At 42.9% G+C, this 144,179-nt stretch overlaps 1 protein-coding gene and 2 long non-coding RNA genes across 3 annotated transcripts; 2 read left to right on the plus strand and 1 right to left on the minus strand.

Moving 5' to 3' along the window:
* Positions 1–1,412: 1,412 nt before the first annotated feature.
* LOC123997687 lies at positions 1,413–17,691 on the minus strand. Its single transcript, XR_006832160.1, has 4 exons — positions 17,408–17,691; positions 14,792–14,868; positions 2,558–2,610; positions 1,413–2,296 (listed from the first exon to the last, which is right to left on the minus strand). It is a non-coding gene; the product is annotated as an uncharacterized LOC123997687 (long non-coding RNA).
* Positions 5,945–61,444, plus strand: LOC123997686 (DNA-binding protein SATB1-like). Its single transcript, XM_046302159.1, has 14 exons — positions 5,945–6,166; positions 19,116–19,360; positions 21,184–21,360; positions 22,067–22,193; positions 26,475–26,598; positions 30,610–30,721; positions 35,153–35,294; positions 35,327–35,642; positions 37,245–37,472; positions 39,538–39,612; positions 40,010–40,240; positions 57,504–57,713; positions 57,902–57,943; positions 59,376–61,444. Exons 2-14 carry the CDS (start codon positions 19,141–19,143, stop codon positions 59,964–59,966), a joined length of 2,595 nt encoding a protein of 864 aa, XP_046158115.1. The 5' UTR covers positions 5,945–6,166; positions 19,116–19,140; the 3' UTR covers positions 59,967–61,444.
* Positions 61,445–77,609: 16,165 nt separating this feature from the next.
* Positions 77,610–139,450, plus strand: LOC123997546. The gene is made up of 3 exons (XR_006832127.1): positions 77,610–77,664; positions 78,727–78,819; positions 138,982–139,450. It is a non-coding gene; the product is annotated as an uncharacterized LOC123997546 (long non-coding RNA).
* Positions 139,451–144,179: the final 4,729 nt, after the last annotated feature.

A 144,179-nucleotide genomic window follows, 5' to 3' on the forward strand; every position in this document is an offset into this window, starting at 1 on the left:
CATACTCAATGACTCACTCACACTCTCAATAACTCACTCATACTCAATGACTCACTCACACTCTCAATGACTCACTCACACTCTCAATGACTCACTCACATTCTCAATGACTCACTCACACTCAATGACTCACTCACACTCAATGTCTCACTCACTCAATGAATCACGCACACTCTCAATGACTCACTCACACTCTACATGACTCACTCATGCTCAATGACTCACTCACACACTCAATGACTTAATAACACTCAGTGACTCACTCACACTCAATGACTCACTCACACTCTCAACGACTCACTCACACTCAATGACTCACTCACACTCTCAACGACTCACTCACACTCAATGACTCACTCACACTCTCAATGACTCACTCACACTCAATGACTCACTCACACTCTCAATGACTCACTCACACTCAATGACTCACTCACACTCTCAATGACTCACTCACACTCAATGACTCACTCACACCTCAATGACTCACTCACACTCAATGACTCACTCACACTCTCAATGACTCACTCACACCTCAATGACTCACTTACACTCAATGACTCACTTACACTCAATGAGTCACTCACACTCAATGACTCACTCACACTCAATGACTCACTCACACTCTCAATGACTCACTCACACTCAATGACTCACTCACACCTCAATGACTCACTTACACTCAATGACTCACTTACACTCAATGAGTCACTCACACTCAATGACTCACTCACACTCAATGACTCACTCACACCTCAATGACTCACTCACACTCAATGACTCACTCACACTCTCAATGACTCACTCACACTCAATGACTCACTCACACCTCAATGACTCACTTACACTCAATGACTCACTTACACTCAATGAGTCACTCACACTCAATGACTCACTCACACTCTCAATGACTCACTCACACTCAATGACTCACTCACACTCTCAATGACTCACTCACACTCAATGACTCACTCACACCTCAATGACTCACTTACACTCAATGACTCACTCACACCTCAATGACTCACTTACACTCAATGACTCACTTACACTCAATGAGTCACTCACACTCAATGAGTCACTCACACTCAATGAGTCACTCACACTCAATGGCTCCAACCAAATCAAAATAATGATATAGAGAGAAATGATCCTTTGGTGTTCATCAGTCATTGATTGTCAGCATCCTTTGGGCCCACCCAACATATGTTTGAAGCAATATATGTCATTTGCCAGTCACAAGCTTTCTAGTTTACAATACGAGCATTGCTTGCTCAATCAACCCATATTCATCGTTGGTTTTACAAAATCTGAAAAACTTCAGATACAGTAGGGTACATCCCAAGCATTTATTTCACAAGTAGACACATTATCCACGCACAAGCTCTCAAGCTCAGCGAAGAGCGTATTACTGTGTAATAGGTAGGCCTACCATTACTAATGTCTAGCCAGGGGATGTGGCAACACTACTCCTCTCATGGCCGCTTCCTTATCAACGATTCAGTCGTCTGAGTTTGGATATGTCTAATTACATTAGTTTAATTAAGCACAGCTAATAGACTCTCCTGGAAGATATGATGTCTTGCTGTGACTGGAGCGCCGTGCTGAGATGCATGTCAAACACACAGACATGGGCATTGTGGGGACTTCAAATGCTTTGTATTGGCAGGCATGTCAGACCAGGCAGCTCGGAGTGGAGGGCTGCGGATTAGATAAGGTTCAACTACTGGGAGAGTTAATCAACGGAACTTACTGTATTTGTCTATGGAATGTTTCAGAATACTGCAAACTCTGCTTGTAGCCTACCAATAACTGAGTTTTGACATGTAAATGTAATTTGCTTGTGTGATTGTAAAAATCGAAAGATCATTTCTATTCTCGTCCTTCACTTACAGGTAGCATAAAGGTGACAGGAAGTATGGATTTAGCCTCGGAAGCCCAGGCTTCAACTAGACGAGGATTGTAAGGATGGTCTCACAAGACTCATTTGGGTGACAAGGGTATGAAATGCACTGTTGAATGTTCTGTTACAGCGACACCTCACTGACTGAGTGTGTAGCCATACACTCGGGGCGGTAGTTAGCCCAAAGGCTACGGAGACGGACCTGTGGCCAAAAGGTGGCAGGTGTGAAACCCAGGCCAGGCGTAGGGAAAAACAGTCAGAATTGATCTGGAAACTGGAGGGCTGCTGGGTCCACATCCTCAAGACATTCCCCGACCATTGGTCCCATTACCCCACAACACGCTCTCCATCCAGGCGCGCTTGCACTGCAGCTTGACCCTCTGCTCATCTCACCTGTATGCGTGATGTCAGGGGGGTTTAGAACAGAGCGGAAGACACATTTATGTTGTTCACTGTGACAAATGGACAATAAATAAATACATTTGATACACTTTACTGACATTTAGCAGCCATTAACAACCAGTGGGCAAACAGACGTGATAAATACTTTTACTGAGAACCTAGAACTGCGAACCTGACTGACTGACACACCATTAGTGCAGTAGGCATATTAGGCATGTGCAGTTTGGATAGGGCCTCTGTGGGTCAGCTTACTGTTCTGCTTGGTTCTCCTCTTCAAAGTCCTCCCTGACGGAGCACAGCAGCATCTTGAGGGAGCAGATGAATGAGGATGAATAGCGTTTCATCTGGGCTGTGAGCATGTTTAGCACAGCAGAACACATCCAGTTAGATATGAAGGTCCCATCGCCACATACAGAATTGGGGAGAGGTAGGGGCTACAGTGGAGGGAGGGTAGGGAGGGATTGAGCTCAAATTCCCTATTTGATTTCTAACGGGTGAAAATAGAGACAATACGCCTTGTGAAATGGTGAAATGATCAGAAAACAACATGAAATGCTGGAAAACACAAGTAGATGACAAGTGCTAGTTTGGATTCCTCAGGAATTCTTGTTAAGCATAAAAGGTGATGAGAAGTTAATTATGAAAGAGAGTAACTCCAGCGAGCAGTGAACAGTAACCACAAAATCAAAACAATAAAACACATTCCAGATTTAGACGAGACGTCTGACTCGTGGCTCAAGGCATATTTTTTAGACAAATTACATTCAGTCGAAAATAGTCTGTAATTAAAATAGACCCACTTGGTGGAAATGCAATGATGTCTTGCCATTAAGTTGGTCGGAAACATGAATTCTGGAGTGTTGAACCCTTGTAATCTTCAAAGTACTCTTTACTGTCTTCAGAAAAACACAGACAATTAAAATGTTTTGTGGACCCAGCCCATGGTGTTGCTTGATCATGGTTTGTGTAAACTTCACTTCTCACATCTCAGTTCTTTTAACGATATTCCTAGCAAGAGAGGTCTCCATGTTACTACAGCTCAGTGTAGAATAGTTGATAATATGCCTTATCACTGCTATTTGGAATATCCATAATACTTCTCCAATACTCATAACTATCAAAGTGTAATGTCTCTGTAGAGATAGTTATTATACAGTTATTCCAGTTTTAAACAGATTACCATTAAATTGAGCAGTTTTGTAAAGTTTTTAATGTGTGGTTGTTGGTCAATGAGATGAAAAGCAAAACAATTTAATGAAATGTCCCCGAATTGACTGATGGGTAAGAAATCAGGATTATGGGAGAAAGGGTCATCACTTTTCTGTTTCTGTCCTCTGAGTTCTGCCATCTGTCTGATGCAAACGTCATAGTAGTCCCCCTTGTGGCCTAAGTGGGAAAAACATACCAGTGCTTGAGCAACTAATCAGGTGGAGGGTAAGTCCACATTTGAGTAAATACATAAATAGTTTGTTATCCATATCTTTGAAAACTATTTAGGCGAAATGCAAACTTAAACATAAAATAACAGTAAAAAACGTAATCTCCGAGTCCTTTTAACTGTAACTTTGGAAGCCACTTCATTCTCCCATGAGAGTGCAGTAAATGAATCATACAGAGAAACTGAGTTTTTTTACAATGTAGATTTCAGATATAACTCATTATGAAACCAAAAAGGCTTTTGTGGATTCCCAAACCCACAACAAATACACCTTTCTGAGAAGTTGTTATACCTGTGCCTTACAATAAACCTGCATCCATATAAAACCATTTTAAAATAGTTAACGTTACACTCATTCTTACTTGTTACAAAGTAGTAGGCCTACCGGTAATGTAATTTTTATGCTACAACTCCTGTGATTTTAGTTGAGTTCTTTATGGTTGTGCTGCAGCGCCTCATTGCAGCACAACTGCAACTACTGGTACCTCTGTGTGCACGTTAAAATAATCAATCAAAGATCAAATCGTCAATCACTTAGTCCAGACAACGTATTCTACACGCACGCACGCACGCACGCACACGCACACCTAAGAGAGAGAGAGATAAAATGATGTAACAACAAAAGCCCACTATCATATTATTAAAAAACAGAGTCCTCATTAGATCATACTTGACGTTCCTTCTGCCTTATTCCAAAAATGTAGTAGATAACACATTCTGAGGAAAAGTCAATTACACAATTAAATGACCTCTTGCCCATAGGCTACATAGTTTGGTCATGTAATACAACCACTCTTGTTCGTTTGAATGTTTACACATGCATTCCCTGTGCAGTGCATGGCCATCATTGACTAGTCTTTTGGTCACTCATTTTTAAGTCACATTATGAAACATATCAAAGCTACCTACATGTATTTACCTATACTTTACAAAGCATTACGCACGTTCTCACATTGGCAAAATGTTTTCAACCCACTGCATTTATATTTTCAACGCATCAAATTTATACAGGTGAACGTACAGGATTTAGCAAATACCTATTTAAATTGTTTTTGTAGAAATGTGAGAAAACCTCTCATATAAACTGCAATGAACTTTTAGCAAATTAAATACATGTAAATGTTCTCCTCTCCTTCCAACCGCGTTTTGTTAAATTGTTAACACATTTTCAAACAGGCATAATAACCAAATTGAGTAAAATTATATAGACAATCTAATTCAGTATTTTTTTAGCTTTGGACTAATAAAGCCTTATTGGTGGCACTCTTATCGACCACAAGACGATTTTCAATTCGATTGTGCCATACAGTAGCCATAAATACGCAAATGTCGGCTACTGTATTAACTATGGCTGAAGCAACAGCTTGCAGTCTGAAAAAACGTAATCTTTAAATGGTAGGTATGGAATGCCAAAGGCATTTTTCTTACGTAGAAAGTAGGCTATATTATTTATGTATTATTATTGTTATTTTTACAATTTATTCATTGTAAATGTAATTATTGTTATTTTTTTAAATATGCGTGTGTGTGTGTTATCTTTTCAATGCAAAAGCCTTTCAACAAGTTTGTCTCGTATAGCAGTTTTTATTATCTTTTCAACAGACATTGATGGAAATGAAACAATGAAGTGGTTATTTTTTATCGCTTGTTTGGTTAACCATGGATGAAATGTTAGGCTATAATAACCGGTGCTGTAATTGATATGATACTTAATGTTGTGCTCTGAGACCAGGTTGGATACCAACACTACAAACCACTGCCTAGGAAGCCTATATAGTTCTATATTATCCGGCAGGACCAATTTGAGAGTTTGGACAATATAATGATCTGTTTTGCCATGCACCATTGTTAAAAAGAGGCTATACGCACCCTCAAACAAATGTATCTTATGAACACGCAATGTTTTATATTATCGGTCGTTTTTCTTGACACCCAAACATGTGGCGTGTAGATATGAAAATGAATGAGTGTGAACGCTCTCCTGGCAGTCAGCTCCTATCTGCTATTCCCGAGTCGAGCTCCCTGGAGACCCTGGAGAGCGCGCCGGGAGAAGAGCGTTGTAAAAACTAAAGTGGGGCACGAGACAAGCTGCGCCACAGCTGGCAAATCATCGATTTGAGCATCAGAAACGGGGAGGGGCGGTTCGTTTACCTGCCACCCTTTCAAAGAAACCCTCCTCTCATGCCGCTACTCAAATCTAGCACACTCCCGCAGCACACGTTGCTTGCATTTGCGCTCAATTCTGGCTCTCCGAAGTTCAGCTTTGCGCAGTCTTCGCGAGTGCAGTTTTGACAGCTCGTGTGTCTTTCTCAACCGGAATTGTCCGAGCAGTTTTGGATCCGTCAAGGTGGAGCAGACTCTATTAGAATTCTGAACTTTTTGATGGAAAACAAGAGGCTTCACGGTAACTGCTAACTTTGAAGGTATTGTTACATTTTCTCCTGAATTCATTTTTTCTCTTTCAATTCAACAGAACCTGCTTATTTTTGCTATTTGCTATTTTGTAAGCTAGCGACAGACTGGAATGTCAAACTATTTAAAAAATGTAGGTGTGATCCTTGAATGAACGGAAGTAGTCTTTGACAGTAAGCATTTAGGTCAGTTGACCAACAGTTTTCAGACCCTTCTCGATAACCGACTGAAGGCCAAAATGCATCTAAATATTGGCCCATTTATGTCATCTATTTAGCGAAGACAATCTATACGTTCTGAGTGCATGATTTAATGATAGGCTATAGATGAAATACGACAATAGGCTATAATATGTAAATGTCTATACTTTTGTGTCGCGTTTAGTTCAGTTGTAAATAATAACTCGGCATATTCCAAGCTTAATAGGCACTCTTGAAGGAGGTTAAACCGATTCATGTTTATTGCGCATCTTGAGGGAACGCAACGACTCTGTGCTTCCTTATCTTTTCAGTTCCGTGACGTAGCCTAGGCAACCTGCAAACTTGGCTAGAAAAATGTATTACCTGATCAGTATTTGTTTTGAGTGATGTCTTGGAATAACCACAATAGACAAACATTAGCCACCTTTATTGTTATACAACTGTATATAGGCATCCATAACAGTGTCTTTGACAAAAGTTTTTTTGTTTGTTGTCACGGCAGTTGTTTTACATACTGTTAGATGAATGATATACTTTCAGAACGTGACAGTTTTTATCACGTGTCAATAACAAGTAGGCTAAGTAGTCTATTAGCCTATACCAACAGGCCATGATAGCCCCCCCCCCCATTTTTAATTTGCCAATGGGTGTTTTATGAAGTCAAGTGATAATCGTTCAAATGTATGCTTATGCTCTTATGCTTATTTTAAGACAGAACTCACACACTCCAATTAATTCATATAGTTTAAGATAGTTCTCCAGATAATTTTACATTTTCCAGGATTCAAACCATAGGTGATCTTTAATAGTCAGAGAACATAGTTATTATACCGTACTACTTATATATCTAACGCTGCACTTCATGAAGAATTGCTTTATAATAGCTTCATAATCAAATGCCTTGTAGCCTAATGGAACTCAAATAGTAAATGAAGAAATAAAGTGGATTGCGGACAAAATGAATATCCCCTTTTGCAGTGGTTGCGTTGACAACATGTATTGCAACTGATAGTGAGCATATTGGGTAAAAGTAGTAATGATGGCCTTGATTTTTTGTCTAATTGAGGTTTTTGTAATTGTGCTGATATGGTGTTTTTTAGAAAGATCCAGATGAGTGTGTGTGTACGGGCATGTTATGGGAAGTTGTAGTGTCCCATTGTGAGATTGTGTGGGCATAGGTGTGTTGTGGTTTTGTTCAGGTTCACGACAGACAGTCTCTTTCACATATCTCAGTACGGCTTGGATTCTTGACATGCCATAATCACTAGCATTGCTGCTGACTTAGATTAATCTGATCTGATTCACTGATCACTGATAGGTAAACAAGCTGTCTATTGTCTCAGCCCTGAAAAATGTCATGGTATCTTGATTTCAGCTAATATTAATAAATAATTCAATATGGAAAATATGCATTTATTAAAACAATTATTCCACAGGGACATTAGGTAAAAACAGCATGATATGGAGAATTCCATTTACCATAGTTACGTTTAAAGTCATCTTATAGTTAAGTTGTAAGTATTCTTTTACAGGAGGTAAAGTTTGTATGTCTAATATTTCTAACTAGCCTAATAAGCCTATGGAATATGTTATAGAATAAGTTGATTCGACAAATCTAGAGTGTAAACATTTTCCTTTCCAACTGCTGACTGTATGCTGAGAGTGTGATAGTCCTGTATGCTGAGAGTGTGATAGTTCTGTATGCTGGGAGTGTGATAGTCCTGTATGCTGAGAGTGTGATAGTCCTGTATGCTGAGAGTGTAATAGTCCTGTATGCTGAGAGTGTGATAGTCCTGTATGCTGAGAGTGTGATAGTCCTGTATGCTGAGAGTGTGATAGTCCTGTATGCTGAGAGTGTGATAGTCCTGTATGGTGAGAGTGTGATAGTCCTGTATGCTGAGAGTATGATATTCCTGTATGCTGAGAGTGTGATAGTCCTGTATGCTGAGAGTGTGATAGTCCTGTATGCTGAGAGTGTGATAGTCCTGTATGCTGAGAGTGTGATAGTCCTGTATGCTGAGAGTGTGATAGTCCTGTATGCTGAGAGTGTGATAGTCCTGTATGCTGAGAGTGTGATAGTCCTGTATGCTGAGAGTGTGATAGTCCTGTATGCTGAGAGTGTTATAGTCCTGTATGCTGAGAGTGTGATAGTCCTGTATGCTGAGAGTGTGATAGTCCTGTATGCTGAGAGTGTGATAGTCCTGTATGCTGAGAGTGTTATAGTCCTGTATGCTGAGAGTGTGATAGTCCTGTATGCTGAGAGTGTGATAGTCCTGTATGCTGAGTGTGATAGTCCTGTATGCTGAGAGTGTGATAGTCCTGTATGCTGAGAGTGTGATAGTCCTGTATGCTGAGAGTGTGATAGTCCTGTATGCTGAGAGTGTGATAGTCCTGTATGCTGAGAGTGTGATAGTCCTGTATGCTGAGAGTCTGATAGTCCTGTATGCTGAGAGTCTGATAGTCATGCCATTAGTAGTGCTCATACATTTTTTAAGAGGTCAAAGTGGCACAAGCTGGAGAAAACCAGGTTATGGTTTTAGTAGAGGTGATTGTATCTTCTCAAATCTCTCACAGTTTGAGGAGCTGTTGTAGTTAATCTGGTCACTATTTCACAGAACAATGTCACATCCCTTTTCCTGTTTTAGCGACCGTGTCACTTCTTGTAAGTCCTGCTTAAGATGAAAGACTGAACGTTGAACGTTGAGAGCTGCTGTTTGCCCTCTCAGTCTCACTTTCTGCTTACTAAAACCAGTCTTAACACTTAGCTAGCCGTTGTGAAAGTGGCACACACACACACACAAATCTGTTACTTAACCTTATTTGACAGGAACGACACAAGTCAGATGGCAAGGACAGTGCTAACAGTCCAGATACCTAACAGGACACAGATCCAATAGTGATGCTCTGAAGAAGCCTATCATTGTGCCATAATTTCATGTTCACATACCCTTTTGCAAATCCCTTTGACATGTAATAATGACCATAAGGCAGAAGAAATACAGAGACTTTTAACTGTCTGTCTTTGCCTATAGATGTTTTTGAGGTTATCAAAAGTCAGCTTATATTTGTCAAGGCACCAAAGTGAAAGTAGTGTCCGCCTTTGTTATTGACAGCTCTGTAATAGCAGGAAATCAACCGACTGTTTGAGACCTGTTAGAAACGCACCTAGGGGATATCTCCCTCTCCTCTCCACCCTTGTCATCCTTGTGGCACGTTTGCCTCACATCTCCAATAATTGCCACTTCATTTGTCAGGTCGCTCTAGCATACGGGAGCAGAAGATTCTGAGGAAGCGGAGGCATTGCAGGCTCAGCTGAACGTTGGCTGCTGCTCTTAACATACAGTACAGAAGACAGGAGTAGGGTGTGCAACTCATAGTGCTCTTTCAGATGAGGTCCCCACAGCCGTTGAACAGCAGTTGTGGTAAGGGATGTAGGGTTGGAAGTACATAGTAATAGATACTAACGTACATAATAGGTGGGCGAGAGACGAAACAACGTCTTCAGTTCATGTCCTGACCCTAAGAGACCAATTAGGCAGTACAGTACATCATAGAGGTTTCCTCTTTTCTACCTCTCCTCAAAAACACACAATGATGTCTCAATGACACTCAACAACACTGACGTTTGAAACTGAATTGTTCACTCAAGCTCCTTGCAGTGGTAGCTTGTTTTTGAAGAAGAAGAAACAATGATGTGGATGTTAAATGGTAGAACCTCCAGACATTTGCGACTAAACGATGGCTTCAGGTTAGGGTGTAGCTAAAAGAGTTTGGGGTTTGTTCAAAATACCTCCTACGAAGATCTCTACGCTATTAAAATTCATACAGCAAAGTACTTGGAGAGTCTAGTTGGGTTGTGTCTCGCTGGGCTGAGACTGATATCTAGGGTAAAACCATTAATCGTCTTTACCACCCTCGATAATTAGCAGTGTAGAAATAACAGCTCAGCAAACAGTGAAATTATACCTGTGGTAGGGAGCAGAGTAAATACCTGTTTAGCTGCCAGCAAATGCATTTATTAGACTGTCGCCAGTAAATAAGAGGCCTGTCTCGTTTTTTGATGTGTGGCTCTTTGGGGATTCCACCTCCTCTGAAATAGGTCTGTTATGATTGCTAATAGAGAACAAAGGTAACAATGAATCTGAGACTTTTTGATGACATGCTGCAACCAGTTTTGGTAAAAGGTCTGTGTCTTAATAGGGATTGTTTGCACATTCCAGGGCTCAGTGTCAAAAATGTAAAAAGGCCTGACAATTGCAGACATACCACCCTGGATGCGTGCTTGTATGCAACTGCAGAGTTCCAGCACATTTGGCCATGATCTGAGACTCCTTTAAAAGGGGGATATGTTGCCCCAGCATGTTGAAAACAATTTATTTTGGCATATGCTTTGCATACTGTTGATCCAGTTTCCTTGGCTTAACGATAAAAGCTTGCATTGTTTCTGGTCCTCACAATCAGCACTGTTTGGTTGAATGGGGAGCCTGTCTTTCCACAGAGATAAATAACCAAAGTCTGTCATGTCGATTCTGTCACGGTTTGGCAAAATGACAATTCTGTAAAAAATTGAATAGCAATTGTTTGCATGCTTCACTGCACAATAACAAACACAATTTGAAATACATGTTGACTGATACCTTGAACTTTTTATAATTCAAATCACCTTATTTCAGGCCCAATATGTGTTTTGATTTCTTGAAAAATGTGATTGTGTTTTATTTTTATGCTTGTCATTATCCGATCTGTGTAGGTTTTCCTGAATCCTTTGTTCAGATAATGCAACAAAAAAGGAACCGAGTGCTTTGGTGGAATTTGCATCCTGCTAAGATCAGGTTGTTAATACCCACCCACATACTCCGATGAAACAAATTCAACCGATACTGTATTCTCTTGTACACACAAACACAACCTCAACCATTCCCTTGTCAAATGTTTTGTACAGTGGTGGATGATGCATCCTTTGACTGCAGATTAAATGTGCAGAGGAAAATATGTAGATACAACTGCATTGACATGTTGGCAATCCTTATCCAATGCTCCCACCCAGGCCTATGGAATGGTTGGCTCAGTAGCCTTTCTGTGTACTGGGCGTAGTAAACATTTCTTTCACCTGCCCACATTCACTTAACACTCTTAAGAGTTCTCCTGCACCAACCGTAGTTTTGTCCTTTCAAGTATCCCCCACAGCAGAGTATATGGCATCCTTTGCACCATCTTTAGCCTCCCTCTTCACTGTGTAGCTTAACATCAAAGTGTGGACAAAGCCATCTTCAGTGTCGCTTCCCGAAACACACAACCCTGTCTCTCTAGCTATTAATTGTTGATATGTTGCAATCCACGAGGCAGAAATTAGAGTTCAAATTATTCAGTCATGTGATGAGCACTGGCCCTGCAACCAGTGACAGAAAAGTAATTTCCAAGGCCCTGAAACTGATGCTAGTTAATTGTTCTATGACTAATTTGTTTTATAATTCGATAAAAGCGAAGAGGGATAAACAAGCCGATACAGGGTCCTCTCACAAGCCTCGGGGAAACAATCATTTGTTTTGAATCATTAATAAAGATTCCTGTGGGCAGATTAAAATGAGGCCAGCTTTGGCCCTGTGTTAATCTTGGCCCGGTTGTCGTCGTGGCACCACTGTCGCTACGGCTGCTGCGGCTCGGGACAGCGATCTTGACCTTATGATGCATATTGGCCCAGACAGACACAGAGCTGAGACCAGCTCAATCTCGGATACCGAGAAACCTGTGTTTCCGTGTGTGGGGGGAGTTGTACAGTGCACACCACACATCGTACTAGTGGTGGGCGTCAGAGTTCCGTTCTGTGAGGCAAATAGTATATTTTGTAAGAGCATGCGGCTTCTCAAAATCGTCACCGTCTCATTTCTGTTACTCTTTGATGCTGGCGTCTACGACTTGACGCATACTGTGAGGCCTGTTCAGAGGAAAGTGAAAAGGTCTTCCAGTAAGTGGGCGGGGACGTCGTCCGGTTCTACTTTGGACATTCATGTGATTATAAAAGAATTAAGCACTTAGGAAACTTTAAGATGTTCATTTGAATCACACTCTCTTTCTCCGATGACGACACAACACTGCCAAATCAGAATTTTTTAAAAATTATTTACTTCCTTTCACTTTTAATTCAAAACCATACGGACTATGAGGGCCAAATAGAGAGCCTACAATTCGTTCAGTTTAAAGAACACTATCCATTGCTGATATGGGATATCTATCTCATATTCAGGTTCACTGCTTAACGACTGAGTACTAAAATGATATCTCAGTTTCTCACTGATGTCTTTTTAGTAATAGTTTATTTGTATATGTGGCACACCATGCAACACTGCTGGAAATGTCCCTTCAACTAAAACAATTTGCACCGGACACTATCCTCTTCAAGTTTTCATGTGACTTTGGTAATTGGTTTGCTGTCTACACACTCTCAATGCAAACACACTTGCAAATACCTACTACTGTATAAACAATATGTCATTAGTGGAGAGGGAATTTGTGCGTTTTGACATCAGCGCACCAATATTAATAATACACAGATTATTGAATACCTCATTGGCTTATTAGTGCCTTCTTATTTTGTGTGCTTTCATATATCCCAGATCCTACACAGCAAACTGAGGTCTGCACTGACAGCATTACCCCATGCTGTTAGTATTCACACACGGCTAAGACGCAGACAGACTCATTTGTATTAGATAATCCAAATAATCGTATTAATGCCCATTAAAGTAGTGAGCATGACGATATCACAACACCTACATACTGTGTGTGATGACGCGTTCGGCGTCTGGGACAACAAGGAAGCCGCGTCGTCCGAGACGCCAAGCCAACATTGCTGCGTTCGCACATGCCACTTTCTTTCGCATGATCTTAACATGTTAAAGAGTCGATTATAAACTGGTTGTTAAAACTGATCTCATACTTATTTTCTCTCCATTATTTAACAAGGGGCTTCATGATCGTTCTATGTGATGGTATAGTGAGGGTCAAAGAAGGGGCTACAATATGGCAATAATATTTGTAAGGTTATATATTATGGTGGTGCAAAAGATGGCAAAGGGGACAGCGCAATAGAAGGGATCATGAGTAGGTGTTGTAAAATGATAGTGAAATCGATTTATGATTGCCATTTTCGACTTCTTATCTTACTTATAAAGGCCACGTGCATGTGATTTGCCTACTGTTTATGTCTATGAATCTTGATACAAGCTTTGTATTGTAACTAAATCATATGGCTCAAGTATTACACTATTTAACAGAGATACATCTTTAAAGACATCCATTATGTTTACATCGTTTATTTTATTGAAGATGTGCATGCCAAACCTCTGCTTCATACTAAGGAGCTCAGCTATAACATCACCCATCTCTTACAATCATGTAATAACACATATGCCTTGGCCCTGGTAAATCTATCACAATAGTGTGTTTGTACTCAGCTGGTATTGATAGAGGCCTTTTCAGTGTGAAAACTTTTTTTTTCTCTCTCTGATACAAAAACCTATATGTTAATTGATAATCAGTACTGTTGATTCAGTGGTGCAGTCAGTGCAAATCTGTGCCCTTCTGGATGTCAGAGGGTTTTCACAGCCATGTTTGTGCCAACGTCGCTGGCAGTGGCAGCACCTGTTGGCAGTGCCAGAACCTGGCTGGCAGGGTTATCAATGCTCTCTGATGGTCTCCCACAATCACAGTGGAAATGACAGCGGCTGCTTGCGTCACGGCAGATAACAATTTGCCCGACTATAGCTCGCATTCGCTGTTATTTCTATGTCCATGCCCATTCTGACAGATATGAAAATGTACACCCAACCAAATGTACAGAAAGTGTCACGTGTAGTCTCTCAAAAACCATTTTGATAAAAAAATGTATGTATTTGGCTTTGAATATTCCCAATGTGTTAAATAAAACCTTGACCCTGCTATTACAGGTGATATCATGTAAAATGAGCAATGGATTTGACCCAAAAACATTGATAGTTGTTTTTATACATTTTACTACATCACCAGCAGTAACACTGTAATAACATAGTAATAGCCCCAGAATATTGTGTTGTCCATTTCATCTGTATTATCATGCACCTTACTTGATTAAAACAAAGTAATACTGCAGTACTCTGTTGATGAATGCAGTATGAATTTGTCAGTTTAGACCATTTTTACATCTCTGTACAACCCAACATTTTATAGATAGGCTACTAAGTTTGTTGAATTGTGACATACACCTGACTAGTTTGAACCTCAGTAAGGTTTTAACATTGGAGCATACAGTATGGGTTTCCGGTAACAGGCCACAGACATAGGACAGCATCACTTACCGGCAGCACAGACTTACTGCTTTGAAGGTGACTGACATTGAGCTAGGTGTTGTTGTTTAGTCAAGACAGTGTTCCACCTCAACTTGATACCACTGAATCTTACCTTGCTCTGTTTACTTCTGGCTCAAACGTTTTTTCAGCAATACAATCATTGGGAATACAGTGACTCAGGTGCTCTTTCTGTCAAAAAACATAAAACACTTACATTTTTATATGATAAAGAGGTCATCTGCCAGGTGAATCCTTATAAAGCTTGAACACCATAAAGTATTACCCTCTTGGCTTAAAACTCCTTAAACATGTATGAACTAAGAGTTTCCCTGAGCTCAATATGTCTCATCTCTAGGAACCATCTCTCAGGAATTTAAGAGAAACCCTCTTTTGAAGAGTTGGACTTTTTATCACAAATCTTTTCCCCTCACATATTTCCTTCTGCTCGCCTCTATGCGTTATTGACAAAACAACCGTTTTTTTGTTGTTGTGTGGGAAGAGATTTATGATTTGGTTTAACATTTCTGGGAGCTATAGGCCTTACCATGGTTTATGATTAAATACTACAATATATGCAACATTTTGTTTCTATATGCAGCATTTCCTCTGTGTTTGACCAAAGAGGTAGGCAATCACTGCACATATAGAGCTTGTGTTTATGGTTTGCCAGGTATTAATGCGTCCTGTTTTGGTTGGTTTCCTTTTTAGCTTTTTTTATGAATTTGGACTGCCTTGTTTTCATGTTGTGTTGACAACATGCCTGATATACTGTACCTAATATCTTGGTCTGTCTCTGTAAGTATTTACACCCGCATATGTTTTTGTTTATAGTCCCCTGCTGACAATATTTTCGTGTAGAATAGTGTTTTATCTCAGGGTATGCAGGATAACTTTAATGATTTGCATTCTTTGATTCTGTGTGACAATTGATGTTCTCTCTACGTTGTTTGTGCAAACATATGTTTTATAGCATCGCTGTGCTGTGCACATTCCCATTTGAGAATAATTGTATTGTGATGTATATAGTAATAGACAGCAACATTGCTTTCAGTTATAGACAATACTTTGTCTATAACAGAGGTTGTAAGGCACTTGCCTTGACAGTGATGTCCTTGAGGTGCGCCTCTAGGGTCTTGGGAAGGTCACACTCACTCTCTCCCAGTCCCCCCTCTCTCTCTGTACGAGGTTCGGACAGTGCCATATTTGTGGTCAGGGAAAGTCAGTACCGTAATCCAATCTTTTTAGTAGTAGAGGTTTGGCTATGCTCTCTATTGCGCTGTCACCCGTGTGTAGGGCTGCTCGTAGCATGTGTGCAATGAATGCACTGTGTACATAACCTATTTTAGAAAGGCACCAGAACAGCTTTTGCTCACCACTCTCTACTTCTATGATGTGTGCTGTAGCAATAAGACATATTCAGCCAGTGAGGCACCTCTAAGTGATATGCAAACACAGTCATCAGGCTTTTGTTCACACCTAACAGATTTGATCTGTCTTCAATAATCATAATTTTGGAGCCCGGCATTATTATTGTAGACTATTATTCATCTTATTATGGGAAAAGTTTAGGAAAATAATAGTAACCATGTAATAAACAAACATCCTATTATAATTCGGGATAACAGTTTTGTTGGTTTGTTTCTGTATTTGTTTGTTAAGAATAGCTTACGGGTCGAGTAGGCTACTCAGGACTGACGTAGATCAATAGCCAAAATGGCATGGGAGTTAAGCTATTGTGCTCTCTCAGATAGCATTTCAGTGATGCGCGGTTTATATCGGCCTATTTTAACAATTTCACACATGTTCCTCCTGTAGCCTATATAATGTCCATTCGCATAGCATCTCGAATATGTATAGCCTATGCGCGCCTCTGTGTATGTGCATGTGTGTTATTCAGTAATAAATGCAGAACCGCCTCACTCTAATCAAGCTGATTAAAAATTCCTGCGCGCACAGCCGGAAATCGCACCATCCTCTGTTTTCTTTCCACTTTTTACTTTATTTTAGGTTCTCCACTCCGCCAGGACATCGGCTGTCGCGGGTGGCTGCCTTCAACACTCGACATGCGGGTTAAATCGTCTTGTTTTGGGGGTATTTTCTTTTGAAATGAGGAGGAGAAAGGGAAAGCACAGGCAGCACCAGCAAGGGGAGTGATGAGTCAATACAACTCATAATTTAATGGGGACACAGAGGGGGAAAGCGAGAAAGAAAGAAGAGCTCCCGTCCGGACGTTAATCAAACCAGCAGAAAGAACACATATCGCAAGCAGCTGTTATGCATCCATAGCAAGCCTTAACTCGATATTGGAAAGTAAATCGCACTTTTTAACATGGGTGTGCATATCGTTGCGCCATCGTCTCTACATGAGATAGCAGATCATTGTCGAATTTTTTTTCTTCTAGAGAAGCCGAATTGATTTAATACACGTTATTTTTGTATGCGTTTATACATCAGGATTGTTCGCGACTGGTAGAAATAACAGATTTCAGCACCGCTTACCACTATACGATGTTCTATTCACGAACGACTGACTGATAATCGTGGTGAATACGTTGTGTTAACTCGTTGCACTTGTAACCGATGGACTATGCCCGAGACAGTTAGCCAGTTTATTGTATCAGGTGTTATTTTCCTCCGCTACTTCTAATAAAACGTAAGAATGACTATTTTTCCAGTGAGCAAATAATTCGATTTATTTAGGCTATACTGTACATACTTAATTCCTTACCAATGTTATCGTATCCCAGTCTGTCTCGACGTCTTCTTTTATATAGATTTGGGTTGCTCTTTTGTATATCAACCTTTCATCACTCAAAAGAAGAACACATTTCTGTAGAGGACCTATCATTTAAAACTAGAAAGCATCAGACATTGAAGTTCTTTCCCTTGACAAAACTTGAAGAAGGCATCGTTCACCAAGACTGCATTATATGCTTTCGAGTTTTGACGTGCTGAGTTTCAGGTTGGTTTGTCCTAAATGTAACTTAACTTGTGTTTTGCACTCTTGCTTGTCTTTTTTAAAGGTCATTCAGAAATCCTGCCCTGGACTACCACCATATCCGGGGCTGGATTCTGTTGCCCCCCCCCCCCTATTTAAATAATTAGTTGCTTCATTGCATATCATGAATGAGATAGTTCATGATCATTTGTGTGCTGGTGGGAAGGTGGGGATACATTATTTTGACCTGTTCAGTTTTTGTTTAAATATTTTTTTTAAAACATTTCTATTGCACAATGTAAACACTGTATAATAACCCATCTGAATTTAGCCTTGTTTTTTTACCAAAAAGAATGAAACACCATTAACAGATAATTATTCAAATGTTGCTACAGAAAATGGTGTGTATTGGGTGTTTAACCATGTCATTCAGTTGTGGAGAGCCTGTCAAGGTGTTGATTGTGTGCTTCCTGCAGTTAGTGGCTGTGTATGTGGGCGGCAGGTCGCCTAGTGGTTAGAGTGTTGGGCCAGTAACCGAAAGGTTGCTCGATCGAATCCCTGAGCTGACAAGGTAAAAATCTGGCGTTTTGCCCCGAACTGTTCCCTGGTAGGCTGTCATTGGAATTAAGAATTTGTTCTTAACTGACTTGCCTAGTTAAATAAATAAAAATGTGTTTACACTTATCAAATGCAACTGGCATGTCAGGCTTTGCTTTATCCATTATTTTTTCTGATTGCACTTTTAATTTCTGATAGGCTCAAAGGTATAAAAAGTCAGCATCTTTTCAATGGTAATGCTTTCATTCAGTGTCACCTCACATTTTGTAATGTCTTCTCTGAAATTGAAAGAGCAATTTAAAGAGACATCCCACACAATTCTTCTTCCTTATATCATGTCCTGTTTAGGCACATGTGATACCACTTGTGGGTCTTTTGCCATTTTATGCTTTTTTCCCAAAAGCCTGTCTGGTAATTTTTTTTTTTTTTTTTTGGAGTGCTGAAAGTGATTCAAGATGAATATGCTAGCTCTACTCTCTCAGCCTTCACTTCACTGTTGCAAGGCTTGTGGGCTTGTGGGCTTGTGCTGGGAACTGCAGTAATCATCGGAGTGGAATCTCTCTGCAAATTAATGTGTTTGCAAAAAAATGGTCTTGTTTGCCCACCATATGGGAATCCGTAGTGGGACAGACATAAATAATACATGTTCTGAAAAATGGGAACATTACGATGGCACGAAACATTGTGAGTGCCAAGTAATGAAAGCACAAAATTGGCAGATATTGTTGTAACTGTTGTGTTTTTGTTATGTGCTTTTTCCCACAGATAGATGCTCATGTTGACAAGTTATCACCGTCTTTGTTGTAACATTTTCAATGTCAAAACAATCAACCCTAAAAATATTATTTGGCATACTTCATATCATGCAATTGAATATGATGTGCTTACTGTTCTGCCAGCTACTGAACACCTAGACTGTCCCTGTCTTATCTCCTCCCAGGTGATAGTGAGCAGAGGTGCTGAGAATGATGGACCATCTCAGCGAGGCGTGCCTGGGGAAGGAGAACTGTGACCTGGTCAACAGCATGGGCGACCGCGACTCCAAGGCCCCCCCAGCCAAGCTGGCCCGGCTGGAACAGAACGGCAGCCCCGTGGGCAGGGCACGCCTGGGCAGCACGGGGGCCAAGCTGGCCGGGGTACCCTACAAACCCTCGGGACACCTCCTCAAGAACTGCCACAAGAGGGGTGAGTGACACTGGTCAGGGTGGTGTGTGTTTGTGTGTGTAGGTGTGTGAGATAGCATAATATAAACCCTCAGACACTTCAAAGGGGCCCTCAGTACAAGTAGGCCCAAATTTAGGCCTGTGTGTGTTTGGCAAGATGGGAGAGAGGTGGAATGTCGTAAGTGTGTGTGTGCTGTCTGTGTTTACGATTGCCATGTTTTCATGGTTCACACGTGTCATGTTGTCATGGTTTTGTTTCCATCTTCCTGCGCAAACCGATTTAAATTTCCCTTAGTCATCTTAGTGCACACACCCACACTTAGGCCTATCTACAAAGACCTATTTTTTATACCAAGGCCGTTTAAGAATTATTACTGTGTTATTCTGCATAACGCTGCGTCACTGTTTCTCTCCTGTTGTTTATTGAAGAGAATGTCATTTGCCGCTTAAGGGGCCTTCATTTCGAGATGATGACATAGCTTTTTTATATAACTACTGGCCTGGTCATCACATGAATAATGTTACTATTTTATGAATTTTTGGCCGTTATGTCTCGACTGTTTGTTCGGTTGTGTTTTTTGGGGAATTTGGAAGCATAGAATGTTGTGTTGAGTACCTTGATGCGCTGTTGCTCTTAGTTGGTTCCTCTCTCAGTTGTCACAAAACACCACCTGAGAAAGCCCTGCATCATTCTGCCCTCCCGTTTTTCAGAAGGTTCCAGTATAGTTTTTGCCTTTTTCAAGAGGAAATTGTGAAATTTATAGAAGCGTCTGTTGCTGAAGTTTTGCATGGCCACAGTGGGCATTGTTTGAGCTGAATAATATTTACCATGGGCTTTTCTCCGCTCCATGAAAACAAAGGCTGTATTGATCCCCAAATGAACCTACACAGCAGTCTTTATTGTTAGATCTCTATCTATTAAAATCAGGGAGAGAAGCAGCATTTCAGCACATTCCCTGGCACCTGCTGGTGATTACCCTGTTTATTGATTGTTTGTCAGAGATGTTTGCATCTTCAGGATGCCGGCCATTAGAAATATGATTCATTGCAACTGCTCAAACACCATGAATAATGTGTGGCATATCATCACCACTGAAGGCTATAGAGGAACATTTTTACCCAAAAAGTTATGATGCTCCGAAACTTAAGTCACCGAATTATCAAAAGCAGTTTTTAACCCAAATGGTATAATGTAAAATTTGCACAGTGCACCCCGAACACTCAATGTCTTTGGGACAAGGATTCCTCGTTTCCTACCTAATAGCAGTGCAGTGTTTACACAGACTAGTAAACCTCAGGGCGCACCAGAGTGTTGGGATTTGGAGTGGTGCATCATGGGAAGGTGATATGGGGTTGACAGCAGAGGCAGAAGCAGTCTAATGTGATCTGAGCTCCTTGACAATGAATCAACAGATCTCAGCCAAAAGTGGTTGAAAGCTGAGATAGGCCAAGATTCATCTGAACAGCATACAATTTATTTAGACTTTAGTTCAAATTGAATAATGATGTCATTAATAATGGCTAAAAACATTGAAATCATTACTTTAATCATGATTTCACTGATCATGATTGAATAACTAAAATCACAGTACCAGCACATCTACTACCACTACCACAACTAGTTCTATCAATGTGAATAAGGCTAATATGGAAATTCTAATAAAAAACAATGCAATATTTATCATTGTGCAGTCACTGATAATACGAATGGCACTGGCATTCATTCATTCATGAATAGAGGTAGTCTGACTGTATCAGCTGTGTCTAAATGTAATATTAATCCCCCCATTGAAGGTCACCATTTGTCATGTCTGAGCCCTCGCTGTGTTGTCTGTGTCTCTCCAGGCAACATGCTCCCTGTGTTCTGCGTGGTGGAGCATTACGAGAGCCCCATCGAGTTTGACAGCAAGGAGGAGCATGCCGAGTTTGTGCTGGTCAGGAAAGACATGCTGTTCAACCAGCTCATCGAGATGGCCCTTCTGTCACTGGGCTACTCGCACAGCTCGGCGGCACAGGCGAAAGGTAGGACTGGCACAAGCCCCACTCTATTGATGACCCGCTCACACACACATACACACATGCACGCACATACACACACACACACACCCGCTCCACGAACTATAGAACTGGCCTTGCTACGATTTGGCTTCTCCCACAGCTTACCCCACATACACCCCCCCTTCCATCCACACACACACACACACACACACACACACACACACACACACACACACACACACACACACACACACACACACACACACACACACACACACACACACACACACACACACACACACACACACACACACACACACACACACTGCCCCCTCCCCCACGCTCCCCACACACACACACAACCGCCTTAGCTGTCCAGGCCTCTGATAGTTTCCCAGCTGATCTGAAGGCTCAGTAACGTAGGCTGACATTGATCCCAGACAGGGGATGCAACTACATGTCTCTCAGGAGTTCTCAGGGCCTCTCTGCTCTGTAAACCTCTAGCTAGAACACTCAGTGGGAGTGAAGGTGGAACCCGTTGCAGCTGACTGCAACTCTAACACACAGACCTGGGCGGGGCTTACTGGGAAAAGAGATGTCAATCTTAATTTGGCCTTGCTAGGAAAATACAGAATCAATCAATGATTGTAAATGTTTATCTGTATGCGTCTAACTTTGAGAAACATAACATTTACCATTGATTGTGTTTATGTTTCTCTTTCCATTTCAGGTCTCATTCAGGTGGGCAAGTGGAATCCGGTCCCACTGTCCTACGTGACGGACGCGCCGGACGCCACCGTGGCAGACATGCTGCAGGACGTGTACCATGTGGTCACGCTGAAAATTCAGCTGCACAGGTCAGTCTCCACACCCTGTTGCCCAATCAACTACCCACCCAATGCAAGTCCAGTGAAGTACCCAACCACATCACCCTCCTGACCCCACCACCCAGTTATGCTAGTCTAGTGTAGCATGCGTACCTATTAAACTTGGGTTAAACACCCAACACATAGGCCTACCATTCCTTTCCATGCTTCGACCCTAACTCAAATTAGCATTATAGCCATAGGCTTTGCAGCAGCCATAACTGCAAAGACATACCTGGAATAGCAATGGTAGCTATCCAGTCCATACAAAAACGGTGCATGGCAGTCAGGTTTGCTCATAGCACCTACTGTAAAACAGTACACACCATTTACGTTATCTATCATATCTATCCTACCCTGCCTTTCTAAGGTCTTCAAAAGCCAAGTTAACAAACTGATCACCGACCATTTTGAATCCCACCGTACCTTCCCGCTATGCAATCTGGTTTCTGAGCTGGTCATGGGTGCACCTCAGCCACACTCAAGGTCCTAAACAATATCATAACCGCCATCGATAAGAGACAATACTGTGCAGCTGTATTCATTGATCTGGCCAAGGCTTTCGACTCTGTCAATCACCACATTCTTATTGGCAGACTCAACAGCCTTGGTTTCTCAAATGACTGTCTCGCCTGGTTCACCAACTACTTCTCAGATAGAGTTCAGTGTGTCAAATTGGAGGGCCTGTTGTCCAGGCCTCTGGCAGTCTCTATGGGGGTGCCACAGGGTTCATACAACTCTCCTTCCGTGGCCTCCAACTGCTCTTAAATGCAAGTAAAACAAAATGCATGCTCTTCAACCGATCGCTGCCCACACCTGCCCGCCCGTCCAGCATCACTACTCTGGATGGTTCTGACTTAGAATATGTGGACAACTACAAATACCTAGGTGTCTGGTTACACTGTAAACTCTCTTTCCAGACTCACATTAAGCATCTCCAATCCAACATTTTATCTAGAATTGGCTTCCTATTTCGCAACAAAGCATCCTTCACTCATGCTGCCAAACATACACTCATAAAACTGACTATCCTACCGATCCTTGACTTTGGCGATGTCATTTACAAAATAGCCTCTACCACTCTACTCAGCAAATTGGATGCAATCTATCACAGTGCCATCCGTTATGTCACCAAAGACCCATATACTACCCACCACTGCGACCTGTGTGCTCTCGTTGGCTGGCCCTCGCTTCATATTTATCGCCGAACCCACTGGCTCCAGGTCATCTATAAGTCTTTGATAGGTAAAGCCCGCCTTATCTCAGCTCACTGGTCACCATAGCAGCACCCACCCGTAGCACGCGCTCCAGCAGGTATATTTGAATGGTCAACCCCAAAGCCAATTCCTTCTTCGGCCGCCTTTCCATCCAGTTCTCTGCTGCCAATGACTGGAAGAACTACAAAAATCCCTGAAGCTGGAGACTCATATCTCCCTCACTAGCTTTAAGTACCAGCTGTCAGAGCAGCTCACAGATCACTGCACCTGTACATAGCCCATCTGTAAATAGCCCATCCAACTCCTTCATCCCCATACTATTATTTATTTGATTTATTTTGCTCCTTTGCACCCCGGTATCTCTACTTGCACACTCATCTTCTGCACATCTATTACTCCAGTGTTTATTTGCTATATTGTAATTATTTTGCCACTATGGCCTATTTATTTACCTCCCTCATCCAACCTCATTTGCACACACTGTATACAGACTTTTTCTATTGTATTATTGACTGTTTGTCTGTTTATTCCATGTGTAACTCTGTGTTGTTGTTTGTGTCGCACTGCTTTGCTTTATCTTGGCCAGGTCGCAGTTGTAAAGGAGAACTTGTTCTCAACTAGCCTACCTGGTTAAATAAAGATGAAATAAATATAAAAATGTAATATGTTGACCACAGTCAGTAGCCACACCAACAAGATCTCATAGTTTCCCTTCGAAATTCAACATATTATGGATGAATGTCTATTTTTTACGCTTTTATTACGTGTGGTCACAGGGTTAATTCCACATGGTTACAGGATTAAAACAGAAACAACTCAAAGGTTAACAGTTTGGGCATGAATAGTTAAGGTTAGGGCTATGGTTTGGGGAAGGCTTAACCTTTCACCCCAGTGGGCTAAATCAGGGTCACAGAGAGTGTTTCTTGGTAGTCTTAAACAAATCTACTTTAAGTTTGCATCCCAATATTACACTTTGTATACATCACAGAAGACGGAAATATACCAAAACCGTTTGACATAGAAACACAGATTTTTGGCATAAAAATAAATGGTATGTTTATTTATGATTAAATTATGATTTTTTTTATAACAACCCACTTATAAGGCCACTAGTTCATTTGACAGCAGGAAAAGGCTACAACTAAATAATAAAAAAACATGCAATATTACCATCAGGTATCATCAGTATTCACAGTGTTCTCAAAGCTTGCTAGAGCATTGTGAACTGCAGTAGCACAGTGGTCTCACTCCGATCATCATCAGTTCTCGCCCACTGCTGGGCAAAAGTTGATCTTTTTGCTGGTGTGAGAGCCAAGGAAGGCATATATCGACATTCTCCGGACGTTTTCAAACATCCAAAATCGCCGCCTATTTCTAATGACCAGTCTGGCCACACAGCCCACACATACTGTTTACAGACCACACAGCAGCCACAGAGTACACACACACACACACACACACACACACACACGAGATTGGTACTGCTGGTGTAGAGGCCTGTGCCAGCTGCACACACTCAGCCCTACCCTCACTAGTTCACTGCTAATGCAACCCTCTGGGGGGCTGTTTACTCACACACACGCACACACACACACACACACTCACATACACACACAGGTTGTTCTCCCTCCCTCTCTTTCCTCCCCTCCTCTGCACACACACACACACACACACACACACACACACACACACACACACACACACACACACACACACACACACACACACACACACACACACACACACACACACACACACACACACACACACACACACACACACACACACACACAGGTTGTTCTCCCTCCCTCTCTTTCCACCCCTCCTCTGCACACACACCAGCCAGGACACAGACGGTTGTGTTTATTTCCAGCAAGCTTGTGTGCCTGCATGGATAGCTGTCTGTCTATCTCCACTCGCCCCCCTCTCTTTTCCTCCCCTCTGTTCCTTTGCTTTCCCCAGAGGCTCTCTTGCTGCTACAGCCGTTTAAGGTGTTCTGGCAAAGCCTCAACCAGAGCCGTGTGTGTTGTGTGTGTGTGTGTGTTTGTGTGTGTTCGCCCTCTATCTTTAAATCCTCAAACTTCTACCTATCTACCTTCTGTTTATTATATATGCATCAAATATATCAAAGTACCTACAACATTTTGATAACCTCGAAGACAATAGCAACCCGTCTCCCCCACCACACACACATAAACTCAATAGACACCCATACCAACTGTGGAGTGTACGGTTCACGTGTTTCTTTTGTCGTTGCCATAATTCAGGAATGCATGCAATGCGAACACGGCCATATGTCCCACACACGTGACGTCTGCGTGGCGCGTGCTTGATCAAATGAAGAGATCCTTATCTGAAGCGAACAGGGCTCTCTCACTGGAGACCTGCTTGTTCACTTTCGAATTCCCCCTCATTAAAATGGTCTGGTTTGAAAGGGGGGTCCACTTGTCTGTAAATAGAGTACATTCATCCGTATTTCGCATAGGCCCATACATTATTTGTCTTTTTATCAAAAATGTGTGTTTTTACGTGCGGCATGTTGTTATTTCCATTCCCCCCGCTGCAGAAATCTAGCCGGTAACACCTTAAATTGTTTCGCCGAGCACATCGAGCCAGGAAGGTAGAAGTAACATGAAATAATAGTCGCCACATGCAGCTGATGTATAATTCATGCATCAATACAGCAGATGTGTTGTATAAAGTAATTAACTAATCAGAACAATCAGGAGAGAGAGAGGGAAGGAGAGAGAGCGAGGGAAAAGGGAGGGAGGGAGGGAGAGAGAGAGAGCAATCTCCAGATGCATCTGCTTGATGCGCCAAATGAAATCTGTCTGTCTTGGAGGGGCGCTTGCAGCAGGAGAGCAAGGCCCTGTGCTCATCTCTCTCTCTCTCTTTCTCCCCCTGTTCTCTCCTGTTCTCTTTTCTCTCCTTCTCTCTATTTCCCCCTCCCCTGTCTCAATCTCCCTGTTCTCCGTCTTCTCCCCCCACCCTCATCCCTTTCTCTTTCTCTCTCCCACTCTCTTCTCTTCTTCCTACCTCCTATCTCGTCTCACAGTTGTCCTAAACTGGAGGACCTGCCGCCAGAGCAGTGGACCCACTCTACAGTAAGAAATGCCCTCAAGGAGTTACTCAAAGACATGAACCAGAGCTCTCTGGCAAAAGAATGTCCCTTATCACAGGTGCTGGAGCCGTCCACAAACCCCCACTATTCCATTTGCCAAAGACTGCCAGTGTCCCTTTTTCAAATGCCCAGAGTTTGATAGAGTGGAACACGATGGAGAATTCCATAGACAATCCAAATCAATACCCATTGTCGTCCATATAGATGCACCCCCCCCCCTCTTCTTCTCTTCCTCCCTCATTTGCAGAAGCAGTACTGTTGATTGAATGCAGGGTTATTGTTGGGTAAACAATGGACCAACCCAGAATAATCTTGATTCTCCTCTTTATACGTCAGGCTAGAAATATGTATGTTTTTTGGAGTTTTTTTCTCTGACCATTATGTAATACACTCACTCTGTATTCAAGTAGCTTGACTCTATTGAATTGCAGCTTTCGTCATATATCATAGCTCATAACAGAAGCTGTTCTGCAGGAAAGAAACTGCAGTATATCTATCACAGGAGCCGTCTGGGTGTGTGTGTGTTTGTGTGCTCTTACGATATAGAGTGTATGTGTGAGCGCTTACGGTATGGTGTGTGTATGTTATGGTGTGCGGTATAGAGTGGACTCTCCCTTCACCGAGGCTGCCGTATGGTCAGAGGCCGTGGTGTGTTTGTTTGTGTTTAGCCGGGCAGAGCGTGGCGATGATGTAAAGAGTCCCCCGGTGGTGTTCAGGCTGAGCCGTGCCGCGGCTCCCTCCCTCTCTGCCCGGTAATCACCCTGTTTACGGTCCGTATGTGAGCAACTCTCTGATTTTACTCCGTTGTTCAGCCATTGTTATTTACTCATTGTAAGACGCTCTGTGTTGGTAAGAGGGTCTGTTTTACAGGCTACCGGAAATATGAAATGATAGTTGAGATGTGCATTGTTAATCCCAAATATCACGTATGATATACTCTAAGCATCTATCCTTTTACTTGCATTGTAGGGGTTCACAGATGGCCCAACATGAAAATATCTGACATATGTTACACTGTGGGTTCTGCATTGCTATACCCACAGAGAGGTGTGTTGTTGCTTTTCATAGGTCTCTCTATAAGTCTCATTTGGGCCATTGAGCCCAGTATTAGACCTGCGTGGCTACTCCTTACATTTACATTTACATTTAAGTCATTTAGCAGACCTTTCCTATCTGTATTAGAGTCTCTGATGATAGTGCCTGAGGGGGATGTGATGGGCGGCAGGTGAGAAGCCACAGAGGCCGAGGCGCTCCTAAAGCTTCTGGGAAGCCAACAGCGCCCGGGGAGAGGAAAGGGCGTGTTCTGAGGCTTGGATGATTGGCAGCTTTTATAGGATTAGTGTCTCCTTGATATTCAGGAGGGTAATCCTGGGGAGAGAAAGGTTAATAAACAGAGAATTTGGGGGAGAGAATGAACACTACCTCAGAACAGGGCTCAAAGAGAGAAAGAAAGAGGGGGGGGGGTCTTGAAAAAACGGCGCCTTTGTTCTGGGTCTTGTCAAACATTTAGTTCATTCTTTTGTGGTGGGGAGTCATGCTTTGTGTGTTTGGCCTACAAATGCCCTGAAGAGACTCCGACTCCAAGAGAGGGGCGGGGGGCCTGAGAGAAAAGAGACTTTATTCACCACTGTGACTATTGTTATTGTTCCCAGTGGAATATCATTTGACTGCACTCAGATGGAGTTTGAGTGTAATGCCCCCAGTAGAGGAAAAGTAGATGGGGTCTCACTAATAAGTTTGACTCCCGTCCAACCCCTTCTCTTCATCACCATCCTCTCTGAGAGTGCCGGCTCAGTGACTGGGAGCGAACTTAACCCCCAGGCTCCTCTGAAACTACGGCAACAAAAGAGGCCCCCCTCGCCTCTCTGCCCCCTCCCTGACAGAGCAGCTGTCCTGTTGCATAGCAGCAAATAACCATCAAATGCCATCTTTGTGAGCCTGGGCTCTGCTCTGAAGCTGCCAGCGGCTGAGGTAGCGGGTAGGGTCTATTGGTGTGTATGTGTGCGTGTGTGTGTGCAGGCGTGCGGACATGTGTGCGTGTGTGTGGGGAGGGGTGGGGACGCTTAACCCAATTGGTGTGGAATTGACTGTAATTAGTTTTAGATGTTTGGGGGGGGGGGAGAAGCAAGATATTAGCCACAATCAGAGCTAGGAAACAAGAAAAGGGTGAGTGTACGGTGTCTTAGTTAATGTGTGTGTGTGTGTGTGTGTGTGTGTGTGTGTGTGTGTGTGTGTGTGTGTGTGTGTGTGTGTGTGTGTGTGTGTGTGTGTGTGTGTGTGTGTGTGTGTGTGTGTGTGTGTGTGTGTGTGTGTGTGTGTGTGTGTGTGTGTGTGTGCAATATGCTTGCAGGCCATGGCAGGTTTTACCAACGTGTCTTTTTCATGCGTCTCTCTCCCATGACGGAAAGTGGAGTAGATAGTTGGGGCAGATAACGGCCCTGTGTGACTTCCTGCGGACACTGATAAGCTCCTGTGCTGTAGATGGCTATCACTTAAAGGGCCCAGGGCAGGCAGACGGCAGCATCCTGGTGCCACACAGTACCCACCACTACCTGTTGATGGCTGCTGGCTGGCAGAGGCTTCGTGGGCACGAGGTGGCGGTGGTTATTTGCACGGCTTGGCAAGTGTGTGTATCGTGTCTGTGCTTGTGTGTGTGTGTGTGTGTGTGTGTGTGTGTGTGTGTGTGTGTGTGTGTGTGTGTGTGTGTGTGTGTGTGTGTGTGTGTGCGTGCGTGTGTGTGTGCGTGTGCGTGTGCGTGTGTGTGTGTTTGTGCCCCAGTGAGAGGTGTGAAGTATGGAGGGAGATGCCTGATTAATGAGGACTGTTTATTAGAACATCTGTGTAAAAGATGAACACAGGAAGTGTGTCTTGGGTGGGCCCTGCTATAGCTGGCTCCGCCTCACCCAGATACTGTAAATATAGCACGCTACGCCCAAGGAATAGCTCCCATTATGCCACAATACTGACTACACTGTACTCACCAAAATAGTGCATTCATATGGACTTGCTTCGGCTGATATACTGTACTGTTTGTGCCATTTTTCTGTTAACACTACTGAAGATACCAATTGTCAGATCCTCAATAACTCATCCTCAATGATCATTCTGCAATTCACCGGGATTGTAATGTATGCCAGTTGTGTAGTGGTGTTGAGGTCAGGAGTTCAGCATCAGGTCCATAGTGATCCACAGCAGCAGACTCAATCCTCCCTCGTCTTCCATCTCCGGTGAGGAGGAGTGGGAGATGTGGTTGCGGTTCTGCTGCCAGCACCGTGTGTTGTTCACTGAAGTGCTGTTGTGCCAGAAGGTTTCCCTCCCGTCCCCAAGTGCTCATATTAAAGATATGATAAAGATGGCATACCTGTAATTTGAAAACAGATGGTTTCATCTTTTGAATATTTATAACAATCAAAACAATTTCTCCTGCTATTCACCCGCAGGCCAGGAAGGTGTTAAAACATTTAATGAAAAGAAGACTGCGCCTTGTTTGCGAGGAATGCGTTCGAGAAAATAAATAAGGAAGAGTAGAGTCAATTGTGGAGAAGGCGAGAGGGCACAGATATAAAAGCCTTATGTCTCTTGAAGATGTTTTTTAACATATTGTGGAGAGCCAGAGAAAAAAGAAAAGATTCATCTGTTTACATTCCCTGATTTCCAGATGCTAACTTTTAATAGTCTGTTTGTTATTTTACTTTTTGAAAGCAAACTGCTCTTTACTGTAGTACTTCACCCTGCATATCAACAAGGCTGCTAATTCAGTGAAGCTCACTATTTGCCTTCCTCCCAGAAAGGTTCTCTCAAACTCCGTGGCATTTGCTATAAAGGGACACACCTCTTATATTTCATTTTGATTTGTTTTACATTTGGAAAGACAAGACCAAGATTTGTGCATGACTGATAAAAAATGGTCTTTGCTAGAATATTGTTGTTTGTGCACCGAAATGTTTTATTGATTTTGACAAGAAAACACAGTATCAGTGCATGTCACACCAGCGTTAATATATGTCCTCGTGCCGCACATTGCGGATCCTGAAGGTTTTCTCTCTCTTTACCAATCTCTCTCTTTCAGAGTATGATCTCCTCCATTGTGAACAGCACTTACTATGCAAATGTGTCGGCGGCGAAGTGTCAGGAATTTGGGCGCTGGTATAAACATTTCAAGAAGACAAAAGATATGATGGGTAAGCAAAATGTCACACTAACACTGTCTTATCAGACCCCCCAATCACCATTCCAATATGTCTGCCCCATGTTCCCCCCACCCTCTTCCCGGTACATTAAACACATTTTAATCACATCATCTAATGATGGCTCTTCTCAGATATTTCCCTGTACGCTGCTCAGGTGCACAATGTTTTCACCGTTTTTCCTGAATCCATTCAGAGTAATCTATTATTGCTTATCAGATGTAGTTTAGTATTCGGTAATGGCTGTCAAAATCACAGACTAAATTGAGGTCCGCGACCTTTGTTTATGTATACTGTTTCAGTTACCTACAAATGACATGCAGTAAGGATGATTTTCCTGGCCATCATCTGGTTTGAAATCAATCTGTTTTTCCTTGTCAAAGTAGAACAAGGCTGGCTTTGTATTTTAGATAACTCGGTTAGTCCTCCTCGTCCCTGTTTGGAAATTAGGTCACATAATTCAGATACTGTCTATTTTATGTGTTTTGGTCATGAAATACTATACCAGTCATATTAATAGAGTTTAATATACAGTCATTTGGAGTATTGGTTTCAACCTACTGTGTAGAAATCCACCTTCCTATACAAGCTAGTGCTCATGTTGATTACATTCAAGATTAGTGGTGGTCGGTGCTGTTTAAGATTAAGGAGGACGATTGAATGTAGATTGTATGGGGCGTTAAACCTCTTACAGCATATTGTATGACTGTCATTCATATTCCATTAACCCAGCTCAATGTAACATCAACGTGATACTTTCATAAACGTTTATAACTTGGGGGAACTGGTCGAGAGACAAATGGGAGTAATCAAGATGAAAGACAGTGACACATTCAATACCTTCTTGCACACTCATGCTTGCATCTAGTTGATCTAGGGTGTAATCATTAGTTCAAACAGTTCCAAATGAGAGTTTCTATTGGACAAATTCAGGTAGAAGAAATTAATTTCTTCAACTTTGTTCAAATATTTTCTTTCTCTCGTTTTCAGTAAACTACTCACCACATTTTATGCACTACACAGCTAGCGAGCTGTAGCTTATTCTTTCAGTACTAGATTCAATCTCTGATCTTTTGATTAGGTGGACAACATGTCAGTTAATGCTGCAAGAGCTCTGATATGTACATCCTCCGGAACTCGTAATAATTACTGTGTAAGTCTATGGAAGGGGATGAGAACCATGAGCCTCCTAAGTTCTGTATTTAAGTCAATGTACCCATAGGAGGACGGAATCTAGCTGTCCTCTGGCTACACCATGGTGCTTCCCCAGAGAGTGCTGTTGAGGCTACTGTAAACCTTCATTACGAAACAGTGTATTTTAATCAGTTATTTGGTGATGTGACTATATTAAGTAGAGTTTTATCTAAAAAGGATAACTTTTTAAATGTTTCACTATTGACATTTTTATGAAATTCACTGAGTAGGGTGGTCCTCCTCTGAGGAATCTTCACTGGTCAAGATATAAGACCAGAATGTTTTCATGATTTTGCAAGTGCACACTGTTCTGATCATATCGTACTCCATTTGTCTGGACACATAACACCACAACATGGATACATAACACCACTGGCCCCTTACCCATCCTCTTTTGTGCACACACACATTTTACCTAACAGTCTTTATGGTTTATGGAAGAGTACATAAAGAATGTAGGATCTCAAGTAACAGCGATGTTGAAACTACACATTTAGACAAGTCCTGTGTGTATTTAGAATGTCATATTCATGTGTACATGGTATATGAGGTGAAGCGTAGTGGGTATCAACGCTGTGGCATCCCTTATGTCCACATTAACCCTTTCTTCCCCTGGTCATGTATCATGTAGATTGTATGGGGCGTTAAACCTCTCTTTCTCTCTCTTCACCTGTGCACTGTATGTCTTGTCCCCTCTCTCTCTGTGTGTGTGTGTGTGTGTGTGTGTGTGTGTGTGTGTGTGTGTGTGTGTGTGTGTGTGTGTGTGTGTGTGTGTGTGTGTGTGTGTGTGTGTGTGTGTGTGTGTGTGTGTGTGTGTGTGTGTGTGTGTGTGTGTGTTTGCGGTCTTGCCCACACGTCTGTGCAGGCATGCGCCAACCCTCGCAGCTGGAGGGCTACCTGGGGACGTGTGTCCTCCACGACAGCCCGCGTGGCAACACACTAGGTACGTCACATGGCCACACACACACACACCGTCTGTGGGCACACACACTGCACTACTGTCCCTACCCAGTCCCTGCGAAAGCTGGCACCCCTCAGGTGGCTGTTTGTCGCCCGTGGCGACACTCTCAACCTTAATATCCATGAAAGGATGCCTACTATGCGTGCCCATTGAGTGGCAGCAATGGCGTAGAGGGCACTGTTGAAAGGGAGCATGTTAGTCTTTCCTTTGTGCTTCAGTGCCACTGTAGTTTCATAAACATACACTTAGTCTACCACATGGGCAGTGTAGTTATCTTGCCTTACATCGAGACACTGTCTGTAATTGAAAATGCGTCTGGTTAAACACATTGAAGAGTCCTGGTCGACAGTCTCTGCTGTCAGAGCTGCCTCTATGGGACCCGGCAAAGTGGTCTCTACTCTGTTGAAGTGTGATAGCAGTTCAGGGCAGTCCCCCTATCCAGCAGGAGAAAGAGTTCCATGGGGTTTGGACCCCCCCTTACTCTCTCTCTCTCTCTCTCTCTCTCTCTCTCTCTCTCTCTCTCTCTCTCTCTCTCTCTCTCTCTCTCTCTCTCTCTCTCTCTCTCTCTCTCTCTCTCCCCCCTCTCTCTCCCTTGCTCTCTTTCTCTCTCTCCCCCTCTCTCTCCCTTGCTCTCTTTCTCTCTCTCCCCCGCTCTCCATCCCTCTCTCAACCCACATCCCATTCCCATTGTGTGTTTAATCCGGGACTCTTTTGTGGCTGGATTCCACACAAGGACTCCCGCATCTGTGGCTGCCTTCTCTCCAGGGCCTGCCGTGCTTTTCTGACACCCCTTTTTATTTTTTCATTTTCATGGAAATGCTGTTTGTGTGTGTGTGTGTGTGTGTGTGTGTGTGTGTGTGTGTGTGTGTGTGTGTGTGTGTGTGTGTGTGTGTGTGTGTGTGTGTGTGTGTGTGTGTGTGTGTGTGTGTGTGTGTGTGTGTGTGTGTGTGTGTGTGAGCATGCCCCCCAGCAATGTGTGTGAGCACAGAGTAGAGACAAGAGCGAAACATCACAGCCAGGGAATGCCAAGGATTATGGGAGAGATGTAATTATTACCCCCCTTTTTTTCTTAATAATTTGTTTTGACAAATACTGAAAAGAACAGTTTTGGCTGGTTGTTGTGTTTCCTGACAGTTAACAAAACATGCTGCTATACTTGGGATTATTGTGTGGATTTTTGGAACCCTTCCAGGCACTCAATCTTTTATCTCTCGCTGAAATATGGAGTTTGTGGAAGATTTTCTCTTCCTAACACCAATTTGTGCTTCTCAGAAATATGATTTATATGATTCAATATGATTTTTTGGCCCCATGTTGGCAGTTGCACACATCTAGGTGTAAATGGTATGGATTATTTAAGAGACACTATTCTGAGTTCAGTGCATGTAAATGTTTAAATCTATATGAATTCTTTAGATAGAAAACCTCAGCAGATTCAAGCAGATCCAGTCTGACGAAACCTCACATTCACTCATAGTCACTTTGATATCCTCTTAGATTTGGTAAATTATTATTTTCATCCACAGACGTGTAATTTAGACAGAGCTCAAAATACTCACAAGCTGCCATTATGGACTTAAATATTCCCAAAATGAGAGACACCATAAATAGTACATTCATTTTTCCTTAGGCCCGAGGAAGAGGTCATGTCTAGGATGCTCCTTACAAGGTAGATCCTCTTCCTCTCTCTCTCTCTCTCTCTCTTCTCTCTCTCTTTCTCCCCTCCCTGGGGTTATATTTAGGCCGTCCCCCAAAATATCATATTGGCTAGCTTCCGTATCTTGTTTTAGAATTAGGGACATAAAGAGCGATTCAGGGATTATCTGTCTCACAGTATGCGCAGACATATACACACACAAACATACATACACACACACACTTGTTTTTATTGCTCACATGATTGGGCCATATAAACTAACTTTATAAACTAATTCCGGGAGCTGCCAAGGCTCTGGGGGCTGTCTGCAGGTCGCCCACTGAGGCCCTTTGTCTGGGGCCTGAATTTAGGGTGAGGCTTTTAAGACAGGCAAGTGTCTGGACAGCTATGTCTTTTCACAGGGACACAGGTTTGTTCAGAGGCTGTAAAGTTTTGTTGCTCAGAGATTTGGCCTGATGCACTGTTTTCAATTTCAAAGTCTTGTTTTACTCATCTGAGTGAGTTGGACAGTGTGCATTGGTACATTCTGTTTGGGCATTTTCTGCTGTACTCTTCAGCCAGTATTCAAAGTGTTTAAATTGACCCTCTCTCTCCTCTCTTTCCCCTCCTCTAGCAGACATGGACGGCCTGTCCGACCACTCCCCTCCGGGCCTCAACCACAACCATCTGACCTTTTCCCAGCAGCCCATCCCGGGCAGCACGGCCGAGCAGCCCCCCCTCCTCCCCGGTTCTCCCCCTGCCCCCTCCGTCCCACAGTGGGGGCCAGACGCCCGGCCGCCCGGCTCAGCTCCCCCCCTGGCCTGCATCACCCTGGCCTGGTGTCCACCCCCATTAGCCCCCAGCTGGTGAACCAGCAGCTAGTCATGGCCCAGATTCTCAACCAGCAGTATGCCGTCAACCGGCTCCTGGCACAGCAGTCGCTGTCGCAGCAGTACCTCAACCACCCACCGGTCAACCGAAACTCCCTGACCAAGCCACTGGAGCCCCAGGTAGCAAGCAACACCGAGGTGTCCATGGAGATATACCAGTGGGTGAGGGACGAGCTGAAGAGGGCAGGCATCTCCCAAGCCGTGTTCGCCCGCGTGGCTTTCAACAGGACCCAGGTGAGGAGGGTCAGAATTTAACTCAGACTTTTGCATAAATCACCCATTGATGCCAATAGGAGATTTGGGGAAAGATCGCAACATCTCCAGATAGAATTATGTGCTAATAGGACTGGAAATGAAAGCACTCCGACAAAGAGCTCTGACACATCTGTCACAAGGACAGAATTGTTTTGAGTTGTAGTGCCGCAAAGTCAAACTCTGCATTATTGTCGGCAAACAGTTCATCTTACAACAACCTAGCACCACAACAACAACAATTTAAAAGCTATAGTACACCTGGCAAGCCGTCAGAGCACCAGGCGCGGTCACGGCTTGCGCTCCCTCTGCTAAGACCTGTGATTTCACTTTACAGGCAGGCAGCGCAGCAGGGCCCTGGCAGAGATAATGTCTTAAGATGTTCTGCATATTTTGGGGGGAGGTGGCAGCAAACCTCATTACTCCTCCGCCACTTTGAAGTTGTGTGTGAAACCTCTTGATAAGAATCTATTGGTATCAGTGCGTACCGACGCTCTCTCCACAAATACAGTTAAGTGGATAGCAAGCAGACAGTGGTGTTTTTGTGCAAATTGACATGCCATTCTCCTTTCAGCCTTTAACTCTCCGGTATGAAGAAATAGTAATGTGCCTTTTGAGAGCCTCCTCTTGTATTATTTATTGTGTGTTAGTGTTTTTCTCTTCCTGTTTCTGCCGAGGGTGTTAATAAGGCTGCGTGTGGTGTCTACGCGGGGCGGGGCGGGGCGGGTTGGACACACCGGGGCTCGCCATCCCTTTGTTGTAGAAGCGGCCGATAGACTGGGGAGATGGCCGGGTGTAATAAACATGCAAGCATACACAAACACAATTGCACACACACAGACACGCGTATAAGCAAACACATAAGACACACACACATGCGCACACACACACATATTCTCGCACAATCTTCAGAATACCTGTGACATGCACTCAATGTCAGTATGAATGCTTGTCTCCCCGTTCAGAGTTGATACCTGTATCTAGTTATACATACTTGGCTCCGTCATAAAGTGACTCTATTCCAATGTCCGCCAGTGTTTCATTAAGTCACAAGCACAGTGTGTTTTCTTAAACCACCGTACCATTAGTTAAACAGCGGAGCCACTAGTTCCAGCTCCGGTAGTTGGTCTAACTATCAACAGAACTGACCTCAAGATGTTTATTACAAAATCATTTTGTTTATTTCCAAATCACACACCTATTGAAGAGAAGCTGAAAATGGGTCACTCAGTGTGTGTGCAACGGCGGATGAAAAGCCTCGATCACACAGTCCTGATAATACAGTGATTCCCGTAATGACAGGATTCATAGCTATTGAAAAGGAACAGTGGATACACTGATTGCTACGCTGATACTCACTGAGTCGATGTGCTGTAGTAGTTACATCATCCTCTGGGTCTGGGAGAGTTTACTTGTAGAAATAGAATGTTCACAACGGACATGAAGTCAATGTATGAGTCTTCTCAGGGCTTACAAATAGGGCATCTCCCCCTCTCTCTCTCTCTCTCTCTCTCTCTCTCTCTCTCTCTCCCCCTCTCCCTCTCTCTCTCTCTCTCTCCCTCCCTCTCCCACTCTTCCTCCCAGGGCCTGCTGTCTGAGATCCTGCGTAAAGAGGAGGATCCTAAGACGGCCAGCCAGTCTCTGCTGGTCAACCTGCGGGCCATGCAGAACTTCCTGCAGCTGCCCGAGGCCGAGCGAGACCGTATCTACCAGGACGAGAGGGAAAGGAGCCTGACGGCTGCCTCGGCCATGGGGCCTGCGCCACTCATCAGCACCCCGCCCACCCGGCCAGTGCAGGTATGGAACGAACAGGCAAGCATGCACACAGACAGAGCAGAGTGCACACACACACACACACACACACACACACACACACACACACACACACACACACACACACACACACACACACACACACACACACACACACACACACACACACACACACACACACACACACACACACACACACACACACACACACACACTCACACAAACGCATTTATTTTGACCTTAAGTTGTACAGCAAGTGCCACTACACACCCCACTCTTAAAATAGGAAGCAACTCAATGACGACAAGTTCTGTGAAGGAGCAAATCTCCCCCAGTCTGTCAGTCAGTCAGTTCCTCATTCAACTGCCTGACCACCAGCTCTCCACTGTCTCTCCCACAATCAAAGTCCTTTATTGGACAGGTATGTGGCAACTTTTCCACTTAAGCACATTTTGAGTGCGGTCGAGTGTGTCTGGGGCGGAGAGGGCAAGACAAAGGCCCCCTCTGTTCAGCCTCGGACTGAAGACTGCCTTTTATTTGGGAGAGAAATGTCCCTGTGCCACCCATTGGCCAAACAGGGAGGCCCCTTTGACTACATGGCCAGATCGCAGTGGCCGTCCTTACAAAACTGGAAGGAAAGGGAAGAATCAGACTCTGAACCAGTGGTTTTAAACTAGGAAAAGGCCACTTTACAGTTCACAGATCTACCTCAAAAGTCAGTTGGCTGTTAAAGCTGGACATGGAAAAAGGGAGAGAAATTCAATAGAGAGAGGAAGAGAGAGAGACAGACACAGAGAGGGAGACAGAGTGATAGAGAGAGAAAGCGAGAGAGTGAGCGAGAGAGAGCTGTCCCTCGTACAATGACACATTGACCGGACTCGACCATGTTTCTGCTATCAGACATACCTCTGTTCAGGCCCTAATTCTGTTTACTTCAGTATCGTCCATTTCAAACGTGTGGATCAGGAGGTGCACACACCTTTCTTGATTGAATAATTGGGTTAGTCAAATTCCAGGGCTGGGATTTCAGTTTTTGTAGTTGTAGAGGTGGGCTTGTATACTAAATGCATAATTTTACGGGGCAGTACAGGACACACATACCTTTTCGCTTCATTATAACTGGCTTATTCTCGATTAGGTCACATCTAAATTCCCACCATTTACTATACAGTTATTTACTTCTTGCTGAACATGAAACGTCATAGTAGCATATGATCATTAGCCCTAATATGCATTCTTCTATTCTTCCCTTCACCCTATGACTGAGTCCTACTGTATCATAGTATGCTTTGGCCTGGACATATGCCAGACTCCCACTGACAGCTCCTATAAAGTATAAAGTAATGCGTTGGGAGATTTAGCCACATAAATCAGTCAGGGTAGCAATTGAGCAGACAGGGAGGCTTTTATAGGCCTCCTAAAAAATGATGCGGAGGTATGTTTCTCATGTGTGCCCATGGGTGGCTCCAGTGCCCTCACCAGTCTCTGCTTGTCCCAGGCTTAACAATTAGAGCTACTGAGGAAATGTTTGGTAGTCAGTACACACACTGACACCCCTCGCCTACTGAGTCATAAATGGTTAAAAAGATGCCCAGGAATCTTAAAACATTCCAGTTTACCACAAATTTGGGGTCCATTATCTTTTCATAACCACCAAAATGGCTCCCCTGTTAGATGTCTAGACATATACATTAAACATTTATTTGCGATTTTTACAGATTGTTTTGGGCAAGTTTGTAACTGACAAGATTAATACTTGAGTAATTTAATTATTGCCTACATGTAATATATATATATATATATAAGGGTTTCCTCCTGAATGATTTCCATGTATCTCTCTGCAATCTGTTTCTGATCAGTTTATCTTCATCAATGAGACTGCAGTGTACTAAAGTTGTCATTGCACATGAACTATACCACCTTTGTGTTGATACAGCCTAACAATTGTTTGTTGTGTGTGTGTGTGCGTGTGCGTGTGCGTGCGTGCGTGTGTGTTTGCGTGTGCGTGTGCGTGCGTGTGTGTGTTTGCGCTAATGTGTGTTCATGTGTTGTTAAATCCCCTTTCTAAGGGTGGGACTAAACAAACATGTCTCTGTTGCCCCAGCAGCCCAGGAGAGAAGACTGTAACAACGTCAGACCTGAGGACTGGAACCCCAGAATCCCTGTGGGCATCTCTCCTGTAAGAAAACACAGCAATGAACCATCTCTTTGTAACACTTTCACCGTTACTGTACTGTATCAATAACATGGCGATTCATGGTTATCGTAATAATAATGTATGTTGTGGCATTTTATGTATATTGTGGCATGATTTGCTCATAACAGTTTTAGAATTTAGAAGTTTAGTAGAAATACTTATTTATGAGTAATACAAATACAAAAAAGGTATTTATTAATAGTTCATCAATTGTTTGTTAATGCTTCAAAGTTATTATCGAGCATTACCAATATGTTATATTATATTTGTTAAGGGAAGTTAATTAGACAAATGATGAGTTGTATGAAACCATTTAAAGTGAAATTGTCTCCCATGTTTTAAACCATGTTCTCTTTCCTTCGTTTACCTTTCTGGACAGATCCCCGAATCCAGAAAACACGGCAGCATCACCTTGTTTTCCAACCCTTTTGCTGACACCCCTTACCCTGCCCAGGTGAAGGCCTCTCAGCTCCCCAGCGAGTGGAACGGCAAGACGGAGAGCTGTATCCTCAACATCAACTCCTCCATCTATGACGAGATCCAGCAGGAGATGAAGAGGGCCAAGGTTTCCCAGGCTCTGTTTGCCAAAGTGGCCGCCTCCAAGAGTCAGGTACAGACCCATACGTTGACTTAGACTCTGTTTGCCAAGGTGGCCGCCTCCAAGAGTCAGGTACAGACCCATACGTTGACTTAGACTCTGTTTGCCAAGGTGGCCGCCTCCAAGAGTCAGGTACAGACCCATACGTTGACTTAGACTCTGTTTGCCAAGGTGGCCGCCTCCAAGAGTCAGGTACAGACCCATACGTTGACTTAGACTGTTTGCCAAGGTGGCCGCCTCCAAGAGTCAGGTACAGACCCATACGTTGACTTAGACTGTTTGCCAAGGTGGCCGCCTCCAAGAGTCAGGTACAGACCCATACGTTGACTTAGACTGTTTGCCAAAGTGGCCGCCTCCAAGAGTCAGGTACAGACCCATACGTTGACTTAGACTGTTTGCCAAGGTGGCCGCCTCCAAGAGTCAGGTACAGACCCATACGTTGACTTAGACTGTTTGCCAAAGTGGCCGCCTCCAGGAGTCAGGTACAGACCCATACGTTGACTTAGACTGTTTGCCAAAGTGGCCGCCTCCAAGAGTCAGGTACAGACCCATGCGTTGACTTAGACTGTTTGCCAAAGTGGCCGCCTCCAAGAGTCAGGTACAGACCCATACGTTGACTTAGACTGTTTGCCAAGGTGGCCGCCTCCAAGAGTCAGGTACAGACCCATACGTTGACTTAGACTGTTTGCCAAAGTGGCCGCCTCCAAGAGTCAGGTACAGACCCATACGTTGACTTAGACTCTGGATGCCATTTTTGTACACACAACATACAGTTTTAGGCCACAGACCACTAAGAGCACGATTTGATACAGACACACAGACCTGCAGAACAACACCACATGCAATAAGTATTATTTTCCACTTTGCTGTGCAGTTGAAGAGGGTTAACAAAGAAACTGGTCTCATTTTGGGAGAGATTGGCACTAAAGATTGAAAGAAAATGTTGAACAAAAGAATGTGTCTGGCTATAATATTGGGAACGTATGTTATTAAACTATTAGTTACAGTTCTGTGGATGTTCCAGCTTCAAATATAATGCACACATCAATATTTACAGAGCTAATATTTTCATTTTGTGCCTGGACTTGTCGTGGAGACATTTTGTCTCCTTTCCAGTGTGGTTGATGAAACAGAAAACAAAAGAATAAAACACGATATAAAACCAGATCTGGAGACATTCACCAGTTAAGGGGTTCAAAAACTGAAGCGCCACATTGTGCAACTCTCCTCTCTTTTCCGACTGGTGATTTATCGCCATAATGACATGTCTCCTTTATTGTGGGTTTAGCGAACAGCAGACAGTGTTTCAACACAAAACAAACCTGTTTATATTAGCTGTGTTCTGAATGACTCTCAGCTAAAGCGGAGCCTGTTATCTCGCCCAGGGAACAACCCACTCGTTGAATACTGGTTTGTGTGAGCAAAATTACCATCAGTTTAACTCTTATTAAAACTAATTAAAGAAATGCAGAGCAAGCCGTTATTATTAAAGGTTTGATATATTGGTGGAGTTGAAAATGTTTCCACAATTGTTACTTGATGAAGAAGAAGAAAATAGATTAAACAGGGGCCAAATTATCTGGAAATATCTGTGTGTTTTTTTTCGCTGATTGGCATGATTATAGGGGCAGATATCTTTGTTTTACCAAATTGCAGTTTGATGCACAAACCATTGTTTTTGTTCAGGAGTTCAAAGTATTTTTGGAAGAGAAGAGTTAAGAGGGGGAGAAAAAATATCTCTTCTCAGATTATTGTTTGTGAGTGAACAGGTTTCCACTGTGTTTCCTCCCTCCCTCTTTCTCTCTCTCCCTTTCTCTCTCTCTCTCTCTCTCTCTCTCTCTCTCTCTCTCTCTCGCTCTCTCGCGCTCACTCTCTTCCCTCTCTCTCTCGCGCTCACTCTCTTCTCTCTCTCCTCCCTGTCTCCCTGCTCCTCCATTCATGGCGAAGGAGGCGGAGGGTGTGAATGTGAATTGAGCAGCAGATAAGAAGTGTGCTAATTATGCCTGTGAAAGGGGGCCTGGGAGAGCACTTATCTCTGGCTCCATCTCGTAATGGGCACTCCCCGGGCAGCTGGTGCCCCTCCTGGCCCACACCACCACCAGGGGCAGTGGCGGCTCCACTTCGCACCAGGCCCAGACTCAGAACCAGAGACCCAGGCCCAGGCTCTGCACTTTAGCACAGTGGGGGCTGCTGGTGCTGGGGTTGGAGGGCGAGGGAGTGAGGAGCTGGTGGTGGTGGATGGTGTTGGGGGACGGGTCCATCCATTGGGGTCCAGACTGGCAGGAGGAACGGGGGTTTGGGGACGGGGGAGGCTCAGGTTCAATATGGAGGCTGGCACATGCGTGTCTGATTGGTGTGCCGTACCCCCACTGTCATCCCGGCACAGTGCAGGAATTCTCGGTGGTCGCACGCTCGCATGTATGCAGCCCACCACCCTGGAAGAGCTGGCGAATGTTGGGGGGTTGAAGGACAGGAGAGCTTGGCTCAGACAGCTATTGTGTGTGTCTGTGTGTGCGTTTGCCTCGTCTAGCCCTGCCCCTGTGAAAGATAGATAGAGCAAGGAGAGGAGGGGAAAGGAGGAGTGCGGAGAAGAGGGGAGGAGATCTGAGAAGGGAGCAGGGGGCTGTGGAGTGGGAGAGGGTGGGAGCAGTGGTGGTCCCCTGAGTGTGAGAGCTCTAAGCAGGAGTTTAGAGATTGGCTTACACTCCAGTGTGTGTGTGTGTGTGTTTGTTGTGTGCATGGGTGTGTTGCATGGGGGATGGGGTTTGGAACACAGCCATCTCGTCCCCTCTCAGGGCTTGTAACCACAGCAGACCTCTCTTTCTGCCAGCCTTTAACTGGTAGGTCTCTCTCTCATATTCACAGTAGCATTTCAATCACCTTTTTAACCTCTACATTTTGGGTGCAGTGAGTAAGTACATTTGAAAATCTCCATTCTGCTGCTGGTTGACATCAAATTTAGTCATGCAGCCTACAGTATATCTTGAGACTACAGCCCATTTTGATTTATTTGTACAGCTATACATTACATTAAGATAGAATCCAATAACCCTTCATATTTCATTTTTTGTCAAATTTCGTTCTTCTCAAATTCAAAGTAGAGCCAACATTCAGCTGTGGGAAATGTACTGTATACTAGTTTGAGCAGGTTGTTAGAGGGTAACTATAGTATTGAGGTAGCCTTTGTTGATGATGTAGCCTATTGGTTTGAAGCCAGCTACAGGAGACAATGCCGCCGGAATCCGCAGCTAGCATTAGGAGACGCCCCTTTAGTGATAGTGTTCGAAAAGATGGAGGCTAGATTTTGATGAGAGCCATTGTCAGTGCTAACAAAGCTGCACTGGTAGAGGTGGTAGCTAGCTAGCTATCTGTTTTAGCTAGTGAAATGGAGGCTATCCATATTGGCTAGGCTAACAGAGAGGGTGTTTAGCTAGCTATATGTTGTTGGCTGCTAAAGGAGCGGAAGCTAGCGATGGGTGGCTAGCGGTGGGAGGCTAGCCGTGGGGAGCCCCTAACATGGCTTTGGTGTCTAAACTGCCTGACACACATCCTGAGAGGGAGCTGTGATTGTCTGTATCAGAGTCCCTGCTGTCAAACAACAAGCGATCCGGGAGCCCCTGCGCCACAGGGCTAGCACTCATACCCCCCAACACACACACAGAGTGACCAGTGGAATACAAAAAAGTAAAGCCACCACCAAGTGCCTATGTCTCTCTCTCCCTCTCTCTCTCTCTGTCCCTCTCTCTCTCTCTCCCCTGGAAGAGGCTACGCTAATTAGCCAGGCTTTAATGAGACAGAATGGCACTGATCTGGTCTGCCACTGCGCCACCGGGGTGGGGGTGAGGGGGGGGGGCTGGTGTGTGCCATCTGTCACCCTGCGCCCGCCTGGCACGCAGCTCTCCAGGGGGTTGGGGGAGGGACACTGAGTGCCTCGCTGGTCTGGAGTGGAAAGGTGGAGAGAGGGAGAGAGACAGAGGGGAGGAGGAGGGTGGTGGAATTACTGGACCAGCCCCCCCTGCCCATAATTTCTGAAATGATTCATATCCTGGGTTAGTGGAATCTGTGCTGTTGTTTTTGACTGGGACAGCTTGAACGCTGTACATCCATCCCACTCATATGGCCCAACCACCTCCTTAATACTCAGTGCATAGACCCCTCCTGGGTACCTCTCTCTGCTGAGTCTAAGAGGCAGATGTTACAGGAGATGACATTTGGAACATACACTCACTGTTTGACAGAATTGAATAATATCTGATCTTCTGAAGCAGGAAGAGCCTAGGGAGAAACTGGGCATGACCACCTACACCATGAGCCATGAACCTAGAGATAAACAATGTGAGGGTTTTATAACTTGAGTGTTTTGCCTTCATGGATAAAATGAATGGGGTGCGGTTATGGGGCTGATCCAGAGTGAAGTTAATAAGTCACCTCCCAAAGTTTCACTTCTGTTTCTGTGGTGTAACGGCCAACATAATATCTCCATTGTTTGTTTACAGACTCCGGATTGTCTCCCTGCGAAGCTGAGGCAGATTAGAAATGAGAGAGCATCACCAAAAGGGAAAGAAAGGCCATGACTGTTTATTAATTAATTAATGTATTTATCCGGTTGCTTGGTTATTAGGTTGTCGGGGAAACGGTGGCAGATCCTCTATAATATTAAAGAGACAATTTTTGGAACCGGAGGCCCAGATGTCTGAATAATTAATTTAGTGTATGAATTATCTCGCAAAAGGCAGTTCCTCCTCCTCCTCCCTCTAAAATTAGCATTTTCCTTATTGTTTAATGGACAGAAGAATTCCCACCAGCATCTATCCCACTGCCTCTCATTTCATCAGCTACCTCTAACCCCCCCCCTCACTGAACATGCACATACCTCTCTACTGTACTACTCCACTGTCTATTTCTCTCTCTCTTTCATTCACACACTCACACCCTCTTTCTCTGCTCCAGTCTGCCCTTTTTCTCCCCTCCACCACACCTACTGTACCTACCTCCATCCCCACATTCCACTCCCTGACATTTTCCCCCCGCTGTCCCAAGTGTGAGCTAGCTCTCACCCTCCACGTCCCCGTTGCTTCTCCTTCCCAGGCCGGGCTAACAGTGTGGGGAGAGCCTCGCTCCAGCTCCAGCCCTTTCCCTCTATCTCCTCTGACAGACCACACAGGGCTTGTTCTGAGGCCCATTCTGGCTAATCTGATCAGGCAGGCAAATACGCCGGGAAAAGTGCTTTAATGATCCCCCTAATTACCTCAAGTCAATACCAACTGTATTATTAGACTCGGGGAAAATATTCCATTAGGGTGCCCCCTGTGGGAGTCCCCCCCCGTGCGCACTGATGTCACGCGCCGCGCGCCCCCACGCTTGTAATTAATTTTATTTACACACGCAGGAATGCACAAGGTCGCACCTGCAGCCCGGAGCCGCCCGACTCGGCCCGCCTAATCAGATCTGTCATAATTACCATTCTGCATGCTTCTGACACACGCCGGGAAATATTTCAATTTAACTACAGCCACAAGCTCCGGCAGATGCAGTGTGGGGATGTGTTAGTCTGTGTGTGTGTGTGTGTGTGTGTGTGAGAGAGAGAGAGAGCGAGAGAGAGAAAGGAGGAGAGAGAGTAAGAGAGGGAGAGGGAGAGATGGGAATTAAATGGGGAGACATTAGGACCTATTCGAATGCTTGTGTGCTCCCGCTTTCTATTTCTATTTCTATTTCTCTCTTTCTAGTTCTCTTTCACTCTCTCTCTCTCTCTCTCTCTCTCTCTCTCTCTCTCTCTCTCTCTCTCTCTCTCTCTCTCTCGCTCTAGTGCTCTTTCACTCTCTCTCTCTCTCTCTCTCTCTCTCTCTCTCTCTCTCTCTCTCTCTCTCTCTCTCTCTCTCTCTCTCTCGCTCTAGTTCTCTTTCTCTCTCTCTCTCTCTCTCTCTCTCTCTCTCTCTCTCTCTCTCTCTCTCTCCCTCTCTTTCTACTTGTTTCTCTTCAGACGCTGTTCCTCTCCTCTCTCTTACTACACATGATTCCACAAAGTAGACTTTTCATACGGTATATGACTTTCCACATCAGTTCTCATTTCATACAGAGGGTTAAGACGTCCCTCACATCTCATACATATCATTCATTGAGACCCATGATTTTGACCAAAGTTCATATTTGTAGATTTTAACAAATTTAACAGTCCCTTCCATCTGACAGCAAACAATGTAGACCAATTACAGATGTGGCGTTAGCTGTTAGCTGACATACACAATTTGCAGGTTTTCTGCTATTTTAATCCATAATTCACAAAGATCAGCCATGATTTATCAGTTTAATTATGCTCTGATATTAGCAATTCAACTCCAGCTTTGAATTCAATCTCAATCAAGTGCTTATAATTGATGGAATCACACTCCTCACAGGTGATTGGTGTGTTCCTAATTCAGATGCTGTTTAGCTCTGAAACTTCCTTCTTCTCTCTTCCTCTTTTGTGAGTTAGTGGTCCTTTGTGCGTTCATTCACTCTCTTAATTGTTCTCCTGTTTCTGTAGCTGCCTCAATACTGTTGTAGACTCCATAGAAGATGTAAACAGAGGGATGCTATAATGTTAAAGAGATTTCACTGTACTCTCTCTCTCTCTCTCACTCTCTCTCTCTCTCTTTCTCTATCTCTCTGTGTTTAATAGTTATCAAAACCAGAATAGCTTGATTGATTTTTTTCCACAGTCAACTGAACATGCCTCCTAATGTTTGACAGAGAGACCCAGCATACAACATAGTGATTTGTTTTGTCATTTTGTAGCCTGGCAGAGCAGAGCACAGATGTGTCATGTTCTGTATTTGAGGATTTTGACATTTCATTGACCTGCTCTGGTCGTTCTGTCCCAGTTCTAAGTGTTCCCGTTTTAGGAATTCATACTGCAACTGCGACATTCTGTGACGATGAACCGATTGCCATTGTTCTGAGAGTAAATGCTGAGAAAGAGAACGTTTCCTGCACAATCATGCATTCACTCCGCAGCATATGTGCAATGTAGATGTTCCAGTCTGCTATTGTTGACAACTGGCGCATTGTGATGCGAGAGGGCATGACCTTTCACTCAGTAAACGCTGATATCACGTTTCCCAGCTGGTGTCTTTGACATCAAATATCTTCCACTGCGAGTCTGAAATGTGTCGGTCAAGACTTCCCATGTTTCAATTTGAAAATGAATGCAGGGAAACAGGTTGCCTTGTTTGTTTCAGATTGAGCAGATGTGGGTATGTATGCATACTCTACTGTTGACATTCCTGCAACGGGGTTAGGTAACCAATCTGGCAACCGATTCGAAGGAATTCCACTTTGACAAGACATAATGCATGTTTTTATTGAGCTACAGGTCTGTATAAATGTCCAAAATAAGGGATTGAAATCGCAGATGACATTATATTCTGTTGAGCAATATATTTCCTACTAAGGATTCACAATTTGACTGGATTGTTTTGTGTACAAATCCTTCAACACAAATCATCACTTTTAATTCGTTGTTTCTAAAGAGTGTTAATCGATAGATTCATTCTATAGCACAAATGCTTGTGGACAGTCAGGCCCCAGTCCAATGAGTCCTTTTGCAGGGAGTCAGATGGTTGAGCTATGAACAGTCAAGAGTATTACCGTGTATTACCATGCGCAGAACAATCCCCTGCAGGATCAGTGAGTAAAGCCCAGGACCTGAGCTCTACCAGGTGGAAATAATGTAAGGGTGCACATAGACATCTGCAAGAGCTCTTTCACAGTTCACTCTACTTGCGTCACCATTGACTTAAGGTGAATCCTGAAAACAATTGCAAAACATGCAAAACAATAGCTGTATACTTACGTTGAGGAGTTTACCATTAGAGTCACGGGCTTCATAAATAAGTGCATACAGTGCATTCGGAAAATATTCAGATCCCTTGACTTTTCCACATTTTGTTATGTTACAGCCTTATTCTAAAATTGATGAAATTGTTTTTTTCCCCTCATCAATCCACACACAATAGACCATAATGACAAAAAGCGGAAATATGACATTTACATAAGTATTCAGACCCTTTACTCAGTACTTTGTTGAACCACCTTTGACAGCGATTACAGCCTCGAGTTTTCTTGGGTGTGACACTACAAGCTTGGCACACCTGTATTTGGGGCGTTTCTCCCATTCTTCTCTGCAGATCCTCTCAAGTTCTGTCAGATTGGATGGCGATGTTCGATCAGTTTCAAGTCTGGGCTCTGGCTGGGCAACTTAAGGACGTTCAGAGACGTGTCCCGAAGCCACTCCTGCGTTGTCTTGGCTGTGTTCTTAGGATCCTGTTGTCCTGTTGGAAGGTGAACCTTCTCCCCAGTCTGAGGCCCTTAGCGCTCTGGAGCAGGTTTTCGTTAAGGATCTCTCTGTACACTGCTCCATTCATCTTTGCCTCGATCCTGACTCGTCTCCCAGTCCCTGCCGCTGAAAAACATCCCCACAGCATGATGCTGCCACCACTATAGGGATGGTGCCAAGTGTCCTGAAGCTTGGCATTCAGGCCAGAGAATCTTGTTTCTCATGGTCTGAGAGTCTTTAGGTGCCTTTTGGCAAACTCCAAGCGGACTGTTATGTGCCTATTACTGAAGAGTGGCTTCCATCTGGCCACTCTACCATAAAACCCTGATTGTTGGAGTGCTGCAAGGTTCTCCCAGCTCCACAGAGGAACTCTAGAGCTCTGTCAGAGTGACCATCAAGTTCTTGGTCACCTCCTTGACCAAGGTCCTTCTCCCCAGATTGCTCAGTTTGGCCGGGTGGCCAGCTCTAGGAAGAGTCTTGGTGGTTCCAAACTTCTTCCATTTAAGAATGATGGAGGCCAGAGTGTTTTTGGGGACCTTCAATGCTGCAGCATTTTTTTGGTACCCTTCCCCAGATCTGTGCCTCGACACAATCCTATCTCGGGTGCTCTACGGACAATTCCTTTGACCTCATGGCTAGGTTTTTGCTCTGACATGCACTGTCAACTGTGAGACCTTATATAGACAGGTGTGTGCCTTTCCAAATCATGTCCAATTAATTGAATTTAACACAGGTGGACTCCAATCAAGTTGTAGAAACATCTCAGGGATGATCAATGGAAACAGGAAGCACCTACATGAGATCAATTTTGAGTCTCATACAAAAGAATCTGAATACTAATGTAAATAGGGTATTTCTATTTTACATTTTTATACATTTGCAAACATTCTAAAAACCTGTTTTTGCTTTGTCATTATGGGATATTTTGTGTAGATTGCTGAGGATTTTTGTTATTTAATCCATTTTAGAATAAAGTTGTAACGTGAACAAAATGAGGAAAAAGTCAAGGGGTCTGAATACTTTAGCACTGTAGACGATGTCTTCCCCACAGTTACTATAAGAACATATCCAAACCAAAAACCATGTACAGTTGAAGTCAGAAGTTTACATACACTCAGGTTGGAGTCAAAACTCATTTTCAACTACTCCACAAATGTCTTGTTAACAATTCAGTTAGGCAAGTCGGTTAGGACATCTACTTTGTGTATGACACAAGTAATTTTTCCAACAATTGTTTACAGACAGATTGTTTAACTTATTATTCACTGTATCACAATTCCACTGGGTCAGAAGTTTACATACACTAAGTTGACTGTGCCTTTAAACAGCTTGGAAAATTCCAGAAAAAAAGATGTCATGGCTTTAGAAGCTTCTGATAGGCTAATTGACATAATTTGAGTCAATTGGAGGTTTACCTGTGGATGTATTTCAAGGACTACCTTCAAACTCAGTAGCTCTTTGCTTGACATCATGGGAAAATCAAAATAAATCAGCAAAATAATTGTAGACCTCCACAAGTCTGGTTCATCCTTGGGAGCAATTTCTAAACGCCTGAAGGTACCACGTTCATCTGTACAAACACTATTACGCATGAGACCACGCAGCCATCATACCACTCAGGAAGGAGACACGTTCTGTCTCCTTGAAAGGAAGGTACTTTGAAGCGAAAAGTGCAAATCAATCCCAGAACAGCAGCAAATGACCTTGTGAAGATGCTGGAGAAAACAGGTACAAAAGTATCTATATCCACAGTAAAACGAGTCCTATATCGACATAACCTGAAAGGCCGCTCAGCAATGAAGAAGCCACTGCTCCAAAACCGCCATAAAAAAGCCAGACTACGGTTTGCAACTGCACATGGGGACAAAGATTGTACTTTTTGGAGAAATGTCCTCTGATCTGATGAAACAAAAATAGAACTGTTTGGTCATAATGACCATCGTTATGTTTGGAGGATAAAGGGGGAGGATTGCAAGCCAAAGAACACCATCCCAACCGTGAAGCACGGGGGTGGCAGCATCATGTTGTGGGGGTGCTTTGCTGCAGGAGGGACTGGTGCACATCACAAAATAGATGGCATCATGAGGTATGGAAAATTATGTGGATATATTGAAGCAACATCTCATTACATCAGTCGGGAAGTTAAAGCTGGGTCGCAAATGGGTCTTCCAAATGGACAATGACCCCAAGCATACTTCCAAAGTTGTGGCAAAATGGCTTAAGGACAATAAAGTCAAGGTATTGGAGTGTCCATCACAAAGCCCTGACCTCAATCCTATAGAAGATTTGTGGGCAGAACTGAAAAAGCATGTGCGAGCAAGGATGCCTACAAACCTGATTCAGTTACATCAGCTATGTCAGGAGGAATGGGCCAAAATTCACCCAACTTATTGTGGGAAGATTGTGGAAGGCTACCCGAAACATTTGACCCAGATAAACAATTTAAAGGCAATGCTACCAAATACTAATTGAGTGTATGTAAACTTCTGACCCACTGGGAATGTGATGGAAGAAATAAAAGCTGGAATAAATCATTCTTTCTACTATTATTCTGACATTTTTACATTCTTAAAATAAAGTGGTGATCCTAACTGACCTAATACAGGGAATTTTTACTCTGATTAAATGTCAGGAATTGTGGAAAACTGAGTTTAAATGTATTTGGCTAAGGTGTACTGTATGTAAACTTCTGACTTCAACTGTATTACCTACTGGGCCAGAGTTACCGCTTTCAAGAAATGGGACACGGACATGGACGCAAGAAAGCCCGCTACGACCTCCGACGAGACATCGAACATGCAAAAGGACAATATAGGAGGAAGGTGGAATCCTATTACACCAGCTCCGACTCTCGTTGTGTGTGGCATGGCTTGCAGACGATAATGGATTGTAAAATGAAACACAGCTATGAGTTGCCCAGCGATGCAGAACTCCCAAACAAACTAAATGCCTTTTATGCTCGCTTCGAAGAATATAACACTGTGCCTTGCGTGAAAGTTGCTGTTTTTCCAGATGACTGTGTGATCTCGCTCTCTGTGGCCGATGTGAGAAAAACGTTTAAACAGGTTAACAATCACAAGGCCGTCGGGACAGACAGAATACTGGGACACATTCACAAAGCATGCACAGACCAACTATCAAGTGTTTTCACTGACATTTTGAACCTCTCCTTGTCACAGTCTGTAATCCCAACATGTTTCAAGCTGACCACCATTGTCACTTTTCCCAAGAGCTCCAAGGTAACCTGCCTAAATGACGATCGTCCTGTCGCACTCACATCTGCAATTATGAAGTGCTTTGAAAGGCTAGTCAAGACACACACCGACACCATCATCCCAGACACCCTACACCCACTCCAATTCGCATACCCCCCAAAAGGTCCACAGAGGACGCAATCTCAATTGCACTTCACGCTGCCCTCTCTCACCTGGACAAGAGAACGATAACTATGTGAGAATGCTGTTCATAGACTACAGCTCAGCGTTCAACACAATAGTCCCCTCCAAGCTTGGGACCCTGGGACTGAACCCCTCCCTCTGCAACTGGATCTTGGACTTCCTGATGGGCTGGCCCCAAGTGATGAGGGTAGACAACATCACCTCTGCCAGGCTGACCCTCAACACTGGGGACCCTCACGTGTACGTGCTTAGTTCCCTCCTGTACTCCCTGTTCACCCATGACTACATGGTCACGCATGACTCCAACACCATCATCAACTTTTCTGACAATACGACGGTGGAAGACCTGATCACCGACTGGCTGTATCACCGCCTGGTATGGCAAATACACCGCCCTTGACTGCTAAGCCCTACAGAGGGTGGTGTGGACAGCCTAGTTCATCACTGGGTTCGAGCTCCCTGACATCCATAACCTCTGTATCAGGCGGTGTCAGAGGAAGGCCCGAGAAACTGCCAAAAATACCATTTTATTTTATTTGACGTATTTGTACTACTCTACTTTTAAATGCTTTAAAATCTTTACTCATTGTTTTATTACGGAATGAGTGAGATTCTAGTCAGCACTGGGAATGCATGCTAAGAGTGTAGGATTTTTCAGGATGGCCACATGGTAGCTAGACCTCCAGTTCCCCCGGGGAAGAATGGTTGAGTTCAATTAAGGGCCTCGACCCCATTTCCCCCTTGTTCCCCCCCCTCTCCTTTCTCCACGCCAAGACTATTTGAATAGGCGCTCAGACTTGCCTTATTTGCATATTAAGATTTCCTCACACAAACAAAACAATGGGTCCGTTTTCCACAGTCAATTTTTGCTTAGTGTTTGCTTAGTCTCATATACTGAACATCAAGCAGGTTGGTATTTCCCGTCAACAGATGGGCATGATGCCGTATTTACAACCCAGTGCTGGTAACTGTGTGGGGTGAACGAGCTCTAAGGTGACGCTCTTGCAGAGGAGAAACAGGTTTGAACATACCGTGTTATCAGCTGCATTTATCTGCATAGCATTGTCTGCTAGTGGAGCTGGGCTGTATGCCAGGTTCAAGGAGGGAAAGACAATAATGCTTTGTCTCTCCTACTTTTTATTTCTCTCTCCCTCTCGGACACAGAGACGTGAGTCTGGCTCTCTGCAGCTTTCTGCAGCTTTCTGCAGCTCTCAATCCCTCCTCTGACAAGTTCCACAAGTCCAGCCACAACAATGGATCGCAATCTTTTTCTCCCAACTGTCACAAGTACCCCCCCCCCCCCGTAACAGATGTTTTGCTTCTACAAGGTCAAATGTGCTTTTGTTTCAGTGTAGACAATTATTATATAAAGCACCATATTCAATTTGATTGTGTTATAATCCCCCCACCTCCCACCCCACCTAACAAAAAGAGAATCACAGTTGATGGACATCTGCCGGCTTATTTTTCGGTGGTGGACTGATGGGGCTCATAATGACCAAATGAGATTAGAGATAGGTGTTGGCCCTGCCGTGTGACTGTGGAGGTAGGCCTCTCTATCTCTCTCTCTCATCTCTCTATTTCTGTCTTTCTTTCTCTCTCTCTCTCTCCATCTCTCTTTTTTCCATGCAGGGTTTCACAGCAGAGTGTTGTTTATTGATGCAGTAGTGTGCGTCCATGTTGTGGAGGGAGAAGGGAGGGAGGGGAAGGGAGAAGGGAGGGAGATGAAGGGAGGGAGGGGAAGGGAGAAGGTAGGGAGATGGAGGGAGAAGGTAGGGAGATGAAGGGAGAAGGGAGGGAGATGAAGGGAGATGAAGGGAGATGAAGGGAGAAGGGAGGGAGGGGAAGGGAGAAGGTAGGGAGATGAAGGGAGAAGGTAGGGAGATGAAGGGAGATGAAGGGAGAAGGGAGGGAGATGAAGGGAGAAGGTAGGGAGATGAAGGGAGAAGGGAGGGAGATGAAGGGAGAAGGTAGGGAGATGAAGGGAGAAGGTAGGGAGATGAAGGGAGAAGGGAGGGAGATGAAGGGAGAAGGTAGGGAGATGAAGGGAGAAGGGAGGGAGATGAAGGGAGAAGGGAGGGAGATGAAGGGAGAAGGGAGGGAGATGAAGGGAGAAGGGAGGGAGATGAAGGCAGGGAAGTGAAGGGAAGAGGGGTGGGCGTGATTCCCTAACAGAGCAGGCCTATGCTCTCATTGGCAGCTTGTGACTGTCGCAGACACACACAAACATGGTACGGTGTGCCTCTGCGTAGTTAGGTGAATCTTGCGCATGAATTCAGCATTGTGTTGTGAGCGAAATAATTAAGAATGCCTGGTTGCTATTTATACTGTGCTAAACAATGGGAGCTCTGCTGGGCTGCGTGAGGCCTGCTGCTGAAGAGTATATTACTCTGTCATTCTGCACCTCTTGACCCCCTCAGCCCGTGTGCTGACGGTCAGATTGGACGAAAAGACAGGCAGGGTGGTCACTCTCCTCACCGCTCCATTCTCCATGCTAATCATTATGAATAATACATTTTTATTTATAGAGAGCTCTTCACTAACTCTGAGAGAGTTCGAGGTAGTTCAGAATTGGTGAGCAGTGTAAGTACAGCGTATCCAAACAGTGTTGTTAGGGGGGAAATTAACAGTATGGACGTAGTACACAGAGAAACAGAGATGTTTGGTTCTTATTGTAAGTGCTTGTTTCAACACAGTAACACAACATGCATTGTGCAGCCAACCTAATAACTATTACACCAATAGATGCCACTTATACATTTCTGCAAAGTCTATCTCAAGCTTCAAAAGTCTGCACAATTTCAAATAGAAGTTGAAACAATGGTTAAGTCATAGATATGATAGTAAGCTGGAACACCATTTTGGATTTTTCCACCATGTCACATTGTCACTGTGATTATTAGACAGAAATCCTCACTCCAAATGAAGTTTTCACATCACATTTATTGACCAAAACCAAATTTTCCCCTTTGAGTTTGCTGGCAATAGAGCCAAGTGCCACCTCCTCTGACCAGCTCTCCCACCTCTCTTTCTTCCCTCAATGCTTCTGCCAGGCCTGTGGAAGCAATGCAATTAGACAAACACAAACACAACTTCAGCTCTTTAAACCACCAGGGAAAACGCTGACTGCCCACTTGTGTGGGGACGACTGAGGGAAGCTGCCATTTTGACATTAACTACACTTTTGTGATAATTTTATCCGTTTTTGCTTAAATGTTAAACTTCTCTGCGCCAAACTTCCTTTACTTTAGTCGTACAACATTCTGTCAACGAGCTTTCAGCAAAATATGAATAGCATAGTGACAACATATTAAGACTTTACCTCTTGTTTTTACTGTAGTTATTTTTAACGAGCTAGTTCATTTATGTGAGGATTTCCCAGAATTACTATGGGCTTAATGTTGGCCTCTTGTTTGACTGACTTTAGTACTTTGGGTTTAATCCTGCTGGTTTGGGGAGTGACTTTAGTACTTTGGGTTTAATCCTGCTGGTTTGGGGAGTGACTTTAGTACTTTGGGTTTAATCCTGCTGGTTTGGGGAGTGACTTTAGTACTTTGGGTTTAATCCTGCTGGTTTGGGGAGTGACTTTAGTACTTTGGGTTTAATCCTGCTGGTTTGGGGAGTGACTTTAGTACTTTGGGTTTAATCCTGCTGGTTTGGGGAGTGACTTTAGTACTTTGGGTTTAATCCTGCTGGTTTGGGGAGTGACTTTAGTACTTTGGGTTTAATCCTGCTGGTTTGGGGAGTGACTTTAGTACTTTGGGTTTAATCCTGCTGGTTTGGGGAGTGACTTTAGTACTTTGGGTTTAATCCTGCTGGTTTGGGGAGTGACTTTAGTACTTTGGGTTTAATCCTGCTGGTTTGGGGAGTGACTTTAGTACTTTGGGTTTAATCCTGCTGGTTTGGGGAGTGACTTTAGTACTTTGGGTTTAATCCTGCTGGTTTGGGGAGTGTTTGAGTTGGATTACTTCATCGTGGCCTTGGTAGTGTGGTTCAGTTCTGGCTAGGAAGAGGCAGGGAGGCATGTGGGGGTGAAAAGAGGGGTGTTCCTCAATACCAAATCAGCCGAAACCAACAGACATCAAAGTGGTAACGCGGTCCAAATCCCTCTGCATGCAAATAAAAAAAGGCAACAATAAACGTGGCAGAAGAACAAGGTGGGCACGCAGTCTTTAGGTCCCTTCTACCCCTCTCTCTCTCTTTTTCTCTCTCTTTCTCTCCCTGTCCTTCTTTCTCTCACACTCTCTCTCCCTGTCTTTCTTGCTCTCTCTCTCTCTCTTCCTCTCTCTCTCGCTCCCGGCTTTCTCCAAAACCCTCCTGGGTTTGATGTGGCTTAGGGGAGGAGTTGGAACAGGGGACAACAGAAATGCTGAGTTATCTCTTGCATGCAGTGTGGTGGTGTGGCTCTGGCCCTGTGTGTGTGTGTGTTTGTGTGTGTGTGTGTGTGACCAGCGCAGTGTAATCTTGTGGAAATGAAAGGTGCTGCCGCACACTGGCTGGGAGATTACAGTACTGCTCTGTCACGCTGCCAGGACAGACTACCGGCTGAACAGCTTCATCGCTCTCCCTTCTCTCCCCTCCCTCTCTCTCTTTCTCTCTCTCTCACACACACTTACATTCTCACCCTCCCTCAATGAAGCTGCTTTCCCTTCTTCCCTCCCTCCTTCTGCCTTCTCACCCGTTACAGCTCTCTTTTAGCCACGGTCATTTAAAATTCCCTATATTTCTGTCTGTTTCTCTTTCTTCCTTTCTCTGTGTCTCTTTCTCCCCCTCTCCCTCTCTCTCTCTCTGTCTCTCTTCCTTTCTCTCTCTCTCTCTCTCTCTCTCTCTCTCTCTCTCTCTCTCTCTCTCTCTCTCTCTCTCTCTCTCTCTCTCTCTCTCTCTCTGTCTCTCTTCTCTCTCTCTCTCTCTCTCTCTCTCTCTCTCTCTCTCTCTCTCTCTCTCTCTCTCTCTCTCTCTCTCTCTCTCTCTCTCTCTCTCTCTCTCTGTCTCTCACTGGCTCCCTCGTTCTCTACTCTTCATCTCACACTATTTTCTCTCACCCTCTGCTTCAGTTCTGTCATGGTGATCACCCCCCTGCCCTGCCCTCACACGGCCCAGTTGAGTTCCCTCCACATCCAGTGCTGTTTAACTGAGTCACAGGACCTCATCACAGAGCTGCATAGATGGGCTCCATCTCTACCGTACTGTACCGCTCAGCTGCACCCACACAGTCACACACACAAGCTGCCTTTGACTGGGGCTTCTCAGATACATGCTCTGTGTAAATTAATATTGTGTAGCTACAGTCCTCTATGGCCCACAGTCCCATCTTTCATGGCCCTCTGCTGGGCTAGAGTATAATGTTTCCTGTAAACTGTTAAATGGGTCCTTCATTTCGTGCTACATACTATGAATACATACATGTGTATGTTATCATACCTAATGGTCCCAGAATGTGTTCTTTTGCTGCCTTTGGAATTGTATTATATTGGCATGTTACAGCAATGGGCTAAAATTTATAAAGTGTAAAGTTAAAGAGGAGGGTTAGGCTAAAACTCTCTCTCGTTTCCTTTCGGTAAAGGGCTGGCTGTGTGAGCTTCTGCGCTGGAAGGAGGACCCCAGCCCGGAGAACCGTACGCTGTGGGAAAACCTGTCCATGATCCGCCGCTTCCTGAGCTTGGCCCAGGCAGAGCGTGACGCCATCTACGAACAGGAGAGCACGGCCGGCCAGCAGCAGCACCACGCCGACCGGCCCCCGCACACAATGCACATGTCCACTGACCCCATGCAGGTGAGGAGGCAAAGACGTGCACATTAATACATACATTTACACACACAAGCACATAAATGCACATAGACATGTACACACACACATACACACACGTACATATGTGCAGCGGACACGCGTACACATCCATTGAAGATGAGAGGAGATACACACAAAAGCACAGACACCAACTCTGATGTCTGTACCCACAGAACCCAACTCTGATGTATATGTCCCACACAGACCCACTACAGGTGAGAGAGAGAATTTGTATTCTTTCATTTATGTTGTGATTTCAAATAAGCAACCAGTATTATCCCTTAGTTTTACATTGTAATTATCTGGTGTTCATAATAACCAGCAGTAAGGGGACATTTCTACAAACGATCTCTATTAATCACAAACATAGTAAAAGTCAAAGTTTGTGTTTTTAATGAAATACTTTTCAAATTTACTCTTACTTTGAACTTATCTAAGTTTTCTTTTTAAAAGGCAGATTGCAAATTAACACAAAAACCTGAGACCCACTTTCAACTTTTAAAATAGTGAATTATAAACATAAATACTTAAATTAAACATAGTGGCAGCTGAATGATCAGTTATTTTGTTAGCCAGAAACTTATGGCCAGTTCCATGTAAAAGCACCAGTGTAGAAATAACATAATCATATTTTTCTCATCGAGCCTAATATCAGATTTAAAAAAGTGAAAAGAAATGACCAATTTGGGATACTTCGCAGAAAGGTTAACCACTAAGGAAATAGAAATGTTTTGGCTTCCAGTAAAATGTCTCAGTACTGTGATGCATAGAGGAACTACTGACACTTGAACCTCTGTCAACTCAGGTCAGTCGACTGATTAAAAAGCTTGTTCTCAAGAGAGACCTGTTGCAATGCAGTGATTCACAGACGTGGAGAGAAGCTTCCTTTATTGAAGCTCGCTATATGTGTGTGTTCTTGTGTAAAATTGGATCTTTGAGTGAATATGTGCAGCTGGCCGGTAAGCTATCTGTAAAGTGCTGTGTTTTCTAAACTTCATTACCAAACTCCAATTGGAGTGTGTCTGACTCAGGGGAGAAACAAACTGTTGTGTGGTCAATAGAGAGCACGAGTTGCCCACTCAACCCTCTCTCCATGCAAACAATGAGACATTTTAGGAGTAATGTGTCATGTGTTTACACTAGCGGGATACTGACGGCAAAGCAAAGCCAACGTTAGCATTCTCACACACAGGGCAATCGGCGGCGATCACGTTTTGAATTGTACACACATTGAGTTTGTTTATCGTGGTCTGGCAATATATTTTGAATGGGGCCTGATAAGCTCGACAGTACCAACCAGAATGGACAGTTTCCGTGTGAATTCTCGGCGTCTCAGTGTCTTTCTACGTGTTTGCATGTGTGTGTGTCATGTGTGTGTGTGTGCGCGTGCAGGTTTGTATGTGAGTACTGGTGCCTCTACCCCACAACGAAAGACACAATTTCCGCATGAAAAAGAATCCCCAGAACTGATTACATTCAATAAGATATTACATGGAAATTCCTCCAGCGGAGCGCCTGTTCTGTACACAGTGGGCCCATTCTACACAACTCAATTGATTTGAATGAAAGGCGTTATTAAGTCGCCGATAAGTGTTCACTGATAACATCCTGTCTCTTGCCCCCCCACCCCTCCTTTTCCCACCACAGTCTCAGACCCATCAACCGCCACAGCAGCAGCACCAGCCCCCCATGTCCCTCCAGCACCCCTCCCAGCCTCCACTGTCCCAGCAGCCCATGCAACAGCAGCAGCAGCAACCACCCATGGGCCCCCGGCTGCCCCCTCGCCAGCCCTCCACCGCTTCCCCGGCAGAGACAGAGGACGAGGGCCGCGGTGGCGGAGGCACCAAGGCTCGCTCCGGCGGGGGCAAGATCTCCCAAGAGGCCCTAGGCATTCTGCAGAGCTTCATCCAGGACGTGGGGATGTACCCAGACGAGGAGGCCATCCACACCCTATCGGCCCAGCTGGACCTACCCAAGCTCACCATCATCAAGTTCTTCCAGAACCAGCGCTTCTACGTCAACCACCCGGCCAAGCCGCCCAAGGAACCCAGCAACAGCAGTAGCAGCAGCCCTGCCTTCGAGGAGGAACTGTCGGAATTCAGGGAGGGCAGCGCCGAGCTGCTGAAGGAGCTGGAAGAGAGCACACAGACCAACAGCACCATCTTCTCCATCAAGATCGAGGAGCACCTGGCCCGCTCTGAGGCCCTCTCAGAATCTGACCACGAGGCCAAGGAGTAGAGAGAGCAGCCCCCAGTCTGAACACTGTGCTAAAAGAGTAGTGTTGCTATACACACAGAGACTGAATGCAATGCTAAAGGGTAATGGTCTGGCTAGCGCAGTGCGGCCGCTGCGAGGGAAAAGAGTAGTGTTTTTATCAATGCAGAGTCTGGACTCTATGCGTACAATTAGCGTTTATATATCAATGCAGACTGAAAGGCTACGCAACGCTAGCATTCTCACGCTGGAAACCCTCCATTTCCACAGACTACAGTAATACGAATAAGTATTGCTTTTTCTGATTTTGTAAAACTTGTATTATTCACTGTAAAGACTGATGCATCATTTAAATAATCTGCACAAAAAAATATTTGAAGTATGTTGCCGTGGATATTTGCTGACTGCACTTAATGTCTGTCGTTTTACACTGATTTCCTTTCTTTTTGAGCTACTGATATTATAATAAAAAGCCCCCATGGAGTTTGATAGGATAGGAGGTGTTTACGTATGTGGTGTTAACTGGATTTTTTTCAAATGCATATGAAATCGAGGACCAAGTGGATGACAAGGTCTTAATGATGAGGTACTACGTCTGGAAGCCTGCTGGCAAATTAGTTATTCTTTGAAAAAGCGAAAAACATGACAGTGATTACGGATCACTCAAACTCTGGAACCCAAAACGTACCTCAAGTGCGTGTCGCCGAGAATAGCTCAATCGTTACATATTATTTGTTAGGAAGAAATATAAATATATATATAGACATTATATTAACTGTAAAAAAAATACAGTCTTAAAGAAACTATGCCAATAAATGCCTTGTACTATATGGCACTGCCGATTAGATTATTTTGCAAAACCTTTGTCACTGTACTTTCTGAATCAGCCACACAGTTTAAAAATGTGAATCACAAACTCTGTTTTTTGTTGTCTTCTACATTATTTATTTGCAGTTCATGCAGTGTTTCTGATGTAATTACTTTTTTTGGAAAGTTTGTTACATAGAGCTTTTTTGTTTTTTTTTCACTGATCCTTTTCTATTTATAAATGTAATTTTGATGGGCAGTAAAAACAAAAAGTGTCTTAACGTTTTAAATGGACAATGTGCTTTAAAGGTTGCCTATAAAAGTGCTGTATGTCAAGCAACTCATGCTACAAGCTTCACAATTAATGTTGTATGCAATTTTTACTATCATGCAAATAAGCATAGGTAAATTACTAACCTATAGAACACCTTAGAGAGAAAAACATATGCAATCTGTGTGAATATCGATGTCTGCAATGTGTCTTCCTTTGGTTAACAATCCAATTCAAGCTATTCCTGTATAAATATCCTGTATACATTTTTTTTTTCTTTGTATGAGTTTATTTCAATGAGAACATCAGTTATTTTGTTACAACTGACTGTTTTATAAGTGTTCCTCGGTTTCTTTATGCAGAAATTGTCTAACTAGGAGTGGTTCTTTATTGTTAATTACACAATTAAACTGTTTGTATTGTACCCCAGATTCTTGCCATTCATGTGACCACTCTACTTGCACCTATAGAACAAGGTTTCACTTACCATATTCAACAGTATGTAACAACATATAATGACTCTTCAGTCAAATTAGTTTATTTTTTATCCTAAAAAGTGTAATACTTGTAAGTATCACAATTTATAATTGTCCTTTTTAAATTTCTATGCAAAAGTTAACACTTTTAACAATATGTGCATATCCAGTACCTTTGAAAACCACTGTACATGAGCTCCACTCTTGCATCTTTTATCTTGATACTCTCCTGAGAATCTGAAGTAGCTGTGAGACCTGAACAATAAATACAAGTGGGATGTTAATTCCTGTGCTAATGAAGCCCTCTACAGGGAGATAACGTATCAAAACAGCACAGGTTCCCTGACCTCTCCCTGAACCCCAGGTGAACTCAGGTGTCTGTCTGCTCCACACAGAAATTACCTTTACCTGTTAACACCCTCAGATATGTGCCAGCCAGTCTGGGCTGGATTCCCTCAAGGTTTTGCTCTTTTTTCCCCTTTTCAAAATAAAGGCCAGTGTAACATTGTGTGTGTTTGAAGCAAAGGAGGAGAAATGCACAGATGCTTGAATCTCATATTCACATAAGGGGATTGATTCTAAGGGCTTCAATCACCGGAGATTTGAGTTCTTGAGCACTTTAGGTTATTTATAATTCAAGGGGAAAGGGTCACAGTAGTTTAACCTACACTGTACACTCTTAGAAGAAAAGGTGCTATCTAGAACTTAAAGGGTTCTTCGGCTGTCCCCCTTTTTTCTAAGAGTGTACATACCAGGGTTGGGATCAAATCCGAATTGTGTTACAAATGGCTCTAATTCCAATTAGAATCTTGAATTTGAATTTAATTTGAATTGGCCAACACCCCACATGAAGCAAAATTTGAATTGAATGAAAGGAAATAGAATTGAATTAGATTCAATTAAATTCAAATGGCTCATTTGTCACCATAGAAATGTGTATTTTGACATAATGTATGGTTACCAATAACATGTAGCATAAGGTTGAAACATTTCATTTTTAAAACTCATTCTTGTAAAACAATTTTAAATACACTTGTCTGGAAATATGCTAAGATCATGTTGTGGGTTGTCTATAATAATTCATAATTCCCTTAAAAATATGTTTAAAAATGTCAGAAAAAAATACATTTCCCAGAATGCATTAGATCAAACACTGCAGCATGGAAGGGAACGTTAACTTACATCCCATGACAAAGAAAAATACTGTTTTGCATCTTTTAAGTTATAATCAAACTAATATCTGAAATGGTATGTGTATTATCAAATCAAACTTTATTGGTCATGTACACAGTTTAGCAGATGTTATAGCAGGTGCAGTGAAATGCTTGTGTCACTAGCTCCTAACAGTGCATTAAAACGTCAAGCAAGTAGATAAATCATCAAAAACTAAAAACAAGAAATCACGAAATGTCAAAATGAATCCAATTAACAACCCAAATAACACTGTATCAGTCATCCAAACGTAATCTATGCGTATATAAACTGAAAATATATACTATAAATGATATGTACAGCAGTATATATACAGCAGTAGAAAATAAATGGGAAGTGTGTCTCTATATACAGTGCATTCGGAAAGTATTTAGACCCCTTGACTTTTCCACATTTTTTTACTTATTCTAAAATGTATTAAATCGTTGTTTTCCCTCATAAATCTACACACAATACAACATAATTACAAAGCAAAAACATTTTTTATTTTATTTTAGCAAATGTATTCAAAATGTCAACTGAAATATTACATTTACATAAGTATTCAGACCCTTTGCTCAGCACTTTGTTGAAGAACCTTTGGCAGCGATTACAGCCTTGAGTCTTCTTGGGTATGACACTACAAGCTTAGCATACCAGCATTTGGGGAGTTTCTCCCATTCTTCTCTGCAGATCCTCTCAAGCTCTGTCAGGTTGGATGGGGAGCTTCGCTGCACAGCTAATTTCAGGTCTCTCCAGATGTCACGTTCTGACCTTTATTTCCTGTGTTTTGTATTTAGTCAGTATGGTCAGGGCGTGAGTTGGGTGGGCAGTCTATGTTTGTTTTTCTATGTTTTGGGTATTTCTATGTTTCAGCCTAGTATGGTTCTCAATCAGAGGCAGGTGTCATTAGTTGTCTCTGATTGAGAATCATACTTAGGTAGCCTGGGTTTCACTGTGTGTTTGTGGGTGATCTGTTTCTGTCTCTGTGATTGCACCAGATAGGACTGTTTTAGGTTTTCTCACGTTTGTTGTTTTTGTTAGTTATCTCATGTGTAGTTTCTTTATAAATTAAAGAACATGAATAACCACCATGCTGCTTTTTGGTCCGCTTCTCTTTCACCAGAAAACCCTTACAGAATCACCCACCAACCAAGGACCGAGCGGCGTGGTAAAAAACAGCAGCGACGACAGCAGCAGCAGCAGCAACAACAGCGGCCAGCATCACAGGAGGAATGGACATGGGAGGATGTATTGGACGGCAAGGGTTGCTACACCTGGGAGGAGATCCTGGCGGAAAAGGATCGCCTTCCATGGGAACAGGTGGAGGCAGCTAGGAGAGCAGAGGCAGACGGAGAGGGACCCTGGGCACAGGCTGGGGAAAATCGCCGCCCCAAAGCAGAGCTGGAGGCAGCGAGAGCTGAGCGGCGGCAATATGAGGAGCCAGCACGGCAGTGCGACAGGTACGAGAGGCAGCCCCAAAAAAATTGGGGGGGGCACACACGAGGTGTGGTACTAAGCCAGGTAGCAGACCTGAGCTCACGCCTCGTGCTTATTTTAAGCAGCGCATTACTGGTCAGGCACCGTGTTATGCGGTTAAGCGCACGGTGTCGCCAGTGCGTGTCCATAGCCCGGTGCGCTATAGGGCAGCCCCCCGAAAGTGCCATGCGAGTGTGGGCATTGAGCCAGGGCGTATGGTGCCTGCTCAGCGGGTCTGGTCGCCGGTACGCAGTTTTGGTCCAGGTTATCCTGCGCCGGCTCTGCGTGCTGTGTCTCCGGGGCGCTGGGAGGGTGCAGTGCGTCCTCTGCCTGCGCTCCGCTCGTGCCGGGCTACTGTGGGAGTTGAGCCTAAGGGAGAGGTGCGTGTAGTAAGCACTAGATCTCCCGTGCTTACCCACAGCCCGGATCAACCTGTGCCTGCACTCTGGAGGGTCCGGGCTAGAGTAGTTGTCCAGCCTGGGGAAGTAGTGCCAAGGTTGCGCACCAGAGCTCCAGTGCTCCCCCACAGCCCGGTCTTTCAGGCTCCTCCTAACACCAAGCCTCCTGAAGGTCTCCCCAGCCTGGTGGTTCCTGTGGCAGCCCCACGCACCAGGCTGTCTCTCTGTCTCCTCCCTGCAGGTGCTCCCGCCAATCCGGCGCCGCTGCCGGAGCCTCCCGCCTGTCCGGCGCCGCTGCCGGAGCCTCCCGCCTGTCCGGCGTCGCTGCCGGAGCCCCTCAGCCCAGGGGCGCCGGAGCCCCTCAGCCCAGGGGCGCCGGAGCCCCTCAGCCCTGGGGCGCCAGAGCCCCTGCCCCTCTGTCCCGAGCTCCTGCCCCTCTGTCCCGAGCTGCCCCTCTGTCCAGTGGGGTCATTGAGAGGGGTTGCCATGGTGAGAAAGCCACGGAGGCGGACAATAAGGCGGACTAAGACAATGGTGAAGTGGGGTCCGCGTCCCGCGCCAGAACCGCCACCGTGGACAGACGCCCACCCAGACCCTCCCCTATAGGTCAAGGTTTTGCGGCCGGAGTCCGCACCTTTGGGGGGGGGGGGGTACTGTCACGTTCTGACCTTTATTTCCTGTGTTTTGTATTTAGTTAGTATGGTCAGGGCGTGAGTTGGGTGGGCAGTCTATGTTTGTTTTTCTATGTTTTGGGTATTTCTATGTTTCAGCCTAGTATGGTTCTCAATCAGAGGCAGGTGTCATTAGTTGTCTCTGATTGAGAATCATACTTAGGTAGCCTGGGTTTCACTGTGTGTTTGTGGGTGATCTGTTTCTGTCTCTGTGATTGCACCAGATAGGACTGTTTTAGGTTTTCTCACGTTTGTTATTTTTGTTAGTTATCTCATGTGTAGTTTCTTTATAAATTAAAGAACATGAATAACCACCATGCTGCTTTTTGGTCCGCTTCTCTTTCACCAGAAAACCCTTACACCAGAGATGTTTGATCTGGTTGAAGTCCGTTTCTGGCTGGGCTACTCATGGACATTCAAAGACTTGTCCCGAAGCCACTCCTGCATTGTCTTGGCTGTGTGCTTAGGGTTGTTGTCCTGATGGAAGGTGAACCTTTGCCCCAGTCTGAGGTCTTGAGCGCTCTGGAGCAGGTTTTCATCAAGGATCTCTTTGTACTTTGCTCCAGTCATCTTTGCCTTGATCCTGACTAGTTTCCCAGTCCCTGCCGCTGAAAAACATCCCCACAGCATGATGATGCTTACCACCATGCTCCACCGTAGGGATGGTGCCAGGTTTCCTCCAGGTGTGAAGCTTGGCATTCAGGCCAAATAGTTCAATCTTGGTTTCATCAGAGCAGAGAATCTTGTTTCTCATGGTCTGAGAGTCCTTTGGGTCCCCACAGAGGAACTCTGGAACTCTGTCCGACTGAGCAAAGCACCCCCCCCCCCCCCCGGCCAGCGCTAGGAGGTGTCTTGGTGTTTCCAAATTTCTTCCATTTAAGGATGCTAGCGGTCACTATGTTCTTGGGGACCTTCAATGCTGCAGACATGTTTTGGTACCCTTCCCCAGATCTGTGCCTTGACAAAGTCCTGTCTCTGAGCTCTATGGACAATTCCTTTGACCTCATGACTTGGTTTTTGCTCTGACATGTAGAAACATTTCAAAGATGATCAGTGGAAATAGGATGCACCTGAGCTCATTTTCAAGACTCAGCCAACACCGCTGTCCCATGTACAGGGCATTCAGGAAGTTTTCCGACTCCTTCCCCTTTTCCACATTTGAGAAATGTTAGCAAATATATTAAAAATTAAAAACTGAAAAACCTTGTTTATTTATTCTCCTTCGGTGAAGGAGGCCCATTGCTGTCCATACATCCTTGGGTTGGGCTGTGCAAGGTCCAGTCCATCTTCTCTCCACCCAAGCTGTATAGTCACAGAAAGTCCTCTTCACCAGAAGCAATCCAGATTCATCCCCCTGTGCAGCCACTGACCTCCTTCTGAATGTTGAGATGCTCTGGAAGATGGACACCTCCAACAGGAAGCTACAGGAGGTCACTCGCTCGAAATATGACTCCTATGCATTAGACCTCCTGGAGAAGAGCACCACCACCACTGAAATGGATGGCGTTCACAGGTATGCGACCCCACTGCTATGGGTGCCCAACCATCTTCCTCTGGCAACCACGACACGGGCTGTACTCCCACTACTGCGTGGAATGGAGCGATGCCTGGTGAATAATCCTGAGCTTTCAGAAGTTCATAACCGAGAGATTCATAAGCCTGTGAAGGCAGCCTATGTCACTAAAGTAACAGCTCATGAAGAGGGAAACGCACTACGTGAATCCTGGTATCTCCCTCACCATGTTATCCAGCAACACGGTGAGAAGTACAGATTTGTTTTCAACTGTTCATTCCAAGCTGATGGTCAAAGCCTGAATGACTGTCTACTCCCCAGACCAACCTTAGGTCCTTCCTTGCTCTGTGTCCTTCTCCAGTTCCGGCAGCACTCTACAGCCATCAGTGGAGACATCAAAGCTATCTTTCATCAGATTTGTTTACTGCCTTCCTACACCACACTGCTCCGGTTCATATGGCAAGATATGGAACGAGACGCAGAGCCCACCATCTATGAATGGCAAGTACTCCCATATGGCACCACCTGCAGTCCTTGTTGTGCCATATACGCTCTGCAGAGACACGCACGAGAGCACCCAGACAGTGACCCAGAGGTATGGGATTCAGTGGAAAATGCCTTCTATGTGGATAACTGCTTACAGAGCATCCCATCCACGGCTGAAGCGAAAGCACCAAAATGGCAGATTTATCCCCTGCTCGCTTGCGCCTCCTTAAACCACCCTTCTGGTCAACAGGAGTAGATTGCTTTGGCCCCTTGATGATCAAGCTAGGTCATCGTGTGGAAAAGCGCTGGGGCATTCTATTCAAGTGTTTGACAACTAGATGTGTCCACCTGGACCTACTGGAGAGTTTGGATACTGAAGCCTTCCTCATGGCCCTACGGCGGTTTATCTCCGGACGGGTGAAACCCTACGAGATCCTGGCTGACAGAGGTACGAACTTCAAGGCAGGAAAAGCCAGGTTGAAGGAAGCCTTCCAAGCCATGGAACCCAGCCTCCAGGATCAGCTGATGGACCAACAAATGTCATTCAAATTTCACCCTCCAGGAGCTCCTCATTTTGGAGGAACATGGGAGCGAGAGATCAAATCTGTAAAGACGGCCTTACGAGTCGTACTAGGAGACCAAACTGTCACTGAAACTGTCTTGAGGACCGTCCTGATAGAGGTGGAAGGGATACTGAACTCCAAACCCTTGGGATATCTCTCTGCAGACATCGCTGACCCCGATCCGGTTACACCGAATATGCTCTTGTTGGGACGCCGAGCTGCGTCAATTCCTCAAGCCTTGTATGCTGATACCAACCTCGTTGGCAGACGCCGGTGGCGACACAGCCAGGTCTTAGTTGACCATTTTTGGGCCCGATTCATTCGAGATTACCTACCAAGTCTACAGCACAGAGGGAAATGGCGGAGAGAAATGGCCAGCCTGGAAACTGGCCAAGTAGTAATGATGGTGGACCCTCAGCTGCCTCGAGCCTCCTGGCCGGTGGGCTGTATCACTAAGACCATGCCTGGGACCGATGGTCGTGTTAGATAAATGGAGATCCAGGTGAAGAACCAGACATATATCCGGCCAGTTGCCCAACTAATTCCTCTCCCTGAGATGACAGAGGACTGGGAGCAATGAGCCTTTTTTGAGGAGTGTGGAATATAACACAGAAAAGGCCCATGGAGTTGGTGGAATAATCCTTTAATTCATTTCCACTTACTCAGCTGGGCCAGGGGCGCTTTCATTAGGTCAGGTGGAAATGTGACAGATCTCAACTTCCTAAAAGGAGGAAATTGCCATCGCCTGATTCCATTCAAATTCTGCTTCATGTAGGGAGTGGCCAATTAAATGGTTTGAATTGAATTAAATTCAGAAATTCCAAATTGACCCCAGCCCTGGTACATATAGTAGACAGACAGAAGGTGTACCTCACACTTACTCAAGCACACACAGTTTAAACAGTTGTTTGACTTGACTGACCTATGAGAAGCCTTAATATCCTCACATCCTTAACACGGGACTACACAGGATAGACCCAAGTTATCTCCAACCTATTCTCCAACTCCATTCTCACTGGTGTTGACCGGGGGCTCTAGTTTGTCTCAGCTTCAGAGTTTGTTAGATTTGTTCTATTATGGTGGCAGTATAATACACAGGGACGGCCCCAGGCACAAGTGGCATAAGCGGTCGCTTAGGGCCCCCGGCCGCTTGGTGGACCCTTAACTCACTTGAGGTTTCAACTTATTGTTGCGAGTTTGTGTACTAGAATACACAAGGTGCAATTTCAATATTTGTTGTTTATCAGAAGTTTTTCCCTTGTTATGTCAGTCACTGACAGTCACTCAATTAGCCCATGTCAGCAAAACATTTTTAGATTGGTAAATTAGTCTAGCCAGCTTCTAAACTTGTAGTAATCATGGTCAAATTATCGACCAGGCACGCAGGGCACTTGACGAAACGCCCTGACCTCCAGGTGGCCCACATAGATTTGTTTCATCACTTTTACTCAGATATCATATGAACATGGCGTAATTCATGGCAAAATGTGTAGAATTGCATGAAACATTTTCTCTCCACCCCATAGCATTTTTAGGGGGGAATTGCAGGAAATTAGCTTTAAAACGGCTAAATGTTCTGTCTGCCTCATGGCACAATGAATTACATGAAATTAGTTTTAAGACTGCAACATTTCCTCTCTCTTCATTATAATCCACATAATAATTCACATTTCCTGTTTCTGCAGGATTATTTTCCTGTTGTAGCAAACTGGCTCAAATTAAGATCCTACACCTGTAAGCCCCCCACAGCATTTTATTGACAGATGTCACATTCTCTGATGTGATTTTATTGACAGATAACAGATAAAACATAGACACAATGTATTCACAATTACAATGGAGATTCTGATGATTCAGTGGCGTCATTACCTCAGGCCTCGACTACTGCCATTAGCTATGTAAGAAGTTAGTGGGCTATAGAAGTACTGTGAGGAAACACTTTACGTTGAGTACACATATTCCCAACATGGCTTCTTCCACTTTCCCTCTATGGCCTTACAATTTTGGGAATGAGGCAGATATAGTTGTCACCTTATTTAAACCTGTTTTCGAGGGAGTTTTGTGTCACTTGCACCCAATGTGGGTCTGGCATTGCCCTGTTCTGTCGATCATTTGTTGATGTACTGAAAGCTATTTTAAGATGTAGATATCCAACCCTTCATGCGGTTCATTAACCCATCAATGCTCTTTTGTTCCTTGAAAACAGCAGAGGCTATGTTGTTGTAGGCAGTAACGGGGGAAGCCAGGGAGGAGTGCAGTTGGATCTAAGTGGAGGATGATCATTTATCAACACACCGTTTACACACCAGGTCATGCATGTGCTGTATTTAAAGGCCCGGTGGTGCTGATTTATCGGCTAAGGATTGATAATGTTTCTGCAACGTTTAACTCCAGATTAATAGGGACGTTATACTCAGGTTGCTGCACAACAATGGCAGCCAGGTCTGCCTCGTGCAGAGGAGTCCTCCTTGGCTCAGCAGTCTACCCACACAGCCCCTGGGACTGCGCAGTAAATCAAACAGGAAATGCAGCAGAAAGCCTAATAAAGTTATTCTAATGATAGCGATCTCTGCGGAATCGCCCAGTGTAAATCAGGAAGTTATCCCTCTCCTGCTGAATCATTTGGCAAAGCCAAAATGTTTTAGATGTTGTTTTTGAATTCCCGAATTGAAGGAGCGGAAACAGAAGGTTAGGGTTTGAGAATTAATAACATGAATCGCCACGTTGCTTTCCCCCGCTGGGCTCTTGCCCTTTGCCCTCCAGTTTTTAGCAGAGCAGATCAAACATAGGACCAGCTCAGGGGGATTGAAGCATCTTTCTGAACACATTAATTTGAGCAACATCACACTTACATGAATATGCATGGGAATTCTTAGAAAAACTGGCACACGGCTCCATATTATCATAATACATTTTATTATCATGTTTAAATGTTCTTTTCAGTATGCGCTAAACATGTTTTCACTCAGATGGCATTGCTATAACTTAGTGAAGTCCACTGAAGGACTAGTTTCAGTGGTATACAGTGACGACTAGGCAAAAAAAATGCCCCATTAAAATGAGCTCAAATTGGGTCTTTCCTCAAGGACAACAGAAAGATATAATTCAGTGAGTAGTTTATACACTGAACATATTAATGAAATGTCATTCAAAAAGGTAACATAAAGGTCCCATTTATGGATATAATAGTGTTTGCAGGAAACACAGGTTATAGGTGTAACGGGATTCGTCCTCCTCTGACGAGGAGTATGAGAGATCGGACCAATACGCTGCGTGGTAAGTGTCCATTTTTATTGTATTTTCTATTTTTATTTGAATTTTTACACCTTTTTCCCCCTATCTTGTCTCATCGCTACAACTCCCGTACGGACTCGGGAGAGACTAAGGTTGAAAGTCATGCGTCCTCCGATACACAAGCCAACCAGCCGTACTGCTTCTTAACACAGGGTCCAACCCAGAAGCCAGCCGCACCAATGTGTCAGAGGGTAAACCGTGCACCTGGCAACCTTGGTTAGCGCGCACTGCGCCCGGCCCGCCACAGGAGTCGCTGGTGCGCGATGGGACAAGGACAAGGACGAGAAAATGTAGGTCATTGGCAAGTTATATATTGTCTTTGACTGATCCCTGTTACAATATTGGGGTTTATCGTCGGGACAGACAGACACATCTCGCTCTTTTATCACCCTCTCTGCTCCCAGCCAAAACAACTTTTGTGTGAAAAGTGAAGCAGTCATAACAGCCTAGCCATGCTTCCTTTGCACGGAGGCTATTCACCTCTGTGTTAACAATTCATGTTTGTTGTGCGAGACGTGGAGCAATGGACAGATAAATGTCTGCAGCGTCAAAAATAAACTGCAGCTTGTCTTCAAAGACTTGGTCAAAATCAATGTGAAAGTGAAGTGTCTTATCTGACGCATCAACAGTTTAGTGTGTGGACCTTGCATTCCAGATGTGGATTAACTGAATGACCACTGAAGCCTAGAGCTTAGCTGCACTAACTTACCTCAGTTCTCACAATGCCAAAGCCTGTATTGTATACATTGAATACAATAACTCCAAGCACCTACCGTTTAAGTCCAAGCACCTTGTCAATCAGTCAATATTAAAATGTTCCCCATCAAATACACAGTTGAAAGACCCCCCCATAGCCGCTTCTATAAGTCTATAAACAACACATTTTCTATTAACATGAGGAAGTTGACTTGATACACAATTGTATGTGTACACCTCACCCTGCATACATGCAGCCCACTATACAGTACACTCATCATTGTGTACATGTCTCTTTAAGAGGATAGGGTCTGGTCAGTAGGGTATTGTACCCACAAACCATGGGATGGGAGGATCAATCTACCCGTGGTTCTCGTCTCTAAAGGCAAACAACCTCACAATACTCACCCGGAGAGGGAGACCATTACACGGAACAACAAAATCATCCCTATTTACAGAGTCTGTGGCCTGTTGTTCATATTCTAGGAATTTAGCTCAAGTGGCCTCTTGTTGTTTGAAGTACTCGTTGAACCCATTTTCCTTTTCTAAACCTGCCTTCCCGCTTCCATTTTAAAGCAATAACTCATCGATGAACAACACCACTCGACAGTAACCACTCGTTTCGATGGCTCCACTTAGGCAGTGACCAAAACAGACTCCACACAAAAAGTCACATCACAATTCACCGCCATCGCTTCATTATCTAACTGTAGTGTGTCACCACTTGTTCAATTAATTACAGTTAATATATTAAAAGTTGAGGTTATTTTGTAAACCAACATTGATGTGTTTTACTGGGGATTTTATTTTTCAGGGGAAAGAGTGATGACCCACTGGGCCAAAACTGCTAGAATCCACATTGTTTCCATGTCATTTCAACCCAAATAATCTATGTGATGTCGTTGAATCAACGTATAAAAATGTATAAGATTTGCAAAAATCATCAACGTATGGGCGTTTTGTCTTTCGCCCAACTTTTAATTAACATAAATAAATGTTTTTTGATTTTACATTGAGTTCACAGGTTTCTACTAAGCTAACATATGGAATTGTTTTAAGATGGTCATGCTAAGGATCATTTAGCTATTTCTCTTTGTATTTTAGGACCCCCGTAAAACTTAGTTGATGAGATTGAATTTGTCATTACTGCTATTAGCCCATAGAAACATATTGAATAGCATATTCATACATGGCAAAAAAATGATCAAAAGGAAATATGTTTTGAAGCGTCTGTCCTATATCTGAGCGATATAAGAAAGTTTAGTGTTGTAGAGTCAAATGTGTTCTAATGGTGGGGTCATATTAGTAGCCCAAACTGTTCGGAGGCTACAGACAGAAGTTGGCACATCGACGGACGAGTCCTGTGACACTTGTGGGGGGGTCATAGAAAGTCTCGTCTTTCCATAGAGGGGTTAATTTAGTTTGTAGCCCAAACCGTTCAGAAGCTACAGAAGTTTTCGGGAGAAGACCGATTTTTGGGATGCCTCATGGTCTGACAAACACTGCTGTATCTCTGCCACCTTCCACCGCAGATGTAAATGACTGACATCGGTGGATGAGGTGAGTTGAGCTGTAGCCAATTTAAAAAACAGATACAGTGCCTTGCGAAAGTATTCGGCCCCCTTGAACTTTGCGACCTTCTGCCACATTGCAGGCTTCAAACATAAAGATATAAAACTGTATTTGTTTGTGAAGAATCAACAACAAGTGGGACACAATCATGAAGTGGAATGACATTTATTGGATATTTCAAACCTTTTTAACGAATCAAAAACTGAAATTGGGCGTGCAAAATTATTCAGCCACCTTAAGTTAAAACCTTGTACAGCTGTAAGTCGCTTGGGGTATGTCTCTATCAGTTTTGCACATTAAGAGACTGACATTTTTTCCCATTCCTCCTTGCAAAACAGCTCGAGCTCAGTGAGGTTGGATGGAGAGCATTTGTGAACAGCAGTTTTCAGTTCTTTCCACAGATTCTCGATTGGATTCAGGTCTGGACTTTGACTTGGCCATTCTAACACCTGGATATGTTTATTTTTGAACCATTCCATTGTAGATTTTGCTTTATGTTTTGGATCATTGTCTTGTTGGAAGACAAATCTCCATCCCAGTCTCAGGTCTTTTGCAGACTCCATCAGGTTTTCTTCCAGAATGGTCCTGTATTTGGCTCCATCCATCTTCCCATCAATTTTAACCATCTTCCCTGTCCCTGCTGAAGAAAAGCAGACCCAAACCATGATGCTGCTAACACCATGTTTGACAGTGGGGATGGTGTTCAGGGTGATGAGCTGTGTAGTTTTTACGCCAAACATAACGTTTTGCATTGTTGCCAAAAAGTTCAATTTTGGTTTAATCTGACCAGAGCACCTTCTTCCACATGTTTGGTGTGTCTCCCACGTGGCTTGTGGCAAACTTTAAATGCCACTTTTTATGGATATCTTTAAGAAATGGCTTTCTTCTTGCCACTCTTCCATAAAGGCCAGATTTGTGCAATATACGACTGATTGTTGTCCTATGGATAGAGTCTCCCACCTCAGCTGTAGATCTCTGCAGTTCATCCAGAGTGATCATGGGCCTCTTGGCTGCATCTCTGATCAGTCTTCTTCTTGTATGAGCTGAAAGTTTAGAGGGACGGCCAGGTCTTGGTAGATTTGCAGTGGTCTGATACTCCTTCCATTTCAATATTATCGCTTGCACAGTGCTCCTTGGGATGTTTAAAGCTTGGGAAATCTTTTTGTATCCAAATCCGGCTTTAAACTTCTCCACAACAGTATCTTGGACCTGCCTGGTGTGTTCCTTGTTCTTCATGATGCTCTCTGCGCTTTTAACGGACCTCTGAGACTATCACAGTGCAGGTGCATTTATACGGAGACTTGATTACACACAGGTGGATTGTATTTATCATCATTAGTCATTTAGGTCAACATTGGATCATTCAGAGATCCTCACTGAACTTCTGGAGAGAGTTTGCTGCACTGAAAGTAAAGGGGCTGAATAATTTTGCACGCCCAATTTTTCAGTTTTTGATTTGTTAAAAAAGTTTGAAATATCCAATAAATGTCGTTCCACTTCATGATTGTGTCCCACTTGTTGTTGATTCTTCACAAAAAATACAGTTTTATATCTTTATGTTTGAAGCCTGAAATGTGGCAAAAGGTCGCAAAGTTCAAGGGGGCCGAATACTTTCGCAAGGCACTGTATCTCTATCTTAAACAGATGGATTTTTGATGGGGATCTTTGAAATTATGCTAATTAAATTTCCACGGGGGCAGAGTAGGCTTAGATGTGACAGAGTAGACCTAGATATGACAGAGTATAGGGGACAGAGTAGGCCTAGATGTGGCAGAGTATAGGTGACAGAGTAGACCTAGATTTGACAGAGTAGACCTAGATATGACAGAGTATAGAGGACAAGGTAGGCCTAGATGTGTCAGAGTATAGGGGACTAAGTAGGCCTAGATATGACACACCTGAGATACTGTAGGTTTCTATTAATGACTGTGTATTACTTTTATTAGTTACTGCTAATGTTACGACAGGGATCTGCCATTCCAGGTGTTCTGACCTGCTCTTCTCTGGACCAGGCAACCCACATAGCAGGAGGTCTGAAGGTGTGATACTCCTCTTCTCTGACCATCTTTACACAGAGACAGATGGGAAATGCTGCAATGCACCGGTATACAGCCTTATAACATGCACCATGGTCTAACAGAGCTCATTAAAATAATCAAGCTTGTAAGTGGTCTTAACACCCACCTTCACTCATTATTGCTTTTTCACAATTTTCCTAGAGTGACATATAAGTTATAAAAAAGCACACATTTTTGGATCTAATTCCGGAATTGTAAGGTATCGATGAATATAATTTACAGGTGGATATTAGACTGTGCCCATTTCTGGACTTACCCGAGGCCTTCCTCAGGTTCCCAAGATGTTATAACAGTTGTGAGGCCTTCAGCACTGTGCTCCTCTCCTTCGGAGTAGACGCATAGTGCGGAGAGGAGCATAGTGCTTAAATTGTCTTAACAGCTGTGGAGGGGATGAACAACTCGTTAGCTCTGTGCATTTTAAGTCATCAAATCCCTCACCTCCTCACCTCCTCCTCATTTGCAAAGGGGACAGGAGTGAGGTGCTAATTAACGTGATAAAGAGAACAAATCTGATGGAAGCGCAGGATTTCAGAGGGGCATCTGTATTCTCAAACACTCACGGAAGGTGTTACTTTCATGTTTAATTAATTAAGCATTCTCTTTAACTGTATCTTGACAAATACGAGCCAATTAGAAATAAAGGAGAAATGTTTATAGCTAATTAATGGTTGATTTCAAGGGAAAATGTGTAAGCCCTCTTTATTACTGTTATCGGGAATCTGTAGTTTACACCTATGATGAGGTTGGTTATGAAGGATTTATATGTTGGTTGGATGTTCAGAAAAGTTCAATCAAGGTAATTCTATGAAACCAGGGGTTTTGGACTCATGCATATGATGCGATCCATTTTCTGTTGTCGGTCTCTTCTCCAAAGGGTTGAAGGCAAAAGCTCTGACACTTTTATATGGTTGTAAGGGGTGCGTAACTGGTGGCAGGGAAGTCAGACGCAGGAGAGCAGAATTGGGTAATAACAGGAGCAGTTTAATTATCAAAACCAACAGCATCCAGAAATAACAAAATATGGGTACAAGACCCGTCGCACTCAAGTCAAAATGTGCAAAAGCATTTACAACAAACAATTTCACACACAGACATGGGGGGAACAGGGGGTTAAATACACGACAAGTAATGAGGGAAATGTAAACCAGGTGTGTGGGAAAACAAGACAAAACAAATGGAAAGGGAAATGTGGATCGGCGATGGCTAGAAGACTGGTGACGTCGACCGCCGAACGCCGCCCGAACAAGGAGAGGAACCGATTTCGGCGGAAGTCTTGACAATGGTAACTTTTGTGAGGCAAGTAGTAGTCAATGGAATGTACATAAATATGGCAGGATTCAGATATGATGTCATTGTTTTAGCACTATCCACTTAGTTTTAAAATTACGGTGTGCGACATAGTTTAATGTGACAATAAAACAGCCCAATCTACTTTTTCTGTTGAAAGAATTGCTAGCGTCTTGGAATTAAAATTGGGATCATGTATACTCTGCTAATAACCATTTAAAAATGTCTATTGGTGAGAAATGTACAATACAGCGAACAAGGAATGTACGGTTAGTGCAAGGACCGCCGCTATTTCTCCATCCCCACTTTAAAGTAGTAGGAACAAATGTTTGTGTCAGTGTTTCTCAGGGTGCCTCAATTAGTAGGGAAGACGTAAGAAGGAAAACAGATAGTATAGAAAAACATTACAATTTTGTATAAATTCACCCACTTGAAGCACATTTACACTATGTCCTGGAACTGTGCTGTGTTATTGATTGGTACGTTTTGGGTATGATTTTGCTTTGACTGAATAAGTGTATATTTTAAAGATACATTCCAATGTGGTAATGCTGTTTCCCTGGCCTACTTATTATGAACAACAGGATCAGGTATGACACCTAGACTGCTGCTTTTATTTTGATTCAACAGAGTGATCTTGTATATATTGGAATGGGCCAATGAGCTAGTTCACTTTGGGTTACTGTTTTTCTGAATTCGTCTTCTATTGTGGTATTGCTTTATTCATTTACCATGACTATGCTGGTGTATCATTCATTTCTAAAAATCAATGCAAGTCATCTGAGTTGAGCAGAACTGGTATAAGAAAATATGACGACCAAGAATTGTAGAATGGTTCAGTCCATTTTCCGTGAACTGTTACGTCAACATGTAACATTATTTTCCCGCCTATTTCCCATTTGAAGAAGGTGTGTTTTCTGATCGGCTTCTGACATTAAAAGTATGTAAATATTGTTCTGTTTCTAGGCTACTTAAAAGTAGTGTAGGCCTAATATGTTCCTTGTGAACGTAATTTGTAAATCAAGATGGAATTCTGTTTGTTTAGAAAGTTATATTTGTACATGAACTGAATGGAATGTTTATCATAATACTAGTAGCCTAAATTTTGAACAGGAGCTAAGTCAACGTTAGCACTTGTTGTTTTTAGTATTTCGCCAACTATGCAGCTTAGCATGTTAAGCATTTTTGCCACGCTGTTTTTCCTGTGGTAAAACAAAACACATGAATTGTATTTTCACTGGTCAGGCACTAAGGGTTATATTGATTTGCTATTAATGCTAAATTGTAATTCTTTTCTCCTCTAGGGCCTATTTATTGCCTACCTCCATACTCTTCTAACGTTACATATCTTTTTCAATTGGTCTTTTCTTTTGTGTTATTGACTGTACGTTGTTGTTTTTGTCGCACTGCTTTGCTTCATCTTGGCCAGGTCGCAGTTGTAAATGAGAACTTGTTCTCAGCTGGCCTACCTGGTTAAATAAAGGTGTTCTCAGCTGGCCTACCTGGTTAAATAAAGGTGTTCTCAGCTGGCCTACCTGGTTAAATAAAGGTGTTCTCAGCTGGCCTACTTGGTTAAATAAAGGTGTTCTCAGCTGGCCTACCTGGTTAAATAAAGGTGTTCTCAGCTGGCCTACCTGGTTAAATAAAGGTGTTCTCAGCTGGCCTACCTGGTTAAATAAAGGTGTTCTCAGTTGGCCTACCTGGTTAAATAAAGGTGAAATAAATCAATCAAATATTCAATAGGTGTGGATGCAGTTGAGAACTGGTGCCTGTTGTAACATTTTCAGTATTTGAGAATTACAAATGGTTTTATTTGTGTATTGTATTATATTATGGTGTGGCACAGATGCAGTTGAGACATTGCACTTATGTCTGTTGTTTTCTCAAACTGCACTGCAGGTAGCAAATTGATATTCAGATTCATGTAGACAGAAGTCGTGCTGTCATCCTTTACACATAATGCATAAAAAACGTTTACACCAGCTCCATTTGGATTTTTCAGGGGAATGGGGATGTGCTACTCATGCAGTAAGCCAATGCCTAGTGAGATGGAAGAAAGAGAATCATATCCACGGACTTGAAATCAGCTCACCAGGTAACACCAACACAGTATCATAGTTATTTAGAGTCTTCCACTTTAATTCATTTTCCTGTGTCAAATCTGTAACCATTTGAAGCCTACAATATTGCACTCAACTGAGGGAATGCAATTGTCTTAAAGTTAGCAGCAGAGCCTCTTGTGGCCAGTTAAGTATTGCAGTATAGTTTAGTAAAGTGTTGTGGGTGCATACTATTAGTTGTAACCGTGTTTTGGTGATTTCAATGTTTTTCTAAAGCCTCTTTTTCAAATGTGTTGTATATATATTTCGTGACACCTAATCAATTAGAGGTTGTTTGTAAAGTCTATCAATATCAACAGCAATCAGAGAAAGGCCTATTATTCATGGTCTATTGGTTGATTTTGTCATATTTTGGGGGGACTGCATTAGCCGAAGTATATTTGACTTTGATTATTTGCGGTCTGCAATGGAGATTTACTTTGCAGTAGGTTAGAGAGTAGAAAGGAAACCTACTTTTTGTTTGTTTTCTTCACAGGGAAAGGGAGTGGGGGCTTGTTTGTATCATTGTGGTATATAGATAAATACAATATTTTAAATAAGGGAATGAAAGTCATCTAGTTGTTCTGCATCTTTCTTTTATACAAAATAGTGTCAACAGTAAACATTTAATTACACTAACCTGACAGTATTAGATGCGGAAGGTAAAGTACAGTAGGCCATTTATTTATTTTTACTGATGAGGCAACCATTTACAGACATGCCATATCCTGGCAATTCACACCTCTGCTTGAACCCAAACAAAAAAAGGTATACTCTCTGCACACAAAATAGCATTGCCATCATCCTGGACAGGACATGATCTAAAAATACAGACCTGATCTCATCACGCACGCATGCACCCACCCACCCACCCACCCACCCACCCACCCACACACACACACACACACACACACACACACACACACACACACACACACACACACACACACACACACACACACACACACACACACACACACACACACACACACACACACACACACACACACACACACACACACACACACACACACACACACACACACATTCACAGCATTTACTTCCCCAACCTGATTTCAGTAAAGCCATAAAAAGGCCTTTTGTGCCTCGACATTTCCTACCATTGAACCATTACTGAATTATCATTCTCCAAGGGAATAGAGGCCTGTCGTCGTCTTTCAATTACCTTGTGTGAAAGTGAATGAATTCTTAAAATAATAACATTACACATTACCGTGTATGTCGCCATCTCGCAGAGTGCCACTGCCACAATGGAGCAACTTTTCTGTGGCAAGATGGAAAACAGCCTAATGTGTCGCGTAGCTACTTCATTTGACTTTAGAAAAGACAGTGCTGTTTTAACACAGCACTAACTAGGCCTACAGGCAGCCATAATGAATATACAAGTTGAACAGGGCCCTCTTGGTCAAGTGGATTCATTTTTTATCATTCTTATTTGAAATCCTATATGTGTTTAATTTATGGGTTCTGGGTGCTTAATTGTGTTGAGAGGGCCCCTCCAGACTAAATATATTCATCATATAATCAGAAATGTACAACTTTCCGTCTTGGTGCCATCCACTGTAGCAGCGCAAGAGCATACAGGGAATGAGGACGGAAGTGTGTGTGAATTTTAATTGTGCTCGCAGCTACACGGCCACCAACTACAGTTACACACTGGTGTTCCCTGAGGTATAAACATTTAAAATGAACTAAGTAAAAAAAGAAAGTTGCCGTAAATGGGGGGGGGGGGGCATGGCAGTGGCGTATCCAAATGAAGAAGGAGAGGGGAGAGCCGCTGCAATTCCCTGAAGATGGTTTATTATTCTGTGCTAAAATGAAGCGGGAGCAAGGAGTGGTAGTCAGCGATGCGTCAGAGTTGCTCTTTGAAGACATGAAAAAGCTGAACGCACAACAAAGACCAGATGTTCCAACATGCCTTATTTATGCACCCATCAGCCAGCTTCCCATGTCCACAAAACACCAGCATATATTTTCCTTTTAAACTCACACATACAGCATAGCACCTGCCTTCTGCAAGGGTGCCACTTTTTTGTGATTTTGTTTGTAAATGTGCTCCTGTCTTTCATTTGGAATCGTGGAACAGGTACAATTTGGTCAATTAGCTGACATTTCAAGTTATGACTTGGGTCTGTAGCTGTCAATCATAGCGACTATTTCACTATTTGTGGAAAGATAAGGACATTGAGATGATTGTATACAGTATGTCTATATGGTTTTTGGTTACAAAAGGGCACCGTTATCACGTCTAGAACCTGTAAACTGCCCTATATTCCTCTCCACTAACACCATTCAGTTTCTATCTGCAACAGCCGTTCCAACCTCAATGACCCAAATACTGCACATGCACACATGCTCTAGTAACTGTATATGCGTGTGCATGCATCCCTTCACACATCCCTGTACCACTGAACACACACACACACATACTGTACACTGAACAGAAATGAGCTGATGGTCTAATTTATCTGCATTCTAAATGTGATAGCATAGTATCAGCATGGTTAAAAGCTTTTTATTCATTGTTTTCAGTGCTCTCAAATAAGTATCAACAGTTTATCTCTGTTTTTTACTCCAAAATGCTAAGGACCGGAAGGAAAGATCCTTAAACAAAAGCTGTTCAGTTCAATTAAAAACCGGAGCTATCTCCCCGAATGGAGGGATTCATGGAAACAAAGAGTGCTAAATTGATGGCACCACAATAAAACTATTAGCTGGGGAGTAGACAGATGCTGATGTGCCGGTCTCCTTTCCAGGGATTATTATTTATTTACACTTCTCAATCACAGCCTCCCAGATGCCACCCGGACTCTGGCGTGGCACGCACACTGGGGGAAGTAGGGAACTCTGGGTAATAGAGCAGGGCTAGGGGAGAGCATCTCTCCAGTCAAAGGGACATGGGGTCAGGGTGCGGAACGTGGGTACAGTGTGACACAACAGTTAAAGAAGCCCTGGCACCGTGCCCAACACAAATCAACGTCTTAGATAGCTGTTTTTGTCCAAGGATTCTTTAATTGTCTGTGTTCTAATAGGCCTGCGTGTGCACATCTGTCACTAAGAAACAAATTGCTTCGTTTAAAGAAAAAATGGAATTGATCCAATTTCACATAAAAACTAACACAGGGATGGATGCAGACTTGGAAGTCATCGCAACTCAATTCACTTCTGTTCAACAAATTTTGAGACAATGTGTATTAAACTGTGTCATGATTATGCTGTGACAAAATGGCTGCGATTCAACCAAGAGTCTGCTCAGAGACTGAGAGAGAGAGCCAGGTTGTATTCACTTGGAATCTTCTTTCACTTCAACCCATCTCCCCATTTCCTCAAAGCAGTAGTTGAGGCACTGATTTGGTCTTGTCAGATATGATGGAGGGGGTTTCTTTGGAGACGGCTGTCCTTGCCTCTTCTTTGGCCCGAGAGCGTCTCGAGCGTGCCCACCACTCTCAGTATGCACGCTCTCGCCTCTGAAAAACATCTTTATTCAGCTTCTTCACTAATGTCTGCGGCACAGGCATCAACATGCTTTGTGCGAAATGAATTACTGCTAATTAAAAATCAACAGAAATGAGCATGCAACACTCTGTGCCCCATTAATATTTTAACCAGCAGCAGCAGTAATTAAAGCCGCGCTAATTTTTTCCCTCTCTCGCTCAGCATCCACAACCAGTCAATAAATTACATCAAAAAGTACAGGTGTGTTTCCCTGTCAGAGCTGTAATATCATGATAAATCGGCATCATCCCTCATAGTTAACAGTCCCCTCGCAATTCGCCGCAGACTCACTACTTGCTGTTATCTTTGCCAGGGTAAATGGTAGGGGGGCGAGGAGGCCTCTCGTTTCGGTAACGCGCAGGTGTCTCAATGTGCCACATTTTGCAGGTAGCAAATGTGTGCTAAGAGCACCATTAATGGAGACGTAAAGGCTTTTCTTTTCTGCCTTGGTGTTTATGAAGACACTCTGAAAGAGAAAACGGATGTTTTCTTCACAGCTTCTCCCCCAGGCAATAAGCATGTCACTGTTCTTAGTATATCATGTGTCTTACATGTCTGTTTATCTTATTCTGGTATTTATTTGACACAGTTTTTACAATGATTTTGTAAATATATCATTACTACGCATGGCCGTGCACAGACCGTCATTTTGTTGTTGCTCATATCTCCAAATTCATAACATACTAACTGCCTCTGTAGTGATTATTATATTATATTTTTCCCCGCATAGGCCTATGTATTTCTGAAACAAATCACTCACTTATCACAAATTGTAAGCAGGCTAGTTACAGTGCTTCCCAAAGACATGATTGACATTGGGAAAAGTTGGTGGGCTATCAGCTGATCATTCTTGTTGATGATTGAACTAAATCTGCAAGTTAGCTAGCTCAATTTTTTCCCTGCTGTTTGTGATTTATATTTAATGCTCTTAAATAATAACTTCATAATATATCATTCAGAATCATGATATATGGCTGGCTGGCTAGTGCTTGTGTGGATATTTGAGGACGTCACGACGACTTGCGGGCAGTGGGTTCAGAACAACAATGACAAAAACGGTATACAAAATGTTGTTATTATTCCACCACCAAAAGGGCTCTTGGCAAGTGGGAGGGCAAAGGGGCACGTGGGAGGGAACAGTTAGACCCCGATCTGTGCACATGCCTGCTCCAACGTCACTACTTACTTTGCTATTAGTAGAGCTATCAACACAAACAGTTTCAATCAGTTTACTCCATCAAGTGCATCATGGTGCTGTTGTCCTAATATTCAAGCATTTTCTACTTCTACTTAAAGTGGTAATCAGTAGTTGAAACAAAAACCAAGTGTGAGGGATGGGGGTGGAGAAATGTAGCCACTCTCAAATTCATATGCAGAGCTATGGATGTAAGGACTGATCATCCATGATATCAAACTTATAGTTTTATCTGTTTTCAGGCTATATAGTGTTTGTTTACATTTACTTTGTTTACAAACATTGGAGTAAACAAAGCTTAAATTTTAGCGTACCACAGTTGATCTAAGATCATGAAGCATTTATACATTATATTCTTGAATTAACAATGGGTACATTTTTTATTTTATTTTATTTCACCTTTATTTAACCAAGTAAGTTAGTTGAGGACAAGTTCTCATTTGCAACTGCGACTTGGCCAAGATAAAGCATAGCAGTTCAACACATACAACAACACAGAGTTACACATGGAATGAACAAAACATACAGTCAATAATACAGTAGAAAAAAAAGAAAACAAAGTCTATATACAGTGAGTGCAAATAAGGTCAAATAAGGGAGTTAAGGCAATAAATAGGCCATGGTGGCGAAGTAATTACAATATGGCAATTAAACACTGGAATGGTAGGTGTGCAAGTAGAGATACTGTGGTGCAAAAGGAGCTAAATAAATAAATACAGTATGGGAATGAGGTAGATAGATGGGCTGTATACAGATGGGCTATGAACAGGTGCAGTGATCTGTGAGCTGCTCTGACAGCTGGTTCTTAAAGCTAGTGAGGGAGATGGGAATCTCCAGCTTCAGTGATTTTTGCAGTTCGTTCCAGTCATTGGCAGCAGAAAACTGGAAGGAAAGACGACCAAAGGAGGAATTGGCTTTTGGGGTGACCAGTGAGATATACCTGCCGGAGCGTGTGCTACGAGTGGGTGCTGCTATGGTGACTAGTGCGGGGCTTTACCTAGGAGAGACTTGTAGATAACCTGTAGCCAGTGGGTTTGGCGACGAGTATGAATCGAGGGCCAGCCAACGAGAGCGTACAGGTCGCAGTGGTGGGTAGTATATGGGGCTTTGGTGACAAAACGGATGGCACTGTGATAGACTACATCCAGTTTGCTGAGTAGAGTGTTGGAGGCTATTTTATAGATGACATCGCCGAAGTCAAGGATTGTTAGGATGGTCACTTTTACGAGGGTATGTTTGGCAGCATGAGTGAAGGAAGCTTTGTTGCAAAATAGGAAGCCGATTCTAGATTTCATTTTTGATTGGAGATTCTTGATGTGAGTCTGGAAGGTAAGTTTACAGTCTAGCCAGACACCTAGGTCAAATCAAATCAAATCAAATTTATTTATATAGCCCTTCGTACATCAGCTGATATCTCAAAGTGCTGTACAGAAACCCAGCCTAAAACCCCAAACAGCAAACAATGCAGGTGTAAAAGCACGGTGGCTAGGAAAAACTCCCTAGAAAGGCCAAAACCTAGGAAGAAACCTAGAGAGGAACCGGGCTATGTGGGGTGGCCAGTCCTCTTCTGGCTGTGCCGGGTAGAGATTATAACAGAAAATGACCAAGATGTTCAAATGTTCATAAATGACCAGCATGGTCAAATAATAATAAGGCAGAACAGTTGAAACTGGAGCAGCAGCACAGTCAGGTGGACTGGGGACAGCAAGGAGCCATCATGTCAGGTAGTCCTGGGGCACGGTCCTAGGGCTCAGGTCCTCCGAGAGAGAGAAAGAAAGAGAGAATTAGAGAGAGCATATGTGGGGTGGCCAGTCCTCTTCTGGCTGTGCCGGGTGGAGATTATAACAGAACGTGGCCAAGATGTTCAAATGTTCATAAATGACCAGCATGGTTGAATATAGTATTTATAGTTATCCACGTATTCTAAGTCAGAGCCGTCCAGAGTAGTGATGCTGGACGGGTGGGCAGGTGTGGGCAATGACCGGTTGAATAGCATGCATTTAGTTTTATTTGCGCTTAAGAGCAGTTGGAGGCCATGGAAGGAGAGTTGTATGGCATTGAAGCTCGTCTGGAGGTTAGTTAACACAGTGTCCAAAGAAGGGCCAGAAGTATACAGAATGGTGTCGTCTGCGTAGAGGTGGATTAGAGAATCACCAGCAGCAAGAGCAACATCATTGATGTATACAGAGAAGAGAGTCAGTCCAAGAATTGAACCCTGTGGCACCCCCATAGAGACCGCCAGAGGTCCGGACAACAGGCCCTCCGATTTGACACACTGAGTTCTATCAGAGAAGTAGTTGGTGAACCAGGCGAGGCAATCATTTGAAAAACCAAGGCTGTTGAGTCTGCCAATAAGAATGTGGTGATTGACAGAGTCGAAAGCCTTGGCCAGGTCGATGAATACAGCTGCACAGTAATGTCTCTTATCGATGGCGGTTATGATATTGTTAAGGACCTTGAGCGTGGCTGAGCTGCACCCATGACCAGCTCAGAAACCAGATTGCATAGCGGAGAAGGTACAATGTGATTCAAAATGGTCAGTAATCTGTTTGTTAACTTGGCTTTCGAAAACCTTAGAGATGCTGGGTAGGATAGATATACAGTAGGTCTGTAGCAGTTTGGGTCTAGAGTGTCTCCCCCTTTGAAGAGGGGGATGACCGCGGCAGCTTTCCAATCTTTGGGAATCTCAGACGATATGAAAGAGAGGTTGAACAGGCTTGTAATATGGGTTGCAACAATTTCGGCAGATAATTTAAGAAAGAGAGGGTCCAGATTGTCTAGCCCGGCTGATTTGTATGGGTCCAGATTTTGCAGCTCTTTCAGAACATCAGCTATCTGGATATGGGTGAGGAGAAATGGTGGGGGCTTGGGCGGGTTGCTGTGGAGGGTGCCAGGCGTTTGACTGGGGTAGGGCTAGCCAGGTGGAAAGCATGGCCAGCCGTAGAGAAATGCAAGCTCTTATCCTCAATGCATTGGTCCACCATACCCTGCTATGACATAGAAACTTTGCAACATCAACAATGTATTACTGTAAGTAACTGATATTATAACTATTCTACTGTAGTCCCATCATGGTTTGGAGGCAGTGTCACTATATGCTGTACTTGACCAATACAATATTCCCACTGGGGACACACTGGTTGAATCAATGTTGTTTCCACGTCATTTCAAGGAAATTACGCATAATCACTGTGGAATAGACGCTTTAGTTGGCGTCTGTGTCCAGTGGGTATTTACGGGTATTGCTGCATTTGTGGCTAGTTTGGCTGAATGGACCCACCCATTTCATCACCTGCTTCTCTTGAAATCATACAATAAACGTTAACTCAAATCAAATCAAAGTTTATTGGTCGCATACACAGTTTAGCAGATGTTATAGTGGGTGCGGTAAATACTTAGGTTAGTGGCTCCTAACAAGCGCAGTAAAATTTTACAAAATAATGTTTTTATACTTTACAGCACTCAACAATGTTATTTTAATAAATCATTAGCTGAAGACCTATAGATACAGCGGTGACAGTCTGTGTGCAGTAAAAGTATGGCTCAGTTAACTTGGATGTTGATGAGTAAAACGCACTCAGCACTGAGACAAGACATGGCAACATAAGTGTAAATATTAATTTCACTGTATTTTTTGTGTAATAAATGAATTGATGCATGCTTTGGGGTCCTGGAGTCAGTAGAGATAAATGGGTTGGATAAATGGGTTGATTGGTTACGTGCCTCAACAAATGATAATTCCCTTCTCATTGGGAGCTTTGAGCACTTTTCTACTATTTTTAGGCCCCCTGGTGTGAGCTTTCTTCTGTCTCTACTCACTCTGTTATTAAGTCTCAGATCATTTTCAATTCATTGTTGAAGACTAAAATCTTTGGGTGATACTGTGTGGGAAAACGGGAAACAGTTTATTATAGTAAGCTGTTGTATGTTAATTAAGATTGCGTGTGAATTTCCCAAATTGACTAATGATTAGACATGACCTGTCTGTGTATTACCTCTGCGTCTTACACACACACGCACACGCACGCACACACACACACACACACACACACACACACACACACACACACACACACACACACACACACACACACACACACACACACACACACACACACACACACACACACACACACACACACACACACACTCACTCACTCACTCACTCACTCACTCACTCACTCACTCACTCACTCACTCACTCACTCACTCACTCACTCACTCACTCACTCACTCACTCACTCACTCACTCACTCACTCACTCACTCACTCACTCACTCACTCACTCACTCACTCACTCACTCACTCACTCACTCACTCACTCACTCACTCACAGACATAACAATTAAATTTGGCATATATGAAGTGTGTGACTACTCGTTAGTCTGCACCTCTACAAAAAAATGTGGGTCGTGCTCATGCTTTTTAATAAACATGAGAAGTCTGACAAGAATGACAAGAAACTCCATACAGTATCAGTATAATTCAAATAAAATCAAATGTTATTAGTCACTTGCTCTGAATACCTTACAGTGAAATGCTTACTTATGAGCAATGCAAATTGTCTGGGTAGCCATTTGATTAGATGTTCAGGAGTCTTATGGCTTGGGGGTAGAAGCTGTTTAGAAGCCTCTTGGACCTAGACTTGGCGCTCCGGTATCGATTGCCGTGCGGTAGCAGAGAGAACAGTCTATGACTAGAGTGCCTGTAGTCTTTGACAATTTCTAGGGCCTTCCTCTGACACTGCCTGGTATAGAGGTCCTGGATGGCAGGAAGCTTGGCACCAGTGGTGTACTGGGCCGTTCGCACGACCCGCTGTAGTGCCTTACGGTCGGATGCCGAGCAGTTGCCATACCAGACAGTGATGCAACCAGTCAGGATGCTCTCGATGGTGCAGCTGTAGAACCTTTTGAGGATCCAAGGACCCATCCCAAATCTTTTCAGTCTCCTGAGGGAGAATACGTTTTGTCGTGCCCTCTTCACGACTGGCTTGGTGTGCTTGGACCATGTTAGTTTGTTGGTGATGTGGACACCAAGGAACGTGAAGCTCTCAACCTGCTCCACTGCAGCCCCGTCGATGAGAATGGGGGCGTGCTTGGTCCTCTTTTTCCTGTAGTCCATCTCCTTGTCATGTGGCAGTCAGGTAAAGGGTCTTGTCACCAACTAGGTTATGCTGTTCTACATCTCTGGTTGACACTGAGGTCTCAGGGGCATTAATGGTAACGTGACGTATTTCTATTCAAGCACAATGGAGCGTAGCCCTTAGCAATTTTTACAGTGAGATCTTTGAACACAGTTCAGTCAAAGATGTCAAGATGTGTCTCATGTACATGAGTTGGCAGTCTACTGTATAGAATGAGTACGTTGTTAACTCTCAGTATTGTTGACATGTATTTATAGAGTGGACAGATATATAAAAGTCTGTGTGGTGTTGACATCATTGTTGAGGTCAATTGACACGCATATAATGGAAACATACGGTATGAGTCTGAATCACTTGTAACTATTTTTGTTGGAAATAATGTACAATGTGTTGGCCTAGCAAGCTTTGAAGAAAAAAAACATACAGGCTAAAAGGTTACATAAGAAAATAGTTGATATATTCATCATCGCAGTCAAAAACTAAATAATGTAATGTTCAATGCTTTTGCTAAGCCTAGATAAGACTGAACTGTTGTCTCAATATCATGGCTCTGTTTTTGCCCTCCCTGTTCCTAGCCTCTCTGCACAATGACATTACAGGATGCTGAGCTTCAGCTCATATAGAGACATATTCAAGACCCATTTATTTGAGATTGCTTTTAGCGTAATTCAATAAAGGCTTTTTTTTTAGTAATTTATTTCCATGGTGAAATTTCTGCTGAGGAAAAACAGGGCTGCATTTCCTTCATTAGCCGTAATAATAACAATAATGACATTAAATGTGATCATTACAAAGTTTCCCCTCTCAGGCATCAATGTCAACGTTACAGACCTACAGCACTTGGTGACTGATTGGCACTGGACATTGAGGAAGATGGAGCCAAATCATTTTAGTTTAAAATAAATTACATGATGTATGAAGCTGATTTACATACAGCGGTTACAGTAAGTAGACATATTGGAGAAGTCTCATAATTCATATTGTTCATATCTTCTTATTCTGGTTATGTTGTATTGGTGTTTTATCAAATATTGACTTTCTTTATATTATTTCTTAAAATTGGAATTTGTGAATATATTTGTGACAATATTAAAACAGTATTAGTCACAAACACTGGTACTGGTCAGAAAAACAATGGTGAGCTCTAGTGGTGTAGAGAGGAGGAGAAAGGATAGAGAGGGAACCTGACAAAGGGATACCCAGGTAGTCAGAGAAGAAGACAGGCAGAATGTAAAAGGAAGAGAGAGAGAGCAAGGATGAAGAGAGATATAGAGGAATGAGGAGAGGGCAAAACCGCGGAATTCACCCGCCACCATCGTCGGATCCATTTTCCACCACTGGAGGCCAACTGGCTATCAAAATGGCATCAGTCGGAGCTTAGAGAGGAGAACTTGGGCTTTGGTGATCTGCAGTCAGAGCAGCACAGCTTCCCAAATGCCCTGCAAAAATAAATATTTGAATATTCTCCGGCGCTCCTTAACCAGATTAAATTGGATCATTTCATTGCGCCGCTCGCCCTTGCCAAAATGCCAAAAGAGTGTGGGTCTTGGCGAGCCTCTGTCGCCCAGGCATGCTTCCCTCCCCCTGGCCCTGCCCACCCCCTGCACTATCTGCTGACACAGAGTCTGCCCCCAGGCCCCGGCTTTCTCCTCGGCCACCCTCTCCCCTGAGAGAGCTGGCACACGGTGCACACGTATAAAGCCCCAGACACACACTGGGAACGGAACCGGCCACTGGGCCAGAGAGCCCATCCTGTTTATGTGATGTCAGCGTCAGGTGACTCCCATCTCTTATGAAGGGTGTTGTCGCCCTCTCAGCCACTGTTGGTGCTATGAAAGCATAACGTCGCTGGCCTTTAGTTTTCCAATGTGTTGTACAGTTACTCCAGAGGTGGAAATCCATTCTCAAGGAGAGAATTCTTAGCCAAAGGAAAATGTCCTATTTCTTTCTGGAATATTTTCATACATGTTCATAACTTTGATGTTTACATAGCCATGGCATCTTGGTGATTGTTGCCAGTGTTGTTAGGGCCACTGTAACTTTTAAACTTTTGGAAAATCCTTCGTCAGCACTGGAACAGTCTAGAAAACATCTCTTCCACTGTCAGAACCCAGCTGGTCTGTTCGGCATGTCTGAAAGGTCTGTCAGAATAGGGATCAAGCAACAACTGTGTACCTGACGAAGCAGTAAAAGCATCTGCTATACTGCTGCAAGCGCAAATTATACCGAACAAAAATCAGAACTCGACTTGCAACAATTTAAAAGATTTTTACTGAGTTACAGTTCATATAAATAAATCTGTCAATTGAAATACATTCATTCGGCCCTAATCTATGGATTCCATATTACTGGGAATACAGATATGCATCTGTTGGTCACAGATACCTTACAAAAAAAGGTAGGGTCGTGGATCAGAAAACCAGTCAGTATCTGGTGTGACCACCATTTGCTTCATGCAGCGTGACACATCTCCTTCTGCATAGAGTTGATCAGGCTGGTGATTGTGGTCCTGTGGAATGTTGTCCCACTCCTCTTCAACGGCTGTGCGAAGTTGCTGGTTATTGGTGGGAATTGGAACACAATGTCGTACACATCGATCCAGAGCATACCAAACATGCTCAATGGGTGACATGTCTGGTGAGTAAGCAGGCCATGGAAGAACTAGGACATTTTCAGCTTCCAGGAATTCTGTTCAGATCCTTGTGACTTAGGGCCGTGCATTATCATGCTGAAACATGGGGTGATGGTGGCTGATGAATGGTATGACAATGGGCCTCAGGATCTCGTCATGGTATCTGTGTTCATTCAAATTGCCATCGATAAAATGCAGTTATGTTCGTGGTCCTTAGCTTATATCATATCTTCACCGCCACCATTGGGCACTCTGTTCACAACGTTGACATCGGCAACACGTTCGCCAACACGATACCATACACGAGGTCTGTGGTTGTGAACCGTTTGGCCAAATTCTCTAATACGACTTTGGAGGTGACTTAGGTGACTTATGGTAGAGAAATGAGCATTAAATTATCTGGCAACAGCTCTGGTAGACATTCCTGTAGTCAGCATGCCAATTGCACTCCCCCTCAAAACTTGAGACATCTGTGGCATTGTATGTACAAAACTGCATATTTTAGAGTGTCCTTTTATTTTCCCCAGCACAAAGTGCACCTGTGTAATGATCATTCTGTTTAATCAGCTTCTTGATATGCCACACCTGTCAGGTGGATGGGTTATCTTGGTAAAGGAGAAATGCTCACTAAGGGGGATGTACATTTGAGTGAAATAATATGTTTTTGTGCAACTGGAAAAATTCCGTGATCTTTTATTTCAGCTAATGAAACATGGGACCAACTTGCATTTTTATATTTTTGTTCAGTGTAGATACTTAACCTTAAACTGTTTTTAGTGTTTTTAGTGTTACCCAACCCTAAAAGGCTTGTTCATAGCTGTTCACAATTATTCCATCTCTTCTCAACTCATGAAACTTCTTTCATCAGTTGTCTATAATTGCCTCATTAATTACAGTTATCAAAGCGTCATCCTCTCATATCAGAGCAACCAACTATTTCTTTCCCCTTTTTGTTTGTGTTTATTTATTTCACAAGTACAGTTGAAGGCAGAAGTTTCCGTACACTTAGGTTGGAGTCATTAAAACTCGTTTTTCAATCACTCCACAAATTTCTTGTTTAACAAATTATAGTTTTGGCAAGTCGGTTAGGAAATCTACTTTGTGCATGACACAAGTAATATTTCCAACAATTGTTTACAGACAGATTATTTCACTTATAATTCACTGTATCACAATCCCAGTGTGTTAGAAGTTTACATACACCAAATTGACTGTGCCTTTAAACAGTTTGGAAAATTCCAGAAAAATAGGTCATGGCTTTAGAAGATTCTGATAGGCTAATTGACATAATTTGAGTCAATTGGAGATATACCTGTGGATGTATTTCAAGGCCTACCTTCAAACTCAGTGCCTCTTTGCTTGACATCATGGGAAAATCAAAAGAAATCAGCCAAGACTTGTAGACCTACACAAGCCTGGTTCATCCTTGGGGGCAATTTCCAAACGCCTGAAGGTATCACGTTCATCTGTACAAACAATAGTACACAAGTATAAACACCATGGGACCACGCAGCCATCATACATACCTCTCAGGAAAGAGACACATTCTGTCAGCTAGAGATGAATGTACTTTGGTGCAAAAAGTGCAAATCAATCCCAGAACAACAGCAAAGGACCTTGTGAAGATGCTGGAGGAAACAGGTACACAAGTATCTATATCCACAGTAAAACGAGTCCTATATCGACATAACCTGAAAGGCCACTCAACAAGGAAGAAGCCACTGCTCCAAAACCGCCATAAAAAAGCCAGACTACGGTTTGCAACTGCACATAGGGACGAAGATCGTACTTTTTGGAGAAATGTCCTCTGATCTGATGAAAGAAAAATAGAACTGTTTGGCCATAATGACCATCGTTATGTTTGGAGGAAAAAGGAGGAGGCTTGCATGCCGAAGAACACCATCCTAATTGAATCATGTTGTGGGGGTGCTTTGCTGCAGGAGGGACTTGTGCACTTCACAAAATAGATGACATCGTGAGGGAGGAATATGATGTGGATATATTGAAGCAACATCTCAAGACATCTCAGGAAGTTAAAGCTTGGTTGCAAATGGGTCATCCAAATGGACAATGACCCCAAGCATACTTCCAAAGTTGTGGCAAAATGGCTTAAGGACAACAAAGTCAAGGTATTGGAGTGGTCATCACAAAGCCCTGACCTCAATCCCATAGAAAATGTTTGGGCAGAACTGAAAAAGTGTGTGCGAGCAAGAAGGCCTACAAACCTGACTAATTTACACCAGTGCTGTCAGGAGGAATTGGCCAAAATTCACCCAACTTATTGTGGGAAGCTTGTGGAAGGCTACCCGAAACATTTGACCCAAGTTAAACAATTTAAAGGCAATGCTACCAAATACTAATTGAGTGTATGTAAACTTCTGACCCACTGGGAATGTGATGGAAGAAATAAAAGCTGAAATAAATAATTCTCTCTACTATTATTCTGACATTTCACATTCTTAAAATAAAGTGGTGATCCTAACTGACCTAAGAAATTGTGAAAAACTGAGTTTAAATATATTTGGCGTATGTAAACTTCCGACTTCAACTGTACATGTAAAAATTACTGCAAGGCTGTGTTGAAAACATAAAAGAAAACATTAATAACAAAGTATCGCAAAGTGCTGTACATACATTTTTTTTTTATCTTAAGAAAGCCCCTGACATTTTCCCACTTTGGTACATTGTATACTAAAGGAACTGAGAACGGAGCTTCATAAATTCGGTTTGTCTGTGAATGAAAGTTAACTGACTAAGAAATTAGGGAAACACGGCAATTTGAACAAGCAGCTGGAAGACTTCAGCATTTGTAGCTCTTTCCTGCCTCCTCTCTCATGCAGTGCCGAAGTACGTCTTTTTTGGTGCCCCTCACTTGCCACACAGTGGTACCGGGAGATATCGTCTCCCCATTTCTGACAATTTGTTTTAGAGGGAACCCTCAGGAAATGTAGCAATATGAATAACAAATCAACAATCTGTTAAAAAGTGCCCCTCATGCAATCTATGAAATACAATGGGGTTTGAGTTCTCCCCTCTCTCACTGTTACCAAACAGACAATACTGTTCCTATACAAGTGCAGTCTATGTGACTTGATAAGTGTCACGCATGGAGCAGCAAGAGATGTCAGTCTGCATGGAGCAGCCAGAGATGTCAGTCTGCATGAAGCAGCCAGTCTGCATGGAGCAGCCAGAGCTGTCAGTCTACATGGAGCAGCCAGAGCTGTCAGTCGGCAAGGAGATGTCAGTCTGCAAGGAGCTGTCAGTCTGCAAGGAGCCGCCAGTCTGCCCAGCGCCGCCAGTGCCGCCAGTCTGCCCAGCGCCGCCAGTGCCCCCAGTCTACCCAGCGCCACCAGTGCTCCCAGTCTGCCCAGCGCCGCCAGTCTGCCCAGCGTCACCAGTCTGTCAGGATCAGTTAGATCCACCAGTCAGCCAGGATCCACCAGTCTGCCAGGATCCGCCAGAAGTGCCAGTCAGCCAGGATCCGCCAGAAGTGCCCGTCGGCCAGGATCTGCCAGTCGGCCAGGATCTGCCAGTCGGCCAGGATCTGCCAGTCAGCCAGGATCCGCCAGTCAGCCAGGATCCACCAATCAGCCAGGATCCGCCAGTCAGCCAGGATCTGCCAGATCTGCTAGTCAGCCAGGATCCGCCAGAAGTGCCCGTCGGCCAGGATCTGCCAGTCGGCCAGGATCCGCCAGTCGGCCAGGATCCGCCAGTCAGCCAGGATCCGCCAGTCAGCCAGGATCCGCCAGTCAGCCAGGATCCACCAGTCAGCCAGGATCCGCCAGTCAGCCAGATCTGCTAGTCAGCCAGGATCCGCCAGTCAGCCAGGATCTGCCGGAACCACCAGCCAGCCAGCCAGGATCTGGTAGATCCATCAACCTGCCTGAGTTTCCTCTCACTCCTGAGCTTCCTCTCACTCCCGAGCTTTCTCTCACTCCCGAGCTTTCTCTCACTCCAGAGCTTTCTCTCACGAGCTTTCTCTCACTCCCGAGCTTCCCCCCAGTCCCGAGATGCCTCAGTCCCGAGCTATCCTTCAGTCCCGATCTGCTCCTCAGTCCAGTGGGGTTCTGGGTGAGGACTACTAGGCCATGGTCGGCGGAGATGGTGGTCTATCCAGGGACGCGAGGAGAGGGGACTAAGACATTGACTGAGTGGGTTCCACGTCCCGCGCCGGAGCCGCCACCATGGACAGACGCCCACCCGGACCCTCCCTATTGTTTTGAGGTGCGTTCGGGAGTCCGCACCTTAGGGGCGGGGGTTCTGTCACGCCCTGGTCTAAGTATTTTGTGTTTTTCTTCATGTATTGGGTCAGGCCAGGGTGTGGCATGGAGTTTTTGTATTGTGGTGTGTATTGTCTTGGGGTTTTGGTGTGTATGTATTCGGGATTGTAGCTAGTGGGGTTATCTAGCAAAGTCTATGGCTGTCTGGAGTGTTTCTCAATCAGAGGCAGGTGCTTATCGTTGTCTCTGATTGGGAACCATATTTAGGCAGCCATATTCTTTGAGTTTGTCGTGGGTGATTGTCCTTAGTGTCTTTGTTCCTGTTGCTTTATTTAGTTGAAAAGTATAGGCTGTTTCGGTTTTCATTACGTTTATTGTTTTGTAGTGTTTTGTGTTTATTTGTATTTATGTTCGTTTTTTCATTAAACATGGATCGCAATCTACACGCTGCAGTTTGGTCCGACTCTCCTTCACCACACCTAGAAAACCGTTACAATAAGCAAGAACTTTAAAAGTGTATGTGGTTGTTCTCCGTCTCGCTTTCTCCTCTCTTTCTCAAATGAATGTCGCTTATCTGTCTAATTACTGCTCGCTCTGCTTGTTGTTGTGATTAGCCTTTCAAATTTGTCATAATTTTATTTCCAATTTAAGGCACATTTTTCAGTGAAAACTTACTAAGTACAAACATAAAGCACATAAGATATTTACAGAATGAATGACGGTAAAGTAGTACTAATATATATATTTCAGAGACGGTTTTCTGGCTCTCCGCCTACTAAAACAAAGGATGGTATAGGAGGTAATGAATCCCAAACCTGCTCTGACCAGTCTTTCTAATTCCATCTCTCTCTCTCTCTCTCTCTCTCTCTCTCTCTCTCTCTCTCTCTCTCTCTCTCTCTCTCTCTCTCTCTCTCTCTCTCTCTCTCTCTCTCTCTCTCTCTCTCTCTCTCTCTCTCTCTCTCTCTCTCGCACTGCACTGCAGCTGTGGCGTCCTCTGGGCTGTTAACCAGATCAGGTGCTAAATTCACTAATTGAATAATTTCACTGGGCTCCACTATAGGGCCTTTAGAAGCGGCTGCTCTTTGTGTCTCTCCTCGTGTGACTGAAAAATGGTAGGCTTTAAATGAAGGAGTAAAGCAGGGCTGTTGTACTAGCTCGGGTAAATACAGTATGATCGTATGATGTGGTGTGTTTTTTCCAAAACATTTTTCAACAGGGACCACATCAGGAAGTATCTATCGCCAGTGAACTTAGTTGGTTGGTTTTACATGATGCAATGTTTGGGAGATTTAAGGCTTTAATTTACCATGATGTGTTGCAGAATATCACCTGCATGAGGTTGAGTGACCCACTGATGCGTTACTCATTTGGACTTCTAGCCAACACTAAAACAAGAGAGAACACTGTCAAATGCCATGCCGGCAATTCTACAAATTGCCCTGGCAATAAGCCATGTGCAAAAAGGGCCAATCAGAGAATGTCATAGTGAACAGTCAGCCAATCACTCTGACCTTTAGCTCTGATATTTGTATTTTCATACAACAGACACCGCACACAAAGTTTTCTGTGGAGGAAAATATCCATGAACTGCATTCAACTGTCTTCTATTCTAGTTGCCGCTATACTGACTCCTCTACCTCCTCAGAAACTTCTCCAAAGCCTCTAGCCCCTCTAACTTTTGTGCCGACGTTTGAGTTGTCTTTCTTCGACTCCGAAGCCGAAGGCACGTAACCAAGGCAGATCCCACTGGCAATCCATCTCACCCACCGGCGGAGGAACGTGGAACAGAACAGCACTATTGTGGAAGATTGATCAGTCTTTGGCACCCGCTGGTCACAACTTGCCCAGAAATCTGCGTCCCCAATTCCCTAGGCTTAGGTTGGCCTTTGCAGCTTCCTTAGCCTACACAGCTCCAGTTGCTCCAACCAGACCGGCGGATATTTACTGTTTCCTCTCCCGTTCTCAACTTGTGACCACATTTCTTACTTTAGATTGACCCTTCTGATCCTCCTTTGTGCTCGCACCAAGATTATGGGAACAGACGATGCAGGGGAGGGAGACTGCCAAACGCCTGACTGTCGAGATGCCTTTCCTGGGCCGCTCATGCCTGAAACATCCCCGTGCCATCCCCACTCCGGCCTGCGCCAGTCTATATGACTTATGGAGTTTGGGCCCTCTACTGCCAATCCCACTTAGAGTGCATTTTTCCGATAAACAAAAGCACATTCAAGCTTTAGCTTCTCATTTCACACTATGTGCTTTGGCTTCAGGCAATGTTTTCCCGGAGCCCTTGGCCTACAGTCCAAAGAATGGCTCCAGTTGGCCACATGTGGAGGATTAGACTCCATCTTTCATCCTCCACGCTCTCTTCTCGCCCTCTACTACCAGAGCCATCGCTGCTTCCCATGCGCTAGTGAACCATCCCCATGGACACACACACTCACCCTCTTCTTCCTCCACCTCCAATACAAAAACACAAACTCACCTGCCTCTTTCTCCCCCACTCTCTTCTTCCCCCTTGGCTCAGCCAACCACACACAGCTACATCACAGCAGAGCCACAGTTGGATTTGAAACTTGTTAGTTTAATGCGGGGGTGTATTCTTGGCTATTGTGTGTTTTGAGCACTAGTTACTTCGACAAATCTTAGATTCAAAAGTCTTATTTTGATAGCGAATGTCTTGTGGTGAATGGAGGTATTATGTGATGCTCTTTTCATGCATATATTGGTAATCCACATGGTTCTTTTACATATTTCAGCAGCTACCATTTGTAGCCTGGCAAGTATATGTTAATGGTGAACTGTACATATGGTGCTACAATCGAGTGGCTGTGCCATCTATTGTGAATTTATTCCATTTCAGAGGTGTACACTTTGAATATACTTAGGCCGCAAAGTGCGAATGGCATGCCAGATGGAAAGACGCAGGAGAATAAGACAAGCATGACTTTTAATGCTCCCTCTATTAGATATGTCATGGCTCGGATCTGACGCCAAGTAGACCTGCGAAGGCCCTTTGTCTGGGGCTAAACAGGGATATCAGAGCAGTTATTAGCAGTGTTGTCTGAAATGCTATCCGAGGCAAGGGGTGACCCCCAGGGCTTCGCCTGTGTCGGGGAACAGACGTGCCACCCACTCGCAACAGTTGTACCCTACCCACAATGCCCTTGTGGGAGTATCTGGGCTAGTTGCGGGCCGAAGATGATACCTCACTTAACTAGCTCCCCATTGGCTCCAGGGAGGGAGCATGTTTTCGTGTGGAGGGGAGGCAGAGGAGGGTGAAGAGGGGGGGGGGGGTGAAAAGCGCATATATTTAGAGGATCAATATTTACCCAAACTTCTTCTCCTGAGCCAACACCTGCTGTGTCTTTGTATAAGAAATGCTGCAGAAAAACTACTGCCTGATTTCAGCTCATGACTTGTTTTACTTTTTCCAATATTAACTTTAAAACTAAATAAAGTTATTATTTCATTAAGTTTGTAGTTGCTTTTTCACAATGTCTCGGAGTGCACATTACAACAATACAAATAATAATGAACATTTAAAGGCTCATTTTCCTGACAAATTTCCTTTGTTATTTAAAAAAAATCCTTAATGAAGAGTTTAATTTCCAACATGTGTGTGAAGAAAACATGCATTACTGACTGTGTAGTTACTGAAAGTGAATTCCTTTCTTTTGTAATGTAGTAGTTATGTTTAATTGCTTTATAATGTTGTCTGTAGACTCAAATCTTGGAGGAAAATAAACCTTATGTTTTGTTTTTATCTTTCAATTTCATATCTACAAATGTTATTTTACAATTCTTAATTGCTCATTATTTGCATAGTACTTATATCAGCATCGCAGGATTCATTTTAGTGTTGCAAGTTCCTAATAAGAACAAGGTTAGGCCTATTTATTTTGAATAACACAAGTCTGTCAGGTCATTTTTCAGAAGGAATCACAAGAGCATTATATTATTATATCCCATGATATAATTTTATAATAATTAACAGGAGAATTCACAGCTTGACTGCCCATGCTGTGGGATTACGAGTAAGATATGCACTGTGAGTGTTGGGACTAAGTAGAATGAACTGTAGTGGCACTTAAATCCACAACTTGCACAGAAGGACTTAGCCCTTAAATTCATTTGTCAATACATGCATGATCTATGTGCAGCTCCTCAACCTTCTGTCTGTCCTCCGCTCTCCATTCTGAGTATAGGGGGAAATGTTCATCCATTCATCATAGGGTACGTCTGTATTTAGCTATTTGTCTGATGTTGAGAACAGATGATCTTAACTTGTTATGGCATTTGTCAATAACATAGAATTGACTGACTCCATATACCACAACCACACTTGTCACATTGCTTTTAACAGCAAACCATTAACAACAACCATATCATCTCTTATTTTATTTCTGTCTATCTCTCTTCCTCCCTCTTAATGCCAATCAGAGTAAGATAGGTAGATTCACTGCTAACTCTTGAGATTCAGCATGTGTTTCTTCCCAGAGGGGAAAAATTAATTCCTCCTCCTCGTCCTCCTCCTCCCTTTCTCCGCCAAGGTGCAGCATCCTCCCTCTTTCTCTCCCATCTGAAAGAATACAAGAGAATGAGAACCTCTCCTGAGGGGATCCAGCTTATATACTATTTCATCCGCATTTAAATCCTCTGATAGATGTGAATATGAATGCCTTCGCAGGGAAGTTACAGAATAAAGAGAGATTATTTTCTGAAGATACTAATATTAGTATTTTGGCAAGGGGAGTGTAAATGGGAACCATAGGCGTGGGAATGACTATTGATATTGATATTTAAGCTTGTCTTTTATAGCACTGCTATCAAAGGGGAGTCAAAAAGGAAGCGGAATATAGTTTTTATGTACCTGTAACTTCCTCTTCAATAAAAGGAATTAACAAAGAGGATTATGTCTTAATTCTTAAATAAATATGTCATGTGGATTGTTATTTTATGTACATATGTTTCATCCATCATGGAAATCCTATAGGGGGTGGACTTCATAAGAAAGACAGTGATATTGACCCTACAGCACACTGCCTCAAATTCTGTCATGACAACCTGGTTATAGTAGAAAACTGTTTGTGGAATTAATATAATTTGATATGCTGATGGTTTGGCTTACCCAGGTACTACCAATGCCTACCTTGCTCACAGGGTTGGGGAGTAGCTGATTAGATGTAATCTGATTACAAAAAAACAATCTGTAATCGGTTACATTACCAGCAAAAATATTGTAATCAGATTACAGATACTTTTGAAAAAACTAGATGATTACTTCTTGAATTACTTTTAAATTCAGAAAGGATGTTTGTCTCAATGACATTCAATTCAGTGTCTTCCTTTTTGTCTTCTTCTAATGTCTCTTAAGGGGAAGGTAATCCAAAAGTAACTGAAAGTAACCAGGTAACTTTAATGGATTACATTTAGAAAGTAACCTATCCAACCCTGCTCGCTCACCGTTAAACATCTGCTGGACAACATCAAAAACACAAGAGTAATCCTCAAGAAGAGACTGACTCTTAGAGGCCAGGAGTTCATTGGTTAACACTGTCAGTGTTAATCATCCTAGAGCAGTGGTTCCAAACTTTTTATAGTCCTGTACCCCTTCAAACATTAAACCTCCAGCTGCGTACCCCCTCTAGCACCAGGGTCAGCATACTCTCAAATGTTGTTTTTTTGCCATCATTGTAAGCCTGCCACACAACACTATATGATACATTTATTAAACATGTTTTTGTCACAACCCGGCTCATGGGAAGTGACAAAGAGCTCTTGTAGGACTGGGGCATAAATAATAATATAATAATCAATAATGTTGCCCTTTATTTAACCATCTTACATATAAAACCTTATTTGTTCATCGAAAATTGTGAATAACTCAACACAGGTTAATGTGAAGGGTGTGCTTGAAAGGATGCACATAACTCTGCAATGTTGGGTTGTATTTGAGAGAGTCTCAGTCTTAAATAATTTTCCACACACAGTCTGTGCCTGTATTTAGTTTTCATGCTAGTGAGGGCAGAGAATCCACTCATATAGGTACACTACTGTTCAAAAGTTTGGGCTCACTTAGAAATTTCAGTGAATTTAAAATAACATCCAATTGATCAGAAATACATTGTAGACATTGTTAATGTTGTAAATTAAATGGCTGATCTTTTATGGACTATCTACATAGGCTTACAGAAGCCCATTATCAGCAACCATCACTCCTGTGTTCCACTGGCACGTTGTGTTAGCTAATCCAAGTTTATCATTTAAAAAACCTTTTGCAATTATGTTAGCACAGCTGAAAGCTGTTGTGCTGATTAAAGAAGCAATAAAACTGGCCTTCTTTAACTTGTTGAGTATCTGGAGCATCAGCCTTTGTGGGTTGGATTACAGACTCAAAATGTCCAGAAACAAATAACTTTCTTCTGAAACTCGTCAGTCTATTCTTGTTCTGAGAAATGAAGCTGAAGATCTCGTACAACACTGTCTACTACTCCCTTCACTGAACAGAGCAAACTGGCGCTAACCAGAATAGAAAGCGGAGTGGGAGGCCCCGGTGCACAACTGGGCAAGAGGACAAGTACATTAGAGTGTCTAGTTTGAGAAACAGATGCCTCATAAGTACTCAACTGGCAGCTTCATTAAATAGTACCCGCAAAACACTAGTCTCAACGTCAACAGTGAAGAGGCGACTCCGGGATGCTGACCTTCTAGGCAGAGTTCATAAGTCCAGTGTCTGTGTTCTTTTGCCCAGCTTAATATTTTATTTTTATTGGCCAGTCTGAGATATGGCTTTTTCTTTGCAACTCTGCCTAGAAGGCCAGCATCCCGGAGTCGCCTCTTCACTGTTGATGTTGAGACTGGTGTTTTGCGGGTACTATTTAATGAAGCTGCCAGAACATGAACATGTTCTGTTCAAACTAATCTACGATTACAAAATATCTTGAACTCGATAGACTCCAGATTATTCAAATCCTTCTTGGTGTAATCATAATACCAAAGTGCCACCATGTAATCTAAATCAAATTAGTTATTTTTTTTCTTCCAGAAAAATGTAAATAAGGGTAATGCTACAGTGTAGGACGATGAAACTTAAAAAATGCTGTGCTTATTTGAATCATTAAAATATTAATCACAGATTAAGCCCCTTAATATCCAATGGATTTCTGTTTTAGAAACAAATACAATAGTCCCCCCACTCTCTTCATTGGAGGAACCTCCTGGCGGCTCTGAAATCAACCACATGTTTCAGCAGTGAAAGAAAGACAGGAAAGGATAGAACTGTAATCCCTATCAATGCACTTTACAAACCACCTTCTCCCTAAAATGTGTGACTAATGGGCACAAATCTGCAGCTTTAGAAGCTGTCAGTGAGGATGGCTGGAACTGTTGTTCTGCCATTCACTGCACGAACGTAATAAACCCGTCCATTTGTTTCTGCCATTGCTGAAGCCTTTTTGTCTCTCCTCTGAGCAAATGTACCTTGAGGTCTTGTGTAGGGTTTCTCTTTTCAAGCTGCGCCTTTTCTGCCCGGCCTGCGTGCTTCGTGGTGCCGTAATGACATTAAAACGCGAACACTTAAAGGGCTTTCGGCGAGAGCCGCATTGTCTGCTGTGAAAGCTTCCAGAAAGAAGATTTTATTATGTTGTGGGATTTAATGCCAGTGTGCGTTACCTGATAACGTTAAGGGAGAGAGGAAGGCGAGAATATTCCCAAACTGGCAGGGCTTCAAGAATATTGACCACCAACGGGATTGCAGCTGATGTTGTCCATGTGTATTCATGGACTCGGAACAGCCTGATTATAGCTATTACAGAATTATATCCGGGGAGGTGCAATTCATTAGCCCTCATTTATCTTTATCTAACATTGGAGGGCAAGGCTAGCTTAGCAGTGCAGTGCTAGATACATTTTATTTTCCCCCCAACCAGATAGGAGGCAGTTGTGTCTTCAGAAGGATTTGAATCTTAGTTGAGAAACCTATTGGTTTGGGTTAGAATGCAGTATGTAGGTGGAGGACAGTTGCCACTCTTGTGGAGTTATCTGCTTAAATGAGTTGAATTTAGTCGTCTTCGCTAAATGTTGAGGCTAACACTTTGACACATTTGAAAACTTCCATTTGGAGTTTTTTTTCCCAGAGTGAAATTTTGTGGCAGGTGTGATTTTTGTGGGTCCAAACACATTTACGTCTGTGTTTTTGCTATGAGAGTTGAATACACTTTTGGGAAATGAAGTAAATGAAACCTATAAAATGGAGTTTACTTCCAGCTGAATAGCTAATTTGGTAAATCTAGGGAAAACAAGTCATTTTTCACTGCTGTATTTGAGGGAGAAATAATGACAGTGTTTCGGTGTTGTTTGATCATCCTTAGCAAATTTGAATGCCAAATTTGTTTTGCAGGTGTTGCACATGGAATAATTGAGCTGCATAATGTGGATAAGGTGTTGATACCATACTATACTTAACTGTTATGCATTTCAGGAACCAAAAACAGTTCCAATCAGTAAAAAAGCTTAAATCATTATTCAATTTGAAAGTAAAAGTGTGGTTTGTGAGACAGGTGGAATTGGCTAGAGGAAAGTTTTGGCCATTATGAAACGATGCTTATCACAGTTTTCACTTGGATATCGTCACAGTTAGAACTTCTCATCACCATGTGAGACTTTTGAAGAGGCCTTCACATCAAAACAAATTTGATTGGTCGCATACACGTGTATGTATTGCTGGTGTAGCGAAATGTCTTCACAGGGTTTGAATTCCATCGACTTTAACAGTGTTCTAGGTCACCGGGATCCTTCGAATTAAAAAGGCAGTTTATCATGTGCTCATAGTTGTTGTTGTTGTTTTATTGACTGTAGAAGCATGCCATTTGATCAAAAGGCCTGGCTCATATCAGTCTTTTCTTTCAGCATACCATACTATAAGTACCATTACCCAATTTAAAAACATGCCCATCCTAGGTAAAAATAGTCCACAGGATCATTTTGCATTGTGCTGTGTTGATGGTGCTAAAGCTGTGAATTTGTGCAGCTTCCACCACAGTGCAGTTCAGTGCAGTGCGGTAGCTACATAGAAACATTCCCTGCCAGTCTTTCACGTTGCCTTGGGTGCACTCTGCTCCCCCTTCGCCTCTCCTTCCTGGCATGATGAGCCCCCCCGCACGCACGCACGCACGCACGCACGCACGCACGCACGCACGCACGCACACACACACACACACACACACACACACACACACACACACACACACACACACACACAAGACAATGGCTATTACCAGGCACACCTGGGTTCCCGGCCGCACCATCCTCCTAATATCTTTTAAATCTCCACATAAGGTATGCTTTCCATAGGGCTTACAATACCATTTGCTCTAATACATTCTTTTGGCAGTGCTGAGTGCAAGCTGCTTCTCCGGGCCCCCGGAGAGTCGAGGGGGGAATGGGAAGGGTGAGGCAGCCCAAAATATGAGAAGAAATAGTGAGGAATCCTCCAGGACCACGGCCTGGTAATCAACATTCTTCCAACTGGAAACATTTTCCAATTCTTCATCTTCATTTAGCTTCTTTACCTGCTAATTCTTAGCAGCGGGTAACAATAATTTGCGTTGACGCCTGAAACGAGAAGGAGGAAACAACCAAATTGAGGGTTTTTTGGGGAGGGAGGGAATGGGGGCTGATTGTGATAAGCAAATGAAATTAATGACAGCGAGTGTTTGTCTAGTGAAGAAGGGAAGAGCCTGTCGCGTGTGCCATGTTAAACACTCCACATACGGCAAAGGAGCTAATCCAGTCTCCCTCCATCTCAAGCCGCCGCGTGATTATAGGAACACTCTCCTCACAAACGCCGCAGAGCAAAACGGCGGCCCTCGTTACCGCTCAAGCTCCCTCCAATGAGAGGCTCATTAAGAGGGGAGAAAAAAGATTTTAAGTGTTGACTAATAGAGGAGCTCCAAGGTATTTATTTCTTATTGTTTCGATGCAAAGTCATTATACTGCACTGGAGTTTTTCTTCGGCAGAAACCAAGAGCGCTAAGTACTAGGGAATAGGCTACATTTGTTGGTGTTTGTCGTTTTTCTTTCTCTCCCTTCCCTCCTCCTCCACTTTGAGGGAAGAGGCGATGGCTTCGGGCTTGCCTGGATCCCTAACATCAAGATGCACTCCTGTTGTAGGTCTTTACTGCAGTACCATATGAACTGTCACTTGTAACGTTAAATAATAGATAGCTTCCACTAATTCCCGGCCTGATATTTCTGGCAGAGAGGAGGAACATGCGGACAGTCAGCATCTGTTAGACCCCCATGAAGGCCAATTTTTTTTCACATTCTGAGGAAAGGATTACTGGTGTGCATTCACCTTTGTTAGCATCCAACATTGCAATTGCTAATGGTAGCCTACCTCTAGCTGAAGCTACATGATTAACTATGTTCTTTTAACTCTTAGATGTTGGTGCACATTTGAATATGATTCCTAAAGAGCTTAATTGATATATCCCGATTTCAGCCTTTTAGAATACAACTCCATTTGTTTCCCCAACTTTGATATAGCATTTTGAAATGATATACAAGTCAAAGCTTGTTGGTTGACTTTTTTTTTGTTTCATTAGGTCCCTGTTGAGAATATTTTGGGGTTAAGCACTTTAATAGCCATTATAGTCAGGTGATTTCTTTCATGTTATCTTCTCTAAATACAACTTTGAGTTTCCAATTGTCTTAACAATAGTTTCATTGTTGCTTTAGCCGCCCACTTAATAGATGTACAAGACAAAAAGCAGTGTAATGGCTCTGAAAAGAAACTGATGAATAAAATTAAGGAACACCTGCATGCGGCTCGCTTCTAATTGAATAGATTTCTTTGTTAACTGTTCTTCAAAGCTACACGTTCAGTCATTACCTACATTAGCTCTAGCCCCAAAAATTGTGAAAACATTTAACAACACAATGGATTATTCAATATACAGTATCAATAAGAAATGCGAAGTACCCTAATATACATTTTCTGCCATAACTTTGACAACAGTTCATCTTAACAAAAATACGTTTCTATGAAACTATTACAACAACAAAAAATGGCATTTGTATGATTCGACTAGTTAGCAGTGGTAGAACTTGTATAATAGTTAGAGAAACATTGACATGGTTAGAACGCTTGTCTTCAGGATTAGGTCTCCCCCGGTGGGAGTTTTCCTCAATCTGTTTAGCAGTAGACTCATTCTATCCACCGTTCTGTTAATACGACCCCTCCTGGTGAAGCCTGGGACTGTGTGTGTGTGTGTGTGTGTGTGTGTGTGTGTGTGTGTGTGTGTGTGTGTGTGTGTGTGTGTGTGTGTGTGCGTGTGTGTGTGTGTGTGTGTGTGTGTGTGTGTGCGTGTGCGTGTGCGTGTGCGTGTGTGTGTGTGTGTGCGCAGCTACAGCAGTGAGATGGTGTGTGTCTGCGTTTGTGTATGTCTGAGTCTGTGTGTGTGTGTGTGTGTGCATACACGTTAACACTCCTGCTCAGCAAAGCCAACCACCCTCTGTGTCTGTGCTGATGGCTTGGGGCCTTTTTTTTCTTTCCCGTGGGGGCCCTTGACTAGGGCCAGAATTCCATCACGTGTGTCTGTATGTGTGTGTGTCTGTGTTAGCCATGGCGGGATTGCTTTAGACAAAGGAGAGGCACTTGCCAGAAGCCGCAGCAAAGGCAACAACATCCCTACCCCACCTAAAGCACCCCATTTGTTCCCCATCCTCTCACCGGCTCCCTCAGTCCACTCAGGCAGCGATGATGGCGGCTGCTCAGGAAAAGGGCCCTCAGGAGACTGGAAAGTGAATAAAGAAAATGGTGAAAGAGAGAATAAGCATTTTTTCATGCTTTTTTGTCTAATGCCGTTTCCAAAAATAATGTGGGCCCCAGAAACAGAAGGTATGGTTTATAAGAAAACACAAAAACACACAAACACACACACATATGCACTGAATGGCGGTTTGGGGAGGGTTGTGAGTACCTGATTCTTCTCCCTCTTTTTTTCTCATCTCCTTTTAAAAATCTGCAAATCCATTTGCTCAACAGCTGCACCTCTGTACTGAACAGATAACAACCTGGGCCAGACTGGCTTTGCAGCAAGTGGAGGCAGATAGGCCCAAATCTCTGGCCTTTTTTTGTAAAATGCTAATGACGAAGGAACACTTCTCCAGCCAAAACTGCTTTTGTAGATCTGTCAATCGCTATTTTGACAGATATTTGCTTGTAAGTACACACAACACTTGTTCCCCGTGTCTTATCTGGTGCTCTGCAGAACACCGACCTACATTACGTCAAGCACAATATGATGCACAAACATGCTCTGTTCAATAGACGTTTATTTTCCCTCTCGTTTTTTTTACTTAAAAACAGACGGAACTAAATGAAATGGCTGCAAATCCTATAGACAGAAGGTATTCGCTCCCAAATAAAACCTTGTGGCTTACAGGGAGGAATCTTGTGACCATCTCCGGGTGTTTGATAGCTCCTCAAAGGGCTGTGCAATAGCACTCTGTGGAGCAGAGTCAATATTGGGAAGACAGCTACAGCTGCTCATTCACTTCATTCTCTCTCTCTCTCTCTCTCTCTCTCTCTCTCTCTCTCTCTCTCTCTCTCTCTCTCTCTCTCTCTCTCTCTCTCTCTCTCTCTCTCTCTCTCTCTCTCTCTCTCTCTCTCTCTCTCTCTCTCTCTCTCTCTCTCTCTCTCTCTCTTTCACATGCTCTCTAAACCATAACAATAATGGAACAACAACACATATTGATGTGAGAAATGTGAGTGTGTGTCAGTTTATGTATGTTGCTCAGTTCAAATGTGTCACTGATATCTGAAGTGTTGCACCACTTGTAATAGTGAGCACATCTCTAAGCTGTAAATTGGCTAAACTTGTAATCCTCCAAGTTACCAAGTGTAACGTAATATTATCATAGTTAATGATTATCAATAAAAGTGGTTATAACATCACCAATTGTAACTGAAAGATAAAAATCATTATAGTATTTAACCATACCATCACATTCATTGTTGAAAAAAAAAAATGATTTGAAAAAGAACTTTTAAGGTGACTTTATTTTCTACCTTGTTTGACTGTTGACTCACACTCTCTTCTAAATACCCGAGTACAGTGTCCTAATATATTTACCATTAATATGCCACACTATGGTAGATTACTTCACGTAGAAACAACTACATAACAACTATAGGACTTATTTCCATCTTCCAGTCAAACAGACCTTATTTGGTTAAAGTATCGTAACACAATGCCCTCTGGGATTTGACCCCACTTAGACACATGACTGGAGGATGTCCTTAGACTGAGAGTGAAACGTCTGTCTTCACGTTGCCCCAAGAAACTTGACAGTGAAACACCCAGGTACCGTAACTTTAAACTCAAAATAAAATAAATATACTCTTTACTGTTTGAGTCTACATTCAAAAGCATATAGAGGCCTACAGTACACAGTAAAGTGCAGTATTTAAAGCAGGCCTTTAACAGGCGATGACAGAGTAAACAGTTTGTTCCTGTGAACAGCTCGATGCCAATCAGCGATTAATGAGGCGATGCTGGAACCACCGGCTGAGAGAAGTTAAACTGAGCTGAATTAAGGCGCAATATCATCCCTCATGCAGGTGCTCGCCGAACGAATAACTGCTTTAATTACTGTTATTCAATCATTCGCTTTTTTCCTCCGCGCCGAAACACTGCTCTGGCATTATCAGCTTTTCTTGTCAATGTACAAACGCCTATCACGGGGGTAAAGCGTGAATGTTTTGCTCACAGCACTCAACCATATGTGACCTAAAAAATAAAAAATAAACTGTTCCATGGCTAAAAGTGTGCATTGCGAAGAGAAAGGAAAGACACACTGCAAGGTGCATGGTGTAAAGTGATCCCTCCATTTGAATAAGTCCTTATCTTGGTTTGCGTTCCACGGTGGAGAGGCTTGTGGGTAGCCTTTGATGGGACACATCTGTGTGCGACGGGGGCTCGGTGGGGTGGAGGGAGGGAAGAGTGGGGGTGTCTGCACCTGCTCTGGTATTCTGCTCAACAATAGTTCTTATTTCTGTTGGAGCTAGTTGTGTGTACAGCTTTAACTCTGTCGCCTCCAACAGGTTGGGAATGTTTTCCCTAATAGAGAAGGTGGTAGGAAAGTCTCTCACACAGCATGACTTATGTTGCTGAGGAAGCAAGCAAAGCAAGGAACATCAACATGAATCAAATGTGATTAACAGTTAGACCTCCTGACGTTTCTCTTTGCCCCATCAGCCTACATGACATGTACATAGAAGACAAATAATAGTGTGTACTTAAGTAATGTAATGCAAATTTATGTTCCAGGAAATTAGACCATTCTTCCTTAATTATTCTACTGAAAGATTACGAGATATAAACCTATGCAGTTAAAAGTTAAAGACGATATGACTAAGTTAATATTTCTTTACTATTAGTAGGTATGATGTGTTAACTTTTGTACACAGATTGTCATTCCTTTAGAATATAGAATCATTCATAATTCTCTCTTCATGCTATTTGTTGTAACTTTATTTGATCACGCATCTGATTCAGTGAGGTTGACCGTTAGGGTCTCTTTTTCTAAACGAGGTTAGATATCTTTAATGTATTCACAAGGACAGGTGCAGAGAAAGTAAAGGAACAATAGCAGGGAGCGAATGGAGTCGATTAACATAAAACAAACGAGGTGATTTCTCTGCGAGTCAGTGGAAGGATCTAACTCTCTAGAGCTGCTCGCTGACAAGTGCAGGTCCGTGGGGACGGTAAATAGAGATGTTACTACACCCAAGGGAAACAGGCTGCTTCATTTCATGTTATTTAACATGTTTTTTTAACATGAGATGTTGCAATGTACTCTGGATTCATTTTGGTTTGATTTGTAGAACATATTGCCATAAAATGGAATGAAAATTAAATGAATTGAGTATCAATAAGGAGCCCGCAAAGTCTTATTCATTGTCATCGTATGATATATTTGCTCTGTGAATGTTTTCTTCTCGATTAAATGAATATCATATTGATATTTTTTGTTCCATTAGCAATGAGGTATCAAATGTTCATTTTTACAGACTGAAAGTGAAACGGGACTATTTTGTGGCTCTGGTCATATTGACAGGTGAGACAGTCTCTGTGGTACAGTATGGTCTCTGTAGACTATGCCCTCACAGAGGCCTCAAAGGCCCCACTTGGCATCCTGCCCAAAAACACAACCTCTCTGTACCCCCTGGAAACGCCACTGAGTCAAGGTTCTCTCACCGGGGCAACACACACCAGCTCAGTGCAGACAGAGCACTCTTGACTCCTGTTCTCCCCAGAGGACAGCTTTCTCCCTCCTCACCCCCCAAACAAATTATATTCTGTTGCTGATGTCTTAACAATGTACTTACACGCAGAAACACACACTTACTGCACACGGTCTTGTATGATCCTCAAACAATGCCATCCCCTGTTATTGCCTTGCTTTGCCTCTGTCTGCAACATTCTTAAGAGACAATGCATTGTTGTCTGTTTTGTTTCCTGCAATTTCAAAAATGGAACATTATGAAACTATGCATTCTTTGCTAGTGTTAAAAAAAAAATCACAGAAAAGCCGCTTTGTTTCATGAGATTTAAATGATTTAAAAACAAATGCGCACTAAACAAACAAGGTCCTTGAATTCATTCCAAACCAAGAAATGAGTTAGAAATTATGTCAGCATATCGTAATATAATGTCAGCATATCGTAATACAATGTATTTATTGTTTACTGTAGGCTTATATTTAGATTTGTTGTACTAACAGTACAGTTGCAAGGGCTTGCTTCTCTTGTGCACTATACTCACGTTACACAGTTCTGTATGGGGCGACTCCTAGGAGGACAAGAAAAACTTACTTAGAGAGTATGTTACACCGGAGTTGCCTGACGACTCAAACTGAATTATTCCGCTGCTCTATCGTTCGCTACATACTTCACTCTGAGAAAGACTTTGTAGACATCCCAGTGCTCTCACTATGGTAATGATGGTCGATGAAGAGAATGGCGCTGGAGGGGATGGCTACTGTTTTATGGGCTCTTAACCAACCGTGCTATTTTGTTCGTTTTTTGCATTGTTTGTAACTTATTTTGTACATAATATTTCTGCTTCCGTCTCTTATGACTGAAAAGAGCTTCTGGACATCAGATTACTCTCAGTGATTACTCTCCTTGAATTGGACAAATAATTTTTATTGAATGAGTCGGACGATAGGGATTTACTCCAGACACCCGAACAGGCCCACATCCCTGTCATTTCGCAGGAGAAAGAGACAGAGGTTTTTGCGGAAGGAGATCGGGGTGTCTTGTGAGGATCTGGCGACGAGTGGCTAATCTGCCTTTGTACGTTGGCCAATAGTACTGATCGCAATCGCTGGATAATGAAGTGGACGAACTAAAAGCACGTATATCCTACCAATGGGACATTGAAAACTGTATTATCTTATATTTCACAGAGTCGTGGCTGAACAACGACATGAATAGCATAGTATCGGCAGGGTGGAACAGCAGCATCTGGTAAGACAAGGTCGGTCTATGTATATTTGTAAACAACAGCTGGTGCACAATATCTAAGGAAGTCTCAAGGTTTTGATCGCCTGAGGTACAGTATCTCATGGTAAGCTGTAGACCACATGATCTACCTAGAGAGTTTTCATCTATATTTTTCGTAGCTGTCTAGTTACCACCACAAACCCATGCTGGCACAAAGACCGCACTCAATGAGCTGTATACGGCCATAAGCAAACAGGAAAATGCTCATCCAGAGGCGGCACTCCTAGTGAATGGGGACTTTAATGTAGGTAAACGTAAATCCGTTTTACCTAATTTCTACCAGCATGTTAAATGTGCAACCAGAAGGAAAAAAACTCTAGACCACCTTTACTCCACACACAGAGATGCATACAAAGCTCTCCCTCACCCTCCATTTGACAAATTTGACCATAATTATATCCTTCTGATTTCTGCAAAAAGCAAAAATTCAAGCAGGAAGCACCAGTGATAAGTGGTCAGATGAAGCAGATGCTAAGCTACAGGACTGTTTTGCTAGCACAGACTGGAATATGTTCCGTGATTCTTCCGATGGCATTGAGCAGTACACCACATCCAGTCACTGGCTTCATCAATAAGTGTATCGATGACGTTATCCCCACAGTGACTGTACGTACATACCCCAACCAGAAGCCATGTATTACAGGCAACATCCACACTGAGCTAAAGGGTAGAGCTGCCACTTTCAAGGAGTGGAGCCTGTGCCTAAGAACACTAAGGTAACATGCCTAAAGGACTACCGACCTGTAGCACTCACTTCTGTAGCCATGAAGTGCTTTGAAAGGCTGGTCATGGCTCACATCAACACCATTATCCCAGAAACACTAAACCCACTCCAATTTGCATACGACAACGACAAGACAGCCTATGTGGAGGAGGTCAGGGATCTGACCGTGTGGTTCAAGGACAACATCCTCTCCCTCAACGTGATCAAGACAAAGAAAATTATTGTGGACTACAGAAAAAGGAGTACAGAGCACGCCCCTATTCTCATCGATGGGGTTGTAGTGGAGCAGGTTGAGAGCTTCAAGTTCCTTGGTGTCCACATCACCAACAAACTAACATGGTCCTGTCATCCAAGATGGCGTAGCAGTAACTTGTCCTGTCGTATCGTCTCTCTGTAAATATCGTCTCTTTTTCGTTTTAGATATTTTAGATATTTTTTTCTTCGCATATCTTTAAAAACATTTTGCTAAACCTAAGCTTCCAAATACTCTTCTGCAACCCGCCAATGTAGCTACTTTTCCTAAAGTAGTTATATTTACTTCGAAACCGAAACCGGAACCCTTCAACTGAAGCTAGCCAGCTATGCTAGTGGTCTTCAGCTAACCTTTAGCTCGGAAAGCTCTCGCCAGTTCGAACAACGCGACGCTAACCAGAGCATAACGGACCTATTTATTTTTTTACCCCCGGATTCCCACCACAAACGGTACATTCTTCAGCTGGATCTTCACAACTAGCTATCGAGCTAAACAGCAACCCTGGTTGATTACTCCTGGCTAGCGTTTCCACCCACGTAGCTTGAAGCTAGCCCGGCCAGAGCTCCTAGCATACTCCTGGGCTTCTATACCCGGATCCACGACCGGTCTATCGATGTCACCGCATGAAGAGGAATAAACAGACTCACCCCATCGCAACGTCCTCCAAAGGCTAACTCACTAGCCCTCGCTATCTCCTTGCTTGCTAACTCGGCATGCTAACTGCTAGCTTGTTTAGCTTGTTTAGCCCAGAACACACCCAAAAACCTCCAGAAGCTAACCAGCTAGCTACAAGCTATTTAGCTACCAGCTAGCTAGCTACAATCTATTTAGCTACCAGCTAGCTAGCTACAAGCTACTTAGTCATTGTTAGTTTTCTTAACCTGGATAACACTCGCCAGCCCAGCCCCCCTGCCCCATCCACCGCTGCCCCTGGACTCTGATCACTTGGCCACATAGCTGATGCACGCTGGACTGTCCATTAATCACGGTACTCCATTGTGCTTGTTTGTTTTATCTGTCGGCCGAGTTGCCTAGTCAATGCCATTTTACCTGCTGTTGTTATGCTAGCTGATTAGCTGTTGTCTCACCCACTGTTTTAGCTAGCTTTCCCAATTCAACATCTGTGATTACTGTATGCCTCGCTGTATGTCTCTTTCAAATGTCAATATGCCTTGTATACTGTTGCTCAGGTTAGTTATCATTGTTTTAGTTCACTATGGAGCCCCTAGTCCCACTCCTCATACCCCTGATACCTCCTTTGTCCCACCTCCAACATATGCGGTGACCTCACCCATTACAACCAGCATGTCCAGAGATAAAACCTCTCTCATCATCACCCAGTGCCTGGGCTTACCTCCGCCATACCCGCACCCCACCATACCCCTGTCTGCGCATTATGCCCTCAATATATTCTACCATGCCCAGAAACCTGCTCCTCTAATTCTCTGTCTCCAACGCTCTAGGCGACCAGTTTTGATAGCCCTTAGCCGCACCCTCATACTACTCCTTCTCTGTTCCGCAGGTGATGTGGAGGTAAACCCTGGCCCTGTATGTCCCCAGGCACCCTCATTTGTTGACTTCTGTGATCGAAAAAGCCTTGGTTTCTTGCATGTCAACATCAGAAGCCTCCTCCCTAAGTTTGTTTTACTCACTGCTTTAGCACACTCTGCTAACCCTGATGTCCTTGCCGTGTCTGAATCCTGGCTCAGGAAGGCCACCAAAAATTCAGAGATTTCCATACCCAACTATAACATCTTCCGTCAAGATAGAACTGCTAAAGGGGGAGGAGTTACAGTCTACTGCAGAGATAGCCTGCAAAGTAATGTCATACTTTCCAGGTCCATACCCAAACAGTTCGAACTACTAATTCTGAAAATTACTCTCTCCAGAAATAAGTCTCTCACTGTTGCCGCCTGCTACCGATCCCCCTCAGCTCCCAGCTGTGCCCTGGACACACCATTTGTGAATTGATTGCCCCCCATCTAGCTTCAGAGTTTGTTCTGCTAGGTGACCTAAACTGGGATATGCTTAACACCCCGGCAGTCCTACAATCTAAGCTAGATGCCCTCAATCTCACACAAATCATCAAAGAACCCACCAGGTACAACCCTAACTCTGTAAGCAAGGGCACCCTCATAGACGTCATCCTGACCAACTGGCCCTCCAAATACACCTCCGCTGTCTTCAACCAGGATCTCAGCGACCACTGCCTCATTGCCTGTATCCGCTACGGTGCCGCAGTCAAACGACCACCCCTCATCACTGTCAAACGCTCCCTAAAACACTTCTGTGAACAGGCCTTTCTAATCGACCTGGCCCGGGTATCCTGGAAGGACATTGACCTCATCCCGTCAGTTGAGGATGTCTGGTCATTCTTTAAGAGTAACTTCCTCACCATTTTAGATAAGCATGCTCCGTTCAAAAAATGCAGAACTAAGAACAGATACAGCCCTTGGTTCACTCCAGACCTGACTGCCCTCGACCAGCACAAAAACATCCTGTGGCGGACTGCAATAGCATCGAACAGTCCCCGCGATATGTAACTGTTCAGGGAAGTCAGGAACCAATACACGCAGTCAGTCAGGAAAGCTAAGGCCAGCTTCTTCAGGCAGAAGTTTGCATCCTGTAGCTCCAACTCCAAAAAGTTCTGGGACACTGTGAAGTCCATGGAGAACAAGAGCACCTCCTCCCAGCTGCCCACTGCACTGAGGCTAGGGAACACGGTCACCACCGACAAATCCATGATTATCGAAAACTTCAACAAGCATTTCTCAACGGCTGGCCATGCCTTCCGCCTGGCTACTCCTACCTCGGCCAACAGCCCCGGCCCCCGCAGCTCCTCGCCCAAGCATCTCCAGGTTCTCCTTTACCCAAATCCAGATAGCAGATGTTCTGAAAGAGCTGCAAAACCTGGACCCGTATAAATCAGCTGGGCTTGACAATCTGGACCCTCTATTTCTGAAACTATCCGCCGCCATTGTCGCAACCCCTATTACCAGCCTGTTCAACCTCTCTTTCATATCGTCTGAGATCCCCAAGGACTGGAAAGCTGCCGCAGTCATCCCCCTCTTCAAAGGGGGTGACACCCTGGACCCAAACTGTTACAGACCTATATCCATCCTGCCCTGCCTATCTAAGGTCTTCGAAAGCCAAGTCAACAAACAGGTGACTGACCATCTCAAATCCCGCCGTACCTTCTCCGCTATGCAATCTGGTTTCCGAGCCGGTCACGGGTGCACCTCAGCCACACTCAAGGTACTAAACGACATCATAACCGCCATCGATAAAAGACAGTACTGTGCAGCCGTCTTCATCGACCTTGCCAAGGCTTTCGACTCTGTCAATCACCATATTCTTATCGGCAGACTCAGTAGCCTCGGTTTTTCGGATGACTGCCTTGCCTGGTTCACCAATTACTTTGCAGACAGAGTTCAGTGTGTCAAATCGGAGGGCATGTTGTCCGGTCCTCTGGCAGTCTCTATGGGGGTGCCACAGGGTTCAATTCTCGGGCCGACTCTTTTCTCTGTATATATCAATGATGTTGCTCTTGCTGCGGGCGATTCCCTGATCCACCTCTACGCAGACGACACCATTGTATACACTTTCGGCCCGTCATTGGACACTGTGCTATCTAACCTCCAATCGAGCTTCAATGCCATACAACACTCCTTCCGTGGCCTCCAACTGCTCTTAAACGCTAGTAAAACCAAATGCATGCTTTTCAACCGATCGCTGCCTGCACCCGCATGCCCGACTAGCATCACCACACTGGATGGCTCCGACCTTGAATATGTGGACACCTATAAGTACCTAGGTGTCTGGCTAGACTGCAAACTCTCCTTCCAGACCCATATCAAACATCTCCAATCGAAAATCAAATCAAGAATCGGCTTTCTATTCCGCAACAAAGCCTCCTTCACTCACGCTGCCAAGCTTACCCTAGTAAAACTGACTATCCTACCGATCCTCGACATCGGCGACGTCATCTACAAAATTGCTTCCAACACTCTACTCAGCAAACTGGATGCAGTTTATCACAGTGCCATCCGTTTTGTCACTAAAGCACCTTATACTACCCACCACTGCGACTTGTATGCTCTAGTCGGCTGGCCCTCGCTACATATTCGTCGCCAGACCCACTGGCTTCAGGTCATCTACAAGGCCATGCTAGGCAAAGCTCCGCCTTATCTCAGCTCACTGGTCACGATGGCAACACCCATCCGTAGCACGCGCTCCAGCAGGTGTATCTCATTGATCATCCCTAAAGCCATCACCTCATTCGGCCGCCTTTCGTTCCAGTACTCTGCTGCCTGTGACTGGAACGAATTGCAAAAATCGCTGAAGTTGGAGACTTTTATCTCCCTCACCAACTTCAAACATCAGCTAGCTGAGCAGCTAACCGATCGCTGCAGCTGTACATAATCTATTGGTAAATAGCACACCCATTTTCACCTACCTCATCCCCACAGTTTTTATTTATTTACTTTTCTGCTCTTTTGCACACCAATATCTCTACCTGTACATGATCATCTGATCATTTATCACTCCAGTGTTAATCTGCAATATTGTAATTATTCGCCTACCTCCTCATGCCTTTTGCACACATTGTATATAGACTCCCATTTTTTTCTGTGTTATTGACTTGTTAATTGTTTACTCCATGTGTAACTCTGTGTTGTCTGTTCACACTGCTATGCTTTATCTTGGCCAGGTCGCAGTTGCAAATGAGAACCTGTTCTCAACTAGCCTACCTGGTTAAATAAAGGTGAAAAAAATAATAATAATAAATAAAAATTAAGAGGGCACGACAAAACATATTCCCCCTTAGGAGACTGAAAAGATTTGGCATGGGTCCTCAGATCCTCAAAAGGTTCTACAGTTGCACCATTGAGAGCATCCTGACGGGTTGCACCACTGCCTGGTATGGCAACTGCTCAGCCTCCGACCAGAAGGCACTACAGAGGGTAGTGTGTACGGCCCAGTACATCACTGGGGCCAAGTTTCCTGCCATCCAGGACCTCTATACCAGGCGGTGTCAGAGGAAGGCCCTAAAAATTGTCCAAGACTCCAGCCACTCCAGTCATAGACTGTTCTCTCTGCTACCGCACAGCAAGCGGTACCAGAGTCTAGGTCCAAGAGGTTTCGGAACAGCTTCTACCCTTAAGCCATAAGACTCCTGAACAGCTAATCAAATGGCTACCCAGACTGTTTGCATTGCCCCCCCCCTTTACGTTGCTGCTACTCTCTGTTACTATCTACTTTAATAACTCTACCTACATGTACATATTACCTTGACTAACCGGTGACCCCGCACATTGAATCTGTACCGGTACCCCCTGTATATAGCCTCGCTATTGTTATTTTACTGCTGCTCTTTAATTATTTGTTGTTATTATTTATTTTTTGTGTGGTATTTTTTCGTAAAACTGCATTGTTGGTTAAGGGCTTGTAAGAATAAGTAAGAATTTCACTGTAAGGTCGAATACCTGTTGTATTCGACGCATGTGACAAATACAATTTGATTTGCTGCACAAGCACACCAACAGTTGAATTTCAGGGTCTTCAACCAGGCCAGATACTCTGACTTCTTTTGTTGATTTTTGGAGCCCAAGTAGTAGTTGAAGTCCAGAGATATTTAGTAGCTATTTTACATAAGAAGATAACTGTGAAGCATGTACTTGAGATACTGTATGACACATTATTTTTTCTGTACTATAGTTTACAGTCAACCATAAACCGCTCAATTTCCCCTAAAGGATCTCCTGTTTTGATATCTGCCCTGGCTCGTAATATCTGACAGGGTTCCACACAGTCTAATTAGCAGTGTCATCGCAGACAGTGACACGAATGCTACATTAAAACCCATTGTTACTGTAGCCCCTGATATTTACTTCTGTCATGTTCCCAGTCATTTACAACAGTGTAGTATCTGAATAATTAAGCGCAAGGATAACTACTAAATGCATGCTTAACAAGCCGGGGACGTGCATCTATCTCACAGCATCTGGAACCCACATTGCTAGCTACTGTTTTAATATCAGCATTCAATAGAGTAATGGGATGATAGAAGGAAGTATATGAGTCGGGGGCATGGTGTGCTGAAAGCCCAGTAGCCTCCCATACTCTGCCTCCTATGACAATCCTGCAGAGAGTTACAGTGTCATTACCATCCAGACGAACAGCGTGGCGAGAGGGGCTCCTCATTTAACCTAATGATCACTTAGGCTCCAAGGCTTTGATAGGATGGAGGAACTCAGGGAGTATATGGGATGCTTGAGGTGTTAGTCAAACATTTGCAAGGCCAATAGCAGCACTATGATGCCTCCTACTTACACTCTCTTCTCCAGTTGTGGACTCCAGTCACATGACTTGGACTCAAGTCTGACTCAAGTCACAAATTTGACTTGAGACTCCACATGATATAAAATAAAATAACTTGATACTTGACTTTGACTTGAAACTGATGACTAGAAATGATCTGGCCAGGATTTGTATGATTTTGTCACTCATTTTGTGGCACAGAGTCTCCATAGATTACTCTCCATGCAGCCTGAGACAGTAGCAGCAGTATCGCCATTGAAATAAAAAGTGCAATACATTGGCTAGTGAAACACACATTCTGCCCTCTGATTGGACCAGCAAACTGTCAATCAACACAGGTCGGGTGAGCTAGCGAACAGATTGCTGATTTGCTGCACAGCTATAGGATCAGGTGCAGCGCAAACCTCAAATTGTTGCGAGAGAAGATTGACATAATAAATCAAATGCAACTCCAAAAATGGTTTGGTGATCAAGAATATGAACTATTTACTTTGTAAGTTCACCAGAAATTTGGCATCAAGCAACAATTACTAGCATAGGCCTACTGGCCTTTTGGTATGTCAAAATTGCTTTAAATTGGTCATTTATTTATGAAGCTTGCATTTTGAATTTGTAGTTAAAATTATTATTGTGGCGAAGACGCAGAGGAGAGGGCTTTGTTCTCTTGTTTCAGTGTTTGATGTTGCTTTCACACATTTAATAAATGCATATTCAATCTAATCCTACAATAATTGCTAGCATTTCATCATTCCATCCCCATACTCTTTATCGCGACACTTGTTTCATGTTTGATATGATACATTTTCATTTAGCCTACCATTTCTTACCCTCCAAGTGGGCGCAATGTTTATTGTGCACATGAACATTTGCAAGACTCACACGGTAGAAGTTCTGTTTATTTCATTCAATGTATGGTTTCCTTTGTTCATTTTCCGGGCTATGTCGGAGTCCCGCGTGTCTGTGTCCTATGTCTCTGTCATTCTGGTTGTGCGTGATAGGAGCGCGAGTGCGAGAGTGCACATAGAAATTGGCCTGCCAGTACGTTGAATAAGAGAAAATGATCGTTCCATGTATGAATGGTGATGAAATATCATTAATAATCATTAAGTCTGACTAAGACGGATGTAACAATGGATGTGGAAATTGCCTATTACATTGTAGAACCAGTTTATTGGTTCTGTTTGCCAATTGGGTAGTTGTATGGTCCTGGAAGGGATAAAGTGCTTGTAGGCTACCTGTTTGAGCTCCGTTTAGACAGATTCAATGTGGTTACTTAAGGGGAGGCTGGGCAGTTTTGCACTCTAGCTGTGTCAGTTCAGATAGGACAGGTTAAGCCTGATATAGAGGCTATTTATTTTGGGCTATTGCCCGTGTATATTTGGTAAATCTACTTGAATATTTTGTATGATATGGTGCTTTCACCATTGGATCACCAAGACCTGTAAATAAATCTACACTCTGAGAATATCAACCTGCCTTGCTTTCTGCTGATTTCATGCCCTTACCACTGCTACAAGGTCCATATTTTACAATTACATAACGAAATAATCAAAAGGGCTGTCAGGTAGCTTAAAAAAATTGATAAATGGCCTCCCGGGTGGTGCAGTGGTTAAGGTAGCTGTACTGCAGCGCCAGCTGTGTCACCAAAGACCCTGGGTTTGCGCCCAGGCTCTGTCGTAACCGGCCGCAACCGGGAGGTCCGTGGGGCGATGCGCAATTAGCCTAGCATCATCCGGGTTTGGGAGGGATTGGCCGGTAGGGATATCCTTGTCTCATCCAATGACTCCTTTGGCGGGCCGGGCGCATTGCAGGCCAACCAAGGTTGCCAGGTGCGCAGTGTTTCCTCCGACACATTGGTGCGGCTGGCTTCCGGGTTGGATGCGCACTGTGTTAAGAAGCAGTGCGGCTTGGTTGGGTTGTGTATCGGAGGACGCATGACTTTCAACCTTCGTCTCTCCCGAGCACATACGGGAGTTGTAGCGATGAGACAAGATAGTAGCTACTAAAAACAATTGGATACCACGAAATTGGGGAGAGAAAAAAAAGACAAATATTTGTACTTTATCAAGTCATTACAAACACGGCTCAGGCTAAGACCCAGATGCTGATAGTACAAGTCTTAGTGTTTTCTATAGGTCAAGGGGCAGACAAAAGGTAAGTCAAGGTAGGCAAAGAGTCTTAATCCAAATCAGATTCAGGCAGATACAGGACGGCAGGCAGGATCTGGGTCAGGACAGGAAGAAAGGTCAGAACTGGGAAGACTATAAAAAAACAAATAATAGCATAGGAAACACAGGAACACACTGGTAGGACTTGACGGGACAAGACTAAGAGGCAACAGACAAACATAAAATGCAGGTATAAATACACAGGAGATAATGGGGACAAATGGGAGACACCTGGTGGGGGTGGAGACAAGCACAAGACAGGTAAAACAGATCAGGGTGTGACAGTTGCATAAATATATATATTTTTACTGCACTTGAGACTCGACTTGACTTGCTCTTAGAATGCACGACTTGGACTTCACTCAAGACTCGACCCGTTCTACTTGGGACTCGACTTGAGACTCAGACCTTGTGACTTGTGACTTGAATAATAGTAACTTTGAATAATAGTGTCCCAGCTCTGCTATTCTCTCCAAATCTTGGGAATATAACATCAACAACATTTGTGGAGATGTGATGATGGTATTTTTGATAACTCTTTGTTAGGTGTGGCATAGGCCATTTTTTCAATACCGTCAATACCATTGAAACTATTTCTTTGAAGTTCTTCATGATGCATGTCCATATTTATTTCTAATATTTACCATTGAAGGAATGTATCCAGCTACATTTCCTAAAAGTTTCCTTAAAGTTCATCTTGTATTTTACTGGAGAAAAGTAGGCTTGCTGAGAAAAGTATCTACACATCAGTCAGAGCGCTGTCTGCTGATAGAATGGCGTGAGTGGAGAAGTGCAACTGAAGCACAACATTTGTTTGATGCCAAGCAGAAATTACAATAAAAAGCATTTTAGATCTGAATTTACAAAACGCAGCAATATTTCTTATGAGTTTTATATTTTTTTCCTGCGTGAAGAAAAAAGATTTCTGCCTTAGGCCTGATGTCCACCTGATTGGTATGTGTTTTGTTTTACCAGAACTCTAGCCCACATTTTCCATACTTGATGCACTCCTGCTTTGCTTTTCAGCTAGTTAGCGTATGTGTGTACTTCCGTCTGTATGACTGCATGGTAAAGCAATGCATAAGTTGAAAGAAAATATTGAATGCATGCAGTACACAGAACGCACCGCAGCCTAGTGCGGCACCCCCAATGTAGCTGTTGCGGACTGCTCTATTGATAATGAATGTCTTCCGCTAGAATGCAAAGAGTTTAATGCATCTGGTGGCGATGAGGCGTTAACGCGACCTCTAAGTTTAACTTGCTAGTTATCTAAGTAAGTGACTAAATTAATAAGGTGATGGTGCATCATACTGTGTTAGCTTTCTGCTGTGTTTGAGAAGTCAAAGCACTTTGGATGAGTTATCTGTACAGCTGTCACAGCAGCTTGATTACCTTGCATTTTTTTCTCCTCAGTTCTCAGCCCGTCTGCTCCTCCCCATCTTCTCTGTGCAGAGCAGGCAGGCCTGTTGCCTTAGCGACTCCACGCAGACTGTTTTTCCGTCAGACAAGCATGCGTCAAAACTTTGTTCATTTGCACAATGTCTCATTCACATTTGCTTGTAAATGTCCAAACTCACCAAAAATGACATTCGGTAGCTCCTACCAATATGTATAACTTTATGAGCTGGATTTCATGTCTTTGCAATTCGTTTATTTTTGCTTGCACTCGCTAGCATATTTAGCTAGCAGCCTCTATGGAAATGCGCTATTACTTGGGCTAATTTTGTTAGCATTCTGGTAATAGACACCCAATGGCCTTTTTTGCATTTTTTGGAATCCCGTGGTATACTAAGTCGGTAATACCATAAATACCAGGACTAGAGAAGGACGATACGAAAATCTGGATACCGCCCAACCCTAGTGTGGCAAGTTTATACAGTAGGTACAGTTGATACATCATGCTGTGGGGGTGCTTTGCTGCAGGAGGAACTGGTGCACTTGACAAAATAGACGGCATCATGAGGGAGGAAAATTATGTGGATATATTGAAGCAAACATCTCAAGACATCAGTCAGAAAGTTAAAGCTTGGTCGCAAATGGGTTTTCCAAATGGACAATGACCCCAAGCATCCTTCAAAAGTTATGGCAAAATGACTTAAGGACAACAAAGTCAATGTATTGGAGTGGCCATCACAAAGCCTGACCTCAATCATATAGAACATTTGTGGGTAGAACTGAAAAAGCATGTGCTAGCAAGGAGGCCTACAAATCTAACTCGGTTACATCAGCTCTGTCAGTGGGAATGGGCCAAAATTCACCCAACTTATTGTGGGAAGCTTGTGGAAGGATACCTGAAATGTTTGACCCAAGTTAAACAATTTAAAGGCAATGCTACCAAATACAAATTGAGTGTATGTAAACATCTGACCCACTGGGAATTTGATGAAAGTTGATCATTTTGATGAATTTGATCATTCTCTATTATTATTCTGACATTTCACATTCTTAAAATAAAGTGGTGATCCTAACTGACCTAAGACAGGGAATTTCTACTCTGATTAAATGTCAGGAGTTGTGATAAACTGAGTTTAAATGTATTTGGCTACGGTGTATGTAAACCTCCGACTTCAACTGTATATTGTTGTTTTGGAATGAGTTATGATGAATATAATTGTAGTGATGATAATTACAATGTTTGTACAGTTTCTTTCGAGGTCCCATCACTGAAATACTTACACCTATGATAACTCTGTGTCAAAGGTGTCCTCCATAAGTTTTGTTTGCAAAGCAGTACCGTTTCATGGCTGCTGTTGAGAGAAAAAAGCTGCTCAATTTCTTGAAATGAAACACTCTCCAGCACCTCAACCATATGTTTTTGAGCTCAGTAATAGCTGTAAGGGATCACTCCATGTTGTATAATGAATGAAACTTGGTCAAATGTGTTTCCTACAGGAAAGAGGAAGAATTCTTCCTGGCTCACCAGTGTTCATTCTCTGCCATAGGCCATTTGCCATAGTTGAAGAGGTGAAATGTCTCTCCTTGATACTGGGATAACAATTCACACGTGTTGTCATGGAGGTCAAGAAATGTTTGGAATTAAATGAAGGGGGTGTCAGTCAGTCTTGTATAAGTTCCAACTATAGACGGAGTGTCATTAAAGTCCAAGATGCTGTGGTGTGTACGCATGAGAGACCCTAACTCGAAACCACTTCCAGTAATCATAGGTCTCGCACGAATCTATGACTAAGAAGACAGTGTAGTGATGTGTCGTAATGCCATATGTTGAAAAATGTGAACATGTTGGATTGAATAGGACATTCCCTTACATAAAATGGTGCCACGTCTGAGAGTACCTTACAATGGTGAAAGGACATTGGTCACATTGGTCACCTTACTATGCTATAGATTGTCGATTTCAAATGAGCTGCTTAGCATGTTAGTGCCCTGAGGAAATGAAGGGGAAAAATAAAAGTTTGTGTTTTTACATCCATGTAAAATTAACATTTAATAATGAGTTCCAAATGTTAACTATGGAAAACCCAGGGGAAACACTCTTTACTAAATAAAAGCATTCATACATTTAGAAAATAGTTCTGTAATAGACAGCCCATGATTTACAAACTCATTTAAAAAAACATAAGCCCATATGTTAATGTTTTGTAATGCAGGAAGTTTAAAGGGGGAGGTTTGTTTGAAGACGAAAATACATAATAATGTGAGAATGAAGGATCCGGTTTGCTGCAGCAAATTGGGTAAGAACCACTTTGGAACAAGCAGCATATGTGAATACGCTGCTCTGTGGCTCGAACAAAAAAAAGAAGAAATACACTTGGTGTGCTGAAATGATTTTGTATCTTGTGTTTAATTACAATTCAGCCTGTGACTGTCCACAAATTCAAAACACAGAGAATACCAATTTGAATCGTTGACGCATTCTTCATTTTCTACAACCACAGTAAAGGGTTAATGGATATGTACTAGATTGCAGTACATACATTTTTGTTTTCTGCTATTGAGCTGATTGAATGTGTCTGTGTCCTTGAATTGTAAGGGTAAATGCGAGTGCATAATAGTTCAAATAGTGCATTGAGAGACATACTGTAGCTTAGGGGAATACCATTTCAATTTGGACTTAAGTCTTAACAGCAAAAATATTTTATTCAGACAAAATAAGTACATTGATAAAGAATAAAAACATTACATTGCCAATGTACTTGATAACCTGTGATACTATTTTATTGCTTAACATTTTTTGAGCTTATTGTTTTATTGCATGAAAAATGGTCATTCGTGGAAAAGTTTGTAGTCATGCGCACATCCTTAAAAAAAATGGTCTATCATGCACTTCAGTTAGATCTACCATAATGCAATCAGGCTGATGTATGCTAAAAAGAGTTTGATAGTAATGATCAGTCGTTTAGGATATTTTTAGACACAGCCATTATGTTAACTGCAGTCTCACAAAGTTGAATGTCTCGTAATTGGATACTGTATGCAACAGTAGATGTCCCAAAGAGAGAGGATAAAACTCGTGTTAGCAATGTTAGTAAGGTACAGGACTGTAGATTGGTCATTTTTGTCACACACACACACACACACACACACACACACACACACACACACACACACACACACACACACACACACACACACACACACACACACACACACACACACACACACACACACACACACACACACACACACACACACACACACACACACACACACACCTTCCTGTGAGTTGCAACTCAGCGTGTATTCTGTCCTTGGAACAGAGGAAACACAGTAACTGTCCAGTGAAAATCTAATTTCTAAAAGTTCATAATCTGTTACCTCATACCAAAACAATATTGTCAACTCATCCTATACTCGTATTTGTGACCAAAGCATAAATGGGAGAAAACACACTTCCAAAACCCCACCTCAAAATGTATCTCAAACAGACATTTCATAAATGCTTGCTATTTCCTCATGCTGTAGAACATGATGTCATCAGCGGTCTGCTTGCATTACTTTTTGTAATGACTGGTATATGGCCACCACACCGTTCTGTTATTGTGGTTCACCCACACCATTTAAATAAAGAAAAGTAATAAATGTTACATACTTAATAAAACATTTTTAGCAAGGAAAGATATTTCACTTATATTATAATTAATTACAGGTCATATTTCATAGAAATCTGGAAACACTGGACAGTTATTTTAAGGTTTTAAAGCATTTAGCAATTTACAACTGTACTTAAAACCTAAGGACATTCTGAATGTTTTTTTGAGAAAGACGTTATATAGGTTATTAACTTTATTAACGCGTTATTAATGTTTCACAATGTAAAATAAAAACGAATTCCACATTTTAGAGAAAGTTAACATTGAAATAAATGTTTGAAATAGGCTGTGTAGATGGGAAAACATTTTGCTGTGGCCATGGCCTGTGAAATTTGCCTTCCTATCCCATAATTATCCCTTTTTTCACAACATGGCGGCTGTGTGTAGGGAGAAAGTGAACAAAAAAACATCTATTAGGCTAGTAATTGCAGCACGATTAGCAGACGTGGTGTATTTGGCATGGTTCAAGGTTTTTCCTGAGTTTGGAAGAAATACACCTACTGGTGCCTACTGATACAATAGAGCTGCTTCAGCGGTCATACATCCTGCATGTCTTCCTCTCTCTCCTTTGCTTTCTCTCTCTCCACCAACCCCCCCTGGGTCTCTCCCTCTATCAATCCTTCCCCCTCCTCTACATGTCTGGACTGGGACCAGCTGGCTTCATTAGGGGCCTCCTCCATTCCAGATCGTCTGTTTTGTCTGTTGCACATTTTTTGACTGTTTTATCTTAAGCGCTGTCCATCCCGGACCTCATTCATATTTTCTTGGCGTTTCTGCATCCGCACACTGGCTTCTAATGAAACAATTCATGTGTTCATTGTACAGTTTGTTTTTTTAATTAATCTTTGTGTCCGGCACCTTTTTTGGGATCCGCATTGTTTGCAATCATCCGGAATGAACGGATGGATTTTAATTTTTAATGGGTTGAGTTGGTGGATTTGTCTGCACCGATTTGAAAGAACGTTCAAATTCAAAGCAGTACCTGTTATGATGCCGATTCCTTGTTCAAGCAAGAGTAATATTACATGTGATTTATGAACTACTATAATCACAGTGCTTGTGTGATGTCAGTTGTGACATTTACAACTACAAAATTGAAACCTACAAATGTTTTGGACTCGACAGTTTGGTCTGCAAACCACTAGCTTTGCCTGAGGCTAATACATTAACGCCACCTCATTGCCCACATTAAATATACTCAATTATTCATCCTGTTCCCCACCCTATCTCCATTATCTAAGAAAACTACAATTTCCATCAATCGATTTTGTTAGATCATTGAGACCTACTTACATCTTGAATTCACTCGTTCGTAAAAAAAAATTAAAGAACCAATGGTACACTGCACTGTCACTGCTGTTAAATCACTGTAGGGTTAGGGTGGTGGTGATGTAATTAATGGACTGGGGACAAAATTGAAACCACTGATGGCTCTGTAGATTGTAGTTCTGTTTCTTGATAGACTAAGGATGACAGGCAGATGACACTGGGGGTGGGACATCCTAAAGAGGGGCAGAGACTTGGGTACCACTTTACCACTGGCACCGGTAAACCATTCCATGACCTTCCTCTCAAAGGTCAGGGTGAAGAGCATATGCACACTGAAAACGTACTGCGACCCAAAGGGGAGTTCTGAAATGACCAAATATATGAGGAAAAGTATGATTTGATAGTATATACAGTATAAAAAGATTTCAGATTTTAAATTCCATTTACTGTGACACAAGTAAATGCAGAATATATCTTGAGACATCGTTAAAAGGGACAATTGAGAATTATTGGCACCATTTTTAATAATGAGCATTGTACCACAATAATAATCTAGTCTACACTGGGTGTACAAAGTGTACAAAACATTGAGAACATCTTCCTAATATTGAATTGACCCCCCACCCCCCCCCTGCCCTCAGTACAGCCTCAACTCGTCAGGGCTTGGACTCTACATACAATGTGTCGAAAGCGTTCCACAGGGATTCTGGCCCAAATTGACTCCAATGGTTGTCCCATAGTTGTGTGAAGTTGGCTGGATGTCCTTTGGGCGGTGTACCATTCTTGATACACACAGAAAATGTTTAGCGTGAAAAACCCAGCAGCGTTGCAGTTCTTGACAAAAACGGTCATATTGGGAATTAAAAACTGTGAATTTCTCGGTTTAACATCTTTGCTGCAACACAAAGCTACTTTCTGAAACAATACAAAAGCAGGACTATAGCTATGCTATTCGTTTGTGTTGCTTCTTGCATGAGGTTGCCTGGTGGAATGATTTAATCTGATGCGTTATTTATGGTGTGTGATGATTTATTTATTTGATTATTTTGTAAATTATTTATCTATTGAATTATTCATTCATCTTCATGACATGCCTTACATTATTCATGACTTCATTTGAGATTATTGCATCTACATGCCACATTGTTGTAGTGTAGGATCGCCTTTTCACATCAAGTCAGACAAGGAAATTAAATCCACCTCCGAGGCTATTTTGTTTTGAATTGAGGAGAAGTAGAGAAATGATCCTGTAAGGATGCTATTTACATACAATCTGTGGTCACACTGGAAAGAGATGGGCACATTTGTCTTATGTACATGTTGTTATGTCCTTCTTTTAGGTCACTATTTTCTTAATTTCCTGACTAATCAAAGTTTGTGAATCCAATATAGAAATGCAGGAAGTGTAGAATGTAACTTTAATGCAGAATGTGCTTACCTTTTTAAACACCTGAGGAAAATGAATATGATAATCAGCTGGTTGCGTGGTGTATTGGGTGCCATTTTGTTGAAGGCCTGTGTCCTGTTGCTTCCTGCATTTAGATGGCTCATAACAAAACGACGAAAGCTAAGTTTTGTAATAATAATAATAATATATGCCATTTAGCAGACGCTTTTATCCAAAGCGACTTACAGTCATGTGTGCATACATTCTACGTATGGGTGGTCCCGGGAATCGAACCCACTACCCTGGCGTTACAAGCGCCATGCTCTACCAACTGAGCTACAGAAGGACCCTTTTGTGATCAAGACAGCTGTCAGATAGACAGAATGTTGGGCATGCATTAATTCTCGATGCATAGAGCTTGTTTCTAAATACGACATGTTAGTCCCAAACTGTCAGTTTCCCTGATGACATTTTGCTTCATATCCATTGACATCTTTGCACATGACATGCGGGATCATCACTTGCTAGCTAGCAAAGTACAAAATGAAAGAGAGCTGTCATGTTCTATTGAGAGGGAAGAGGTGCATCATCCCAGACTGATTTATGTGTAGCAGAGATAAGAGTCCCCTGACAACACACAGTAGCACCAGGATGTTCCCGTTCATCACTCTACTCCATTGCTGGGACTGATTGTGCATACATGAAGTATAAAATGCCACTTGATGTTAACATCGTAAAACTGTCTTAACCATTTGTAACTGCTTACTTTTGGTTGAATATGTTGTCGTGTTACAGATTAATTCTCTATAGAGACATAATTCCTTGTAATATACTGTAATGGCTCACTCATTTGTCTAGAGCGCCATATGTAAAAAAAAAAAAAAAAAAAAAACTTCTTCTTTCTCAATCTAAATTGGTAGTCATTACTGGAATTGTTTAAGTTCAGTATGTTAAGCATTGTGAAATCAATACTTATATATAATATAAAAGCAATATATTATACAGTATGTCCAAAGGATAGAATGAGTAACTACATACTTTTTGTGTGAGTTGACGAGTTCACTTAAGGTGTGGTATGTAAAATACTATAGAATATCCCAAATAACAAATAAAATGTCTTGAAAAACATCTGCCTAATGACAATTCCTCAACTCTTCTCATTTGAAACTTGAGATTGACAATAAAAAGTAGATGAAACCGTAAATCATGCAACATATTGTAAAATGTACTTCTGTCTTCTCGCACTCTATAATGAAGCAGTCATTATGATTATTTTATAGGACTGAAGTTTTTTAAAACTACAAGAATGCATTACTCTGCATAATGAACAGATGTTGTGGCAACAAGCACATACATTATGCATAAAAAATTATTTCAATTTTGATTGTAGATGCTGATTTATTGAGACAAGTCTAGCTTACAACAGTAATGGATTTAGGATATGCTTTTGTTGTGTTATTTCCATAATTAATAATAGGGAAGCATAACATTATATATGCTTTGTATTTATAAGGATGAGAACACTTTAGCTATAATAAATAAAATGCTGCTCGCTAAACTTAAAAAAACATACCAAGTTAATTATACATAAAACCTAAACCATTCTGACTGAAAAAATGCCTAGTTTTGGAAATGGTGTTGTTTTGGCTTTGCTTCCTGCTTTAAAAGGTTATTTCCGAATGTGATTAAGAGACTATGTACAATCATGTTAAATTTGACAGAAATCCCTGCAATAGCTTTAGTGGTAAGATCATGGGGCAAAGTGGGTAATCTGTCGGGTACTTATGAGAGTGTGAGTCAGTTTGCCTAGAAGAGTAGAGAAAGTTGCTGATGTTCTGGTAGTACTTAAGGTCATCGCCTCATCGGTGTGGGGTCAAAGATGACAATATGAGGTACTGCAATAACCATTCTGTCGAGACAGAGTCACAAAAATTATTCCTGAAAGAACTTTGGGAAACAGTTCTCATAGTTTTTGGTACACCCAAATGCCATGTGAAGTAGAATGAAGTTTGGCTTCACACAGTAGAATTAATGATTTGAAGGCACATAGTTGGTAAATAATTGATTCTAGCCCTGAGGATGGTTAGGAGCTGAGTAAAAGACTAATAAATCATTTGTGGTGCTGCCAGTTGTCACTTCCAATTATTTCTGGGTTTGTGATAAACTGCTGCACCTGCCAGCTGCTGGACCTGCCATCCCTTGGAGCAGAAAGGGACATCTTTGCCCAAACTTTGCACCCTTGCCTTGCCACAGGTCTCCCCAGGCTATTGCTCTTGAACTTCTAGGAGCATGTGTAGGCTTGGTAATGTTGATCAAAAGAAAGATGCACGTTACACCTTATCCAGGATAAGTAATATAATAATAATAATATATGCCATTTTGCAGACGCTTTTATCCAAAGCGACTTACAGTCATGTGTGCATACATTCTACGTATGGGTGGTCCCGGGAATCGAACCCACTACCCTGGCGTTACAAGCGCCATGCTTTACCAACTGAGCTACAGAAGTCATTTGCGATTCCTACAGTTCGTTTAGAGACGGCTTCATTTGGTACAGTAGTATGAATTTGGGTACTCATATTGCATGCCACACTCAGTTTGGAAAACTGCTGAGCCAGTCTAATATGTCTGAGGGATATAAAAAAAAATGTGGAAAATATGTACCTATTCAGTCAGCCAGGGATGACAAGTTTTCGGAGAAAGGTTCTACTTTTTCCCACTTGATGATCCACCTACAATAATGAACCCTCAAGCGCCCTTGACAACCTAGGAGCATTCAGTCCCCCGGAGGACATCTTGCCATAGCGTGGCTCACTGAATAGTATTCCACATTCCAGATATAAAGAGAGAGAGAGTGATTCAAATGTTAATGAACTAGTCCTTAAAGAAGGCGACCTCCGACGCATTTGCCACCTGTGCTAGAGCGAGGCGGAATGGCCCTTGAAGTCGGGAAGTGTTGCGCAAACAGTCCTCCGCACCAGGTGCAATCAACACTCCTGGAAAGGGTCTCTGGTTGGGAAATATCCGTGTGGGAGCCGTGTATGGGATCTTATTAGGTAATGCCAGAGTAGGAGGTAATCAAGTTGAGATTGTTGTTCTTCCGAAAGGGGACAAAAGGAACCACTGCAATTGAGTAGCTGATTCTTTAAAAAATTCAAATATGAATATATATCTGAATTGAAAGCTGGATTAATTTTTTCAGGTACTGTGATGGATCTTATGTTGGTCTTAATTTCTTTTGTTTGCAGTTGCCCTGAATAATTTTCTTTCAACCTGTTATCTGATGAGAGAAAAATACCTTATGTATCTGAAATTATTAAGCCAAAGCTCATAATCATTGCTTCTTAAAAACAGGTCTATCACCCCCCCCACTGATTAACACTTGTACATTCACATTTATTTTCACTTTACTTCAGTACAACAGATTGCGTTTTGTAGCAATGTGAGAATGTGTCTAGGTGTAATAACATATGGTTAATTCTGTGCAACAGCAACACTTTGCCATTGTTAACATATCTGAGATGTGTCAAAAATGCTCATGTTTTGTCACACGTTCAAATGAAACTAATGCACAATGTAAAACAATGGCTAGCATGTCAAGTGGATAATTAAAGAGCTTCTATAGGAAGACACTGTGTTGCATCGTTGGATGTTTGAAGAAGACATTGTAGAGCTCTTACATTCTCTTTTATAACATTTATAAATATGTTTTTGCCTTTGCGATCAAACCTAATTTCAGTATACCGTACCAGAAGCAAAACACTACTATTGCTGTCTGTGGACGATAGGAGAAGATCTGCTATATAATTAAATATGAAGACAATTATTTGATATAATGGAACAGTTTGACCAGAATACACATCATGTGTGCCACATTACTCCTATGAGTCAAGTAATGTTGTCTCTTTGGTTGTAATGTACAATGCTAACATTGTGTTTGACAGGTGATAAATGGAGAGTAGGAGAGCATTAAATAGACAGTAGTGCAGTGCAGTCCATCTGTGAGGCTGAGCCAGAGATGAAAACACAGAACGTGGTGGAAACCCAGAGGAGAAGGAGCAGACTCCAACAGCATTAGCGAGAGGTGTCCCTGCCTTCACCACAGCTTTCACGCTTCACTCCTCCTCCAATGCAAATGAGAGGCAACACAAGTTATCCATTTGAGATATCGAGTTGGTATAGAGATAAAAACACGCGCTTACGCATGAGAATAATCAACAAGGGACCGGCCGTCTGTTTATCTGTCACCTGCATTAGTGCAAGCAGTCGCTCGCTGCAGGTGGCATCAAATATTAAAGTGTAACCTCGTTTCGCTAACTGACCAGAGCAAACATTCCACTTGTGTGTGTCCTGGGTCAGAGAAAGTGAATGATTTATTGATGTTGTTTTTGAACAAACGGGGTGCCTGTCCCCTGTTTACAGTGTGAAGGTCTCTGATTCTCACTCCTCTCTGTGCTCTTCCTGAGATTGGAGCTTTGACCTTGTTTTTGTTTTTTTCATTATTTACCTTTATTTTACTAGGCAAGTCAACTGAACCAGGCAAGTCAACTGAACCAGGCAAGTCAACTGAACCAGGGTACCGAATTTCACATGTGAAAACCACCTTAAGAATAGCCTCAATTGTATTTTGAACAGTCAACCCAAAGAGGAGTTCTGAAGGGCTACTAAAACTACATGTATTCTGTCTTTTAGAGGCATAACACAATCTAATAGAAGAGACAGATGTGTAGTTCTCACAATGGCAGTGTGTCACGTGTTTGATTATTGAACAGAGTTTAGAGTCAAAAGTAGATGGGTCAACCAAGGGGTAGATAATAGCTGACGCCCTGGTAATCATTGAATTTGTTGTCATATTGTTCCCTGTTGGCTCCTAGTGGAGCAGATAGTAAAGTGCATAATAGGCACAAAGAAAAGAAACCTGTTACAGCACTATCATAAATGTATACACTGAAGCACAAAAGTAAAAAGCACGTGAACTGATTCTGAGCAGTGCTTCTCTGGCGCAGGATGTCAGCGCTTCACAGCTTGCCAGGGAAGCTGGACACGTCTGTGTGAGATGTGCTGATGATTTGGAGTGAGTGGCGGTGAAGGGGAGGGAGGGGGGTCGGCAGGCAGTTATCTGGGATCTGCGAGGAACAACAGCGTTGCTCCTGTGCGCCTGCTCCCTGACACCTCTCTAATCTGATAACGGATGAGGACAGGTTGCCTTCCCTGTACCTGGCAAGTACCTTCCCAACCTGCACAGGCGGATTTCTGTGGATAAGGCCCGGTCTTGGCAAACGCCAGGATTCTCTGGAGAATAGTTAAAGGGTGATTAATCATTGTTTAGGTGCGGAATGCGCCGGGAAGAATGGGAAAGCACCATTCCACACACTCGGAAGCAATTAATCCCTGTGATCTCCTCCAGGTTTGTCTTGTAGATAAGTCAGGGTACAAAACTGTTCCTAATTCATCAACCCACTCATGCCATCCGGCATAAAACACACCATTTATTTCCAAATCATTTATAGTCCAATTTTTTTTTTTAAATAGTGACTTTGGCACATCCAAGTGTGCCTTATATTAGCTTCATATAAACGAAGTACCCTAGATTACAATGGGAATCTTGTTTTATTGTGCACATCTGGTGGAGTCACAATGCATTTTCGCATTCGCTGGCTGAATTTTTTAGTGATTGTGGCATAAATCATTTTGCTAATCAGAAACATAAGTGACGTGGAGCCATCTCCCCTGTTTGAAACAAAGGAACAACATATGGCTCAAAAAGAAGTCAGGCCTTTTATTTCCAAGGTATATAACCTGTGTGTAAATCCAACATTCATTTATTGATTTGCATTTTTCTTTAATTCTGGGATTTTCCCCCCTATCTCCTATCCTCACCGATGACTTAAATAGTGGATTAAGAAAACATATCTTCTCCGTCATTATATATTTTATTCACAACTTGAGTGCAGTTATGTTAAACATAAGACATATCCATATCTGTTTTAAGATGAATTAATTAATGTATTGTACAATACATTTTCACTTAAATGTTACAAAATCTGATCGTATAGTACCCTGTGCATAAATACATCAAACATCACAAAGCTAGTTACTCCTTTAATAAAGTGCATTGACAGACGAATCTAAAACGACACTGATATGAAGAGATAAATTCCTTTATTACAAGTGTGCCTCTTTCTGGGTCTCTGTGCATAGCTTCCAAAATCACATTCTCCTCTTAAAATGGGGGGAGGAGGGGGGGGGGGTAGACATGGGTGCCAATAACAGTAAAATGGCTCCTGTTTTAATTGCATCATTACATACCCAATATCAGCTGCCTGCCTGCCAATATCAATATTGCCATAGCATGGGTGGAATATAGATGACCCAGGGTATGCGTGGGTCTTCCATGAGTGCCTTCATGCCAGGCTCATCCCACTACCCACTGTGCAGGGAATGGAGCAGTAGGCTGGATTGCAGCTCGTCTTCCTAATGTCCCCCCGTATTCCCTTAATTGCTGACGGATCTTGTTTGGATTTTGATGGCAGCTCGGACTCGCTACTTGCAACACATAGGAATTGTTAGGTCTGCTGGGAAACATCATGTTACTCTAACAGTGTGTGTGCGTGTGTGTTTGATGTTGACAAATACTGTATACAGAGCAAGAAGGTATGTGCACGTACACAGCATACTACATGTACAGACTTTTAGTGTGTCCTGAACAGGGTTCTTGAGTGCTGGAGTAGTGTACTGTATGTCATCCATGCTGCTTTCATGTGTAGCCTACAGTGCAGCATAATGGACGATGAGAGGGCCACAGCCACAGAAGTGTTCCTTACCAACATCACCGGTGTTATAACAGAGTAGATGAGGCCTTTAGTCTCAGTCTAAGAGATCCAATGACTGTTCTAACTTTTGACTTTCCTGAGAAATACCCCCATCTGATGAAGTATTCTATTGACAGGAATGCAAAGGGGCTAATTTACAGTCTGCACAGCTACTGTGTAAATATGGGACAGTAACACAACTGTTTTGATGAAAGCAAATTGCATCTTGGAGGTCCCACCACGAAGGCACTTCACATCTTCACATTAATGCATTCAAGACCGGAGAATGAAAGATAAGATTTCTCTTTAAATATTTAATTCTAGCTTAAAACGTGGACCATAATTAGAGCTCCCTAATGGCGATAGCATCCAGTTTGTCCGTTTTAATTAGGTTGTTGTCTACCTATTAATTATATATAATATCTTGTCATATAGTTTTGATGCTAACAGATGGCGCACAGAGCTAGCAAGGGTTAGAAGCAGGCTAGGACTTGGCAATGTGCTGTACGTTATTAGTGAGAGCCATCCCTGCTCTAATCCACTCCCATTCTCAACTTCCTCACTATAAAACAATACGCTTGGAAAGTGGATTAGGCTATGTCACAATCGGTAAAATGGGAACACAACTGAGACACCTTGTCATTTTTGGAGACAAAAGTTTTTGACTTAACATCTCCCAATTTTTTATTTTTATGATGGAGAACAAGCTACAGTATAATATGAAAAATACTGGAATTTTGGCGCAGGTACAGCCGACTAGCGTTAACTGACTCTACCAACTTGGAGTCAAAAAAAGCAATAAGGAACGAGGGGGTGAGGTATGTGGCCAACAAGGCACAACGCAACCTCCAAGATGCCTTATTGCTATTATAAACTGTTTACTAATATAAATGTTTTGTCATACCCGTGGTATACGGTCTGATAGACCACGGCTGTCAGCCAATCAGCATTCAGGGCTCGAACAACCCAGTTTATAAGTATCAATATAATATAGTCTAAAATAATATTGCGATGCCTCCAAAACTAATACGGTGTCTCCTATAATGTTTATATTTGTGACACCTCAATTTTCTAAGTGTATTTCCTTGGTCTTTGTTTTGCTCTCAAAAGGTCAAATAGGGGGTGCTTATATTTGTCCTTTTTCACCCCATGTGAAAGTGGGTAACTTGTACAAGTGTGAAATTGAAATGTTTTTTTTTTTGCATATCCCAACTCACCTTGAGACACCCTCGGAGAGTGGGCTCACAGCCAGCAACCCTGGAGCATTTAGTGTTAAGTGCCTTGTTCAACAGATTTTCACCTAGTCGGCTCGGGGATTCGAACAAGCGACCTTTTCGGTTACTTACCCAATGATCCTAACCTCTATGTAACCTGCCGCTCTACTCTGAGGTGGGCCTTCAGTCGCAACCAACCGCATCTGTCTGGCTACTGAAAGTGCATTCTATAAAACTAGTTGTCCCTGCCATAGGGAGCATTGAGTGATTGAATCAAATTTATTGACTCACTTTGTCCTTCAGAGAAATGTGTATTTTATTGATTTCATAGATCATTTGAATCGCTTAACTAACTGCATGTTTTTGTAAATGCCATTTTTCTTTATACTTCAGTTATTCCCATCCATGTTTCTCTCTGACTTGACAGTGTAATAGGGCTTGAGGGATGGATAGCTTTGAACCCTTAACAATGGCTTCATAGCAATTTATTTGCTAACAATCCCCATTCTTCATAATGTGACATGACATCCCTATTAGATGCATGAAGGCCTCCTTGAGTTCATGGGATAATCTTTCTTTTTTTTCTCAATGAAGGTTGAAGGTTACAGTTTGCTCCAGGAAAGATAAACGTGCATGCAAATACAAACTACTTTATAGAGCTATTTGTTCAGTCAAATTATGAATTCAGATTTCCATCTCGTTTGTCCAAGTGCTTTACCATTCACGTCTTTACCTATGACGGAAGTAACAGTTTGACAATAGTATGATAAGAATGGGGACTGTGTCTGTGAAGCATCAGGAGTTGAATCATGTTGGTGTCTGGTTGTTGTTGTTGCATCTGCTTTAACTCTGGGGCTGTATATCTGGATCTGGCTGACTGTTATTGTTGTGTCTCTTGACGATGGTTCTGTGATTGATGGACAAGGTCCAGGACATCTCGATCGACAGCTGTTGATAGCTCTGAAATGGAGAGCAGCAGTCGGAGCGTAACAATGAGCTCATTGCTCTCTGGGCCTGGTTTGGGCGCCAGCTGAGAAGCCCCGGCAGTGGGGCACCTCATGAATTTCAACTGGGGCCACAAGCGTGAGCAGTGAGCACACATGGCGACTACTGTGCTAGGAAAGAGGGAAAGAACTACTCGCTCTTCAACTACTCTCCTTACTCATCCGTCTGTTGAAAGACACAAGATTGTAGTTTGTTACGTAAAAATCATACAAACATCTGATACAGTCAATGACCAGATCCCAAGATAAAGTCAAGACGGAGTTGGAGCCTGAGATCCCATTCAAGGAAGGAACATCAGTCTCCATGGTATAATGTTATAAAGACAGACACTGGAGCAGACCTTGCAATAAGCTGTTGTTCCATGGCTTTCATACATATCCTCAGAGGTTAGAACCAAAGCCAAATTTGTATTCTGGTGGAGTTGATTTCTCCCCAAGCTTAATTAAGGTACATTCTAAATTGCAGTTCATCAATTGTTTTATATAATTTAAAACAAGTTGTGTTTATGTGGCAGCTGTTTATTTCTTATATTAAAAAAGAAAACATTACACTGGATGATTTGGCATCTCCAGATTTTGTGTCTTAGCTCCATATTATTTGAATTCTTGGTTTGCACAATGATTAAATGCTTAATAAAAAATTAATTGTTTGTTGCCTACATCTGTATTGTAGGACTAACGGCTCACTGGAGTGTGCGAGTGTTGTAAAGTTTCCAAAACCCGTCGTTGAGAACCCTGGAAAGTTCACCGAAGAGTATGCCTTCCTCATTACCAAGCTACTTCTGCATCTGCGATTAGACGGAGAACATCTTTAATTGCTTTAAAATCTGAATGCATGATAAGAATGGATTAATTTGATTTTTCTGTTTCTACAAGTAGCAGATGGTTTATGTCTTCGTAATGCTCATGTTGTAAAATGAGATCCCCAGCTTGTCTGTGATTGGTCACTGTTAATGAAGCATACTGTGCTGATTATTGATTTAGAAAATGAGGATGACATGAGTATTGTGTGTTGCTGTAATAAATTAAAGATTATGCTTTTTTTAATAGCCGGCAGAAAAACAACTTAAATAACATAAATATTAGATTTTCCATTCAGGTGGTCTCTGGCCCGTCAAAGTAAATGTATTATTTATAAAAAAATAAAATAAAAGTTTTTTATAGTTGCCGCTAACAAGCAGATGGTCGACTTGACTTATTAGTGTTTTGTGTTTCTGAATGACCGATCAGATGCATGAAATGCAATGAGCTGCTTGTCAGGAGAGAAACAATTCACAGGAGAGGGGCCGCCAAAGCTGTGTACATTCCCAATTTACTCCCCAGTTTTAAGGTTAGTCATTTTTTTGCATTACTATTGGCTGTTGCGAGAGCAGCTGTTCCACAGCCCCTTCCCTTCCGAATTACCCTCCTCACACTGACAGACAGGCAGGCAGCTGATGGGGAGACTGTGTGCATGAGGAAATCCAATTGAGCCATGGAAATAATGTTGTGTCTGACTGGCTGTCAGCTGAGGATGGGCTGAAGGTCGTCATTGGGTTGAAATCCAGTCGTTGTGAAGACCAAGGGGTGGTCTGGGTTAATATGGAAAGCAGGTTGCCTCTTGTTGGCCATGGTTTGTGGACTTTGATCGGAGTTTGCGGGTCCTTCCACTCCATAATCTGATTTAGTGTACAAAATAAGACCTGGCAGTCTGTAACTCCCTAAAGTGTATTGCCTTGGATGGAAATGAGATATTGAAATACAGACACTTATTCACATTACTTTTGGGGAATAGTTTTCTCTTGTTTGTGTAATTGAATTGGCAGGTAATCAGTGAGTGGCAGAGGTGTGAATCTAAACATGTTTTTTGTTTGGACCCAAACTTTAACCACTCGCTACCATGGCTCAACTTAACCTTACAGTAACCCCTAACACTAACCAATCACTAGCATGCTCAATACACACATATAAAATCATTTAACTATGCACAAACTCATGAGATAGTGTTGGTCAAACAACGTCTATTTCTACAAGGGTAACACCAAGGAATACTCTTCCAACAGTTGGAAACATATTATTTCAAAGCAATTCACTGCATTTGCTTACATCACTGTAAAAACCAAAGAAGTGCTCATCAGCCCTGTCCTCGTGTAAAGGACGTCACACTGCTTGCTTAGCGAGTACCTCTTCCTCCTGATTCGACCTCTGCCTTGCTAGCACACGTGACCAACCTCCTGAAGTTTCTTGCCAGACGGTGCCACGTGAAAAGCTAGCAATTCAGTGGCGATACTTCAGGCTGAGGAGTAAGTTTCACACAACCCCATTAGCACAGCGACCCCAGCATTGAGCTGAGTGCAACTGTAGATCCGGGTCACAGCATCATTGTAAAGGATGCCACGCTGCTTGCTAAGCTACAGTGGTGTAAAAAGTACCCAATTGTCATACTTGAGTAAAAGCGAAGATACTTTAATAGAAAATGAGTCACCCCGTAAAATACTACTTGAGTAAAAGTCTACAAGTATTTGGTTTTAAATATACTTAAGTATAAAAAGTAAATGTAATTTTTAAAATATACTTCAGTATCAAAAGTAAAAGTAAATGCTATAAATTATTTCAAATTCCTTATTTGAATCAAACCAGACGGCACGATTTTCATGTTTTTTAATTTACGAATAGCCAGGGGTACACTCCAACACTCATACATAATTTACAAACGAAGCATTTGTGTTTAGTTAGTCTGCCAGATAAGAGGCAGTAGGGATGACCATGTGTTCTCATGATAAGTGCGTTAATTGGACCAATTTCCTGTCCTGTGAAGCATTCAAAATATAACAAGTACTTTTAGATGAATTGGGACATATATGGAAGTAAAAAGTACATTTTCTTTAGGAATGCAGTGGAGTAAAAGTTAATGTTTATATTAATATAAATAGTAAACTAAAGTACAAAAACCCCCAAAATGACTTAAGTAGTACTTCAAAGTATTTTTACTTAGTTACTTTACACCACTGCTTAGCGAATACCACTTCCTCCTGATTCGGCTAACACAGAGGCTTGAACCCAGGACCTCTGCCTTGCTAGCACACTTGACCACCCTCCTGTAGCGTCTTACCAGTTGGCACCACACAAAAAGCTAGCAATTTGGTGGCAATGCAAGTGGGGACACTTCAGGCTGAGGGATATGTTTCACACATCCCCATGTGCTACACTTGCACGCTCTTATCTTTATGGCTGTCTGTATTGATATTCAGTGCAAACACTTAATGGTATCTTTATCTCTATGATGTCAGCCCTCCTTGAATAACCTGCAGTGGCGTTTTACCACCTGTTACTTATCGCTCTGTGAATCGTCACCGTTCGACTCGTGATTCAAACCAACAGTGGGCGCCCACAAAGTCCCTCCAGGAAAGCAGCAACCGTCTGCGGTGCAGTGTTTGCAAAAGCCAAGGGACCGGCTTCATGGATTTTTTGCATCATTAACTATTTATGAGTTGCCACTTCATGTTATTTACACTGGACTGATGGTAATGCTATTCAGAGCTGAAACACCAGGCAGGGTCCCACTTGTGGGGTAGTAGGGGGGGGGGGGGCAGCATGTGTGACTCCTTTAAATATTGTACAGAAACACTACCTGCAGAAGACGTGAACATGAAGTAAATGAAAAGACACTGACAGGATGAGCATTGTGGAAAGTATGTCTGCTACAGGACAAGCACATTTTCCATTTAGTTGGACTGTGGTCATTCAAACCGTCTCAAAATGACCACATCTGGTGCAATTGAGCACATGCACGCACACATGCATACTGTACACAGAGACACATAAAAAGCCGCAAGGAATTTTCAGTTGACCTGGTTTATCTTTTGTTTTAAACCACGAGTTGAATTTGTCACCAGTTTTCAGAAATTGAGTCAAAAGATGAGAAAATGTGTCACGTTCATGCAAAAGTTCAACCCCCCCCCCCCCACTCATATTGATACATCTGCATTGAATAAGCTCTTCAGTTCGGAGTTTTCCTCTTATCTTATTTTTTAGCTCTTGAATTTAAAGGCCAAAGCACAATATGTGCCGTTAACTAGAAATTCTTCAGCACTGAAATGTGTCAAAATCATGTTCGCAACATGGCATGCAAACTGCAAATGGAACACTTGCTCAGTGTCCAATCAGACAAACAGCTGTCACACTTACTCTTACTGAAGCAGATGCTCCAGAAAATGACTGGACTTGCAAAAATGAATGAATGAATGAATTCAGATTTCATTAATTATATGCCATGCTTGGCATAGTGGAAGAGTACCCTTTTACCTCAAATATGGACAAATGAAGAAGTATTCATGCATGTTGGTATAGATACACCAAACAGTTTGTGCCCTCTTTGAATCCAAAAGGACTATAGTTGGAAGCATTGAAAGGCATTATATGTATTATGGCACTCTGTGTGTGAACATATTGCCACTGTCAGCCCTTCAATGCGATGCTCCAATGTAGTGTTGGATTGAAAGACAAAACAAGGTACACCTCTCCCTCCACAGCTCCCAAGAGCTCCACTTGTTTGCCTGTTGCGTGCCAAAGTGTTACCTTTAGGGTCTCTTACAAGAGCTGTTCATTTCATGAGACTGTGTTTGTATCCTCTCTTAAAGCTGTAAAGAGCTCAGTTCCTTGAGAAGGTGATTGTTTTTGCCTCCAAAGGTGCTGGTGTGACCTCAGGTACTGTATAGTACACGCACCTTCTCACCGGCTGATACATGTGGTCATATACACACACAGCGTATTGTCAACCCTCCTATGTTCGCCTCCACTTGCTCTCACCTGCATCCTCTCGATAGCGTTGAGCTCAGCCACAGTAAGTGCCCATGAGGGTCTTTGTGTTGGCTCATTAAGTTCTGCACTCTTGTCTGTAATTTATGCTCTTTCAACACACAGTTTCATGCTCTTAATATTGTCAGCGTTCAGCCTGCAGAGGAAAACAACAAGAGTATCATCAGGGAAACCCCTAGTGTTATGATTTTATAATGTACAAAGAGTATAATTCGACCAATGTGATTTGGGACGTTGCAGTTTCTTACCACAAAAGCCTGAGTCATTGTACTATGACGGAGGTTCCTTAATCCAGTGGCGCTCAGGATTCCCTTTGAACTCTGCTGATTGTGGGCTAATTTTTATTAAGTAAGTGTGCCACTATTGGTGGCAGTCACTGAAGCTTCAACGAGTCGTTGTGACAAGCAGCGCCCAAGAGCTTAAATTACCAACTCCCTGTACTACCATGACTATAATTAGCCTCAAATTAACAAGAAATGTTTTCTTTGGTGAAATTATTCTGAACATTTATTTCACTTGTCAGGGGCTTAGATCAAATTGTTGTTTTAATGTACAATTTAGCAATCAACGGCAAAGAACTTCGCTGTGTTTCACTTACAGATGAGTGTATGCATGGGTTTATTCCCCTTTAAGTGTTCCATCTTTTTTGTCTGTAGTCAAATTATTTGATTTGTTAGATCCATTGTGTCATACTGTAGCAGTTACTTCCAGATAATATAGTCATTAGGAAAGGATTGTAAACATCTTCAACTACAATATGGATGTAAACCGTGTGAACGTCCAATGATCATCCAAGGCAGGCACAGTATTGGAAGCAACTCTCTTTAAGTATTGCCAAATCCACGGCCTCCTCTGATGTATGTAATAACACTTGGGTTTGCCACAGCAAGTGCCTTCGGATAAGAGTTTCACATATTATACAACACAAAACATACTAGAAACAATGTACTACTAGTAGCTTGTGCAGAACATTGTCAAATTGCATGACATAGATGCTCTGGGATAGGCTTAGGCAAATATGACATCAAATAGAATGTGGATCCTTATATAGTCTTCAACCCCCAAACATTTAAC

The sequence above is a fragment of the Oncorhynchus gorbuscha genome, linkage group LG15 (genome assembly GCF_021184085.1).
Source record: "Oncorhynchus gorbuscha isolate QuinsamMale2020 ecotype Even-year linkage group LG15, OgorEven_v1.0, whole genome shotgun sequence".
In the NCBI taxonomy this organism is placed as follows: Eukaryota; Metazoa; Chordata; class Actinopteri; order Salmoniformes; family Salmonidae; genus Oncorhynchus; species Oncorhynchus gorbuscha.

Coding starts and splice junctions, on each gene's coding strand:
- LOC123997686 (XM_046302159.1), top strand. CDS start 19,141: ATGATGGACCATCTCAGCGAGGCGTGCCTGGGGAAGGAGAACTGTGAC. Junction 37,473..39,537: donor TGCAGGTATGGAACGAACAG/GCAAGCATGCAC, acceptor CTGTTGCCCCAG/CAGCCCAGGAGAGAAGACTG. Junction 39,613..40,009: donor TCCCTGTGGGCATCTCTCCT/GTAAGAAAACAC, acceptor CTTTCTGGACAG/ATCCCCGAATCCAGAAAACA.